The 144,179-nt window shown below is 39.3% G+C and overlaps 6 protein-coding genes across 17 annotated transcripts; 2 read left to right on the forward strand and 4 right to left on the reverse strand.

The window, feature by feature from the left end:
• Positions 1-3,202: 3,202 nt before the first annotated feature.
• LOC104587746 (uncharacterized) lies at positions 3,203-13,656 on the forward strand. Its single transcript, XM_010245466.3, has 7 exons — positions 3,203-3,604; positions 4,078-4,203; positions 6,214-6,414; positions 8,523-8,619; positions 12,063-12,166; positions 12,877-12,928; positions 13,240-13,656. The coding sequence occupies exons 1-7, from the start codon at positions 3,390-3,392 to the stop codon at positions 13,468-13,470; spliced, it is 1,026 nt and encodes a 341-aa protein (XP_010243768.1). The 5' UTR covers positions 3,203-3,389; the 3' UTR covers positions 13,471-13,656.
• A 7,853-nt stretch (positions 13,657-21,509) lies between these two features.
• LOC104587747 (uncharacterized) lies at positions 21,510-29,037 on the reverse strand. 3 transcript variants are annotated; one of them, XM_010245468.3, is made up of 7 exons: positions 28,896-29,037; positions 26,352-26,460; positions 26,085-26,147; positions 25,936-25,983; positions 25,741-25,800; positions 21,976-22,033; positions 21,583-21,864 (listed from the first exon to the last, which is right to left on the reverse strand). In XM_010245468.3, exons 2-7 carry the CDS (start codon positions 26,418-26,420, stop codon positions 21,824-21,826), a joined length of 339 nt encoding a protein of 112 aa, XP_010243770.1. In that variant the 5' UTR covers positions 26,421-26,460; positions 28,896-29,037; the 3' UTR covers positions 21,583-21,823. The 3 variants fall into 3 exon arrangements, with proteins under 3 accessions (XP_088742773.1, XP_010243770.1, XP_010243769.1); XM_010245467.3 differs by having other exon boundaries at positions 28,779-28,938; XM_088886647.1 differs by lacking the exon at positions 25,741-25,800 and having other exon boundaries at positions 21,510-21,864; positions 28,779-28,939.
• Positions 29,038-34,349: 5,312 nt separating this feature from the next.
• LOC104587749 (sulfhydryl oxidase 2-like) lies at positions 34,350-85,736 on the forward strand. 3 transcript variants are annotated; one of them, XM_010245470.3, is made up of 12 exons: positions 34,354-34,819; positions 61,773-61,797; positions 61,885-61,977; positions 62,154-62,335; positions 74,531-74,600; positions 74,715-74,783; positions 74,865-74,938; positions 75,019-75,175; positions 78,131-78,171; positions 84,431-84,577; positions 84,667-85,113; positions 85,288-85,736. In XM_010245470.3, exons 1-12 carry the CDS (start codon positions 34,617-34,619, stop codon positions 85,301-85,303), a joined length of 1,524 nt encoding a protein of 507 aa, XP_010243772.1. In that variant the 5' UTR covers positions 34,354-34,616; the 3' UTR covers positions 85,304-85,736. The 3 variants fall into 3 exon arrangements, with proteins under 3 accessions (XP_010243771.1, XP_088759329.1, XP_010243772.1); XM_010245469.3 differs by lacking the exon at positions 85,288-85,736 and having other exon boundaries at positions 34,350-34,819; positions 84,667-85,237; XM_088903203.1 differs by lacking the exons at positions 61,773-61,797; positions 85,288-85,736 and having other exon boundaries at positions 34,352-34,819; positions 84,667-85,237.
• A 3,149-nt stretch (positions 85,737-88,885) lies between these two features.
• Positions 88,886-93,899, reverse strand: LOC104587750 (uncharacterized). 4 transcript variants are annotated; one of them, XR_733641.3, is made up of 9 exons: positions 93,488-93,899; positions 92,406-92,828; positions 91,399-91,470; positions 91,091-91,158; positions 90,828-90,978; positions 89,942-90,022; positions 89,743-89,832; positions 89,506-89,618; positions 88,886-89,389 (listed from the first exon to the last, which is right to left on the reverse strand). XR_733641.3 is itself a non-coding variant. In XM_088903859.1 (9 exons), exons 3-9 carry the CDS (start codon positions 92,544-92,546, stop codon positions 89,303-89,305), a joined length of 690 nt encoding a protein of 229 aa, XP_088759985.1. In that variant the 5' UTR covers positions 92,547-92,605; positions 92,711-92,828; positions 93,488-93,864; the 3' UTR covers positions 88,886-89,302. The 4 variants fall into 4 exon arrangements, 3 of the variants coding, with proteins under 3 accessions (XP_088759985.1, XP_010243775.1, XP_088759984.1); XM_088903859.1 differs by lacking the exon at positions 89,506-89,618 and having other exon boundaries at positions 92,406-92,605; positions 92,711-92,828; positions 93,488-93,864; XM_010245473.3 differs by lacking the exon at positions 89,506-89,618.
• A 5,674-nt stretch (positions 93,900-99,573) lies between these two features.
• Positions 99,574-106,302, reverse strand: LOC104587751 (uncharacterized). Its single transcript, XM_010245475.3, has 9 exons — positions 105,899-106,302; positions 105,426-105,610; positions 104,040-104,218; positions 102,629-102,913; positions 102,478-102,536; positions 102,308-102,344; positions 102,152-102,223; positions 100,989-101,313; positions 99,574-100,256 (listed from the first exon to the last, which is right to left on the reverse strand). The coding sequence occupies exons 1-9, from the start codon at positions 106,020-106,022 to the stop codon at positions 99,930-99,932; spliced, it is 1,593 nt and encodes a 530-aa protein (XP_010243777.1). The 5' UTR covers positions 106,023-106,302; the 3' UTR covers positions 99,574-99,929.
• A 23,267-nt stretch (positions 106,303-129,569) lies between these two features.
• Positions 129,570-136,618, reverse strand: LOC104591072 (3-ketoacyl-CoA synthase 4-like). Of its 5 annotated transcripts, none has more exons than XM_088903250.1 (3): positions 134,526-136,616; positions 133,488-133,552; positions 129,673-129,743 (listed from the first exon to the last, which is right to left on the reverse strand). In XM_088903250.1, the coding sequence occupies exons 1-3, from the start codon at positions 136,055-136,057 to the stop codon at positions 129,688-129,690; spliced, it is 1,653 nt and encodes a 550-aa protein (XP_088759376.1). In that variant the 5' UTR covers positions 136,058-136,616; the 3' UTR covers positions 129,673-129,687. The 5 variants fall into 5 exon arrangements, with proteins under 5 accessions (XP_088759377.1, XP_088759376.1, XP_088759375.1 ...); XM_088903249.1 differs by lacking the exon at positions 129,673-129,743 and adding an exon at positions 132,175-132,483; XM_088903251.1 differs by lacking the exon at positions 133,488-133,552 and having other exon boundaries at positions 129,570-129,743.
• Between the last annotated feature and the right edge of the window lie 7,561 nt (positions 136,619-144,179).

The raw sequence follows: 144,179 nt of genomic DNA on the forward strand, positions 1-144,179 counted from the left end.
TGTTAATGTTATCTTATTTGTCCTACCTAACCGGCAATTGTTCAATTATCCCTTTCGACAAAACCGATTTGATGAGAAAGAAATAAAACCGATTGACTTGGCATAATCATCGAACATCGAACTTAAATAGAACACTTTGTGTTTCATTTGCAACAGGTGTCCAAAAGAAAAAATCGTAGCTCTCATGTTCACCAATTTTGCTGCCATTTTAACACGTATAAATCCACTTTTTTCTCAGGTGTTTTGATGTTTTAATAAAGGATAAAAAATGAAATTTTCTTTTGATAATATGGGTAAAAGCGAAAATATCAAATCAGGGTCTTTTGAGAATAAACAATGAACCATTCTCATTTTTATTAATGGGTAATAGAAATAGATAATAAGTTTTCCTTAAGCTTTGTTTGTTTGCACTACAAATCTGAATCAGAAACAAATTTTGCACCTGGTTCAATTTTGCATCTATTTTTGTAACTATAATTTACACTCTTAGCTAGTACTTTTCGTCTCAATTACACTTATTGGCAATCCCAATTTTGCATCCCAAAAATTGATGTAAAATTTGCACCATCTCATAGAAAGTTGGGATACATCATCTTTCTTCTTAACTCTCAAACAAATAAACCACATGTTTTTGAGCTATAAAAAATAATAATAAAAATAAACCTCCTCATACCTCCATTAATTTCTTTCAAAAGTAAACCAGAATTTTACACTCAACTCATTTGCACTCCTGCCATTTATACTATTGCACATGAAATTCACAATGCAAACAAATGGAGCCTTAGTAATTACGAACCTATTACTTTTACATAAAAATAAAGGGTATCCCGCCAATATTTATAGTTCTGTTTTTTTCCTGGTATGGAAGTTTGAAATCCAGATCTACTTTTCACATGGCATTCCTCACACCAACCTCACATGATCTACTTTTCACATGGCATTCCTCACACCAACCTCACATGTCAAAGCACATCCCACCGTGCATTAAGAACTTCCCAATCCCCATGAATTTCAACATACAAGTATGATAGATGTTCTCGATGTGCCGCTACAATGAGTTGTTACTTTCTTAAATGATCAACGCTATAAAGGGAAACGAATCCAAATGCATCATCCAATTTAATCATCACCTTTTATTCAAATTCAATAAAAAATAGGGTATAGATTTGAATTCAATTTACATCTATATTATTGTTGTGTTTAAAATGGAAAAAAATAAAAGAAAGTTTAAAAAATAATTATTTTTAATTTATACATGTATAATAAATGCATATAAATATAATAAATGAATGCATAATAATTGCATATAATGTGTGTATAATTTATACATATAAATATAAGAAATTAATGTATAATAATTGAATATAATGTGTGTATAATTTATACATATAAATATAAGAAATGAATGTATAATAATTGCATATAATGTGTGTATAATTTATACATGTATAATAAATGCATATAAATATAATAAATGAATGCATAATAATTGCATATAATGTGTGTATAATTTATACATATAAATATAAGAAATGAATGTATAATAATCGCATATAATGTGTGTATAATTTATACATATAAATATAATAATTTATACATGTATAATAAATGCATATAAATATAAAAATATTAAATTTATCAATTAAAACTTTATATAATCTATACTACTACTAAAATTGTGAATGATAGTGTGGAGTTTTTATTTGACTAAAATACCCTAATTTTTATTTTAGTCCCTCTATAATTTTAAGGATAGAAATGTAATTTGAACAACCACTTTTTTCCTCATTCAAATTCCTTTCATTAAATTTTGTATTTAAGTCATTAATACACATTAACATTCTTTTAATCATTATCTTTACTAAAATACCATTATTTTTTAATTTGGTCTACGCTGCAAAATGTAATTTGAACTACTATATTATCATCATTCAATTCTACTTATTAAGTCCTATATTTAGTGTATTGACTACCAATCTTTCATTGAAGTCTATATTAATTAACCATATTAAAGAAAAATAAATGTGACAAAGAATAATTATTTTTATTGAAGAAAGAAATAAATTACAAATCTAAAACCAACAAAAAAAATATAGTTGTTTTCCTATTTGGTGATGAGACAACAATAATTTAACCTTTTGGCTGTGTTTGGTTGCAATGCAAATAAATTTGCACTGATGCAAAATCATGGCAGTGCGAATGATTTGAATGTAAATTCTAATCTATTTTTTTGTTTCAAATTTTAGTTTATTTTATTGATTGTAGTATAAATGAAGTAAACTAAGATATGAAGTAGAATAATGTAAAACCCAAAACAAAACTAAACAAGAATGTGCATTTTTTTCATTTGCACTCCCATGCATTTGTATTAGTGCAAATAAAATTGCACTGTAACCAAATGCAGACTTTGGGAAAAATGTGCCAACCCTAGATAAATTAAATAATAATAAAAATGAAAGAGAAAAGATGAAAATATGCATTGGTCTGTCATTTGTCAATACATATGCATTGGTCTGTCATTTTTTTATCACAAGCCTATTTGAATGTAAATTTACTTCTTTTTTATCAATGTAAATATGCATTGGTCTGTCATTTGTCAATACATAAATGTAATGTTGCCAAACACAAGCAAAAGTGAACCATAGTGAAAATTTACCGTGAATTAGGATTTACACTCCATTTGCATTGTTTCTAAATGCAGCCTTAAGTACATCCCTAATATCATATATTCATAATAATAAACAAAAATAAGTATGTGACAAATAAAAATAATTTTTGTAGATATATAAATATAAAAAACTACAAAAATTTCCAAAATATATTATTTAATATCATCATTATCATAATCATAAAAAGTTGTCATATGCACACTTAGTAGTTATATAATATATAATGTGTGTATATAATTTTTATTAAAATGAAATTATTATTCACTTTGGAAGTTCTAACGTTCATATCCTATAGTCCACTCAAAACAGTCAAATTTTGAGAGAAAGGAAACGCCAATGCTACTTGACGTGGCCATAACGCACATAATTAACCGTGATTTTGTAATCGAGCGTAGCGGCCCCCCACAACGAACTGACGAAGTCACGAAGATGTCATCACAGTGATGCTTTGTGTGCGTTGAGAACACGCGCCCGTTCCCTAAAAAACTCCCTTCAGAAGAAACGAGAAAACCAGACGACGAGACGACAAGTCCATGACCAACCCCAATCCTACAACCGCGCATGTTTTTGACCTTTCCACCATTGTCCCCTGCTTAGCTGACATTCCTTCCTCAAATGCTCTCTGTTGCTTCTTCTTCTTCTAGGGTTTTTTTCTGGTTCTCTGTTTTAATCTCCTAGGGTTTCTCTGTTTCTGCGTCTTCTCACTTTCGGTTCTCGACCATGGCCGGAATTCGATGGCCACCAGAAGATTCGGAGCTTTCTCAGACGAGAGCTCCAAGCACCTCCGACCTCATTTCCGACGACGATCGCTCTATCGCTGCGGATTCTTGGTCTATAAAGAGCGAGTACGGAAGCACTCTGGACGACGAGCAGCGACACGCCGACGCCTCTGATGCGCTCTCCACCGGCACCTTCCGAGCTGCATCTGATTACAGGTCAGTAGTTCTTTGTTACTTATATTTATCTATTTATTACTTCTCTCTGTTGATTCTTTATCTTTGTTCGCTCTAAGGTTTTACTGGAATTTAAGAAAGATAAATATGCTAGCACAAATTAGATTACCAAGGTTTTTCATTTGAGGTTCTGTCTGCAGATGAATTATGTATTCCAATGCCATCCTGTGATTTAAATAATTGATGATTTTGTTTCCTGGCTCTGTTTTCCCTTGATATATCTTGTCGGGGAGGGGGAAGGTTGTAAAGATAAAAGATTATATGGAGTTTTTGAAGTAGGATCTGATTCAAAAGGAGTTGCAAATTGTTAAAACTCTGAGAAGTGAGAAGTAGAGTAACTTGATTATACTATGGATTTTAGCTGTTTAATGCATAAAGAGAACAATTTTACATATATCCACGTTCTAACTGCAAATCGATTTGTAATATCTTGAAAAAAATATACTTGGAAGCAGTTCTGACAAGGAAGACCCAGATGCTGAAGTAGAGCCTTCGATGTTGGGTTTGCAGAGCTATTGGGATGCCACATATGCAGATGAATTGGCAAATTTTCATGAGCATGGCCATTCCGGTGAAATTTGGTAAGTGCTGCTCCTAGCCCCATTATGGGAATCTTCAATTTGTAGTGTTTTCCCTTCCTTTTCATAGTCACAGATTTTTATATTTTATTGTATCTTATTCATGTCTGTGAAACATTTCTCTCACTCTCTAATATGCATATTTTTCTTCTCATTTTTTGTGGGTTTCCCCCTTCTCTTCTTTCTACTTATTACATTTTTTGATAGGTCTACTTATTGTATTTTTGAAGCATTACATATGCTTATCAGAAAGAGAACAACTATAGATGATGTTATCATCTTTTTTTTTGCATTACATTTGCCTTTTCATATACGATGAAGATGCTCCGTCTCATTAGCTTATTTTTTTTAATGGTAATTATCTTAGGTTCTTTTGGTACCTCATCAATCCAGTCGTAATTTCTAGTGCCCAAATAAGCCAGTGGTTTGTCAAGTATGATTAGTTTGAAAACCCTGACCATCTAGTACCAGTTTTGATTTCATATTTAATTTTATGTCCATTATTTGCTATGATAATTCTGATTCTTTCTTATGATGCATTTTTTTAGTCCTTGACATGTCATAATGTTGAGAATGAGGCTAGTTCAGTAATTTTCATTGTCTTTATGAATGATGCTAGTAGTTGAGTTGCAGGATTTTTTTTTAATAGTAAATGCAAAAGGAGTTTCTTCGAAAATAAAAGATTAAGGATTACAGCCTGCTGGTGAAGAGTTTTCACCTAATCAGTACGTCCAAGCCAAAAAAGAAAAAAAAATCATATGAATTATGATTCTAATTCCCCACTGGTAGCTTCCAAAGAAGATAAAAAAATATCTCCAAAATCCTCTCCATTCAAATCTTTAAAATCTGGAAGGAGGGCTCAATCTGCCACCAAAGCACATAGCCACCAGTTTTCTTCTATGATCTCATAAAACTAAGGAATCCTTAGCATCAAAATTGTTTTTCTTACTAACTGATGGGGCAGTTCTTTTGTCTATAAATAGGAGAGGGTGGAAGCATGGAGCCAAGCATATTGGTGGGGGGTCCTTGCCCCCCCCCCCCCAAACTTTTTGTTAAAACCTAGTTAGTAAGTGGAGGCATGGTTAGAAAAGGTAATAAAGTGGGTCCTTGGCCCCCCAAAACTTGAACTGAAATGTTAAAATCACTCTCTAACGCTCCTCCAATTACCAAAATTAAAAAAAAAAAGTTTATTTTTTCTTTAAAAAAATCTGTAATAGACCCAAACTTTCCCGCCCCATATCTTTCAAAGCCCTACCTCTTTGATCTCCCTATTTCATTTTCTTGTTTACTTTGCCCCCACCCCCCCCAAAAAAAAGAAAATTAAATAAATAAAATTCCTGTCTCTGCCACTGTGGCTGACCAACTGATTTGATAAGATTCTGTACCACACAAGCCAAGGCATCTTTGTGGTAAGTTTTCCCCCCCTTTCTATTGTTGATCAGGGGTCATTTCCATCTAAAGTTGTGTAGAAAATCTGAAGTGAAGACTTTAAAACCATGCATGGCCTTAACCTTGCTGGCCAAGATGGCAGAACTGCAAAGACCCTGGTAGTTATATCATGATAGTTGGAAATATTTCTGTGCATGTTCCTACATGCTCATTGTGTTGTTTTGCTTTCTCCCCTATTCTTTGTAACTATAGTCGAAAGAACTAATATGTCCATTTTATAGTAGTTCAAGATTTGTGAATCTATGAACATGACATGGCTGATAGTCTGTATTCTGTAAGAATATTTATTTGGGAACTCATACAAGGTGAAAACACTAGTCAGGTATGAAAACTCAGTAGATCATTACCCAACTATAGCTCATATTGTACGGTTGTACCATACAGAAATCTGCCTTAGTTGTTTACTGATTGAGATTATATTCCATCTGAGTGCTGTTGTGACTTTGTCTGCAGCTTGACTTTTGAGATTATATTCTTTGGAGTTTGGAGCAATTTTGTTTTGGCATTTTGTAAGACTGATATTCTCCTGGGAGTTGATTTATCTGACTGTTCTTTGCCTTTTAGGTTTGGAACTGAAGTCATGGATATTGTTGCATCTTGGACCAAAAAGCTGTGTATTGACATTTCTGAAGGTCGGTTGCGGGGTCCTGATGATGGTGCCAAGCATGAGTCAGTTGAACAGGTTGGCAAATATTTGTCTAGCTGGAGTGTACTTGATATTGGAACTGGCAATGGTCTGCTTCTTCAAGAGCTTGCAAAGCAAGGGTATTTTTTGCATTTTACCTACTCTTTTTACCTTCCCATAATCCTAAATAATACTGCATGCCAAATCAATATTGTTCATCTTTTTCTTTTCCTTGAATATTAGAAAAAGCATGTGCCTGATTGTGTAGAAATGGCATCTGGCTGCCTTTGCTTTTGAATACCTGACTTGATTCCACAAAATGACCAAACTACCCTCAATAAATAGTAACTTTCATTAAACAAAAGGAGGTCTGTACATGAGTAGATATGCAAGAGAGACAAAAAGAAAAAGGCTCCGTTCGCTTTTTGGTAAGTTCCTTAACCAGGTAACCCGGGGAAGTGGATTTACCCATGTTCTTTTATTTCCCAGGTAAATAAATCAATTACCATTTTAGCCATAAAAATCCATTATTAAAAGGGGCATTTTTGTCCCATCCAAGTGTTGGCAACTTTCCCCCAGGTGGGAAAGTTATTTACCCACCTGGGAGATGGAAAATAAACTTTGCCTGGTCCCCACATAAATCTGAAAAAAGAACATGGCTTTAATTGGTCAATGGGATTGACCAACTTTCGCCCCTCTCAAAATCCAAAAAGACGAATGCCCCCAAAAGAACATGTATCCCAACCACAAATTACATGGGCATAGTTTTACCACTGCCACTATACAAAACTGGCCTCCCCACAGTTGCCCGAGCTGGTCAGAACGGATACCACCACTGTACTGAAAGAACAAGAAGATTTACAAGATTGGCAAGACTGGAGAGGAGTCTCACTCAGCCATGACTGAATATGATAGGACTGACAGGGACATCACTCCTATGGGTGGATTCCCTCACTATGGTGTAGTGAAGGATGACTACATCCTGGTTAAAGGATGCTGTGTTGCCCCTAAAAAGAGGGTTGTTACACTCTGCCAATCCCTATTGAATCAGACATCTTGTCTGGCCCTTGAGGAGATCAAACTCAAATTTATTGATACCTCTTCAATGTTTGGATATGGTCACTTCCAAACTACAAATGAGAAGCCGAAGTTCTATGGAAAGCTGAAAGTACAAAGATTTATCAACAGTTTTGCACTGCGGACTTAGTGAATGAGTGAAGACACTGTTTTCATTATAGGCGTTTTTGTGGGCGGGCAAGTCCGCTTTAGACTTGGTTTGGTTTGCATTTTAAACTGTTCAGAACTTGAATAATTTTCTAAAATTTGTTTTATCGAAAAAAAAAACTGGCTTCTGCACACCCAATTTATCTAAGCCATCTGCGACTGTATTTAATTCTATTGGAAAGCTCATTCATCTTTGGGAGTGCAAGTTGGGCAGGCCCAACCTAAGCTGAGCTTTTGCATGGGTTGGGTTGGGTTTCTTTGGGCCTTGGGCCTAAGAGATCAGGCTTTTGTGTTCCTCATGTTGGGCTTGGGTTGAGGTCAAACCGAGTTCAGCCTTATACATACGTTATATACAATGTCATTATATTACATATATTGTATAATGTATACCATTTGGATGGTGTGATTGTGGATATGACTTATTAGTTGTAAAATGTTACAAGTAAATGATATGTGAAAAACAAGTAAACAACCCAACTAGCCGACCCAACCCTAGAACCAGCTTGAGTTTGTTAAGGTTTACCTCAGGATGGGCCTGGGCTGGCAACTTCAGGCTTGACGTTGGGTTGGGCCCTCAAGTTTGAGTATAAAGCCCAGACTATGTTGGGTTTACCTCAGACTGGGTTGGGCTGGTAAACTCTTTGCTTTGACCTTGGATTGTGCTGGGCCTGATGATCCAGGTCTTAGGTTAGACCTAGGTTGACCCTCCCTGACCCAATCCTACCCAAGTTGCATCCTTAATTACCTATCTTATGACCTCAAAGCATCGCAGTCGCAGGGCAGAGAAGCTTTGGCCTTTGAATAGTAGAATGAAAGAAAAATGACATGATTGCATCTTAAAGTTCTCCAGATTCAAAAACCTTTTTAATGAGATTCTTTAAACTAGTCTGACTCTTTAAGGTTGTATACTCCTTGTATACTTTCATCATTCTTTTCTTTCCAATGGATTTTTTTTTTCTATTTTCATAAAATGAAAAAACTTTCCCCATTTTTTTTTTCAAATTGTGATGTACTCTGCATCCAGGTTCTCCAACCTGACCGGAACTGACTATAGTGAAGGGGCAATTGATCTTGCTCGAAGACTTGCTGATCGTGATGGATTCAGTAATATCAACTTTCTGGTATGTCATAGACTCATAGTGCTTAGTTCATGTTCTTATTTTCTTCCCCTTTTTGATTAGTTACCAGAATCATTTTTTGTAAGAAGAAGAATGGACTATGGAGTACAATTAAAATTATGCCAAGCACCCTTTTGCAATATTAGGCTAGCCCAAGCTATCTAATCCCTTGATTTCAAGCTTTGCTTATTTGTTACATTCAACCTCTTTGGGAGATGACTCCCAATACAATTGGCTTCTGTTAACCCCTGCCTATCCAATGCATCAGCTAAGATATTGGCCGATCTCTGAGTCCATAAATATGTTATACTGAATCCCCTAGCCAGTTTTATTGGCTTCATCATATGTCTGAATCTCCAAGAACCAGCAATGCTCTTTTTGAGCTTTTTTTTTCACAGCCCAGGGTTTGATGCTTATGCCATGCTATAGTTGACAAATAGATGTGAAAGGATTTTTGGTTTATACACTATTGGCTATGGAGTACGCTTTTAAGACTATAAATTAGTTCTCTCTTCTCCAATGGTTGTCTTTTTTGAAGCTAAATTTCACTTCTCAAGACTTATGTCTTGCTAAATTTAATTAAATTTCTAACATGTATAGATTTTTCTATAGTGCAATTTGTTAAAGCATACCATTGTACATATTTTAAAAGTTTTGATGCCATATGCTAAGTACATCTAGATTCTCAAGTATGGTTGTAAATACATCAATCTGGGTTCTGGAGTATAGTTGTAAATACATCTATATCCTGAAACAAGTTAACAATAAATAAAATACATTATTAAAGATTTAAATAGGTTAAGTTGTTCATAGGGCAACCTTAATCTGGATTCTGGAGTATAGTTGTAAAGTTTTCTGTTGAAACATCTTACTATTTGGTCTGTTTGTGTTCTTTTCTTGTACAAGTATTGTTCCCTTTTGCAGTTATTATAGCCAGGACTTTGACTAAAACAAATTGTGAAAATTGAGACTAAATCTTATGAGTGATGCAGTAGACAATGAAGGCATGTGCTGTTTTTTGGGATCAGCAAAGGTAGGTGCATTTGTTTGATAAATGAACGTGAATTATAATATAAAATAGAATAGAAAAGAAAAGAGATAGCTGTAGAAATGAGGAGGAATTATTGCGAGTTTGAGATTGGCGTGCACCATTTTATACATTAGAGGTTAGACATAAGTGATTAACATGCTTTCACCAAAGTAACACTTAGATCAAAGGTTAGAAACAAATTCTGAACATATGCACATGTTCATGGTTGGATGTTTTGTTTTAAAGAGGGTACTGGCTAGGACTGCTCTATTGTTCATATTATGTTGCACTATGAAGGAAATAAAGGTAAAGCTTTAAGCATCTTTTTTCTTGGGCCCAGTATCCAGTATACTAAATGCATAAAGAATTAAATTCAATATATTTGATACCTTTTTAAGTTTTAAAACATGCAACTCTATCGTTGAGACAAATGACTTTTAGGGGTTGGTCTTCACCGTTGAGCAATGTGAATCCAGAGTAGGATCTAAATAACCATTTAAAAATGTAAGTTAGTTCATTCAAAACAGGGCGGAAGGGGGGGGGGTACAATGAAGCACACCCAAAAAAAAATCCAAAAGCCACCCAATAGTTACAAAGGCATAGTATTTGCACTATATAAAGAAGCCCTACCACCCCTGATTTAGCTAAAAGATTGGCCTTAGAATTCAACTCCCTTGGAATCCATCTAAAAGAGCAAGAAAAAGGGGAAGGCAACTCTCAGGAGATGAGCCAGCCTCCAAGGGCCCTTCTCTTTATGCACTGTCTAGCCAATAGGGAAGTGACTTTTATCAATTTGGCTATCCTCAGACCAGCCAGGAGCACCCTAACTTCAGCTTCTGAAGCATCCACAACAGCAGCCGGTCCACTGAAGGCCCAAAAGACTATACCTTACCTGTCTAAAATAAACCCCCAATGCCAGTCATTGTTTGGTGATTGGTGACTGATCTGCAGCTTCCATCAAACAATAAAGTAAAATCTGAATCCGGTCTGGGAATAGGAGCTGGGCTGAGGTGGGGAGCAATATAGGAGGAGTGCAGTATTTCAAAGATACATGCATGGTTATGGACAATGAAACAATGTTAATGAGGTTACAGTTTGTTTTCCAGATCTAGTTTGCATAATCAAAGATATGTGGAGGCACAGATGCTATTGGAGAATCTATGCCTTGGCAATATTTTACTCTACTTCTAACTCTAATAGGTGTTTTACCTTGTAATAGGATCGTCTAACAAACTCGTGTAAATTATTTTTAGACTGGTAACTTGAATAATTTATTTTACTTAACAAACTCACTGATGTGTGTGTATCTCCTGAAACTCTTTTCTTTATGCTAACAGAATCAAGGTGCAGATCAGCTATGGAAGCTATTCTTTTTGTGGTTTATAATGTCTCAGAAAAGACTTGGTGTAATGAAAAAAAAAAATAATCTCAAGTCTGATCTGGCCAATTTATTTTCCAGAGCAAATTCACAAATTATAAAGATTCATTCCTTCTTTTGATAGTAATGATTTGCACTTTGAATCATGCTTCAAGGTAAACAAAATCTCAATTTTGACATAGAAGATGCTGATGTGATTTCATTCTGAAGGCATGCCTAGGCGCACAGGTGAGGTGCATTTCAAGGCATGCACCTTGCCTAGGCCCAGGCACAGCCTCTTTCAAAAGGCATGCACCTGGTGCGCCTTATGCTCAGTCTAATTTTGCACTTTTGACTTTTTCTTTAAGCAGTGGATGGCCAGGTTCTCTGCTAGATATTTGGACATATTTTCCAAGCTCCTAGGCATATAGAATACTAAGGGTGGTCATTGGACCAATTTTTTATGCCATCATTGAAAATGGGCAGTCTACATGATTATTTCCTTCATTGTCAATGTATTTTCTGGCATTCGAAGATCACCAATCAATCACTGAATAGATATTTGGCATTTGATATCAATTTGTTATGTTCAATAGATCACTGGTCAATGTATCTTCAGGCTCCTGACTTCATGTTTTTTCCTTCACATTTTCAGCTGTTCTACTAAAGGTGGTCATTGGACAATTTTTATATCATTCATAATGAACAGTCTTCATGATTATTTCCTTTGTCATCGATGTATTTTCTGGAAATTCGAAAATCAGTAGATCACCAATCTATCATTCAATGATATTTGGCATTTTATATCAATTGGCTATATTCAATAGATCACTAATCAATGCATTTTCAAGCTCCTGACTCCATATTTTTTCCTTCACGTTTCTGGCTGGTTCTAAATCTATGTTATTTTTTGAATCCTTTTTAGTTGTTTACCTGTAGCTAATTTAGTCACTGAGAGAAAGTATGACTGACAGTTGATGTTGTAGCTCTGTTTCTGATTGTATATGTTTTTCTTGGTTTCTTCCTTATTTGATATCTCATTTGATGCAATTCTTGTAGGTTGATGATGTTCTTGAGACAAAATTGGAGAGGCAGTTCCAACTTGTTATGGATAAAGGTGCTTTAGATGCCATTGGATTGCACCCTGATGGCCCTTTGAAAAGGTAATAGTAACCCATGAGAATTTATTTAATTGGCTTTGCCATGTACTTTCCTATGCATGCTGAGATGTCATTACTAGCTCAACTGCCTTTTCAACCCTGCTACAGGCACTTTGGATCAAATGAATGTGTCTTATCATGGGCCTCATTGTGCCTGTTGTGCATTATAGAGGCATCTGAATTGCTTGTACACAAAAATGCAAAACGATTTTCCTGGTTGGGTACTTGGGTTACAGGAAGCTTCTATGTGGACCAACATATCTTTGTAATTGAGGGTTTCAGCCATTCTCAACCCTTGTATGCTAAACACTTCAGCAGTGGTGCTTGACACATTTATTTGTTAAAAATTCTTTTTCATAAATCAATAAAATTCCAAGTAAACTATCAAGAAAAATAGAGAGAGTATAGGGCTAAGGGCTAATATGGATTGGGGAATTGAATGCAGCCAGTCCGGTTGGTCACCTATTTAGTGGATGGTTTGGATCAGTTGCATCATTGATCAGCATAGCAGAAATTGGGTAGTTTCATGTGAAGAAGTGCCTTACTTGATGAATCATTTATTTGTTAAATTTGTGATTGTTGACCAACATGTTTAGAGGCTTTCTTAGAAGTAATTGATTGTTCCCTGCTGAAAAAAAAAAAAAGCTAATTCCATGATTTCAATTGCTGAAGGAAATTTGGGATTATCGTTACTTTTTTTTTCTTATTTTCAGGATCATGTATTGGGATTCAGTCTCACGGTTGGTTGCTCCTGGTGGAATATTGGTTAGCACTTATCTTGTTTAAAATTGCTTTTAAATGCAGATTCTGATTTATCACATTATCGTGGTGTTTGAACTGATTTCAGAGACCATTTTTTCAGCTAAATAAATTTCAGATGCTTTAAACAATATAAAAAGATCACCTAAATATCCTTTTTTTCTTGGTTTTGAATTTGAATGACAATTGGCTAGTTAAATTGATTGTAGGATTTGATCATAGGTCTGGTTTCTGATTCCCCCAGACTTTATTCACCCATCTAAGCCAACTGTTCTTTTCTTTTAATTTCATCACCCTCATTCTGGTATCGGTTGCAGGTGATCACATCATGTAACAGTACAAAAGATGAATTGGTGCAAGAGGTGGACAACTTCAACCAAAGACGGATTGGTGTTTCCCAGGACCCTGAAACCCCAAAGGACCAAAAAGAAGCAAGCAGAGAGCCCCCTGCATTCCGCTACCTCAGTCATGTTCAGTCATACCCCACATTCATGTTTGGAGGATCGGAAGGATCACGTGTTTCCACTGTTGCATTTCTCCGTAGCTGAACTAGTTTTGAAGGTTCAGGTTGGTATTAATTAAATGTTTTATTTGTCATGTGATTGTGGGATTTAGGTGTTCATGGGGGCAGTTTTGTTGTTTCAAGCATTACATGTTAACTAATCATACTTTGGTTGATGACCCAACTTGTTCCAGTAAGAGGAAAATGCCAAAATTGCTGACCTTTGGGAAAAGTTTGTTTTTCTTATGAGCTTTTAGTATCTGATGGCAATGCTAAAATGATTTCTATGGAAGAGAGGCGCTTGATTCTAGATCCGGATAAAATTATGCAAATTAATCACCACCGGTTCAATTAGGCATTGAGGTGGTTCATTTCATCCCTTAGTATCATGGTATCATTTGCGTAGTTGTCACGGGGATAATCGTTGGGCCCCGTGCGACACTCAAAAGGGGCAAGTAAGCCTACGCAACAAAGCAAACACACACAAAAAGGCAACAAGATAGAACACGAATTAGCAAAAGGCTATTTGTATTGTAATAATCAGTGGAAAGCACAAGCACACAGTACAGTGTCGAGGGGATCTCGTGCTTAACATTTACACACTTATGAGCTCACTCGACTACCTACCTCTCCTCCAAGAGTATATTAAGCTTTTGGGGGAGTGACAATAAGAAACATAAAAAATGTGGGAAATTATACTATATTATTACAATAATGCCATTAACAATCCCCTCATACAAAAGTACATGCATAGCCCACCCATGACACACTTGGACATTGGAGTGGTGGTTGTAGGCACGTTGATTGGCACTTGATGGTGCGGCGAAGAGAACATTTGTTACAGTCTCCTCTACTCAATTCAGTCTTTGTCCTCGAAGACTAGCTTCTGCTTGAAGCTTGAACTTGTTGGTGAAGGAAGGTTCTTCGACTGTTACACGAATAGGGTTTCTTCCAAGACCCAGATAGGAGGTTGGGTAGATGGCTAGTGGATGTTCCGGGTGGTGGGAAAACCTATGGCTAGTCCCTAAGTTAAGTCCCTGCCTGGCTGCTTCGAGGTAGGATTTTGAATGGTTCCTGACGGTGGTAGGAAGATTGGTGGTCAAGGCTGAGTCAAAATGGTATTTTGGATTATTAGGGTGTTGGTTCCCATAAATTTGTCCCCAATGGTGACTCACAGGGCTACTATGAGATTTAGCTTGAGGGATGATGTGAATGTGGTCCCTAAATGGATTGGGTGGCACTCGCTCTCCCCGGTGGTTGTGGTAGTAGATGTGGGCAAAGTTTGACATGGCCTTGGGTCTTCTATTGGGCCCACCAGTTGTGGGTGTGTGCGGCTTCTGCTGCAAAGGTGGATTCCGTTGTTGTTGTTGTGGCGGTATTGGCACTGACGCTGGCGCTGGTGCTGACTTCTTCCTGGAGTTGTTACGATCACTTCTAGTTGCACTGGTGGTGGTTGTAGATCTCTCTGCCATCAATGGTTGAGGGTGGTATTGGAGTTGCAAGGCAGAGACTTGCTTCTTCTTGGTGCTGGCGGTGGCGATCATGTTGACCATGCAAGGTGACTGCTCGTCCAAGATCATCAGGGTGTCGAGGTGAGGCGCCGGTGCCGCTTTTGCCTGTATCATGAAGTCCATTCCAAGGACAATATCAAAATCATCTATGTGGACGACGGAGATGTCAATCTCTCCATCCCAGGTGCCGAGTTGTAGTCTTACTCGGCGAGCCATGCCTTCAGTAGGTTTGGCACCTGTGTTAACTGCTTTGAGCCAGCCAGGCTCTTTGGAAACGGCCAAGTTAAGTCTCTTGGCCTCTGCAATGGATATGAAGTTGTGAGTGGCCCCTATGTCAACTAGGGCCCTGGTTGGCCTCCCGCCAATGGTTACATCAACATACCTCAGTCCTCTCTTGACTGAGGAAGGCTATTTGGAGGTAGCCCCTTTCTTCATCATGGCATTGAAAAGTTGGAGGGCGTCCACTCTTGACGCCTGGGTACTCCGTTCCCCATCACTCTGCTCATCATCACTTAGCTTGGCAATGAGGGCATTCAGCTTTGCTCGCTTTGGGCAATTCCTGGTGAAGTGCTCCTCCCCACAAATGTAGCAAATGGGAGGACGACTTGATCTCCCTTGATATCTATTGTTATAGTAGCTTTGACTTCCTTGTGGCTGCTTCCCCTTGTGGTGCTCGACTGGTTTGTGGTTGAAGGGTGGCTTCTCTTTCGGGGGACTTGGTTGTCTATCTCCCCCACTCGAATGTGTGGTACGCGGGCTGGCTGGTCTGCTTCCTTCGTCATCCGACAGTCTCTGTTCACCAAGTTGTTCGGCCACGGCCATGGCGGAGGCAAGGTCATGAACATTGCATCGTTGGAACTCGAGCTCGGCCCAAGGCTTTAGACCATCCATGAAGTTGAACAATAAGTCATTGTCTGACATATCGGTGACTTCTAATGTGAGGGCTGAAAACTCTTTAACATAGTCATGGAGGGAGTCGTCGTGCTTGAGAGTCTTCATCTTGCGACGAGCGAGGTATTCCACGTTCTCTGGGTAGAACTGTCTCTTCAGCTCTCTTTTAAAGTCAGCCCAGGTACGGATAACACACGTACCACGTTCTATATCAACACACCTTCTGCGCCACCACAACATAGCGACATCAGTCAAATACATAGTAGCAGTACGTACCTGAGTCATTTCATCAGTCACATTGGTGGCGGCAAGGTACTGTTCCATTTGCCACAGGAAGTTGTCGAGCTCTCATGCATTGCGGGTACCCGAATAGGGGGTTGGCTCCCTAATCTTGATGTGGGAGGGAGTATGTGTAAAGGAAGTGCTGGTTGGATTAGCGACGACCCTCTTCAGGATTGCACATTCTGCTTTGAGCTCCTCTAATTGAGCTTGGGTGTCGGAGGAGGCACATGCGGCGGACTTCATTGAAGCCCACTCCGCTCTCATTTCATCTAGTTGGGCCTGGACGACCATTGATGTGGAGGTGCTTCTTCTCCACGTTGCCCACTCGTTCTTCATCTCATCGAGCTAGGGTTGAAAACTATCAAGCCTGTCTTGGACCTGCGAGTTGGAGGAGCTTGCTTCTTGTTGGTGCGCAGTGCTGCAAATTTGTTTGAGCGTGCCATTGATTATGTCTCGGACCTCGTCCACGACTCCACTCAAGCGACCTTCAATCTCAACCAATGTGTTGTCCATGGCTTCCATGTTTTGATGCAGCTCGTCTATCGAGTCTCGCATCTCACCTATGGTGGCTTCGCAACGTAGCATGCGCAACTCAACGACTGCATGCTTGTTGGAAGATTTCTCACGTTTGCTGGGCTTCGGTTCCTTGTCCTTGCCGATGTCATCGGCGGGCGCATCATCGGCCTCATGGGCTGTGGAGCATGCTCGATCTCCTCCACGATGTCCCTGTTGTGCTTCATGCTGTCACTCACGTCGCGGGTCGAATGGCTTAAAAGGAGCTCCTGCTTTGATACCAACTGTCACGGGGATAATCGTTGGGGCTCCGTGCGACACTCGAAATGGGCGAGTAAGCCTATGCAACAAAGCAAACACACACAAAAAGACAACAAGGTGGAACACGAATTAGCAAAAGGCTATTTGTATTGCAATAATCTGTGGCAAGCACAAGCACACAGTACAGTGTCGAGGGGATCTCGTGCTTAACCTTTACACGCTTATGAGCTCACTCGACTACCTACCTCCCCTCCAAGAGTACGTTAAGCTTTTGGGGGAGTGACAATAAGAAACATAAAAAATGTGGGAAATCATACTACAGTATTACAATAATGCCATTGGCAATCCCCCCATACAAAAGTACATGCATAACCCACCCATGACACATTTGGACACTGGAGTGGCGGTTGTAGGCACGTTGGTTGGCACTTGATGGTGCGGCGAAGAAAACACTTGTTACATAGTGGCAAAATTGTTATAAGATCACCCACAAAACTAGGAACCAGAATGATCACTGATTTGTACCCGAATTTAATTTCTTGTAGTGGGGTGTGGAAGGGATTGAAACTTAATTTAAAGAGAGGGAATGATGTGGAGCGTCCGCTAATGTTTGAATTTTGATGAGTACTGACTGGAGAATTCGGATTAGCTCAACACTTTAGGTGTTCAGCGGGCTGTGGCTTGTCTTGTTGAACTGACTAGTAACTACTAATTAAAAGATAAGCATATAAATATTAGCTGCTGTTCACAAAGAATTGTGCACTATTCTCTATTGGTGTTTTAAACCCCTTAGCTACTAGTCTATTACTTTTTGCTTCATAGGGTGGGGATGGGGGATAGCCTATCCCCCATGCATGGTGACAATATCTGCTCCTCACAAATGGGCGCCTCACAGGCATATCCACCATGTACTGTTTTCTATGGGAGATGTTTCCGATAGGATGTGCGTGTGAGGAGCAGATCATCTGGTCTCCCATGCATAAAACACCGACGCTTTCACTCATAGTCAGGTTTGTACACTTGTTTACATCAGATCCCATCATTCCATGTGCCTGTACTTTCTCAACCTTTATTGCAATGGAATTTGATCCCAAGTCTATGTTCTAAATTCAATAGCTACTAGTCTGCTATTTATTGTTTCCAAGGTTTAAAGTATTGACACGTAGCCCGTATCAGCCGATATGTATCTTTTTGGGACCCCTCTGATATGCCCCTACAGTGGGTGTATCAAGGTCTGACCGATTCAGGGTGTGGAGGAGGCCTAAACCGGTTCTCTTGAATCAGTTGCGAAAAAAAAATTAAAAAAAAAAGTACCAAAAGCTGTATCGATTCGCCCGATATGCCCATACCAGCGTATCGATATTTTGAACCTTGATTGCTTCATGGGGTGAGGAGAGGGGAATAGCCCATCCCCCATACAAGGAACAGTGGCGTCTTCACCCATGATTGGTCACATAGCCAAGTTTGTACACTTGTATTTGCATCAGATCCAATGTGCCTATAAATTCTCAACCCTAATTACAATGGGATTAGATCCCAAGTCTTCGTTACAACGAACTTGAGAACTTGTCAACTAAGTTGGTAGTCCACTAGCTACTATTTGGAGGGTAAGGATTATGTTAAGAAAACATCATATTTGATTGGAAAAATTGGAGCAAATTATAATAGGAGGAACATGAATACTGGTTAAAAGGTATGATCTAATAATCATAAGATAGAGACTAGCGTTTATAAAAGCAGGTGAAAAGCAGGGAATCTGTCATTCATTTCACCCCAAAATCGTTTTTTGGCCAAAAACCGTTGATTTGGTCAGTGAATTGTTGACCCAGGTGGTCGAACTGTTAACCCGTTGACCTAGACAAACAGTTTTTGACCGTTTTTTTATTTTTTATTTTTTGTCAGAATGGGCGATCTATTTAGACCGAACAGTCAGACCATTCAACCCTGGAACTGGTCCCATAGCGATTTCTTGTCCGGTCCAGTTTTAAAAACCTTAGAGAACAGATATATTTTTTTTCCAGTTTAGTTAGAATTGTGGGAACGCCAATTGAAGTCCTCTCAGTTCTCACCCTATTTCTTAAAAAATGGAAAGACCGATACACACTTTGAACCTTGCCTCCTCTTCGGCCCTGTCCAAATTTGAACATGCGAGTTCAGATGGAGTTTCTGATCAGCTACCAACTCAGCATCTCAACCAGCCATCGCAGTTGTACATTGGGAACATCTCCCCGGTGCAATGTGCAAACTACATTTTGCCATGGAGATGGGTATCAGTCGCCGAACTAATGTTCATCATTTCAGATCCCTGGGATGAGGAGGCATGACAGATAATAGTACGTGACTTCTGCTACTAGCCATGTGACATGATTCCCTATCAATAATCGATCGAGTCACAAATTCACTATCTCTGGTATAATAGCGACGGGATTCCCTGCAAAATTGATCCATGAGCAAGTATTGGAAGAAGATTCAGAGAGGGGACCCCCACCCATTCTATTCATGGCAAAAGAAGGGATCAATAATCGCTTGTCTCTTTCATTCATATACACGTAAACTACTCCCGTGAAGGATCAATCAATCAATCAATCTCTCTCTCTGTAATGCCTGTTGACCTTCTTTTTTGGGTTGTTTTTTGTTGAATGGAGACTAAAAATTCAACAGAAACGGGCAATGGCTTCCCCAGTTCCCTTGTTACACTCGGATCCAGAGGAATGCAAGGGTAAATAGAAAAAGACATCTTCTATAGTTCTTGTTTAAGATAATAGACAACTGAAGAGTGAGTCAGTGACAGTGAACTTCCACAGGTTAACCAAAATGGACATCCATTTCCATTAGAATTAAGAATCACGGGTTTACTTCACACTCTGTTTCAGTAATACTATTCAAATTGGCCGTGTTTATTTGGGTTTGGGTCCCTGGGTGGTCATCACTCATCAGTTCTGGGTACCAGAAATGATCTGAGTTTGGAGTGTAGGAGCATGATTACATGAAGCTCACAGGGAATCACGAGCTTCGGCCAATTTGTTGGGCTACGTAGAAGCTGAATGAAGCTTTGAACCATCATCTCTTGAGAAAACCAGAGAAGTCCAATAAGTGATTATTCAGCCAAAGTAAGTTTGAAAGATGATAGCAATTGAGGATTTTTTTTTTTTTTTTTTAATCCAAGGCAAAATTCATTCATTCAAAACAAGATCAACTGATCAACGATCAGCTACAAAAAAAATCCTAAAATAGTCAATAACTAGATGGAACTTCCCCTAGGCCCTAGCAATATCAAGCCTATAAATTTGTTTTCTCGTACATTCCCGAGTAATGTATTAGTATTATTTCTATTGGTTTATTTCAATCCATGAATATAGGTGGGTGCTACGCAAAATTCCTGATCAACGGCATAAGAAAGATCTTTAATCTAGTTCGTGACGAACCCCTTACCAGTTACCACTGCAACCTTGGTAGTCACTGCTCACCTCATCATCATGCCTGTCTCTGAGGCATGGCTCTATGATTCTAGCTGGTATAATGCCTGTTACTGAAACACGAAACCAGTAGCTTAGTGCAGAAGCAAAAAAATTTGTTAAGCGATCTTTATCCTCTTAAGCCCGGACGAAGTACTTCTAAGTTCTAATAGTAGATCATCACTAGTTCACTACTCAACTGCCAATAGTCCATATTTGGCAAACTGAGTACTACGTGGGTGGGTAAATAATCTTGATCCGTGAAACAACTTCTCTTTCACTGGCCTATAAAATGGAGATGACCCACCTTTGGCCTTCGCTACATTTCAGTGTTTGGTTCCACCCCTTCATTGTTCAAACTCTCCAGTCTCCACCTTCCTCTTTCCTTTCTCTAAAGAGTCTGTGTGTAGGTTTAAGTCGTTTGCTTCTCATCTCCTTAGCTTACAAATGGATGAACCAGCATATTGCGGAGTGATCATGATAAAAACCCCGGCAGAGCAATCGGCGGAGAGGACCCACAAGTCTAGCTATGAGAACAAGCAAACCGGATACTACCGCCATGTTACAACTAAGGAGACCGTCTCGAGGGGAGAATACGTGGACAGGTCTACTGGGCAAGTTGGCTACAAGGAAGAGGTGAAGGTGAGCAGCACCTGCAAGTTTGGTAACGACTCTAAGGGCTACTCTGGTAAGTACACCAAGGAGGAGAAGTTCAAGAGCATCCATTACTGAAACAGCTCATGAAGAAGAATGAAGGTTATATTTATGTATTCTGGTGATGTTCTGTTAGTTTATCAGCTTCGGGTTTTGAAGGTGTTTTGGGAAGTTGGTTTGCTTTGTTTGTTCTAAACAGCAAACCCAATAAATACTAGGTCTAGATTTAGTTGGTGGAGGTTTCATAGGTCAGAGTTTGGATGGTTTTGTAACTTGGGTCTTGGGTGGATTATCGATTATGTAACATCCTTACCGGTGTGGTTGATGTCTATCTACATTTAGATGTTATGAACTTGTTATGGGTTTCTTTACTTCAATCTATTGACTATTGACGTCTACCTTGAAACTTTTAACTGTTCAAATGAAGCAACTCTAACTTTATCTGGTGGTTATCTTTTCTTGGTCCCAACCATCTATCATCCAGAACTGAAACAAATTTTGGAAGAGTTTTGTATATCTTTACTCCAAAAACAACCATGGAATAATTTAAGCTTCAGTACAACTAACATGTTAAAAAGTTCCATGCGAGAGTTTTGCTAAATAAAGAAAAAATAAATATTCCATTTCTAAGAAAAGACATTGGCTTGCTGGCAATTCCAGCAGTAAGAGTCTAGTCATAGGAAACATTGTTATGGTTCTTTACTTTGGCAAGTACATCAACAGCTTTTCTTTGCTTTTATTTCTGGGAGCAATGGGCTGACACTAGCCACCTTTTTAGATATTAGAAGGATAAGAGTTGATATCTTGAGATGAAAAGACTACCAGCAGTCTCTCAGTCATTGGCACTTGCATCTTCAGAAGCGTTACTTCCATCTATAATGAAACAACAAAGTGGGATTATTCTAAATATGAAATGCATAAAGAAAGTGACGTGAAAAAGGAAAAGGCAAGGCCTTGAGTAGCAATTTAAGTCATTAAACACACCTTCACCATCTGCAGGAGCATATGGAGATTTCCGGTACCGTGTTTGTTGTTGTGTGGGCTACACCAAAAGGAAAGCAGCAAGCAGCAAGGGACATTAGAACCGGCACAAAAATTCTATGTAATTAACATTTCAGCTTTTTCTTTCCTTCTCTTTGTGCAAAAAGACAAACATATTTAAAGTGCACATTAAAATATAACTAAAAAAATGAAATAAAAGAAAGGGATGACATCTTGTTTTTGAGAAGGGCAAGCACTTCAAACTCTGTCGATCTAAATTACAATACATCACATGGTAAATAAACCTAATCAGTTTCAAGGAAAGCTTACTCAACCCTACTTGTGAAGCATGGGCCTAAGCTGGTGAGGACCTGTATCCTTGAGAGGGTTCTGTAACTAGAACTCATTTGTTCCACTGGATAATCCGAACTAGTTAAAAACAGACTACTTATTTTAATCCTAACCTATGTATTTTTCTTTCTTTCTTTTTAATTTCCTTTTTTCTAATGGAAATATAGAAGCCAGTCTATGATATCTTGGAAGATTCACTTTTTTCTCCACATGACCTGCCAGGCTGCCCTCTCTGCAATGTAGAAGGATGATGAAGCCAATCCTAGCTGTCCACTGTTAGAGAATAAAAATCTCTTCAAGCCCAATGGGCTTTCATGCGAGGGGTGTGTTGGAGAATAAAAACCTATTCAGGGACCTCAACTAACAGCTTAAGCTTTTAGGTCGAACGGTTTCTTGATATGGTATCAGAGCCTGTTTGACCAAGTGGTCTAGTCTTCGATCCTCATCGCCCCCATTATAATTAATTAAATTTAAGCACAAGGTATGGGTGGGCCTATGCATGTCCACGCTTCAAGTCCGATGGACTTTCATGTGAGGAGGTTTGTAAGAGAATATAGAAATCTTCAAGGCCAATGGGCTTTTGCATGAGAGGGTGTGTTGGAGAATAAAAGCCTATTCAGGGACCTCACCTAATAGCTAGAGCTTTTAGGTTGAATGGTTTCTTGAGAAAGTAGGGAACCCTCTAGATTGTCACCTATGCAATCATCCAGTCAACATCAGCCATAAAACCCGCCCTTTTATTAATGGTTCTTCAAGGAGTGTTAGCCACTGAAAGTTCCATATTGTAATGTTAAACTTTCCCTAAAGAGATGTTTAATCGGTCTATGTAGCAAGGGATTTAGGGCTCAAGTTTTCCCCATTAATAGAGGATAGCAGGAAAAAGTGAGCTGTTTTGAATCCCAAATCAATTTGCTATATGGAAGTTCCTAAGCTTCTCTAAACAACTCAACAATCTCCAACTTGGCACTAGCTACATGTCAATAGCTAGCCATTCTTTTTGAGCAAGTCTTACATAAAAAAAAATATAAATTTATAACTCAAACAGTTGATATTTGTTGGCGAAACCATAAATACAAGGTTTGGCATATGGTATGGATTGGAAGATAGGACACCTAAGCAAGATAGAGGGCCCCCTACATGATGAATGGTTCAGATTTGCCACTCATCTCTCCATGTGGCAAATATAGGTTAGGTTGTGTAGGGAAGTTCTCTATTTGACAATTAGAAACTTTTTCTATAATATAAATATGTATAAATTATATTACAATCAAAAAGAAAGTGCAGCACCTCATCTACAAAAGTTTCAAGAAATGGTTGCTATGTCTCACCTACAAGAAGTACATAAATCATAATATAAAATGGAAAATATAATTTCAAGTGAGTTGTGAAAATAAGAGAGAAATTCAACCACTGAACTCTGTCAAAATGGAAGCCCTTCCTAATGATGGCAAGATCAGTATCTATACCTTTCCGTCCATAGAATCCAACATATATCAAAGGAAGTCATTATATTGTGGTTATATTATTACAATGGTTGTTTGTATTATGTTCTATGCATGTGTGTAGGCCAAAAAACTGATCTTCCACAGATCCAAACCTGAAACTTCCATAAGGATGATTCTTTAACAAATTGAGCTAGTAGGCCATATTACATTTTAGGCATTCAGTTTTACATTTTTCTAATCTTGTATCTATTTTCATTTCTATTTTTAATCTTCTTGTACAACAATATTCCTTGTTCACTGTAGAGCAATAAGAGGCCCTATTATCAGTGATGTTGCCATCAAGGTTCTAAATATTGATACAGACCAATGCACCGGATGGGGCGTATCAGTCTGTATTGTTGAAAACTTTATTTCTTTCAAACCCTGTTCAGGGGGGTCAATATAAGGCCTGTCTACCCACTGAAACAGGTCAAACCCTGAAACAGTGCTTATAGTCAGGGGTGTCAATTGGACTGGATTTGGTCCAAACTGATTCAGTCCAATGTGAGTCCATTACAAGTGGACCAGGTCCAATCCAATCCAATGGATATTTTGGACCATTTTGGACTGGTCCAATCTGTTCAAATTTGTTTTAATTTAGATTAATTCTAAAACAAACCTGGTCTATTGACACATATATTCTTATCTTCTATCAATGGACCAGATATTGGCTCAACCCACCCCAAACCAATATAAATTCATTACAGATGGACCGGGTCCAATCCAATCCAATAAATACTTTGGACCATTAAGTCTGGACTGGTCCAATTCAATGTCTTGTTGGTCCATCCAATCCATCCAAATTGATTTGGTTTTCCAATCCAAAACCGGTCCATTGAGACCCCTACTTATAGTAGCATATCAGTGGGTCACCGATACGATATGCATTGGATGATACGGGCCGATATGTTGCAAAATTTTGATCCTTGGTTACTATCACCATTTACCATCTTGGCCTAATATGTAGCAAGTTGTCTAACACTGAGAGAATTTCTTCTTCAAGATTTATAAATTATATTTCAATCAAATGACTGATTTCATTGGCAATTCAAACAAGTTTAGTCAACAGAGGCATAACCCATATTAAATCCAAATCAAATTTTTAATTTACAATAGCTTAAGCAATTAGAACAATTTTCCAAATATTTTTCCTTACAGCTTTGGTTAAAAGCTCCTTGTTGCAACCTTTGGACCTTTGAGAATAACAAGCCAACTTATTTTATCCAAGGTCTTAAAAGAGCAAGTTTCATAATTCTAACGGTTCAAAAAGAAGCCCCAAACCAATAGTTTTTGTTCAACCATTTAGTATTTAAAATTCAAGTAGTTAAATATTAGAATAATGAAATGAATCTAAGACACAATTTTAACACAGTTACATGATATCAAAATGAAATGAATTTATAAATAAAAAAGAAGACAATAAAACAAATAAAAGAAAATGAAGATGGAAATGAGAAAGAGGGTGAGAAAATACAACCAAAAGCAACTAAAACATCTCATCTTTAAGAGAACAAATGTAGGGGCTGTTTAATAACTGCTGATATAGGTGCTGAAAGAATAATGTGGAAAAGATTTCAAATTTAAGAATGATTTAAATCCAGGGGTATTATTGGTATATGATAAGACTCTTAGGGGTAAAGTAATCACCCCAAAGGTGATGCTTCATCATTCAGCAATTAAGTAGGTTTTGAGTTACTGAAATGCTGAATTGGACATATCTAAATTTGGAAATCTTTTCTGCATTCAGCTTTCAGCACCTGGTGACCAGGGTTCAAATCTTGGAAACAGCCTCTCTGTACGTGCAGGGGTAAGGTTGCATACATCTGTCCCTCCCCAGACCCGCATTGGCAGGAGCCTCATGCACTGGGCTGCCCATTTTTATTCAGCTTCGCACCTATTTCACTAGTTATAAAATACCACCTGAGACCAATACCTGCAATTTAGGCCTAAGTGCCTCAACTGGTCCTTTGGGCTTCTCTACAGGAGCTCCTTGCTGTTACAGTTCAAAAGTTCTGAAGGATATTAGGTTTTACTCAAATACAGGATATTACATTTAGATATGAATGCTTCACTCTTGAAATAAATGCACTAGCCATGAAGAGATAAAGACCAACAAAGCCAAGAGCACCTTTCCAAGTGCCCAATCAGCTGAATCAAAATAAGCACGTTCATGGTCCTGAATTAAAAATACAGAGAATTAAACAAAAATTAGCAAACATCTCAACCTGTCATAGTGAAATGCATAGTGTCAAGCACTTCCAAAATAAGATTAGCTACCTTAGAAATAAGTGGTGGCTTCTTGGGCACAATTCCTCCATACTTTTTCTTAATTGCTTCCTCCTGCACGGTAGGAGATACCATATACTTCAGGAATTGTTGGATCTAAACTTGAGCAAATGGAAATAAGTATACAAGACTTTAAGACATAACAGTATGTATAAATATATAAAAACGTAAGTATAAGATTCCTTTTCTTGTAAAACTAAATACTACAAGTTTTTGGCAAGTTGTGCATGTATGTAAGGGCAAAATAATATAGACTACCTCCTCCTGGGGTGAAGGCATGGATGGTTCAGGTTCCCCTTCCTGTTGATGTGCTTTGTCACCCTCCATTCCTAAAATATTTTTCTTGCACCACCTTATGGTATAGCAGCTGCAATTACATTTTAAGTGTTCAACAATAACTACCAATACATAATCAACCAATTCGAGCAGAAAATTTAATAAAAACTAATATACTTGTAAATGAAAACCTGTCACTGACAAAAAGTAAGAAAAATATTAAATCAGCCTAGTAGGCAGGTGCATATCAGGATAAGGCTTCTTAATCCCAGAATGATATCCTTAACTAACCATGGATTACTTAATTTGATTCAAGAGTTCAACTTAACTGGAAATGCATTTCCTTAAAAGAGTATATATGATACTAAAGAGGTCAAGTTACTAGCATCTCAACCAAGAAATAGTATGACTGTTCTCTGCATTGTAACTAAATACGTAAAGAAGAAAAATGGACAGCTAATACTGCATGTGGTCAACAGAGAAAGGATGACAAGTTGCCAATTTAATGCTTCCAAAAAAGGGTTAACAAGGGATTTGAAACTCTGACTAGATCCTAATTTCTCTGTTCCACATGAAAACTGAAAGTTTCTTATCTAGCTGAGTGGCATGAAAAAGTGTATGTGTTCCAAATAAAATGATATAGGGATAAAAAATCTCAACTTGTCAACTTAATTTCAAAGGGCAGCAAAATTGATAGTTGGAAACAGAAAGTTTCTATCTTTTATGTCTAAAACTATGAGGGGTCCACAAGACAATTTTCTTCTGCAACTACGTTGAACCCTATGTCAATGATTCCAAAGCCTTCAACAGAAGAAATTGATCCAAGTGCATCTGAAGTAGTACTACTAACTGTTCATCAAAACAACTCAGATGGAATTGAAAAATAGATGGTTAAAGTGAAGCCAAAGCAACAGGAGGCACCAAGTCACTTCGGTCTTAAGATGATATCTAGGCCATCAGAAATCAATTTTCTAAGTTCAAAATAACTAATATGTTTCTGTGGAGCACTGTTTGTGTGTTTAACAACAAGGATCAAAATATCACAACGTATCAGCAGATCATTGATATGCTGTTTTTATGTTTTTAAGGCATTTTTAAAAAGTCTTGATTTTAAATGTTAAGTAATAATATTATTTCCATCTCCTCTGAAATTTTTGAAAAAAAAATACAAAAAAAGCACGAGGTTCAAAGTATCGGTACACTCCTTCCAGCGTATTGGGGTGTAGCAATATTTTGAACCTTGTTTGACAATACACCATGGAAACCCCCTCATTACTTGCATTGTATTGAAGATCCAAGGTATGGTGAAAAATAGAAAGATGTAAAGAAAAAGATGATGGCACATTAATGAGAGGAAAGCATTTCCTCAAACCCTTGCACATGAGATGTTTCACATGTAGAAAATTGAACAAAAACCAAAGATATTCAAAACAAATCAATTTCTAAGTTTGCGGATAAATAAATTCGCTTGAATTGCAGTAATACGGTTAACAAAGCAGTTGAACAGTGGATTTCTACCATCTAAGACCGCCCAAGTTTTGAAAGTTGAAAATTAACTCTGACAACAGATAACTCGATTGATAATCATTGAATGAAATATTTCTCAGGCATTTCATCAACTGGCAACATGAAGCAAAGCAGGAACTAGAAGATGCCAACTCAATTAATAATTCTAAACCATATTGTGGCTTAACCTATAGAAAAGCCTCAGAAACTTTTTTCTCTTCTGAAGAACAATTCAGGTTTCTTAAGTACTTGCAAATAGGTTTCGTTCAAAAGCAAGATGTGCAACTGAAATTTTGGAAAAAGTAGAATGTGTTAATAATCGTGGATGAGAAAACTTAAATGTTCTATCCTCTGACAATATTATGAATCCAGCTAGCCAAAATTTGCACACAGTAATTAATTGTCCCATTTTAATAAACGCAGGGAAAATGCTAATACTGAAAATCCACGAACTTGTGGTTTTATTAGCATGATTCCTAGTTCAAGCTCTTGCTGTTTCTGAACTTATGGTTTTATTCTCTATTCACACATTAAATGACCAGTGCCAACTCCACGTCCCCTTTCATATATTCAACAGTCAACTCATATCACAAAAGCGTATTGATAAAGAAAGCGAAAAAACAAAAATCCAAAACACAGTCCGAAACTACATTTCGAAACAAAAGACAATCAATGAGGCGAGAAAATTAATAAATCAAACAGAATTATGAACAAGAACTTACAGAAAATATACAGAAAATAATCACCACAATAAGAATGAAAATAAGGACATTGCATGCTGACTTGTGATCTATTTCTAAAAAACAAAAGAGCACTCTTGAATTGTTTTCATGATTCCATGCAAACATAAATCAAACAAATGGAAGATAGAAATTGCAGAGAAAAAGAGATTAAAATCTTAACGGAATTTCTGGCCTTTAATTGGAGCCTGATAGAAAATAGATCAGTCGACGACGAAGAACAAGAATCAGATTAGAAAATGAATAGATGAACAAGACTTGAGAATATGAGAAAGCGTACGGATTTTTTCTCTTTTCCTTGGAATCTCCAGCTTCAGAAAAAAAAAAAAAAAAACGCGTTTGAATTTCAGAATTTGCCAATTTTGTCCTGGTAAGGTAGTCGAAGACGGAAGGCTGTAAAGACGGAAGACTTCGCAAATCGCAACCGGAACTACATTGTAGAATTAACAAAATTTATAGGGGTAATTATGGAAAGAAATTCTTAATATCCTATTGTTTTGGATTTTTTGGAACACAACGGGATATTGCAGCACGTATGTGCAACGGGTTGGGCTGGGCTATTGCTTCAGCAAAATGAACTTGGGCTGCCTTAGCCCAGCTGCTCACGGTTCGGTTAATCGAACCAAGCGCTTATTTTTGAAACTTTCGATTTTAGGAGAATCGGTAACCGAAATCGAATCAAAGTCGATCGGTTAACCAATTGATTGGTTTGGTTAATTGTTGGTTCGGTTCATAGATTTTTTGCTTTTATATTTATAATATATATTATAAAAAATTATATAAATATATAATAAAAACTAAAAATACATATAAAATATTATATTGTAAATAATAATATATTATATATTACAAATATATATTTATATATATTACATATTTATTAATTTATAATATATAAATAATATAAAATATATGATACATATAAAATATAAATAGACTAGTATACATATATAAAATATATGTATACTAGTCTATTCGATTAACTGTCAGTTTTTTATATTAGTTAATTGAATCAGAATTGGTACCTTTGATATTTTAAAATACTGAATCAACCAATTTTCTTAACTGGAATTTTCGATTCAGTCTTGTCGGATGAATTTGGTTTTTCTTGCTCACCCCTAGATTGTGTCAGGTCAGGTCGGGTTTGAAAAATGCCAACCCAATTTTCAGTTTTCACTTTGGGTTCGTTTAGATTGAAATATCAATCAATGCGACCAAATCAGGTCAGTTCATTTTCGATCCAATTATAAATGAAACCAATTAAATCCAAAAACATTCAAGATAGATGTTTAGCATTCCTCTTAACTTGCAGTAGAATTTTTTGATAAAAAAATTCTTAAACTACCCCTATAGTGTTTAAGTAAAGTTAAGTGATGTTTTTTTGAGAAAAATTTCTTAAACTATTCTTACTGTTTGCTACCTTACTGTTTCTAAAATTTGACCTTACCCGTAAGTGATAACATAAATAAAATATCGAATTTGTTCTTCACTATTCATCAAATTTCAAAATAAAATCCAACTGATGATCAATTTCGATGATGATGCCTGATCTCTTTTTCCCGTAAACTGTGTGTTTCGCCACCGTAAGATGGTGAAACAGCCATTTTCCGATGAAACGCCTAGGGGCGTTCACTAAAACTCGTCGTTTGTTTTGGACTTAATGTGTTTTCTGAAACAAAGGATCATCCCACTCCTAGACTCTTTGTTCTTTAAAAACCATTGGCCATTGGTGACCAAATGCGTCGGTTTGTCTATAAACATTAACCTCCGACACTGTTCCGGCAAGGAACCTGATTTTTCGCAGTCAAAACCGCCCTTTTTCTCCAAAACAAGGGAGCATCTTACTCCCTTCACTTTAATAATCACCAACCATTGGCAACCAAATGGGGAGCATCTTACTGCACAAAATTTCTAGAATCTGACCCGGATTCATTGTCTTCTTAACCCGTTTTTTCTATAGTTGTCGTTCGACACAGCGACCATAGTAGTGAAACAGGGTACCTTTTTTCTGGGATTTTCCCGATGGAAAACAATGATCGGTTCCTAGAACTACGTCGGCGACCATGATTTCTGTAAAAATCAACGTTGGCAGCCCAAGAACAAAATAGTTAACACTCCACCGACCTGGAGCGGCTATGAACAAGCGAGGGGTGGTCAGCTCGGCGAAGCGAAGGGCCTTAAAATCTTAGAGAAAGAACGGTAGGGAAATTTTGACTGGCACAACCAGTCAGTTCCCTATGAGAGAAGATGATTCAGACGGATTCCCAACCAGCCCATCTTAGCACGATAATGCGCTCTTTGCGTGCACTAGCCAATGAAAGAGACAGGCAGCGCGCCACCTTACATAACTAGCCTAAATAAATGTCTGCCATTGTCAGTAGTATGGGAACTAAATCCAGTTCCATCACTGAACAAGGAGAAGCAAGTCCTGATAGTCGAAATATAGAACAAAATGGTGACACCCTGCTAACTATACAGAAAGTTGATCTACATGGGGATATTTCTGCAAGTGAATCTCTTCTCAGAATGGAAGATCAGAAAAGACTAACGGAAGCGCTTCTGGAAAGATTTAAAAACTCGCATTTTTTTTGTTTGAACCACAGAATCAGCTGAGCCATTTTGGTAAAAAAGAAGTACATCAGGATCATTTTTTGAATCATCTGAGATGGTTGGGGAAAAGTTAATTGTATTGTGCTTTTTCCATCTTTCCTACTCCTCTGTTTTGCTCACTCGTTCTGAAAGTCCACCGCTGCCACTGCGACTTACCGTATCAGCGAACCATCGCTCTCTCCCCTCTTCCTCATTCTCTTCCCTCTTATTTCCTCTATATCACTCCCTTTGCTTACTCTCTCCCCTAGCTGGACTGGTTCTCTTCTGTAACCGGGAAACAGAGGTAGAGGATGACTTGAAACGTCATCGACAAGGATCGAAGAAGAAGAACTTTGGCGACTGGACCGGCCCTGCTGACATTCAAGTCAAGGTGTATCGCCTCACACATTCGAGACATAATCCAGGTGGTGGTGTTTTAGGTACGGGGAAGAGAGGAGATCGAGCACGCCGGTTCCAACCACAGAAGTGGCAGAGGCACTTGGTGCCGTCTATGCGCATGGCTTTGCAACGGCCGTTCCCTAGGATGAAATCGTTGCTGAATCTGCCCAATATGCTGTTAAACCTCAACTGACAGAATCGTCACATCCCTGAATAAGAGCGGTCGTTCCCCTTTTTTTTTCTTCTTCTTCAACCCACAGCTCACCTCAAGCGATGATTTGGATCTAACACCCAAATTGCTGATTTTATACCAGAAATTCAACGTGCCTTTGGGTTTTCCGACAGTGAGATCAATGTTCAACGGGTGCTGCTGGAGCAGGTTTTTCTAAGGATGCCTGTGTTGAGACGAAGGGGAGGAGGGTAATATTGGGTTTCGAAAAAATTTTATAAGATACGTGAGGTCACATGTGCATAGATGTGATAGAGGTAGAGTTCATCAATTATCAGCAACAGTAGAAATATGACTAGACAATAGTGAAACAATAAGACTATACTTAGTCAATTTGGCAAGTAGTAAGACTAGTTTAAGAAATTTACGGTTGGAACATAAAAGTCGTTACCCAATAATGATATCATGTAAAGTAATTTGGCTGCAATTAGTTATACCCATTTTCCATATTCACATCCAACATATTAAAATCGATTTTCTTTTTGTTTGGGAACAGACAATCAAGGGTTTTATGATTGTTCTCCAAATTATATATATGATTAAGTGGTTCTGACACTAAAATCCTTTCTTGTTCTGGTTAGTTTGCATTTTTTTAAGCAAGCAAAGATCAAACTAACACTTAGCTTGAAAGGGAGTGCCAAGGACTATCATTCATGATACTTCAACATGTTGTCCACCAGGTTCAAATATCTCATTTATGATTAGCTCCTATAACCCTTATGATCCTTCCCATAATCACAAAAAGAGCATGCACCATGTATGTCTGCAAATAAAAAAATGAACGAGTAAAAAGATGAAAGGATATTTAGGCCATGTTTGGCTCAAGTCTCATCTTTTTTCATTTCTATTTAAGATAAAATTCTAAAATGGATAAGAATGTGTGGAATGAGAAAATATTGCAATGAGTCAAATACCTTTTTCCTAAAAAATGAATTATTTTCAAATTGATAATTGTCCTATATTGTTTCATTTTTACTCTTAAAAAAAACTGCATTAGTCATAAACCTCCGGTCTAAGTCTCCAAAATCATTGACATAGAATGTCCAGCGGTCAATGCCCGGCATAAGTTTCCACAGCAGTCCGCCAATAAACATTCATGGTGGTGGGTTTGTAGACTTAGGCCAGTAGTTTATGACCACTAGAATAGAGTTCCTTTAAAGAAAAAAAAATTAACAAGACGGGGCTGATTATTTTTCATGTTGCAAGCTATATCAAATTTTGTGCTATAGGATGATTTTTTCGTTATGAAAATAATGAGGCCCATGACAAAATTTTGTAACCAAACGTTTTAATGTTATTTATTTTTGTCCATTCTTATTCAAAATAAATAAGAATTAAAAAAATGAAATTTAGAGCAACGAATCAAATATAACCTTCAAATTTGAAAGATTCTTTTATTACACTTAGTCAAATATGATAAAACAATAGTGTTAATTTACTAATTAGACTTAAAGATCAAAATATTTAAACTACTATTAACAAACATTAGCGTTATATAATGTATTAAAATATTATTATTTAACTTTATGACCTAAACATAAAGCCAAGGCAAATATCGACATTATATATAATTTATAATATTACAGGTTTATCCATTCGACCCGGACAGCTGATCTACTGGAAAAAATGAATCAGCCTCCAAATCGGGTTTTAAAACACAGGTTACCAGTAACCACTGCCCCAAAACATCAGAGGAAAGTCATGCCTATGGGCTAGCCCATAAGATGTACCAATCTGCTTGGATCAGTTCTGTCAATTAATCAGATTCAGATAACTGGGCAGAAATCAGCATGGTTTTTAAAAATGAACTAGTGATTGAACCGGTTAGGGGTCTGATTATTAGTTTGAACGGTCCAACCGTTTAACCCGAATGACTAGTCCATTCAGACAAAAAATAAAAAAATAAAAAAATTAGAAAACGGTCAAAACCATTCAAACGGTTAATCAATCAGTTCAGCGGTTTATTGACCAAAATCAATGGTTTTAAAGGAAAACAGAAATGACTGATTCCCGGTTTTCCGGTCCGACCGTCCGGTCCGGTCCGGTTTTGAAAACCATGGAAATCAGGACTTCGGTGAAGTCATGCAGGTTTGATTGACACTATAACCCTGCTGTGCTGGTTGGTGTGATGGGCCGTCTGTAGGCCATGAAGACTCAAAGGCCTCGATCCGGTCTCACATCACTTATTGGTGGGCCATCAACTCGCAACTGCTTCAGAGGGGAATAAAAAGTAGTTGGACTTTGGGTGAAAGTGGCCCATCCATCAGTTGTGCTAAGTTGTTTCGAGGACCATTACATATGCCTGATCCTGACTATCAGATCCGTTTAAAGCTTACTCAGGACTGATATGACTCGTACCAACAATCACAAGGCACATTTGGACGGTTCATATGCTGAGACGACCTCAAGTCCTCAACAGATTTTCACTAGATTTTATAAAGAATGCAGAAGGGATGCGTAATACGCACTTCTTGCTGTTGGTTATTTTATATTTTATATATTTTATATTTTATTTTTTAATTTTCCCGGGTGATTATTACTCATGGAAAACAACGGATCCCCCTTTGAAGTTTCAACCTTCAACCTTCAAAACCTACGCAGGCGTTTGTCAGTCTTTCGACCTAAAAGAAATCAGGCTAAAAATTCCGTAGAAGCTTATATTTGATTCTTCAGTTCTCTTCCGTCAACGGCGTTACTCAAAACCCTAATTCGATCAAAAGTTTTCCTCTAAGCCACTAGCAAAGCTTCTTCGTGTACCAGTCTATTATCGACCGGATTTTTACTATGTCTTCAATTCTTTTGCTTTTGCTTCTACTTTATTTCAGCTTCGGAGTATCATCTATTTCTATCGGATCTCGGTCGATTCTTCGCTCTCTTGGTGATCCTGATCCTCCCGATGCCGCAGTAGATTTGAATATCACTAATTTCGATAAAGTTCTCAGGGACTCTCCGGCTTCGTTCGCCGTCGTTGAATTCTTCGCTCATTGGTGGGTATATCCTGATCCATTTCATATGTTGTTCATCATAAATAGAGTTCACTATGGATTTTGAAGCAGTGGGAATATTATGTTTTGATTTTTTTGGCCTTCATATGAACTTTATCGTCCATGTATCATTGAAGATCTTATCTTTCACCTATCTCGAGTTTGAATTGGAAAAATACTATTTTTATTATTTTTCTTAATTTACTTAACAACGCATATAAAAATTACTGAACTATCTAGCTTCTATTAACGGCCTATAAACGAGGGAAGGTGTGCAAAGGCAATATTAGAATAAAAAATGAGAGAGAAAAGATTGTATTCAATCGGTTGGAACTTCTTTGCTGCCTGACCAGGTTAGCTAGATAGCCAGCAAACTGCGAGTTGGCACTTGCACCATGGGCTGCTTACTTGTGTCGACAAGATATGATAAACCACACGAGATCTTTATTTACTAATTTATCTTTGTTAACTTAGTGAGTAATATTTAGAGATCTATAAACAAGGGAAAATATACAAACAAAGCATTGGAGTAAAAAATAAGAAAAAAAGAATGTATTCGATCAATTGGAATTTCTTTGGTGCCTCACCCAGTTAGCTAGGCAGCAACAGACTGAGAATTATCATTGTAATGATTCCATGGGCTGCTCGCTTATGGTGGAAAGATATTGAGTCATTGGAGGGGTACAAGCAAGATAAGATCAATGGTATGGTTGAGGAGGAACAATCTGGAGAATGTGAATGCTGTGAAGTGTGCAATGTTTTGATAGCTTGATCAGGATGCTCAGGTAAAAATGAATGAAGCGGGTCAAATTCAATTTATGGTTGGTGTCCTTAAAATGGTTTGTTATTTGTTTGGAACAGGTTCAGTGCTTAAAATAAGGGCTTTTTCTCACTGGGGTTCTGACATCTAAGATAGATCAAGGGAGCATTAGTATGCAATCATTTTCATGAGAAGTTTTTATATACTTAAAGATGTATATGGAGTTCAGTTTGTTATGCATAGGATGAAGAATAATACCAGATATTAGAAAAAATGATCAAATGGATCATGAGTTTTAAGCTCAACAACAACTGGAACAAGATTTTGGTCTTATAAGAGTGCAAACTCGAACTCAGCTTGACAACTTGGGCAGGTTTGGGTTGAGCACTTGTTAAGATTTGAAGGGGCCCAGCCCCAATTTATTGTAAATTCTTCAGATTGGGTATCTGACTTGCACCCTTATGTCTAAGCATTGGTGGACTAGGTCTGGAGTCAGTGCAAACTTGTCTAGGGTGTTTTTTTTGTTATATCAGTGGTCCACTATGTAGAGAACACTGATGTGGGCCCCACAGCTATGGTCCCACTGTGTTCGTAGGGTAGAATGTGTTCTAGTCATCCTAGGGTTAGCTGGTGGTCAGTTGGTTATTTCAGTTGTTATTTATTTCAGTTTTATTTTGTTCTATTTGTTATGTAAATACTAAGGGCAGATCTGTCCTTTCCATGTAATGAGCATAACCTATAAATACTAAATAAAAGTGGCGGCGACAGAACATTAAGATTCTGCCCCTCCTTTCAACCCTTGTGTTCTACTGCTCTCTCTTCTCTTTCTCCTCTCTTCTCTATACTTTTTCTTCTATTTTCGAACCTGAAATCTATTAGGGTTCAAGGCTGATAGTAGTCTTGAACATCTACTTGGTATCAGAGCTAGGGTTTCTCATGTGAGTTTAGTCCAGCCAACCACATGAGAACCATCTAGGGCTGGAAGCTGAGAAAGTAGAGTTCGTTGACTGATTCTTGGAGATCGCCAGAGGGTTTAGCAGCTGTTGAAGACTTGCCACGATTGCAGAGTGTTGGTGATCAGGAAGAATCAGAGAAGGCTAGGGTTCGGGTAACCTTGGAAGGCAGCGAACAACATTCTCTTGTAAGTTTTTTATTTTCTGAGAGAAGTACTATCAGAGAAGATAGGTTGGACCTATCTAGAAAGGGCGGCCGAACCACTCTAGGGTTTTCTTCCTTCTATTCTCTAGGGTTTTGTCTTAACCCTACAACAAACCCTAATGCTGGGCCGAGCCTTGTGATCTACCTGTGAAGCTCTTCTTAAGTTTTCTCCTCAACATTGATCAGTTTTAGGGTTTCATATTAACCCTACTACAAGTCTTATCTGTACAGTACTGCCTGGAATGTGCGGCTGAGAATTTTCTTTTAAGGATTGATTAAAACCCTAATTTTGCTTCAGCACAGATTTTTTATGGGGTTTCAAACTCTTCTAAGGGGTGAAAATTGTACGGATTGTTGCTGTTGTGTTTTCTAATTGGTTTCAAATCAGACTTATACTTGTTTCATGCACATATACCGTGAATACAGATTGGTTCTATACTGATTTTTTATTGTGATTGATAGTCCAAGTGCTGTTCTTTGATTGTAGTAACCCTAATTTTTGAGACTACTGGTTCTTGACCGAAATGGAGTTTAAGAATCAGGCAGAAGGCAGTTTTGGGAACAACAGTTATGGTGGTGTTTCTGAGACAAGTTTTCAGATTACAACCGTAAGATTTGATGGATCAAACTATTTGGAATGGGTCCAATCAGCCATGATGACTATTGGGGGAAGGGGTAAAGTAGGGTATCTCTTGGGAGATGTGAAAGAACCCTCCAAGGGAGACCCCATGTATACCAAGTGGGTCCAAGAAAACTACTTGGTTATGACATGGCTGTGTAATTCTATGCAGCCTCATATTAACCGAAATTACTTGTGGGCAAAGACAACTAAGGAGATATGGGATGTTATGAAAGAAACTTACTCCCAACCCCTTAATGTTGCCCGAGCATATGAATTGAAATGTGAAGTGAATACTCTTAAACAAGGAGAGAAACCGGTTTTTGTCTACTTCTCTACCTTGAAGTCCCTATGGCATGGGATTTATCACTTAGAGACTCTTGAGTGGGAGAGTCCCAAAAATGCACAGACCCATAGAAAGCACATCGAGACAAACAGGGTGTTTGAGTTTCTGGCAGGCTTGAATTCAGAGTATGATATTGTGCGGCAACAGATTTTGACCAGAGATAGTGTGACCCTCTCTCAGGCATACTTCTTAGTGCATAGTGAAGAGACCAGGAGGAAAGTCATGATGCAACCTCATCATTTTACACCGGCCCTTGTAGCTGTAACCCCAAATCGGGGAGTTATTCAGAGAGGGACAAGAAGAAGGAAGATAAAAGGGATGTGGTATGTGAGCATTGTAAGAAACCCAAACATACAAAAGAAACATGTTGAAAGTTGCATCCTCATTTGGTCCCGGCAAAGTTGAGAAGCAAGAAGGGTAATGCTCATGTGGCCGTGACTACTGATTCAACATCCTCGTCTGGCACAAGAGGCACACCCTTAGAGACCTTAACTGCAGTTCGGGCTGCTCTAATACAGTTGGAAAAGGAAGTTAGGAACTCAGCTCAGTCACCGTAGTCACTATCAGCCCCTGCCACATCTGCTTTCGCACATTCAGGTACTCGAGCCTTAGCCTACCATGCCTCAGCTCCAGGTACTACTGAACCCTGTTGGGTAATAGATTCAGGTGCATCCGACTATATGACTAGCTTGCCTTCATTGTTTACCACTTATCATTTATCTTTTGGTAGGGATAAAGTATCTATTGCTGATGGTTCTCTTGTCCCCATTTCTGGCAAGGGTGACATCAAGCTGTCGGATACTATCTCCTTGTCTTCTATCTTGCATGTTCCTAAACTTGATACTAACATTCTTTCAGTTAGCAGTATTACCAAACATATGAATTGCTCAGTAACTTTCTTCCCTGACCGATGTGTTTTTCAGGACCTGGAGACGAAAAAGGTGATTGGGACTGGCCGTGAGACGAATGGGATCTATCTGCTCGGGGAGAGTTCTCGTCGGGAAGAGTCAGTGGATAAGAAGTCACTTGTTTCTCAGATTGTGAGTCCGGTTATGCTTTGGCATAACCGATTGGGTCATTTGTCTTTTCGATCCTTAAAGAGTCTGTTTCCTACTTTGTTTGAGTCTGTTGAGTTGTCCCAGTTGAAATGTGAAAGTTGTGAGTTTGCTAAACATTGTAGAAACTCTTATTCATTGAGTAATAAAATGAGTAATAGTTCTTTTGATATTGTGCATACTGATGTTTGGGGGCCATATCACATCCCTTCTATGGGTGGGTACAGATATTTTTTGTTATTTGTTGATGACCATACTCGGTTTTCTTGGATTTATCTTATGCGTTTATGAGATGAGGTTTTCGCCCTGACCCAAAACTTCCACCAAATGATCATAACCCAGTTTGATGCCAAGATCAAAGTTCTTATATCTGATAATGCAAAGGAATACTTTGCTAAGCCATTGGCATCTTACCTTCTTAATCATGGGGTTATCCACTAGAGCACTTGCCCTTATACACCTCAACAGAATGGGGTTGCAGAAAGGAAGAATATGCACATCTTGGAGGTGGCTAGAAGTATTATGTTTACCTCCAATGTCCCTATTCGCTTCTGGGGTGATGCTATCCTCATGGCGGTATATCTTATTAATCGGGTTCCTTTCCGGGTTCTTGATATGAAACCTCATTTTTCCCTTCTATACTCAAATGAGGAGTTGTTTACTGTTCCCCTTAAAACATTTGGTTGTACCTGTTTTGTTCAGCTTCTCGGACCCCATCACTCCAAGGTCGAACCAAAGGCCTCCAAATGCATCTTTCTTGGTTATGCACAAACTCAAAAGGGTTATTATTGCTATGATCCTGTCTCAGGGAAGAAGTTTGTCTCCATGGATGTCACTTTCTTTGAGGAGACACCCTATTATTCTCGGGTTTCTCCTCAAGGGGAGAGCAGTGAGAGTGGGGATTTGGGTCATTTCTTCAGGGGGAGCACAGTGAGGGTAGGGTTAATACTTTTGGGGCTGTTCCTTTACCTATTCCATTGGGTGATGAGGGCTGCAGTAGTGAGGGTGGTCAGAGGGATCAGGAGTTGAGAGTCTATCACAAGCGATGCAGGCAGGTTGATCCCGGTCATCAGCAGTCCAGGCCAACTCCAACCTCTTCTGTGGCTCCAAGTCCAGGTATTACAGTCCCAGGGCCCACAGAGATTCCTTCCATTGTCGCCACTTCACCTCCTGCGGACGACCTTGACCTTCCCATTGTCGTCCGTAAAGGGAAATGGCATTGCACCACATCTACAGCCCACTGCATTTCTCAGTTTTTATCCTATGATTGCCTATCTCCCTCCTACAGATCCTATCTTACTTCCGTTGCTAATGTCCCTATTCCAAGAACAGTGCAAGAAGCCCTATTAGTCTCGGAGTGGAGAGGTGCAATGCAAGTTGAAATGGATGCCCTGTTGAAAAATAATACCTGGGAGCTAGTTGATCTGCCCAAAGGAAAGAAACCAGTTAGATGCAAGTGGGTATTTACTGTGAAGCACAATACGGATGGCTCCATTGAGAGGTACAAAGCTCGGTTAGTTGCAAAAGGGTTTACCCAGACTTATGGGTTAGATTACTTGGAGACCTTTGCCCCAGTAGCCAAGATGACCATCATTCGAGTTCTATTATCTCTTGCAGCAAGCCACACTTGGCCTTTGTACCAAATGGACGTTAAAAATGCTTTTTTGAATGGAGATCTGCAGGAAGAGGTTTACATGCAGTTGTCTCCTGGATTCTATGATACAGAGACATGTAAGAAGGTCTGCCGGCTCAATAAGGCATTGTATGGTTTGAAGCAGTCACCTAGAGCTTGGTTCGATAGATTCAGACTAACCCTTGAGTAGTTCGGTTATGTACAGGCCCAGTCAGATCATACATTGTTCATCAAGAGGGTGGAGTCCTCTCTGGCACTACTTGTAGTATATGTTGATGATATTGTGGTGACAGGAAATGATAGCCATGAGATTGAGTCTCTCAAACAGCTCCTTCATCAAGAGTTTGATGTGAAAGATCTTGGTGCACTACGGTATTTTTTGGGTATTGAGGTTGCTAGATCTAAACAGGGGATCTTTGTCTCTCAGAGGAAATATGTTCTAGATTTGTTGGCGGAAACTGGAAAGTTAGGTGTCAAGCCTGCGGATACACCCATTGAACAGAACCACAGGATTAGTGCAGAGAGTGGGGAGCCTCTTGAAGACAAAGTTATGTTCCAGCGATTAGTGGGAAAGCTCCTATATCTCTACCTCACTCGGCCAGATATCAGTTATGCAGTTAGTGTTGTCAGCCAGTACATGCATTCTCCTAGAACCACACATCTTCTTGTAGCAGAAAGAATATTAGTATACTTGAAGAGATGCCCGGGTATAGGTATACTGTTCAAGAACAATGACCACATGAAGGTGGAGGTCTATACGGATGTCGATTGGGCTAGGAGTGTTGATGATAAAAGGTCTACCTCTAGATATTGTGCCCTTGTGGGAGGTAACATTGTCTCTTGGAGGAGTAAAAAACAGAGTGTTGTCTCCCGATCTAGTGCTGAGGCTGAATACATGTCAATGGCTAACGGATTGGCTGAAATTCTATGGCTGAGATCACTACTTGAGGAATTGGGTATTGAGTATGAGAAGCCCCTGATGCTGTATTGTGATAATGTGCTATTAATATAGCACACAATCCGGTGCAGCATGGCAGAACTAAACATATTGAAGTTGATCGACATTTTGTACGAGAGAGGGTCTCATCACAAGAAGTGTGTCTCCCGTACATCACATCCAACATGCAGTTAGCAGATATCCTCACCAAAGCTGTACCAAGGAAGAAGCTAGAGGCGGATCTCTCCAAGTTGGGAATGATAAACTATCATTCCCAACTTGAGGGGGAGTGTAGAGAACACTGATGTGGGCTCCACAGCTATGGTCCCACTGTGTTCGTAGGGTAGAATGTGTTCTAGTCATCCTAGGGTTAGCTGGTGGTCAGTTGGTTATTTTAGTTATTTATTTCAGTTTTATTTTGTTCTATTTGTTATGTAAATACTAAGGGCAGATCTGTCCTTTCCATGTAATGAGCATAACCTATAAATACTAAATAAAAGTGGCGGCGGTAGAACATTAAGATTCTGCCCCTCCTTTCAACCCTTGTGTTCTACTGCTCTCTCTTCTCTTTCTCCTCTCTTCTCTATACTTTTTCTTCTATTTTCGGACCTGAAATCTATTAGGGTTCAAGGCTGATAGCAGTCTTGAACGTCTACTAGGAAAAACTGGGTAAGAAGTTGCTTAGATTGGTAAAATTGGGGTTCTTAGTGAGTGTAAGGAAGAGGAAGAGTATAGTGGTGGATTCTATGGTTTTTTTTTTTTTTTTTTTATTCTTTTGAAGGGCTATACAACCGGGGGGGGTAGTCCCTCCCCTAACCTAGGTGCAGGTGGGATTGATACCTAGTCTCCGCTACGACCAACAGGAGACCTTACCAACCCGCTGGTTGGCACCTTGCTTGCTAAGGATGAGTAGTTGGTCATGCAGATTAGGAGGTATTCACAGGAGTTGTTCTGTTTACTGAGGTAGGTTTGACTTACTTTCTCTCAAACCATATCTCCAAGATGGATGCTGGGGAGCCTTTAAGGTTGATTATTTTGGGCCTGCATTGAGTTCATTGACCAGCCTGGCCCATTCCGGACCCACATCAAACAAGCACGTAATTCAGGCTGGGCCTGGACCAAGCATGTTCATGTTCTAGGTCTGGAAGTTCTATATATATATATATTGTCATCATTATCTAAGCCTTATCCCAACTATATGGGGTTGGTTACAGGAATCATGTGCCATTCTGTTTTATTTAATGCCATATATATATACACACACACACACACACCTATACCTTAAGGGCTTTTAATATCCAGTAAAAACTTGACCCAGCCCATGATCATCCCTAGAAGCCTAATTGCCTGGCGAATATGGGGTTTTAGGTGTGAAAATCTATAGCAGATCATTCCTCCATTTTGGTAATATTTTACATGGACGTACAGTTTATGCAGCTTGGGAGTGGCTTTACTCTTAATGCCTATCTTGTACATCTTACTACTTTTCTTATAGCATAATCTCATACATGTTGCACTGTTGTTAAATTAAAAGAAAAGTAAAAAGAAAAAGAAATGAATGCTGCATAATTCTCTCCCTCCCTCCCCCTCTTTTTTAAAAATGGCCATTACCCAATGTTGGTCCAAGCTATCTAGGGTCTTGGGAGGGTTGGACTGGATGCAGACCTAACCTCTTTTGGTAATTTTTTTTTGGGCACAAAATGGCTTCTCTTTAACTTGGATTTGCATTCTTACCAGTCACCTCTCATGTTTGTCAGCCTAGTATTTTACCATTATTCCTAGTAATGGTCCCCTTCTCTCTCTCCCCTTACATGAAGGATAAGAGTAGTACAATTTCCATTTCCCCAACAAGGATGGGCATGGGAAAAGCCATAATGGCTATTCTTCAAGCATAAAGTGTAGTGTACAATAAACGAAGCATTTTCTATCCCAGGATGGACTCTCAAGACCCTTGATGGTTGGGACTGGCATTGGGCAATGGCCTTCTTGATACAAGGTGGGTGGCGGTGCTTAGTGGCTTCCATTCTATTGTTAAAGACTAGTGCATTACCTTATGCATGGCTAGTTGGGTGGTCATATTAAGTCAAAATCCAATAAGAAATAGTTTCCTTTATCTAAGCAACCTTGAACTGGGGGAAACCTTGGAAGTGAATTACGAGTATTTCCCATTTCGACATGATGCAGTTGGCAGGGTCCTAGATCTCATTGGTAACACCTAAACCATATTGCTGGAGAAAAATCTAGTGTTGGCACAGATTACCTTTTGTCAATATCATGATAATAATAATATTTATGATGGATCACAAGAGGAAATTCTTTTAGATCATGCTTGTCATATTTATTAAAGAGATCATACATGAAGATAAAATCGTCTGAGGATCCCAAAGTTTACACACATATAGGGACAAACATCTAGATCTGGGGGAGTGTCAATGTTCAAAATTAGATACAAGCTACTATAGCCCTTTCGTGCTGGAGATTGTGTGTGTTAGTGTCGAGTATGTAGGGGTAGTTCTGTCTTTGTGCTTGTGTTTAGGTGCTGATGTGTAAGTTTTTGTTAGATTAATGTCCCTAACTTAAGTAGGGGCATATGTGATTTTTCCACATTATTTTATGAATATAAAATACATCTGGCTGAATGGGAGAGTGAACTTTTTTTCTCTCATTCGAACCAGAATCTTTTCTCCTTGTTTCTCTTTCTCTCTCTCTCCTCTCTTCTCTCTCTTCCTTGACTGTTATCAGTCTAACAGGCAGACCGAACACTAACATGGTATCAGAGCTAAACTGAGCAAATTGGATCTGCCCAGAATTCTGTTATCTGTGCACCCAGCCTAGGGTTTTCTCTTATTTTCTTTGCCATCAGCTAGAAATAAGGGACAGGGCTGAAAAGGAGTGATTGCCCTCTTCCCTTGGAGCTTTCTATGCCTCCAGTTGTGGTGTTTGTGGTCAGTTGCTGCAGTTTCAAAGAAGCCCTCCCCTAATCAATGAAGAGAAGAGGGCTGATTCGTGTGGTGCAGTGGGTGTCTTGTGTGGTCTGATTCTCAGTGATCAGGTAAGAGGTTTTATGCATTTTTTTTGTGTGAATCAAATGAGAAGTCTATTTCAGACTGTATGGTGGGATTTCAGATTGTAGAGTGCTAGGGTTTGTGCACCCTTCAGTGTGATTCGAAGGGGGGGGGGTTCCTCAAACAGTGTTGGGAAGTTTCAGGCAGTCGTGGAGTTGGGTTTGTGGTTAAAGTGTGCAATTCACAGCAGTAGTAAGTGCTGAAATCAGGGTGTAGTGTGACCTAGTGTGCAGTTTGCCAAATTCAGCAATGGGAGACAACAATGATAGCAAGATTAGTGTGATGGTCCCTACTAACTACCTGAATGTTCAAATGACCTCCATTAAGCTGAATGGAGAAAATTATGTACCTTGGGCCAAATTTGTAGAAGTCTTTCTTAAGGCAAAGAAAAAGGTGAAGCACATAAGGGATCAAAAACCTTTCGTCGATTCTCCTGAGTATGATGATTGGGAGCAGGCAGATGCACAGATCATCACATGGTTATGGAATAGTATGGAACCCAAGATTAGTATAAATTTCATGTTCCTTGATACTGCCAAAGAAGTGTGGGACCATGCTAAGAAACTATATTCTGGTCAAGACAACACAGAGTATATCAGTTGTACCAGGAATACTTTAATTTACAACAGGGTAATTAGAGTCTTGAGGAGTACTATTTTAGTATGAGAAACATTCTTAATGAATTGAATGTTTATCACCCCCTCACTTATGATGTCAAAATTCAGCAACAACAGAGAGAACAACTTAATGTCACTCAGTTTTTGGTGGGGCTGAAATCTGAATATGAACCAGTGCGTGCTCAGATACTAGGAGGGTCAGCTCTCCCTTCCTTAGAAGAGGTGTTTGCTCGACTTACAAGGATTTCCATTGGATCTACTGAGAACCCTAATATTTTTGATAGATCAGCCCTAGCAGTATCTAGAGGCCGTGGGGTTAGATGTAGAGCTCGGGGAGCTCAGTCTGGTCGTAGTGGTAGTAGTGGACCGACATATGGTCGAAGTGGTGGTAGTGGACCTACATATAACCGTGGTGGTGGTCGTACTGGAGGTTGAGATTCAGGGGGAGCCCGTGGCAGAGGACGTAGTTCGGGTCCAAGGAGGTGTACACGCTGTGGTATGGATGGACATGCCATCAATTATTGCTATGACTTGCATGGTCCACCTTCAACTTGGGCCAATCATGCCGTGACCAGTGACAGTAGCTTCAGACAGGAGAGCCATTTAGTTGATCAGGTACCTTCAACATCCACAGATGTTGCTAGGAAGGAGATGATGAGTATTCCCTGTGATGAGTATGAGAGGTTAGTATAGGCCACATCTCAGTAGAACACAATCACTCTTGCACACTCAGGTATGGCTTGTCTGGCATCCATACCCCATCCCTGGATTATTGGTTTTGGAGCCTCCGATCACATGACTAGAACTTCAAGTGTGTTTTCTTCCCTCTCTCATTGCTCAACATCACAATTTGTTACCCTTGCTAATGGTTCCACATCCTCCATTTGTGGTGTTGGTAATGTTGACCTGGACCCTGTGTCCTTATCCTCAGTTTTGTATGTCCCTAAATTTCCTTTTAATCTTATGTCTGTTAGTAAATTGACCAAGTCTCTTAATTGCTCTATTACCTTTTACCCCTCTTCGTGTGTTTTTTAGGATTTCAAGACGGGGATGAAGATTGGTGGAGGGCATGAAGTTGGTGGATTGTATTATCTTGATGGTGATGGAAGTACGTCAACAGCTCTCCAGTCATCCCTCTCTCCTCTCCAGTGGCACTATTGATTTGGTCATCCTTCACTAAAAGTTTTGAAGTTTTTGGTTCCTTCATTGAGTCATCTTTCTTTTTTGGATTGTGAGTCGTGTTAGTTGGGGAAACATCATCGTGTTTCCTTTTAGTCCTAGATTTGATAATCGTGTATTGAGTCCTTTTTCTTTGGTTCATTCAGATGTTTGGGGTCCTTATAAAGTGATGCTATACAATGGATATAAATATTTTGTCATTTTTGTTGATGATTATTCAAGGATGACGTGGTTTTATTTAATGAAAGCAAGAAGTGAATTGTTTACCATTTTCCAAAAGTTTTATGCTGAGATTTGCAACCTATTTGGTGTTCACATTAAAATTTTTTGTTCTGATAATGGCCGTGAATCTCTCTTCATCATTTCAGGACTACCTAGACCAATATGGCATTATCCATTAGACCATGTACCTACACCCCACAACAAAATGGGGTGGTTGAGAGAAAGAATTGTCACCTCTTGGAAACAGCTCGGTCCCTCATGCATCACATGAATGTTCCCAAAACCTTTTGGAGTGATGCAATGCTTACCTCCTGCTTCTTGGTTAACCGGATGCCCATGTCTATCCTTGATGGTCATTCCCCATTCACCACATTGTTTCTTACCTTGTCTCCGTTTCCTCTCTCCTTGAGTTTTTGGATGTGTTTGTTTTGTTCATAATTTGGGGCCAAGAATGGAGAAGTTAGATGCACGGTCTTGGCTATTCCCGGACTTGGAAAGGGTATAAGTGTTATCACCCTATCTCTCGACGTTCCTTTGTATGTGCTGATGTTACTTTCTTTGAGTCTACTCCATTCTTCTTGGGGTTCGGTGATGTTTCTCCCTCCTCATCACCTCCTCCCCTTCCTCTTCCAGTTGTGGACTCTGTTCCTCTTGTTCCCATAGTGACCAAGTCTTTGCCTCCGGTGCCACCACTTGTTGAACGACCACCGATCCATCACATGTATACACATCGCCCACATGTACCGACACCTCCTCCAGCTTCATCATCATTGACAGATCCGGCAACTGTTACCACACCAGCTCCGACCCCAGTATCTGATCTTGATCTTCCCATTGCCTTGCGGAAAGGTAAGCGCAGTTGTACCCTTCATCCTATTTTAATTATGTTTTACTGACTCACCTTTTCACTTCCTTTCGCCAGTTTATCTCTTTGTTATCCTCTGTTGTTATACTTAAGGATGTCCAGGAAGCCCTTGCCTCTCCAGGATGGTGCCGTGCAATGGAAGAAGAACTCTCAGCTCTAGCTCATAATCATACATGGGAACTTACCACTCTTCCTCCTGGTAAGCAGGCTGTTGGTTGTAAGTGGTTTTATATGGTTAAGTACTTACCTGATGGTAGAGCGGCTAAAAACTAGATTGGTTGCCAAAGGGTATTCCCAAACCTATGGTATTGATTACACAGAGACTTTCTCCCTGGTTGCTAAGATTGGTTCAGTCCGTGTTGTGATTTCTTTTGCTACGAGGTATGATTGGACCCTCTATCAGCTTGATATCAAGAATGCCTTCTTGCATGGTTTGGCAGATTTAGTGAGGTAGTAAAGAAGTTTGGTATGAAACAGTGTCAAGTTGACCATTTCGTCTTCAGTCATGACTCTCAGGTAGGGAAGATTCTATTAGTGGTGTATGTAGATGATATTGTCATTACCGAAAATGATAAAATGGGCATTGACAGGTTGAAGATCTTTTTGCAGGAACATTTTCAGACAAAGGACCTTGGTAAATTGAAGTATTTATTGGGGATAGAAATAGCAAGGTCCAAGCATGGTATTAACTTGTGTAAGAGGAAATATGCTCTTGATTTGCTTGAAGAAACAAGTTTGTTAGGTGCTAAACCAGCTGAAACTCCTACGGAAACAAACACTAAGCTGAGCAGTGATATGGGTGCAGTGTTTGAAGACCCTAGCAGATACCGGCGGCTGGTAGGCAAACTGAACCACCTAACCATCACTCGGCCAGATATTTCATTCGCAGTTAGTGTGGTAAGTCAGTTCATGCAGAAACCTTTGGTTCCACATTGGGATGCGGTTATAAGGATTGTAAGGTATTTAAAGGGGGCTCTTGGTCGCGGTTTGATATACAGAAGTGGTGGAAAATTTGAAATAGAAGGATATATTGGTGCTGATTGGGCCGATTCTATATCTGATAGGAGATCTACCATAGGCTATTGCACTTCTCTTGGGGGTAATCTGGTGACATGGAAAAGCAAGAAGCAGATAGTGGTGGCAAGAAGCAGTGCATAGGCAGAATATAGAGCTATGACACATACTACTTGTGAATTAGTGTGGCTAAGGAACCTTCTACAGGAGATGGGATACACTGTTGATACTCCAATGAAGCTCTACTGTGACAATCAGGCTGCAATTCACATTTCCTCTAATCCGGTGTTTCATGAGAGAACTAAACACATAGAGGTTGATTGTCACTTTGTTAGAGAGAAGGTGTTGAGTGGAGTGATAGACATTGCATATGTCAACACAGGGAACCAGTGGGCAAATTTGTTTACTAAAGGGTTGAGTTGGGGGAGAGTGGACTACATATGTAACAAGTTGGGATTATATGATATATACTCTCCAGCTTGAGGGGGAGTGTTAGTGTCAAGTATGTAGGGGTAATTTTGTCTTTGTGCTTGTGTTTAGGTGCTGATGTATAAGTTTATGTTAGATTTAATGTCCCTAACTTAAGTAGGGGCATATGCGACTTTTTTCACATTATTTTAGTAATATAAAATACATCTGGCCGAATGGGAGAGTGAACTTTTTTTCTCTCATTCGAACCAGAATCTTTTCTCCTTGTTTCTCTTCTGCTCTTCTCCTTTCTCTCTTTCTCTCCTTCTCTCTTTTCTCTCTCTTGACTGTTATTAGTTTAACAAGCAGACCGAACACTAACAGTGTGAATTATCTTTACCAGCAGTTTTCTATGGGTAAATACATGACAGAAGCAACTTCCTTATTGTTATCCTTTTCCTTATTTCTTTCCCTTTTTCTTCTTTTTTATTAACCCCAAGACCAAAGGCAAATCGAACTTGAATGCTGCTGTCCTAGGAAGAAGCACTTCTTGTGTCAAAGAAATGAAAGGAGACAGCCCCGGGTTGTAATAAATTCCTAGTGGATTTCTAAAAGAGATGTTGCCATATAATAGGTGCCGATTTTGTGGAGGTGATAAAGGATTTTCATGCAAATGCTACCCTTACAATGGTTACAAACTCATCCTTCATTTCCTTGATTCCTAAGAAGCAGGGAGCCTTGGATATAAGGCAAGGGGACCCCTTATACCTTTACTTCTCAACCTTCATTTGGAGGGGGAGGTCATCTAATGGCTCTAGTGGTATCGACGTTCTAACCCTCAGATTGGGTGGACGGAATTTACAGAGGCCATCTGTCACCATTTCAGACCATCAGGGTTTGATAACTTTGATGAAGCTCTGTCGAGACTTGAACAAATGGGGATGGCGAGTGCCATGAACTCCCGAACATCTCGGGAGAGAGCTCTCCCTCAAAACGGCCATCTCCCGTCGATGGGGGACTACAACTAAAGAACTTAGAGAAGACAAGGGAGAGGGGGTGGGGAGTGTTGAGGGCAGTCACTGGGGAAATGGCTCTCCCCATGAAAGCGCCGCCTCGGCGTTGCCGAGGGAGCCTGAGGGATCTCCTCTCTCCGAGGGTGATGCCGTGGAACTCGTTGTCGTATCAATAGGGGGGAGTGCTGCTCGAAGGGTGGCTGATGCTGGTGTCCTACGTTCGGAGTTTGACAGCTCCTTGGATGTGTGCCAGGTCAAATCCCTGGCGAAGAGGTTCCATATACGTTAGTCTTACAGCCTGAGGGTCTCTGACGTGGACGATAGGCCGTGGACCCCCGAGGAGGGGGAAATCTGTATCTACCAGCATTTTTTAGAGTCTGGCCTTAGGTTTCCCCTCCCAACCTTAATCTCTGAACTGCTGGAGTGGTATGGCATCACTATTAGCCATCTCGTACCTAACGCCCTTAGGACCATCGTGGCAATGATGGTGTGGGCTCGGCTCAGGGGCGTGGAGTTGATGTTGAGACTATTCCGCACCATGTTTGTGCCAAGAGGCCGACATGTATTACTTCCACCCGAGGAGAGGGAAGCCAGTGCACAACCCCTCTTCCGTTCACGGGTGGAAGGACAAGTTCTTCTACGTCTCCTGCTACGAGGGCTGGCGCTTCAGGTTCGACTGGGGGGAGGCCCTTGTCGTCATCAAGAGATGTCCCCCACCGCTTCGAGACGAAGAGGCTGCAGTAGTAGCTCATCTACTTGTGATGGGGACCTTCCAGGCGAAGCCATTGGTGGAGGAGGAGGTCCCCCTAGTCTTCACTGGGATTAGCCCAACCCCCCTCGGTAGGAGAGGTTCTGTAGTTAGTGCGTCTTCCACGTTCTTTTCTTTTTCTTTTTGCTGATGTGCTAACTACTTTCCTTTGCTGTTTCGTAGAAGTGTCGATGGACATTAAGGAATGCTTATTGGCGAAGGCCCGGGCGAACCAGGCCAGAGGACAGATGCCGAAGAGGCTTGGTGATGAAGCTGCCCCTGCCCCGGTGAAGGGGGGAGATTTGCAAGTACCCACCAAGGGGAAGTAGTCAGTGGTGGCACCGAAGAGGACTGCGGAGGTGCCAAAGAAGTCCACCTCCGGGGGGGGAGAGGTGCTGAAGAAGCCCACCACCTGGGAAGAGGCGCCGAAGAGGCCCACGGAGGGGAAGAAGAGGCCCGCCATTGACACACTGAGGGAGGAGCCCCCATGGAAGCTTGCTAACACAGATAGGCAGTTCGAGGAGGTGGTGCGGAGGTCCACGCCTGGGGAGCGCCCATATGGGCCTTTGTCAGCCCCTCCGTCAGTACAAGGCGCCTTCGAGAGGACCGAAGGGGCTGGTAAGACTTTCCGCCCCCAATGGCAGCTCCGAGAGGGGGACTCCATCCGTGACGAGGGGGTAAGCAAGGAGCTGGTCAGCGGATCCATCCTGCCAAGGGACCGCTACCGCCTTCTGCAAAGCGACCACAAATCTATTTACGACGGGGGCTTGTACCACTTGGCCGAGGTAAGACCTTCAATATTTCATCATGTATATGTTTCTTTTTATTTTTTATTTTTGCTGATGAGTTTTGTGGCAGGCTTATCTGCATTTCGTCGGCTTTGGGGACCGAACAAGGCGGGCCATGGGTCACGCCGACAAGGCCGAGAAGGAGAAGAAGGCCGCGGAGGAGAAGCTCCAAAAGGTAACTGCCGCTGCCGAGGAGAAGCACCAGAGGTTCCGCAAGGCGCTTTTGGACGAACAATCGCTTCGGGATCGCCTTGAAGCTCAGCTGAAGGAGGCGCGGCAAGGGCTCCCCAAAGAGCAAGTAGAGAGGGTGCGGCTGGAGAGCATCGTCATGGAGACGGAGAGACAAGCTGCCGAGGCCGAGGCGAAAGCTGATGAAGCCCTAACTTCGGTAGAGGAGTCAAAGAAGGCAGTGATCGAGGCAGTGGAGGCGTACAAGAAGTCTTCCGACTACCTGGATGCGTTGGCGGAGTATGCTTCATCGTCTTACCTCGACGGTATTGAAGATACCAAGAAGGCGCTCCTATTAGTGCTGTTGGATTTTGATGTCGAGGGACTACAAGTGATCCCTGACGCTCCTGTCGAGTCTCCCCAGGCGTAGACTTTCCCCCTTATCTTGCTCTATTGCTGTAATAGTTGCCATCTGTTTTGTTGTTTTTTTTTGAACACAATACAACATTTTATAAAGGCTGTACAAGATCAAAATTGAATAGTGAATGAAGCCATTTTTTGTGTATACTGTGTTTTGTGTATGTTGTTTCGTTCCTTTTTTTTTTCTCTTTTTTTTTGTGTGAGAGGTCCTTGCTCCTCCGAAAGGTTGAAACCACGATACACAAGGCACACACAATTCAGCTGTAGTATTCGTTTATTTGCACGCTCATCTTGGCTTGTCGGGATATTGGGAGTCGAGGCGGAGTCATACGCTCGAGGCGGGGCTTGCTTGGCCTCCAAATCCCGTGCTATCCCAGGCAAGTTTGAAGAGACCTGGCACCCTGGCCGAGGTCTAGGGCCGAAGTATACCACCGAGGTACTTGGGTGGATGAAGAGCCACGACGGAATAGCACCATCGGGGTGCAGCTCCCTTGACTCGTTCTTGCCAAGTGTTTTCTCGAGGGAGGCTGAGGCATCCCATTGGTGAAGCCGAGGTCTCTGTCTTTTAATTTTCTTTGCGCTAAGTGCGGATAGCCGAGGGGGTCACCATACTCCGAGGTGACAAGGTGACGAGGTGAAGTGAAGAGGAACTTTGCTTCATTCATTCATTACTTTCATAAAAAAATTACATTCATCTGTAGTACATCCGGAAGTTCTTCGAGTTCCACTTCTGAGGGACGAATCTTCCATCTAAGTTTTCCAGCTGAAATGTGTCGGGGCCGAGAGCTTGCTTAATCCGGTATGGGCCTCCCCAGTTGGGGCCCAACTTCCCTACTCCAGGTTCGAGAACCATGACCTTTCTGAGGACAAGGTCTCCCTCTCTGTAGTGCCTTTCTTTCACTCTGGAGTTGTAGTAGTGGGCCACTCGTTGCTGATAGGTAGTCATCCTAATCTGTGCTTGTTCTCGGGTTTCTTCTAGCAGGTCTAAGTTTGCTTTGAGCGCCTCATCATTCTCGTCCTCGGTATACCCTTGGATCTGAATCGTTGGTTGGCCAATCTTCGTTGGGATCACTGCTTCCGTGCCGTAGGTCATGCTGAAAGGGGTTTCTCCCATCACTTTCCGAGGTGTGGTTCGGTACGCCCAGAGGACGCTGTGTAGTTCGTCGGCCCAAAGGCCTTTAGCTCTATCCAACCTGGTCTTCAGTTCGTCCAGGATGGTTCTGTTCATGACCTCGGCCAGGTTGTTCGTCTGGGGGTACCCCACCGAGGTGTACTGTTGCCTGATGCCAAGGGAGGTGCACCATTCTCGGAATTTAGCGTCATCGAATTGTTTTCCGTTGTCCGTGACCAGCATGTGGGGGAGGCTGAAGTGGCAAATAATGTTCTTCCAAAAGAAGTTTTGAATTGCCCGCACAGTGATAGTGGCTAGGGTTCAACCTCCACCCATTTAGTGAAGTACTCTACAACAATGACGAGGTATTTCTTGCCTCCCGTTGCCTGAGGGAAGGGGCCGAGGAGGTCCATCCCCCACTTGGCAAAGGGCCAGGGGCTGTTGATGGCAGAGGTTGGCATGTCTCTGACACTGATCACATTTCTGCACTAGCTCGACCACATCCTTGTGAAGTGTCGGCCAGAAGTACCCTTGCCTTAATGTTTTCTGGGCTAGGGTCAGACCACCGAGGTGATTGCTGCAGATGCCTTTGTGAATTTCTCGGAGCACGTACTCACCCTCCTCCCTACGGAGGCATTGGAGGTAAGGCAAGGTGAAGGAACTATACAACTTTCCTTCTAGTAAAGTGTAGTGCGCTGCTTGTCGTCAGAGTTTCCGGGCTTCGTTCCTGTCATCGGGTAGTCGCTCTGTCAGTAGGAAGTCGATGATAGGATCCATCCAAGACCGTTCGGCCTCCACGGGTAGGATTTGGATGTCCTCTATGGAGGGCCGGGCTAGTCTTTCCACGCGCACAGTGCGGCCGAGGGCCGCATCCGAGGTGCTCGCCAATTTGGAGAGGGTGTTGGCTCAGGAGTTCTCGGCTCGTGGGACTTACTGTAGAGAGAAGCATTGGAAGTGGCGGGCTAACTCTTGAACTTCAGCGATGTACTTAGCCATGCTTTGTTCTCTGGCCTCGTACTCACTGTTGACTTGATTCACCACCAGCTGCGAGTCGCTGAGGACTTCGACGTGCTTGGAGCTGAGGTCTCGGGCGAGCTGCAACCTCGCCAAGAGGGCTTCGTACTCGGCTTTGTTGTTGGATGCAGGGAACTCGAATCTCAACGTATAGTCTATGACGATATTGTTGGGGGTAAGGAGAATGAGGCCTGCTCCACTCCCCTTGCCGTTGGATAAGCCATCAACAAAAAGTCTCCACACGGGTGGGGGGGGGGACCTCCTCGGCCGATCGTGCTTCTTCTGGCTCATCTTCGCGAGGCTGGCCTAGGGGCCTACTGAAAGTGCTTTCTACTACAAAGTCAACCAAGGCTTGCGCTTTGATCGCGGGCCTTGGCTGGTACTGTATGTCAAACTTCGATGGTTCTATTGCCCACTTAATCAGGCGTTCTAAAGTCTCTCGCTTGGCGAGGACAACCCTAAGGGGCTGATTTGTTAGGACCGCTTCGAGTGGGCTTGGAAATACGGCTTGAGCTTTCTGGCCGAGGTGACGAGGGCGTAAGCTAGCTTTTCCACTTCGGGGTACCGGGTCTCAGTGTCGTTGAGGACCTTGCTGACATAGTATACAGGTGTCTGAACTCCGTCATCTTTCACCGGGACCGAGCTGACGGCCTCGTCTCCGGTTGATAGGTACAAATACAGGGTTTCCCCTGATACTGGCCGAGCGAGGAGCGAGAGTGAGGCGAGGTATAGTTTGAGCTCGTCGAAGGCACGCTGGCACTCCTCTGTCCATTGGAAATCTTTTAGCTTTTTGATGGCGTGGAAGAAGGGAAGGCAGCAGTCTGCCAACTTCGACATGAAACGGTTGAGGGCGGCTATCCTGTCGGTGAGTCTCTGAGTCTCCTTTACTGACCGAAGGGGTGCCATGTCTAGATAGAGCTTCATGTTGAATTTAATGCCCCTTTGAGTGACGACAAAGCCTAAGAATTTCCCCGAGGTAACCCTAAAGGCACACTTGCTCGGATTGAGCTTCATGTTGAATTTACGCAGAGTATCAAAGGTCTTAGCCAAGTCCAAGGTGTGCGCTTCGGACTTCAGGCTCTTCACCACCATGTCGTCCACGTAGGCTTTGACGTTCCTCCCCATCTAATTCTTGAAAACCTTGTTGATAAGGCCAAACAACATCACTTTGTAGCAATACGTGTCTTGCTCAGTTATGAAAGATGTCTTCTCCTCGTCATTGGGGTGCATCTGGATCTGGTTGTACCCGGAGAAGGCATCCATGAAGCTGAGTAGTTCATACCCTGCAGTGGCGTCGACGAGGTGGTCTATCCTCGTTAAAGGAAAACTGTCCTTTGGGCAGGCTTGGTTAAGGTCTGTGAAGTCAATACAGATCCACCATTTCCCATTAGCTTTCCTTACCAAAACCACATTAGACAGTTAGTTGGGGTAAAGTACCTCACGGATGAAGCCGACGTCGAGTAGCTTATCAACTTCCTCTCCTCTAGCCTTACATCATTCCGGTGCAAAGTTCCTCTTCTTTTGCCGAACTGGCTTAGAGCTTGGGTCCACGCTTAGCCTGTGAGTAATGACCAAAGGGTCAATTCCGGGCATGTTAGCGGCAGACCAAGCAAAGACGTCGGCGTTAGTTCTGAAGAAACTTACCAGTTCAGATAGGCGTTCAGGGGGGAGGTTAGACCCGACGCGGACTGTCCTTTCTAGGGTTGACTTGTCCAAGAGAATCGAGACGAGGTCGTTCGCTGGTTGGCCTCGGCTCACTTGTTCTTCTCGGGGGTTGAGGCCTTACAGTGATAAGGCATCCTTATTCTTTCCCTTCAGTGCTGCCACGTAGCATTGGTGGGCGATCTGTTGGTTCCCACGAAAGACTCTGACGCCGTGCTCGGTAGGAAACTTAAGGGCTAGGTGATAAGAGGACATGGCTGCCCCTAGTGCATGAAGAGTTGGTCTTCCCATTATTGTGTTGTAGGGAGAGGCAACCTTCACCACTAGGAACTCATGCATCCAAGTCACCTGGTGTGGTGCTGTCCCTACCGTGATGGGCAGGGTAATCTTTCCTTCTGGCCTGGTGACGCTGCTGGAAAAGTTGACGAGGGGAGCGTCAGCTGGCTGGAGTCTCTCTGGCGCGAGCTTCATTCTCTCATAGGTGTCATAAAAAATGATGTTGGCTGGCAAGCCACTATCTACCAAGATCTTTTTTATAATAAAATTGGAGATGATGGTTGCGACCACGTGGGCATCGTTGTGGGGGATAGTAACCCCCTCTAAGTCCTCGTCGGTGAAGGCGAGGGCATGTGGACATCTTGGCCTCTGCGAAGCGTATGAGTACTTTTGCTTCTTCGGGATAGGTTCCTGGATGTTGAGCTGCCTGGAGTAGGCTTTTTGAGCCGAGGCCGAGGCTCCACCTGAGGCCATGCCCCCGACGATGACGTCGATGACGCCTGCCACTTGTTGGTGGTGGTGCTGGTGTTGCTACTGGGATGACGAGGTGTCGGCCTCTCCTCTGACGAACTGCTTGAGGTATCCTCGGTGGATGAGGGACTCTATTTCATTCTTTAGGTCGTAGTAGTCCTCGGTGTCGTGCCCGGTGCTGCGGTGGTACTTGTAGTACTTCCTAGGGTTCCCCCTCTTGGGGTTCCGCTTCAACTTCGTCGGCCACTTCACGAACTTCTCTTCCCCTATCTGCATCAGTATCTGAGTGTGGGTGGAGTTAAGTGGCGTATAGTCTTTGTAGGCCAAGGCTGGAGCCAGTGGCTTCTTGTTGTCTTTGCCACCATTGTTACCAGGGTGGCGCTGGTCTCCACCTTTCCTCTTCTTCTCCGAGGGCCCGTCGTGGCGCTCGACTACCCTTTCTTGGTCGTTCCTGGCCGAAGCCTCTTCGGTCGCAATGTATTTTTGTGCCTTTTTGAGGAATTCGAGTTTGGTCTTCGGTGGGGTCTTGGCAACTGAGCACTTGAGAGCCGAACTGGGGCAGAGTCCGCTAATGGCCGCGTGCATGGAGACCATAGGGTCGAGGTCTCGAACTTCGAGCTCCTCTTTCTTGAAGCGGTCGATATAAGACCGTAGTTTTTCACCCGACTCTTGTTTGAGCGACATTAGAAAGACTACGCTCTTCTGGCATTGTCTGCTGTTGATGAAGCGGGCGAGGAACAAGCTGGAGAACCAGCGACAAGCGGCCCCCCTGAAGGTAGCCTGGAAGGTCCGGCACGTCAAGGCGTCAGAATATCCGTACAATATCATGAGCGCTCTGAAACTCTCCAAGTGGTCATCGGGGTCAGTGCTTCTGTCGTACGTCTCCAGTGTGGGAGCCTTGAAGTGTTGGGGAAGAGGCTCCAAGATGATTTCCTGAGTGAATGCGTCCATGCGACCCGTGGAGTTGTCGTGACTGGTTGAGGTGTCGACTCGACTCTCCTTAACCTTGCGGGGCTCATCCTTAACAGCCCCAATCTCGGCTCGCAACTCGGCAATCCCTGGGTCAGCACGGGCATGGGCCCGACTTCTATCTTCGCGGACTCGATGGGTGCCGGCTCGGACTCCTGAATGCTCCGAGACAGGGTCGTGCGCTCCTCTGTGGGTGCGATGGTCGTTCAGAACGTCCCTGAGGTTTGAGACGGGAGGCAGAGTGGGATGGTGTCGGCTCTCGCCATGGGAGTGACCTCCAAGGCGACCGAACTGCTCGCTATCGTCCTGGGGGGCCTCCTTACGACGGCGGTGGTGCTACTCCAAAGATTGATGACTATCTTCGGATTGAGCGGGCACACTCTCCTTTCGGCTAGGAGGATAGACATTCCTTTGAGGTGAGTCCGGGAGGTGGTTATTGCCCGATTCTAATGGTTCGACCAGCAGATTACCGTGGCCGAGGGCCGGTACCTCAATGTTTTCGCGTCGGTCTTGATCCTCTAACACCCCAGCGGGGCGGTTGCCTTGAGAGGGACCTCTTGCTCGGGGGTAGACTTCTTCCATTCGTTGGGTGAGGGGGTCCAAACGATCGAGGACGGCCTGAAATTGTTCGTAGGTATCCAAGTCCGGGTTGTTCTTGGCTTTCCTCAGCATGACTTCCAAGCTTAAAGGGGTTTTGGGTCTAGAGTGTTATTATTGTTTATCCTGGAGTGGGGGTCGTCATAGCATCCACATTTCCCACGGACAGTGCCAATTGTTGCCGTGCGGGTTGGCCAAGGGCAACAAGGTAATTTCACTCTTCAGGTTCCGAGTGTTGGCTGAAGACCTCGAGGCCTCGGAAGAGGTTGACCGAAGCCGAGGACAGCGAACCAAGGCGAAGTACTCCTTTCGAGGACTATAGTAGCCGAGGACTGCTAGTCAAGGCGACGTCATGGGTGACCTGAGATACTGCAAGACAGGGAGTGTCAGAGACCTCGGGGTGGATACCTGAGGCGGAGGCTTCAACGCTCAAGTTAGTATGAGGTGTGAAGCATGGGGGGAGTGCGAAAGTGCTCCTGGAGAGAGTCCTCGGATGCACCGGATCTCCCTAAATTAATGCTAGGTAGACAATGTAGGTGTAGGAAGTAAATGAGAGAGTGATCTTGGAGTTACTACGTTCCAGCCCCTTTTAAGGGGCAGTTATCTCTTATTTATACTTGAGCATGCTGGTAGTAGGTGAAGATGAACGCCTTGGATGAGAGCCATACGAGTTCAGGCTGCAAGCCCTGGTGGTACGCCAGATAGTTATGTGATTGGCTCTGTACGGAGGCAGCAAGGCTCCCTCCTACTGTGGCTGACGTTAGCAGGCATTAGTGGGCTGGGCCAAGCTAACCCACATCAATGGGTAAATCAGATTAACCAAATGCAGTCATTTTATTGGGCTGGCACACCCATATACAGCAGCCCAAGTAGCACACACCTTTGTAAAAGAGGTGACCCGTTTGCATGGAACCCCACGATCCATTGTGACGGATAGGGACCCAACTTTCATGAGCCGCTTCTGGACTGCATATTTTAAAGCCCAGGGGACTCAGTTGAACCACACCACCAGTTACCACCCACAAGCCGACGGATAGTCTGAAGTTGTTAACAGGTGTTTGGAAACTTATTTGAGATGCTTCACGGGGAAAGGCCTAAACAGTGGATGAATTAGCTTCCATGGGCCGAGCTGTGGTACAATACCACCTATCACTCATCACTGGGAATGAGCCCATTTAAGGCACTGTTTGGGAGGGAACCACCTCTTATACTCCCCCTATGAAGTTGGGTCGACAGCAGTGGTGGAAGTTGAAGAAAAGCTACAACAGAGAGATGAAGTTTTGAAGTCTTTGAAGGAGCATTTGAACCGGGCCCAGCAGCAGATGAAGGCCCAGTATGACAAGAAGCATAGGCCGGTGACCTACCAGGAAGGAGAGTTCGTGTTCCTGAAACTTCAGCCCTACCGCCAAGTGTTAGTAGCCCATTGGAAGTGGCCTAAATTTGCACCTCGGTTTTTTGGGCCTAAATTTGCACCTCGGATAGTGGGCTGAGTAGGAGAGGTGACGTACAGATTGGACCTTCTGCCATCTTCTCGTGTCCACCCAGTCTTCCATGTTTCCCTACTAAAGAAGAGCATAGGATCTCACATGGATGCTAGCCCCACATTGCCTGAGTTCGATGAGGAGGGACACCTGCAGCCCGAGCCTATGGTGGTTCGAGATTTAAGGTGGGTAAAAAGGGGTAAAGCAGTGCACAAGGAAGCCTTGGTGGTTTGGAAGCACCTGCCCAAGGAGGATGCATCCTGGGAAGACTGTGACAATCTCAAGAAGATGTTTCCAGGCTTCAACCTTGAGGACACGGTTGTTTTGAAGGAGGGGCGAGTTGTTGGGGCCCCAGTGCATATGAAACCTCAGGCCCATACCACTAACCAGCCTGAGGACCAGCCCACATTGCCTATAGAGAGGCCCGCGAGGAGCACAGCATGATGAAGGAAGCCAAACGCCCGTCCATTCGCTTATGTACACAAGGAAGACACGTCAGCCCTGAACAGTCCCATGCACATGTCGTGATCTCCTTGTGAACTTTATAAATATCTGAGAATAAATGAGTAGGGCAGACCTGGCTTAATCCATTTTCCTTCTTCTTCTCTTAGTAGGAGGTTAGGCCTCCCTCGAAGAGACCTCTGCACTGGGCAGTATCCCATCAGTTCACCTCTAGGTGCATCCTATAGATCTTTGGAGATATGGGACCCAATTGTTTAAGATTTCAGCCAAAATTGTTGGGGTGGAAGAGAAGTGTATTGTTAAAGGAGGGGAATACAATGCTTTATTAAATTTGCCACTTATGTCTTCTTCCTATTTACTGCATGAACTTCTATTTTGAATACTCTTGAAAGGATGATAAGAAACTTTGTATGTGGAAGGGCCAATCAGAGAGAGGAAAGGTCACTTGGTCCCTTGGTCAGGTGTTTGCAGGCCAAAGATATTTGGAGGTGTGGGTATCAGAAATCTAGGTTACCTAAATGAAGCTTTATTACGCAAATGGACTTGGAGATATGGGGCTAAAATAAATGATCTATGGAGGAAAATTATAAAACATAAATATGGAAGTAATATGATGAACTGGGAGACTGCACCTATCCTTATATGGTCAAGTATTTGTTGAGGCATTATGAAACATAAGGAGTTATTTCATTGGGAGGTATCCATCAAGTTGGGGAGTGGGGAAAGAACTTTGTTTTGGAAGGATACTTGGTGTGGGTCTAGGCCATTGATGGAGTCCCACAACTATACCACATTGATCTAGATAAAAATGCATGAGTCAGGGACTGCTATGAGCATTCAGGGGACAGGCTGGTGTGGGTTGCAAAGATGTGTAGGAACATACGGCAATTGGAATCTGAAGGTCTAGTTCAGCTACTGGAGCTATTGGAGAGTCAGATTCCCAATCCACATGAGTGGTGGTGGAAGCCACAGCATTATGGAATATTCTCTGTCAGATTCTTCTACAAATCTCTTACAGTCCACAATGGAGACCTAGTTATTTGATAGTGGATCTGGTCTTCAAGAGCACCTGTTAAGGTAACCTTCTTTATTTGGATGATCACCGTAAGTTCCCACTAGAGTGCAGCTGATTGCAAGAGGGATGCAGATGGACTCTTCTTGTGGCACAAGTGACTCAACCTTAGAATCTGCTGAATAAGGAACACCTACTCCTGCTGTGCCCACTCTCCTACAAAGCTTGAGCTCAGTTCTTGCAGTTGTTAAAAAGAGTTTGGGTGATACCTGGTGATGTGCAGAGTTTAGTATCCTCTTTGTCTCTCCCTGGTTTTAGCTCAAGAGGCAAAATTCTGGAAGCTGACTCCTCTTTCTATTTTCTGGTCTATTTGAAGAAGCACAAAAGTAGGGTGTTCAAGAATACTGCTCAGCTGGTGGAAGCTCTTATAGGGAAAACTGAAAGAACCATATTTTTGTGGGTCTGCTGTCTTAAGAGCTTTAACCATTTCATATTCCAACACTTTTGCTCAAAGTGGGATGTGATTATTTTTTATGAAAATTGTGATGTCTTGAATTTGGGATAGTTCTGTAATCTGTATGTTTCATCCTCTTTTTGTACAGATTTTGTGTACTTGAAAAATCTGTTGAGGGAGTTTTTCCTTCTCATTAATGAAAGATTTGTGTTTTTCTCCAGAATGTTCAGTTATAGGGTAAATGACTTTGTTCTGCACAATGATTTTGGTTAGACTGTGAGCTGAACTTAGTGGAGAGAAAATTATTAGGTTTTAATTTCCTATAATAGTTTTCAGTAAGTCTGTTGTTTATGATTACTTTAGATGCCTCACTTTATACTGTTTCATACTGTAATTTGAAGTTATAACCCTGTACTACTATTGGTCTTCCAGGTGTCCTGCTTGTAGAAATTACAAGGTAAAATTTTCTATAACTTTCAGGTTTACATCCTAATGCATATTATTGATTAACATTTTACTTACTTAATAAGCAAAACTTGTGCAGCCTCATTATGAAAGGGTTGCGAGGGTTTTTAATGGACCTGATGCTGCACATCCGGGTATTGTACTCATGGCAAGGGTAGATTGTGCATTGAAGGTATACTTTCATGGATTTGGTAATCATGTAAATCTATGATCCCCTGTTCTTAGAACTCTAATTTGAGTTCATTCATATTTTGGAATGTGTCTATCCTCCCTAATAAAAGTCTGTTACTGATAAAAAAATAGATGTAGTTTGATGATTTGTTCCTTTTTAAATGTGTGGCAGCACAGATAAATACAAAGCTCTGCGACAGGTTTTCAGTTGGTCATTATCCTATGCTACTTTGGGGGGCCCCTTCTAAATTTTCTTCTGGTGGTTGGGAACCCAACAAGGAAAAAAGTGAAATACATGCCATAGATGATGGACGCACTTCTGAGCGCTTGCTTTCTTGGATTAATAAGAAAATTGGAAGGTATTACCTTTTTAATTGAAATGATATTGTGTGTATCTTTTGTATCTTTAACTAATAATGTGGGATTCTGGCTGGAACTAGCATGCCATTACTGTGATATATAAGTATTTTTTTTCTGTGGTTTCTAGATGTTATAATATTTTGTTATTCTTAAATTGTGGGCCCTATCCAAGTCACATTATAATTATTCTTAACTTTTGGGCCCTATCCAAACATTTGTCTGGTTTTAGGCTTCAAACATCCTAATTAATGGATAATTCTTTATGTTGAAAGTTTTCTTAGAGAAGATACTCACTAATGATCACTTAACCAATTCCCAATAAATTGGGATATCCAAACTTTTGTGCTTGTTCCAGATAGTTCACACACAAAAAATAATGATTTTATAGTTTTAATTGTTTTTTAAGAAGACATTTTATTAGGATGAATGAATGAACAACATTACCAAATAGGGGGTTCTACTCTGCTCTGGTTTGCTTGCTCACCGAAGCTTCGAGAGAGAACCCCCTATTTGGTAATGTTGTTCGTTCATTCATCGTAATAAAATGTCTTCTTAAAAAGCAATTAAAACTATAAAATCATTATTTTTTGTGTGTGAACTAAGAACTTAAGACCTAACATGGACTTGTTTGGGCTTGCCTCGAGGGGCGTGGTACAAAGGCAGCTCATAGAATCAGGAATGTAATATGTTTTACATCACATTAGTTACTTGAAATAATGCAATTGAGAAAAAAAGAGATTGTGGGATTTATATGCTTGAAAATGTTTTATATATTTGATTTTATTTTTAAATTCTCATTTGAATATGCTTTACATGTTATATATATGTATTTTAATATTAGATAATAGGTTTTTTAAAACATTTATTTTAAAATTAAAGTTTATATTTTTATTAATATTATGTTTAATAATTTTTTTATTTTTTAGCCTTTTTTTTTTAATTTTTGTGCCTTGCTTAAAATGGTGCACACCTTGCCTTGCGCCTCAGGCGCAAATTGACCCTTGTGCCTTTTTTGCGCATTGCGCTTTTAAAACACTGTTACCATCTGAGAATTTCACCGTTTCAGCAGTGGGGAGCACATCTTTGTCTACTCCAAATGACACAGCCTTCAAATCCTTGAAGGGATTAATATTCACAGAACCTTTTAGATTGAATTGCTTCACAACTTCCAAGACCCTTCCCCAATCTGTAATTTTATTGGCTGTTGTTAAAATAACTTCCTTCTCCCAAGCTCCTTTTTCCGCATCTATCAGCATCCTTCAACTTTTGGTTGCACTACACACTATAGCTTCTGGAGCTCCTTTTTTTGAAATTTCCTTCTTCGAGTTCACATTATAGCTCTGTTTATCACTGACCTCTGGACCATTGCCTTGTTTTGGATTCCATCTTTCTTCCACCTTCAATAGAAACTCCTGTAATAACCATGACAATATCTTGCACCAAGTTACAGGATTTTAGACTAGGCTTAATCAGTTTCTTTGATGCGTGGGGTCATCTAACCCCATGGCATGATGGTTTTTAGTTAGGATTGCTTTGTTTTATTGATGTGCTTGTATTTTGTTTTCGTGCCTTTCTGGCACTGATCCCTGTACTATCAAAAAAAAAAAAAGAAACTCCTGTAATAAGTCTGCAAACATTCTCCAGCCTTATCTCTTTCTACCCTCTAGCACACATAACATCTGTTTTTTGTTATCACCAAGCATTTCCATTATCACTACTAACCAACCTTTTTCGTTTTTCCTCATCTCAACTTCAAACCTTTTCCCATCTGCGCCCACTGCACTCTTCCGACCTTGTTTCTTAATGGAACAAGTTGTCCCATCCATGAAGCCTTTCAGCCATCCAATCACCTACTCAGCTTCATAAATGGTGGCTCTTATTCTTCTCTTATCTTTAATGATCACCTACCCTTGTTTCTACCTTCTTCCAAACTGAACTTCTTAGCTTCAGTATCCACTTCTCTTCTCCATTTTTCTGTTGATGGAAACTGAACTTCCCGACACTTGGATTCCAGGCCTGGTTGGGTTACTCAGACTTGAGACTTCAAGTCTATGTCCTGTCCAGAAATTTACAGTCCTGGGCCAGGTTTGTTTTGATATGGCCAATGAAGTCCAGACCATCCAGTGATTGGAAAGATGGAAAGCCTGATATATGTTTGGTCATGGATTCTGTTGGAGCTTGGATCAGTGATGCATGGATTCTCCTAAATGGATGGTGTGCCCATATAGGGGTCTGATACTACAGATTCTTGAGGACACTTCTATGCAACATTTCCCTTTTATCTCCTAGTTTATTTGATGTAAATAAACAGTTGATGTACCAGATGATTGCCATTTTTCTTACCGAACATTACTTAGTAACAAAGGCAACATATTTTTGCAAGTATATGATGTTAGAAAAGGATTTTATGAGTTCAGAAGACAAAGAAGAGGAAAAGGAGGAGAATTCGGAGTTTGAAGTTTGGGCCTGTCAATCGTTATTGCTAGAGGTGGAGACTCAAAAGGATGTAAACATTAAGTCCTTTGGTGCAGATTCTGAAGTTAAAGTGACAGTAGTTGAAGTTACAGGAGAAATTGGAGGTGGTATTGGCAGGACTTCATCTGGAGTGAGTCAGGCTGCTAACATCAAAGGAGGGTTCAGGTTCAGTCACTTCAGTGAATTTGGAAAACTGTGTTTGCAGAAAGATGGTGGAGCTTCTGTGATGATAAATGGAAAAGGTAACTTTGGAAACAAGGAAAATACAGACATGTTTCAAGGGGAAAAGCAAGGGGGTAAGTTTGAAGGAATTGAAAGTGGGAAGTTAGGGGGAGAAGAAAAGAACATAGTAGAGTCTTGTTCAAAAACTTTTAAAAGAAAACAGAAAAAGAAATTACTCAACTTTTCCAGTTTTAGAGAAGAGTGAGATTGCAGAATTAGAAGAGGAAGGAGGAAAGGGGGAGGAGGAAGAAAATGATGGTGAAACAAGTGACGAAGAGATTGCTTTGGATGAAACCCATGAACTTGAATAATAGGTTGATTTGGAAAAGGTTGTGCATGTAGAAGCTGAAGTTTGCAAAGCTTTGGGTGTAAATGTCCTAGGGGGTGAGGATTGCGTTAGGAAGATGCTCAAAGAATAGGAAGAGAAATGTCCCATGCCAGTTAAATATAGTGAGTTAGGCCCTAAAGAAAATGTCTCAACGTCAGAAAGAAAGTCTTCATACTCAGAGATCATTTGGTTTGAATGAAGTTGTTAAGAAAAATATTGAGGCCTCTAAGGCAAGTCAACTGTTTAAGAAAAACTCAGTATTAAAGTTGGAAAGAATCAATTAGGAAGTTAAGGTTGCAAGGAAACTTAGGGAGACCTCTCTGACAGTCAACAGATTTAGAAGGAAGAGGAAATACTGAGACATATTGGTTTCAAGTGTCTTTGCTAGATTGAGAGGAGGTTTATTTGGGATTGGGTTTGGGTCAAACAAGAAGCTTTTGAAGCCTTCAAGGATTGTAAAGAAGTAGAAAGCTCCTCGTTGACCTTTTTTGGGTGGTTGCATAGTTTTCTTTTTTTTTTTTTTTTGATCAATAACACTTTCATTAAATCATCAGTAGAAAATTTACAAGTGGAAGACAAACACACTTATCTTCCAAGAGCCACAAAGAGCTTCAAGAAAGGAAAAAAGGAAAAAAAGACACTAACGTTACAGCTTAGCCCAAAACAGTGAATCCCTTTCTGCCCCTTGTTTAGCTAAACCGTCAGCTAGGGAATTAGCCGATCTTTTAATCCAACATGTCTTAACTTCCATCTCCCGCACCAGCCACTTGAATTTCCTCCTCTCATTATTGTACTTCCATAAACCATTTTGATCTTTAGTCAGCCACCCTATCACCACTTCTAAATCCCCTTCAATTATGAGTTTCTTGATGTTCAATTCCTTAGCTTTCCAGACTCCTTCCATAACTGCAAAGATCTCAGCTCTAAAGGAGTCACCCACTCCAATTGGGCCTGAGAACATGGCAGAGATGACCCCATTTTCATCCCTAAAAACACCCCCAATCCCTGATTGTCCCGGATTTTCCCTATTACACCCATCAAAGTTTAATTTCAAGAATGCACTAGGTGGGGGGGTCCAAGCCACACTCATTACTGGCTTGGTCTGTGTGCAATTTGCAATTTCACCCCCAATCCCTGGTTGCATAGTTTTCAAGGCGCCAAGGCAAGGCTAGGTGACAGGGCGGTGCCTTGTTGCCTAGGCATCGCCTAGGCAATGGATTTTTTGAAGTAAAAATCACATATCCTAGGGTAGTTCCCTAGGTTTCATAACCAAGTTTCTTTAATAACTATCCATAATTTTCATAAGAAATTATGAATCAACATGTTTAAATCTAGAGAATCAACATATTTATGAGAAGAGAAATAAGAAAGGAAAGAAAATTAAAAAAATATAGGGGCTGAACCCCTATTTTTGTTATAGGAAAAGAAGAAAAGAAAAGGTGGAAGAAGAAGAAGATGTGGAAGAAGAAATATGTTGATTAGACAAAATTTTAAGTTCTTCCCTTACTTGTTAGTTCAGATTTTGCAGTCATTGAGGGTTCAATACAGCAGTTAGCAATGTTTGTGTTGATTAAACCCTAACAAATAAGAAAATAATAAAAAGAAATTAGTTTATAAACACAAAAAATGAATATTTTTCTTTAATAATGTCTATTTTATAATTATGATCTCAAAAAAATAATAATATAAAAGTATTTTATTACACAGTATGAAAAACTGCTTGGCAACTGGGTGAGGCGAGCTTCCAAGGGCGCCTTGTCGCCTAGGCGTTGCCTTGACAACTATGAGTGGTTGGTGGTTCACCTGTTATTTGGTTTGTTTTAGTCATTTGGATTTTGGTATTCTCTAACATTGGGGTTGGGTGGCTTGTTGAAATTTCCTGAGGCTTTCTTGTTTCATGGTTAGTTTGGTTATATGTGGGTGTTTGTTCTGGGAGGAGAGCTTTATTGTTTCCGGTTTGAATGTCTATTGACAGGGAGGGGTGGGTGGGGTTGGAAATTTTTCTCTTTTCTTTTGGGTGACCTCCACCTTCCTTATGATCTTTTTGAATCAACTATTTTACTAGCATATTCTTTACCATAGATGTGTCAGAAAATCCATGCTTTCTTATCTTGCCAAGTCAGACTCTTGGACATGTGTTGGATTCTGACTCTCTTGTCTGTTTCCATGCAATACTGCTTTGGAGATCTTAATTTCAAAATGCTTTTAATACAATTGGTATAGCAGCATCTTTTGTCATGATAATTATAGCTTGTTAAGTGATGTGTAGGATTTAGAGATACTAGAGGTTGTATCTTTTATGCATGGTGCAGGCATGCAATGCCTCAGTGTCTCCTTTATAATCCCTTGGAATTGGAAGCACCAATTATCCATGATATTCCAATGAAATGGACTCAAAGATGTGTGCTAAATCTGCAATATATGAATAGTTGATTTTCTGTCTTCTCTTCATTTGTGTTTGCACATGGTGCATGAGGTGTCTCATCAATAATCTTTTTCCTTTTGTACATTATTGTTGCAATGCCTCGGTGCCTCTTTTATAGTCCCTTGGAAGCACCAGTTCATCCATGATATTCCAATGAAATGGGCTCAAAGTGGTGTGCTAAATCTGCAATATATGAATAGTTGATTTTCTGTCTTCTCTTCACTTGTCTTTGCACATGATGCATGAGGTATCTCGTCAATCTCTCTTCTAAGGCTTTTGCCTAAAGTTGAAATCGCCACCACAAATGAAAATCTTTGATGGGGCAAGGGAATTCCCATATTAGCTTGTCGACTAATGAGTCTCCTACAGTTTGTAGCTGTCTAAAAGGGAGTATACTGTCAGTTCCTAATGCCTCATCAGAAGCTTGACAAAGAATTTTCAGGCAAATGATATTTAATATATGCCTTTATCTAAAAAGGAAATAAAAGGAAAAAGTCTAAAGCACACGGATGTTTCAGTGGAAGGGGATTCAGTGGTGGTTGGTGGGCCAATTAAGAGTAACATAATAATATTATAGGTAAGTGACTTTGGAGATTTCCTGATGAGAAAGAAAATTGTGGGCTAAGGTAGTGGTGAGTATTCATGGGACGACAAACGGCTGGGACACTGGAATTAGAGCAAGGACTACAAGAGCATCCCTGTGGAAAGCCATCCAAGCCATCCTTTATTCTTGCCTTGGATCAGGTATGATTTGCACTTTGGGAACTGTATTAAATTTTGGGAACAAATATGGGTGGGGAACTCTCCTTTGAAGGATCAATTTCCCTCTTTGTTTGTCTTGTCTTGTTACAAAAATGAGCCTATTTCTACTTTCCTGGTTCCCTCCAATTTTGGCTCTGGGTTTGGTTGGGATTTGGGCTTGAGAAGGGGTCACAAGCAGGTTGGAATGAAGATAATCAACTGGAGTGTAAGAGGTCTAGGAAGTGCCAAAAAGAGGAGGACAATTAGGAATACTGTCAGAAAAGAAAGACCAGATCTGATTTTGATTCAAGAAACCAAACTATCAGAGATGAATAGAAGATGGATAAGAAGTATTTGGGGAGCCAGGGGCCTAAGCTAGTCGTATGCCCCATCATGGGGAACCTCAGGAGTATTGATAAGGGGTCACAAGCAGGTTGAAATGAAGATAATCAACTGGAGTGTAAGAGGTCTAGGAAGTGCCAAAAAGAGGAGGACAATCAGGAATACTGTCAGAAAAGAAAGACCAGATCTGGTTTTGATTCAAGAAACCAAACTATCAGAGCTGAATAGAAGATGGATAAGAAGTATTTGGGGAGCCAGGGGCCTAAGCTGGTCGTATGCCCCATCATGGGGAGCCTCAGGAGGGATTTTGACCATTTGGAGGAACGAGGAAATGGAATGTGTGGAGGAATTGATTGGCAAATATTCAGTCTCCTTAAAAATTAGAAGATCATCGAATGGGAGAGAATGGGTGGTAACCAATGTATATGGCCCTAACTCCTATAGAGACGAGGAGGCTTTTTGGAAGGAGTTATGTGCTATTAGGGGAATTTGGGGGGGGCCATGGTGTGCGGGAGGTGATTTCAATGTCATCAGATTTTTGGGGAACACAAACAACCTGAACCAAGGAATCACTACCAACATGAGGAAGTTTAATAGCTTAATTGATTCCCTTGAACTGAGTGAACCTCCGATTCTACGGGTGGACTATACTTGGTCAAATTTTCAATCCCCCAACCTGTTCCAAACTGGATAGGTTTCTCATTACTCCCGATTGGGAAGAATCGTGGGGCTCAATAGTAGTGAAAGGGCTACCTAGGGTTACTTCAGATCATTGCCCCATTTCCATTGAAAAGGAAATTCCAAGGGGCGGCCTTACTCCATTCAGATTTGAAAATATGTGGTTTGAGGATTGTACATTTAAGACCAGATTGAAGGATTGGTGGCAGGAACTCAGACCCTTGGGGAGTTTGAAAATGTTAAGCTTTGCTAGGAAATTAAAGAGGCTAAAAGGGAAAATAAAAGAATGGAATAAAGAGCATTTTGGGAGGGTAGAGGAAATAAAAGATAACATAGTGAGGAATATTGAGGAGCTAGACAAGAAAGAGGCTATAAGAAATTTATCATAAGGAAAGAGAGAGGATCGATGGAAAATCAAGCAAGAATTGGAAGAGATGTTAAGGAAGGAGGAAATCTGTTGGAGACAGAAATCAAGGTGTCAATGGATTGTTGAAGGAGATGGCAACACTAAGTTTTTCCGCACAATTGCAAATGGAAGGAGAAAGAAAAATTTAATCCTTAGTGTGGAGGAGGGGGGTCAGGAAATAAGAGAGAGCCAATCACAAGGTTCTTTGCAAACCACTTCAAGGAAATTTTCACAAATTCAAGCGGGGCGACATTAGAGCTACCGGAAATGGAAGGGGATAGTTTTTCAGAAGAGCATTCTCTTTTTTTGAAAGGAATTTTACTTTGGAAGAAATCAAGGATGCAATCTTCTCCATGGAAAGATCTAAAGTCCCCAGGCCGGATGGATTTTCAATGGCCTTCTTTCAAGAATGCTGGGATTGGTTGAAAATTGATATTCTATTAGTGTTTAATGAATTCTTTCTCAAAGGAGAGGTATCTCGAGGGGTGAATGCCACTTTTATCACTTTAATCCCGAAGAGGAGGGAGGCCAAAACTCCTAAAGATTATAGGTTAATTAGCCTTGTTGGGAGTGTATACAAAATTATTCCAAAGGTTCTCTAACAAATGATCAAGAAAGTGCTACCCTCGATCATCTCACCTTTCCAAGGTGCCTTTGTGGAAGGAAGGCAAATTGTGGATCAAATTTTAGTATCCAATGAGTGTGTTGTAGAAAAAAGAAAGGGTAGAGGAAAAGGGTTGGTGTGTAAAGTGGACCTAGAGAAAGCCTATGATATGGTTAACTGGGAAGTTCTCCTTCAAACGTTAGAAAGGTTAGGTTTTGGAACCAAATGGAGATCCTGGATTCGGATGTTTAAGTTCTGTTCATTACTCAATTCTTATTAATGGTGTAGCGAAGGATTTCTTTTCGGGTGAGAGAGGAATTAGGCAAGAAGACCCCTTATCCCCTTTACTCTTCACTTTAGTGGCTGAAGTGTTGAGCAGAATGGTGGCGAAAGTTGATTTCCAAGGACTGATTAGAGGGTGGAGGATAGGTAGGAATCAAGTGGTTGTTACCCACCTCCAATTTGCAGATGACATAATATTTTTTTGTGAGGGAGGTAATGAGGAAGGAGTGGTAAACCTAAAGTTACTATTGGATAACTTTGTGGGGGTGACAGGTCTAAGGATAAATTGGTGCAAAATTGGCATTGTAGGGGTTAATTTGGAGGAAGGGGAACTCCATAGATTCATAGAGATTTTGGAGTGTGAGATTAGAAGTTGGCCAATTAGCTACTTGGGTTTACCTTTAGGAGGAAACCCTAGATTAGAAGGGTTTTGGAAGCCAGTCATTGAAAGATTTGCTGGGAAGCTAATTCTGTGGAAGAGGAATTATATCACTCACTCTAGGTGGAAGGATAACATATATTAGAGCCACTTTGGCGAAAGACATGAGAGATTTCCTCTGGGACCCAGGAGAGGAGAGGAAGGTTCACCTGATTAATTGGGATCAAGTTAGAAAGCCCAAGGATCAAGGGGGTTTGGGAATAGGAAACCTTTCACTCAGGAACTCAGCTCTATTAGGAAAGTGGCTGTGGAGATTCCCTTTTGAGAGCGACAGGTTGAGGCACAAAGTCATTGAGAGTATTTATAGTTTGGATGGAAATGGTTGGGATGCAAAAGTTGCTCCTCATGTTTCTTCAAATTCTCCTTGGAAAGCAATTTATGAAATCTACCCTACCTTCCTTAATTCCATTTGACTTGATGTGGGTTAGGGCAATGGAGTTCATTTCTGTGAAGACCTTTGAGTGGGAGAAAGCCCACTTAAAGATCTTTTTCCTAACCTCTATACTTTGTCAAACTTTAAAGGGGAAATTGTATGTAATTTGGGAACTCCTAGTCCAAATGGGGTCAATTGGAATCTGGGTTTCAGAAGGGGCCTTAGGGAAAATGAATGTAACTCTTTAGTTCAGTTGCTGGATCTAATAGGACAAGTTCACTTGGACCCATCCTTGGAAGATTCCAGAATTTGGAAAGGCTCTTCAGATGGCCTCTTCTCGTGTTCTTCCTTTTTTAATGTTCTCGCTTCACCTAGCATCCCTGTTGGGGATTTCCCTGTGAAAGAAATTTGGAGTAAGCCTATCCCCCCAAAAATTCAAGCTTTCCGTTGGGAAATTTTTCTTGGCAAGGTAAATACCTATGATATGCTGCAGAGAAGAAGGCCTTTTGCTTGCCTTTCTCCTCACATGTGCTCCCTTTGTAAGGAAAGTGGTGAGTCCCTGCTACATCTATTATTATCTTGTTCCTTTGCACATCACATTTGGGAATTTTTTTTTGTACTCTCTTTGGTTGCAGGCAATGTTTTAAAACGCGGAGGCGTGACGCGAGGCGTTCCACTATCTAGAGGCATGAAGTGTAGTTCAGAACTCAAGAGGCGTAAGCCTCCTGAACACAAGGAGGCATAAGCCTCCTTAAGAGGGGGTTAGGAGGAGGATGAAGAGGAAGGGGGGATCTCATTTTTTTTTTAATAAAAATCTTTTATATTAAGAAGAATAAAGATGCATAACATTAGAGGCATACGCCTCAGAGGTGTTAGTGCCTCTGGCATACGCCTTAGGGCATTTTGGGAGCGCCTCGCTTGGAGGCGTGCCTCCAGGCATACGCCTCCCACGCCTTTTAAAACGCTGGTTGCAGGTGGGTTTCCCCTCAAGATGTGGAAGGACTTTTCAACCGAGACTTCTTGAGTCAACCAAAGAAAAGTGGGAAGGTTATGTGGAGAGCAATGAAGGCAACTATTTGTTGGGTGATTTGGGAAGAAAGGAGTAACAGGATATTCTTGGAGAAGAGTTGAAAAATGGAGAAGGTGATTGACACCATTAAAGTTAAAGTAGCTCATTGGGTAAAATTTTTGCATATCTTTCAAGACTTCTCAATCACAGACATGATAAGATCTTGGACAGAAGTAGCACAATCCTCAAGAGTGAAAGAGAAAGTAGAGATGAAACGGAAACCTCTAGATGGCAATAGGATTAAACTGAATTTTGATGGAAGCTCTCTTGGAAATCCGGGACTGTCAAGTATCGGAGTAGTAATCAGAAATTCTGAAAGGAGAATATTAGCTTTGTTCTCTGGACCGATTGGCATTGGCAACTCTCTAAAAGCTGAGTTAATGGCACTGCTACAAGGGCTGAAGATAGCTAAGCAGCTCGGACTAAGGCATATTGAGGTTGAAGGGGATTCCAAGGTGATCATCTCTTGGGCTAAAAACAATAGAAGTACTCTGTACAAGTGATAAGGGAAGTGGAAAACGTTGCAAAGGAGTTAGAGGCTGAATTCAAATGGGTTAGGAGCGCAAATGGGCTAGCTGATTATCTTGCTAACCAAGGGGCTTTGAGGCAACAATTGTTTTGGGCTGCAATGTAAAGTGGGACAGAAACATGTACTAGTGTGGGAGCGTTAATCCCATACACAAAGCTGTAAAACTTTAATCTAACCCTAAATTCAAATAAAGTTCTCTTTTGCTGATAAAAAGAAAAAAAATTTTGGTGGGAGTAGTATTGGCAACCTAGGGCCTTTGGGTATTGGTGGTGTTTTTAGGGATGAGAATGGGATTATAATTGCTATGTTCTCAGGCCTAATTGAAGAGGGTAATTCTCTTAGAGCTGAGATTCTGGCGGCTATAGAAGGTGTTCAGAGAGCTAAGGACTTAAAGTTGAGGAAGCTGATCATCGAAAGAGAGTCCAAGCTGGTGGTAGAATGACTGAAAGGAGATGTAAATGATTTGTGGATGTACAGCAATGAAAAGAAGAAATTTCAAAGGCTGGTAAAAGACATGGAAGTTAAAGTGGTTTGGGCTCAATTGTAATCTTTCTGTTTTTTCTTGTTTGGGGGAGATAAGAGAGGACCGAGAGGTTATCTCCTCCCTTTATACTCCTTTTACTCTTTTTATTGATTAATGAAATCCTTTGTTATTGATAAAAAACATAATAATATTATAGGTTTCTTGGAAATATAGATACATAATGAGGGAGGTCAAATTGTTGGCTATGGGGTTGAGTGCCATGTTTAACTGGGTTCAAAGATCAGTGAACAATATGGCTGATGCATTGGCATTACAGAGGATGGACAGAAATCCATTGTATTGGGGGACAGTCTCCCAGGGGAGATAATTGTAACAATATGTTTAATAGTAAAATAAAAAAATCAGGTTAGCTGGCCAGGGTTAACCTATCCAAAAGGAGTGCCAGGCACATTCCTGTTTTCGATTTCTGTATATCATTCCTTTTTCATATAAATAAAAAAAAAACTCATGTTTGTTACTGTTCAGAAGAGGGTAAGATGATTTGGAGTTCCTCATTATAGTATGTTCAATTCTGCCAGATGCTTGTGTCAACAAAGAAAGCGTTAATAAGATGAAGCCTTCTTGTATTTGTACTCTCAGAAAAGCTTATGTTGCTTTTTAGTTGTTGTTTGTGGTCTGGTGATATAATTTGTTTGAAATGAATTTCTGGTATTATATATTCCTTTATGTGGATGTGATAACTGTTGGCTTCAAGTTAGGTATTATGATAAGTACAATTTTGTTACTATTCATTACAGTTCATATGGTTTGGATGATGAGAAATATGAAAATGAGCATCTTCCACTAAATGCATCAGACCCTGGACAGGTATTCCAGATTAACTATTTTTTCCAATGATTTCTCTCTCCCATGTTAGTTTAATGGTGTATTATTTAAATTCAAGCATATTATTTAACTTCTACAATCCATGTCCTGTGAAAGATTTTACGAGCTTTGTATGATGTTGAGGAGGCAACTTGGAGTTCCTTTGATATCATCTTTGAACACAAGGTATGCCACAATTGTCCAGTTAGATTAGATTGTTCTCTAGCTTGAGATTTATGAACTCATCAACCTCTTCTTGTTCTGCAGATGATTAAGTCGGAGACTCGGGCCCCACTTATAAGGTTCCTTCAACTCTTGGCGGCTCATCATCCTTCTAGGAGGTTAAAATCAGATTTGTATTTATGATTCTTTGATATACTCAGTTTTTCTTTAGTCTTATACCCAGTATTTTGTGTATCAGGTGCCGAAAGGGAAGTGCAGAAATTCTTATGAATTTTGATGACTTATGGCCTTCGGATCTGTGGTCTCCCTATTCAGAAAATAGTGCCATTTCTCATGAAAATAATTCACTTAAGAGTTTCCATATTTGTGGAAAAGAAGTTCCTCGTGGATATTGGGTGAGTAGAAATAAGTGTTGGAATTTATGCTTTTTATATTGTGTTCTAAACTAATCACTGTACTTTTAGTTGATAATTGTTATTTTAATTAATGCAGGTATAAGAAAATCTGTTAACACCTTAGGGTTCTAACTTTTGGATGGTCAGCATTAAGTGCTAACTAGTTACATGTTAAGTTGTCTAGTTTACTTAGTGGGATCACTAAAATCATTTTCCCCCCACAATAGAGTTTTTTACAATGTCAAAATTTCTCTCTCTCTCTCTCTCTCTCTCTCTTTCTCTCTCTCTGTGGATTTATTAACATGAATGTGCTGGTCTGCTATTGTGAATGAGATTTAGAGTGCTGATATTTTGTAACAGTTTCTATTCTACATGAATATTATTTCTATTGTTTCCATTTTAACTAAGATACCTTTCTATTAAAGAACAGGTCTGAGTTTCATGTGCATTGCCAACCACTGTGGAGAATGGAGTAGGTGGGATTTGCAATTCCTGGTTCTGTTAAATTGGAATTGATCCCATTAGGAATTTAGAGTAGCCAGCTGTTTTGACATTGTTGAAATCTTTTGAGTGGATCTTGAAGAGTGATCTTTGGTGGTGCTGATTCTTCTGATTGAGTATTCATATAGTTCTGAGGTAGCATTTGCAGGGAACATGCCCTAGATGTATGGTAGGGATTGGAATAGTTGGCAAGTGATGTGTCATATAATGCTGGTGGTGAATATATGTCATCATGAAGTTAGAAGGGTGTATGTTGCATGTAGTAAAAACCTCTGTCATGGGAGGATTCAATTACATTTGGGGATGGTTTAATGCTGGCAATGCCCACAATCTTCTTTCCTTATCAGTAGCAAAAAAAAAAAAAGGAAGAAAAGAAGAAAAACAGAAATGATTTGATTTTATTGAATGAAGATAAGTGGAGAAATCCCGCTGCTAGGGGAACCAAACAGCAGAGACACAGTCTGCAGTACAAAACAGCTTGATACTGAACGAAAACAAAAATGCAATCAGTATTATTAGGATAGCTGCTCATCCCCTAGGACAGAGCCCCTGAAACAAGATTGAGATCCCCAACCCCAAATTTGGCCAGAAGTTCTGCCAAATCATTTGCAGATCTAGCACTTACTTGAATGGGATTTTAAAGAGAGAAACTATAATTTTTCCTCTTTTAAGGAAAATCTGAGAGAGCAAGGACATCTCTAGCTGAAACCATTGACTCAATCAATACCTTGCAGCCCCTTAGTTACTACTCCAACCTTAGAAGTATTCCAATTTTAAGTCTTGCAAGACAACTAGCAGTTCTGATCTGAGAGGTTTCCCTTCTCCAATGGACCCCAAAGAACTCAAGAGAATGGAAGCAGCATGATCTCTGAAAGCACCAATTATGCTATGGATGATTCTTTGGCTAAACAAGGGGTATCAAGGGTTGAATTATTTTGGACCTTATGATTGTATCCTGTTAAAATTATGGTTGTGCTCTCATCTCTAAGGGGTGGTAACATCTTGTGCCTTGTCTTAGGGTGAATGTACACATCCTTCTCTTATTAATAAAATCATTATTCATTTATCAAAAAAAAGTAGAGGATTTAACAGCTGTTTGTGTAAGTAAAGGGTGCTTGCAGATTGGTACAATTAATCATGAATAGTAGGAAGCTCGCTCATTACACAGGAATTTCAAATTAAGTTAGAAGGTTTACCATTGATGGATTTATTGCTAATAAAATGAGTTCCATTTTTGTTTTAATTAAAGAAAAGATAAAATGGACATTATAAACAGGAAATGCTGTATGGCCCATCTGATCTGAATTTCCAACAGAAATTCTTTTGATATTGAGCTAAACATGTGCATGTTAATACTCAACTGACATCTAGATTGGGTCGACTACACATACTGTTGTCATTCCACTGTATTTAGGGGCATATCCTGTCTTTCATCATGATAATACCATTAAGTTCACTCTTCAAGTTAACCCTATTCTTCAGTGTTTAACGACCAAATTCATTTGACCTTTAAACAGCTTTAAATGTGTAATATCTTTCTCAAGGGTGATTGGTGGAGAGGGAGAGGAAGAGGCAAGCATGGGCAACAAGAGGATGAGACATGTTGGAATGGGGGAAATCCTGCATTCAATAGTATGAGATTCGATGGTAGGGTTGAAGCATGGGTTGGATGGTTTATGAGTTTTTTTATTAAGGTTGGTTCCCAGTTGGTGGGTGGTTTGTTTTGAGACATGTTGGTTCTGTCAGATCTTCCTTTTGTTTAATGTCATTGTTCTTGGATTAAGGCAGTTGCATAGTTTGGGCTTATCGTGCATATATGGGGCATTTAAACCTCCTTTTGGTAGTTGCTAGTTGGGGGCCATTTTTATTTTTTCCTTGCCTCCTCTCTTTTCTTTATACTTAATTGTATATTCTTCATTTCCAATAAGTTTTCATTACCAATTCTAAAAAAGAACAAAAAATTTTAAAATTCCAATGGGTACCATCAACCTCTTTGGTATCCAACAGATATGGGGGAGTCACAACACAGCTGTACACTTCCATTTGGGAGAGGTGGCTTGTATTTTAGGTGTAAAAGATCCAGGGCCTTCTTCCCTCTCCTATTGCTCATAATAACTGCCAAAAATGATTAAGTTCCATACTTCCTTTCCTTGGTCAATTTGTCTGGTTCTAGGTCTAGGTCTTCCTTCTTCAGTTCCACCTTATCACATTGATTAAATAGTTTTGGGATATGATGCGTGATCAGTTCATTGTTTGTTCTTACCTTGTCACTTAGATGAGTTCTAAATGAGTTGATTTAGTAGATGTTACAGATCTGCCTTGAATTCCATTTCTTAGAGGTTGCTTATTTTTCCTTGTTTTCTTTCACATTTATTACTCATTATAAGCTCATGCCTGATTTTGGTTAGTGAGAAATATCTGACTCTTTCCAGCCAAATTGGTCTTATATACCAGATCTTTTGTCGTGGCAGCAAGAATGACACAAGGGGCTTTAGGTAATAATGTTCCATTTTTTTTTTCATTTTATCATATAATAATATTTTGGAGCTGTCACTGTGAAACTTTCTTATGCCATTTGATTTGAACTTTTACTTAAGTTATTCAGTTGTCAATCCATTTGCTCTAGACATCATATATTCATTAATATCTTTTGGTGCATTTTCCATAGAGAAAGTGTAAGATGCACAGTTCAGTTGGTTTTAACTAGTGGCATTTTCTTTTTGATAGCTGGAAATTTCATTGAAATGTATGAAAACTGAAGTGTACAAGAATAGAGGATGGGGCATTCTCCATAGATATGCATCCACATGTACAAATGTTAAAAAAACGAGAACTAATGTTCCACAACTCTAATAATCTTAAATACTTAAATACTTTAAGAATTGAAGCTGATTCCGTTGTCAATGAGCACGTATCCTTGCAAATTCTTTGAAGTATTCATGATAATTGAAATTCCTCTCAGATTATCAATTAGCAAATAAACAGGGTTTCCTGTTCATAGATCAGTCAATTCTATGGCCAACACACTAGCCAAGCAAAGGGTTATGAGGAATCAAATGTTTTGGGCAAAGTTATAACTGAAATCTGGGAGAGGCTTAGTTCTGCATAAATTCATAATGTAAGTACATTAAAATCTCTTTCATGAAATTTCTGTTACTTATCAAACACACACACACACACACAAGGTTTCCTTCAAATGAATCTCATTGCACTAAACGTAGCTGTCATTGAAGCCCCACTTCCTATTCTCATCCTTCATAGAGGAATATAACCTTTAGGAGCTATCTTATATATTCTTAAAGAAGTCAGCTGCTTATGGTTTTCCTTTAATGTTTCATTCTGATCCTTATGTTTGACAGTTAATGAATTCACAGATAGTGTTGCTGGTGCTTGGAATTTCAAGCAGTGACACGTCACTTAATTGGCTGTTGAGGTACTTGATCCAGTTGGAGTCAGAGAGCAGGAGTGGTCCATGGAGACTGGAATGCTATCATAATGACATTAATAAATCCTTTTTAATATTTAATTTCGGATTAGATAAATCTTTTTTTTTTTCTTTTTCTGTTTTTTGAGAGAAACTCCCAATACAGTAGTGACTATACAGAGTATGGGGATTCACAAAACTTAAAAAAGTAAACTAGATACAAAAAAGTGAACATGTAGACAAATGGATCCTCTAGAACTTAAATTCAGCAATAGATGAGTTTTCTACTTCATGTAAAAGGTATCAGAGGTTAGGTCCATACCCAGTCCACCTCTCCCAAGACCCTGCATAGCTGAATCCAGCATTTGCCATTGGGTAATGGCCTTTTCTATGGTAACATTCTAACATAAGGTCAAGGCATAAAACAAAAAGAAAATGTAGTAATGGCAGCCACAATTGATCAAGAAATGAGAAGAGAGTAAACTAAGTAGAACAGTAGATAATAGGCCTTCTGGGACAAAATTCACACACGAAGATAGAACAAGTTTCCATCACTATTCATGTTAACATCACTTTATTTAAGACCTGAAATTGAGTAACCTTCTAAATACATCTCAGTTTTCAGTTTGTAGTTCCAAATCTGTTATGTATGGTGAGGTGCCATCTTGTCACCTCTTGGACTGTAATTTTTTCTTATGATTAATGAAATTTCCTTTTTACTCTTTGAAAAAAAGTAACCTTCTAAATACAAAATATGCGTGTAAATACCAAAAATTACTCCAAAAATCTGTATAGTTCCAAGACAAAAATTTATTGGACCTTTTTTTTCACCCAACTAAACTCAAGTTAAATCAAAGAAAAGAACACCAACAGACTTCAATATCTTGGGTGACACAATCCAGAGGGGGGCCCCTTGGTGAAAGGTCAAAATTTGACTTTGAGCTGGATACATATTACAGGCAGTTTGCTGAAATCAACTTCATTTCAATTGCCAGATAACAATCCTTTAGGCTATGTTTTGTTAAGAACTTTCCCTTAACTTTCTTTTTCTCTCTTATTTTCCATCAATCCAAATTCCAAACACAGCCTTAGTTTCTCTGATTGATCTGAAATTTTAGACACAGGTAGACTCACAGAACCATCATGTATCAAAGATCCAGTTCAATCCAAACTGTTGGATGATAAGATAGAGGCGGCTTAATGGAACTGAAACTGGTTATCATTGGAGTGGTCTTCTGAATTGTATTTGCACCACTTTCCCTTTCTGTACATGTGATAAACATCCCCCTCGTACTATCTTGTGTGTAGGGGGGGTGCTAGAAACCTTGATATTTTTTCTTTTATGTTTTCTGTGTTTTATGGGACCACCACATTGTGGAAAATGGGACAAACTGTCCACTAGGTGCAATTTCCATTTTCTTATTTTGAAAACTTCAGAAAAGTTTTTTGGAAGACCTGCCATCCTGATCCCCTTGATCACCTTTCTCCCAGAGAAAAAAAAAGCAAAATGTCGATATCCCTTTGTGGTGATTGGTGCCTTCTTCAATACTTTTCCTTCCACTCTTGCATTATTGTTGCCCTGTTCTATTTCAACAAAATGCATCATTCACTAATAATTTGTAAAAAGATTCTTGGTAAGAACACTCTTAAGACCTTGGATACGCTACTCTGGTTAAATTTGAAATTTTAGGGAGCAGGAGAAATGCTATGTATATTATTTACAAAGAAGTATTTTTCTTTTTTCAAAAGAGTGGATAGAATCCAGTGGTTTATAATTTGATGCAAACAGTCAAGCAGATATTTTTCTCTTTTCATCTTAGGCTAGTAATGCACTAGTTTCTTTTCTCCAGCTTTCCTGAAACTAACTTTTTGCTGTTGTCAAAAATTGGAAATTTTCCAATAGATAAGCTCGACCATTGCAGTTGCCGCCATTCAGTAAATTTACTGATTGAACACCTCGTTCAACTGGTTTCCTAGGTTGGCTAACTCTCTTGGAGGTTTATTAATAAGAATGGAGTGCTTAGGAGGGAGCTGACCTGGGGTTCTGAGCTCCCATATTAAGAGTATGCATATATTGTTAGTTGCACTGCTACTAATTTCTATTCTTGTGTTTTTTGGTTTTGAGGTGATTGCTTGTCATTTTTGTTATTGTCCCTTTTGTACTTTTTTGGCAAAGCCTACTTTTCTGGTAAGGCCTGGCTCTTCTCTATATTCTACTATTAATAAATTAAAAGCTGTTATCAGTTTTATATTCTCCATATTTTGTTTGTTATGATCTGCAATCAAACCTTCTTCCTCCAATGAAAAGTTCTATCTCTTCCACCTTTAGGCTCTACAGGCACCAATGAAGTGAAACTCTTCACTTCAGGTTGGCCTTTTAGCTCCTTGCAGTGATATGGTAGGATCAAGGTTCTTAGATTGACTAGATTTTTGTGTTCTTTTTTTTTATCAGCCCTAGATTTTTATATTCTCAACAGCCTTGAATCATAATGTGCATGCATTTGCAATATTTTCATGTGTCATGACCATGAACCCTTTATTAGAAGTCCAGTCAACATTATAACTCAAGGTTTGCAATGTTGTAAGCAAGCTGATTTTATTAAAAAATTATTTAATGAATTTGCGTCCACTCGGTGTCATCTTGCCATCTGATCTTGGTATCCTGTATCCAAGCAACTGAGAGTCTGACTCTGACACCACCATTTGCCTTCTAGTTGTTTGGTTCCCCTTGTCGTCTATCTGTTGCCATGTTCCTTGTCTGTGTTGTCCTGTAGACTTTTTAAGTGTTAAACTGCAAATAGAGTAAGTTGGAACAAAACTTAAACTCACAGGAAGTGCAAATGCTTCTAATAGATCAACCAAATAATCTATTATACAAACAAAAGTTAATATATGGCGTCATGTCCAAAAAGAATTTTGAGATTTCTCAAAGTGGTCATCATGTCCATTAGGCAAGCGATAATACTTCTATTCCACTTATCTATAATATTTTTTCCAACTCATCATGTTACAATACCATCTCATATACTCTAAATAGTCTGTATTTTACATTGGGGAATATGTTGATTCCAGTAATATTTTGTGTTGGCACCTATGAAAATGGAAAACATGTCATGGGAATATTAGGAAATATGTCAACATTTTAAACCACGAGTCACTGGTGTGTAGATCAAACCATCTTTGTCTACTTTCCCACTTTTTATCACCTATTGGTCCCAAGTTCCTATAGATACATTCATTTCAGATCTTATCCTTTCTAGTTTTTTCATTCATCCTTCCCAATATTTGCACTTATGCTATGACCAAAATCCCCTTACTGCCCACAAATGACAAGATAAAATTAAGGGATAAATAATAATTCTAAATCCTATTTTGACCTTCCAGCAGCATATTGAGGGGCCTTTTAGGATCTCCAACATTATTCTCTGGCTTTTTTTCTTTTGATAAAGATTATTATCTGGCTTGAGAAAACTTGACTGTGTTGAATTTGGACGTCAATTATGCAACTGGCAATGTGGTGAGAACTATCCTAGTTGAATTATGTTGCTGTCATTAATTTTTCCTTATGTTGGGCAACTCCTTGAGTTCTTACTTAGTTCATGCTATCCCTTTCTTGAATAAATACCTAATTGCTTAGCCCTTGTAGAATCAATGAGGAACACAGGCAACATCATGCTGTCATGCTCTGGTAGGGAAGGGTGGGGTATCTTCTATGGAGTTGGGAGGCTTTGTAGGAAGACATGGTAATAATCGAGGCACCTCAGGAGGGGAAGGGACAAGCTGGTTACTCTACTGCAAATAGTCTATTGGATTTCTGGAAAGCAATTGGAATTGAGTCTTCAAGGAATTGGAAGGCTTTGAGTCTTTGTTTCCTTGCTTTCTCAGTTTCCCTTGAGGACTTCTGGAAAGCTATTATTGGATTAAGGGCTTTATCACTGCAATAGTATCTAGCAATGGAAATCCAGGTGGTACAAGTAGAGGGGTAGATTTAGGGCTGTAGAATCCTTGTTTAAATTAATGCTTATGAGATATCTATGGTTTGCCCTAGTTTTTGAAATGCTTGGATGTTGTTTTGGGTCAGTTTTCAATTGGAATCTGTAAAAAAGCATGAGTTCTTAATTGGTGAGTTAATAAATAGCCACTATTGTTTTTGATGAAATAAAGTTTAGTCTTGTAAATACTGGTTGTTGCCATGAACTTTTCTTGTTTTTTTCTTTCTTACCTTTTTCTTCTTCCAAGTGTTCTCTACCTCTTTACTGTTAACTTTGACAGCCATAGTTTTCTTCTTTCTAATCTCTTGTTCATTCTTTGATGGATGGCAAGCTGTCTACTTGTTTGTCGATCCCTATTCTCATTGATCACCAAAAACCCACCCTTCACCCAAAATCCTACCTTATCCTACATGTTCTTTGTAACATTTTGTTGGAATTGAAATCTGTGACTTCTGTGACCTTTTGATTTAAATGTTGGGGTGCAATGTGGGTGGGTCCAACCCGAGTTTTTGCATGGGTTGGGCCTAAGGTTTTGGGTTGTGGGCTGGGCTTGGGCCTGAAAACTCAGGCTCAACCTAAACTTGGATTGGGCTTGGGTTGAGGCCTTGGGTAGCGTGAGCTTGGCCCAATCCATCCTAAACCCGACCCAATCAATTCTACTCTTTAATTGGACCATAAAGTCCAATAAAAAATGATTATGCAAAAATATATACATAAATTTTTTTTTTGAAAAATATATACATAAATTATTTCAAACCTGACCAACCCGTCCTAGCCTGACTAATCCAGCCTGGCCCAGTCCGAGCCCGAGTCCAACCCAAGTTGTGTTGGGCCTGGGTTGGTCTTAACCTCTGGTTGGGCCAGGCCAAGCCCAGTATTGCACCTTTATGGTTGGGCCTGGGTTGACCTTAAACCTTACCCAACCTGCCTGAGTTGCACCCCTATATAAATGGATGAATAAAAGTTTTTTTTTTTCCTGTTTTTAACATGTAATTAAATAAAGATATTAACTGATGCATTTTTATATCTTATTTGCTTATGTGATAGATAAATTATTTATATATTTTTTGTACATGAGAATATAATTCTATGAAAATTTTGACACTTGTCATTTTAATTTATGTTTATTTACAAAAGATGAGGTGTTGAGGCTTAAGCCTCATCCTTGAGGCTTAAACTTTTACACGTGGAGGTCCTATTATTGTGCCTGTGGCACTTCATTTTGTATGATTGGTCTATTTGGAAGAAAGAAATGGTATGATCTTTGAGAGACAATAAACATTTTTTCATTATATGCTGTAGTTTATCTTTGGCTCAAGTGTTCCTTTTTTTGTGCAGCTGTGGGTTATGGATTCTATTACATTCGCTCTCTGTAAGGCTGGAAGATGGAGAAAGCCACTTGGCATTTACAGCAATATGTGATTTCATTCACAACTTTTTCATTTGCGAGGAGTGCCGCAAGCATTTCTACGACATGTGTTCAACGTGAGGGTGCCTGAACTATCTGTAAGTTGTAGCCTTCACATTCTCCATGATCCCTTGAAGGTTCTCATTTGGATTTTACTCCCTTGCAGTGTTTCTCGTCCCTTCAATAAGACAAGTGATTTTGTCCTGTGGTTATGGGAGGCACACAACAAAGTAAACAAGAGGCTAAAAAAGGAAGAGGCATCTATGGGAACAGGTGACCCAAAATTCCCAAAGATGATTTGGCCACCAAAGCAGCTCTGCCCATCTTGCTATCACCCCATAAGAAAGAAAGATGATGGCACCAGTCAGACTGAATGGAACTTAGATGAGGTGTCCAAGTTCTTGGTTGGCTATTATGGAAATATGCTTGTATCTTCGTACAAAGACAAGGTTCTCCTTGGGCTTAACGGGAGCAAGAATTCTTTAGTTGATGATATGGTGGCCTCGACGAATGCAGTTGCCGTGCCTGTTGGAGCTGCTTTGGCAATTGCTGTTGCCAGTTGTGCATTTGGAGCGCTTGCTTGGTTCTGGCGTTCCCACCAGAAGAACCGGAAGTACTTACACCAACCACACTTATTAAAGAATATATGATTAGTATGAGTGTAATCATATAAGTGATCTTTTTCAAAACCTTTTAAGTGAAAAGAAAAATGAAATTAGTGGGTTTCAGGTTTGTTAAGTTTCATTGAAGGTTTGATAGTTTTCTTTTTCTTCATCCCGCATTTCAGGCCAAGGAGGAAGTGAAGTTGGGATTATTCCGGATCAATCCAGGCATTGCCATTAAGGTGCATAGCGTGGTTCCTCTGGGCTCTTATCTTAATACACATAAGGTTTAACTGAAGCCACATACTGCCTGCTCGAGCTCCACCTACAGACTTATTATTCCTTTTTCTTTTACTAGTTAATGGCATGTACATATGCACTTCGTAACCATGATTTTTCTCGTTAGCATTTCATAATCATAATTCCAAAATTGCCAGTCAACTAAGATTGTGGTAACTTTCTCTTTCATTTAGTTATCTTTTATACATTGCTTGCCTTCATTTAACTTTGCAAACCTTGTAACTTGTAAGAGAGATTGCTACTGTTAGCCATTAGACCTCACACAGTGAATTTTTGCTTCTTGTTACATTAACATGGGAATTAAAGTTTATGATCAAGGTTCAAATTATTGATATGATATGGCTGATACACTGGCATTGGTCAACAATTTGCTATTAATATTCCTTTAAACTTTTTTGACAGTTTTTATAGGCTGTCCTGAAAGCTTGGACTATCAACATATATCTAATTGAATCTGATTTCCTCTTAAAATTGGTCCTCACACCCACCTCGCAGAATTTCCAGTCGTGCATTGGGAACATTTTCCCATGAATAAAAACATACAAGCAGTGGCTGCAAGGGCTGTGAGGACATCCAAATTCTAATGGTCCAATCTTGTTTTTAGATATTTTAAATGATTTTTATTGCAGGAAAGAGGATGAGTCCATCGATGATCTAGTAGGCACAATGGTCTAACAATAATTTATGTCAAAAATGAAGTTTTCTTAATTTTTTTAGGAAAATTTCAAAAATTAGAAAAATTAATTTATTTCCATGGTAAGGAAGAATTATAAAATGTATCAATGATCTACCAAATTCATTAATTTAACAATAATTAATGTTTCTTATAATGAAATTTAGTATATTAGAAGCTCAAACATTGTTCTGGGCTCCTAGTATTGTCTATTGTAATTTATCTCTTCATATAAATTATGAAAGTGTGCATTTGTTATATGTTTATGCCTGTTTATAGCTATTCAACTTTAGATTCAATGTTATTGATGTTTTTGTGGGATTTATAAGAGTTTCCAATGTATCTGAAACCTAACCATACCTTCCCATTGTATCCATGTGCATAATCATGGTGCAGTATTATCTACCAGGCGAGTTCGTATTTGTTAATCACAATACATTAGGCTGCCTTTGGAATTAATGTAGAACCTCATCAGTGTAAAAGTATATCGATGATGTTTTACACTGAACCGTAAAAAGTGATTGTTAACTTCAAAAAGCGTGAATTCAAAAGATAGTTTTGCATCGATTTTATCAATATAGTATGTACATTGATAACCAATGTACTTTTGATGAGGTTTTATATCAATTTAAGACATAAAACTCCACTCCATTCAAATGCCGATAAATCTAAACCAGAGTGGGGTTTTATGTCAATTTTGATTTAGGCTCCTTCCAAACAAGGTTTAAAATGTCAATAAGGGGAGTGTTGTTCATGTGGCTATACAACGGGGTAGCCATTCCCCAAACCCCTGGTGAAGGTGGGATTCGATCCCAAACCTTTGCTACAACTTGGCAACTTCAATGGGCTTTTGATGCTCGTCACATTACAAATCGAGAGCAGTTACCAACTTTCATTGCTGGACTCTGTTGTTTTAGTAGTTTAATGTGGGTGTGTGTGTGAGAGAGAGAATCTGTAAGCGACACAATCAATGACGCCAAAACCCTTCTTTTAACTATTGATTCTCTGTAATAATCAGTGAGAGTTTTTGGGGAGCTAGCTGAATAAACATCAAAATCTGGTGCACGATGCACCAACATAAACCAAGTACTACTTAACAGATGATATGCTTCGCTTCAACTGTCTGCAGATGGCAACACAAATATGACAATTTTTGGGCGGTTATCCAAAACCAGAGACCAAGATTACAGTCAAAGAATAATCAATAATTTCGTTGTCTTGGTCTCATGTCATATGTCGGTCTTAATTTTCAATCTTCCAAGACTGACTTAACCTTTTAAATCTTATTGTTCACCGACACTAATGGCATCTGAAAAGACAGACTCTGGATTAAGATGGAACTTTTGCCTACAACAATTAATTAAATTAGCTCACAGCCTCCATGGGTTCTTACCGGTTTTGATTGTTTTGGGCCTGTGTCTAAAAAAAAAATATAAAGCAAGGAGCTCATCAAGGATGAGTAACCATCCAATGAAGACAAGAAGATTGAAATCAACAGTGTTTAGGTCCCCCCACCTGCACCTAGAAGAAGGTACAAAAAAGACTGTAAGACCAAAAGAATTTGGTTTAGAGCTGAACACTCGATCCCTATCCTATCTAGGTTTCGGTTGACAGCCCAGGTCAGGTGAGATCTCATAGAAGATGAACGATGATGCTTTTCTAATCATTGTATCGGGTCATCTGGTATTTGATTGTTATATATTCCTTATCAAAAACTGGGAATATAAAGTTGAAGGTGGTTAAATGTCATTTATCATGGATTTGTTCAGACTTCAGTACTGGAGCAATTTGATGCAGATGAACAAAGATATTTTGGGATGCACCAAAATTGGCATGAAAGAGCAAATTTTAGTGGACATCTTTTCAAAAGCCGACCACGATAATCCTGAATATTTCATGCAAAACTGTGGCAAAACGAACTGAGTCGAAGGTACAGATTTCATTATCTTGGTCCTACATGTTGCTGCTGCCTGCTGGTAACGTGCACTAATTAAAGTCACCAGGAGTTGACATTGGTCCACATCATCATCTCTGTCATGGTCCGAAGCACCCAAAGATCTATCACGTCAGTGACGTAAGTGGCATTTGATCACCCACCACTGTGTTTTCAAAACAACTAAAATTAGCTACCGGGTCTGGTTACTTTCCCTTGTTTTTACGCCACTGGGTATAGAAAGAAAGGTTAGAGCTCCACGGTGACTAGGCATCCATTAAGGAAGAAACACATTAATGGTAAGAATTCAATATGTTTTTTTTTTCGTTTCCCCACCTAAAGAACAATAACAGAAAAAAGGAAAAACGACAAAAAGAAGGGAAAATTTAAAAGTTAAGCAATAGTGGCTTGGTATATCCCAAGCTTTGCTTTCATTTTCATTCATGCCATTTATAATGTGGCTGAATTACAGGAACCCATTGTCAAGGACATCAAGCAATTAACAAATTTCCATTTTTCTAAGATGTTAATCTGGTTGGATACTTATCATTTAACTAAAATATTAAACCCAGTATGATAGATTTTAATCATATATACTTATTTACTGAAAGATAAGATTGTGGTCTAATTCAATCTAATCCATTTTCAAAACAAACAATTAATCAACAATTGAAGTTTTACCCAAATTAAATCAACAATTGATCTTAGAGTGATAGATGAAGCGGTCAACATAGACAATTAGATGGGCATTCTGTTTCACCTAAATTTTGTGGACCTTGCTAAACATTTAACTTTGAACCAAAGTCGATCTAATATCCACACCAATATCTCCATAGGTTATAAGTATAGTTCTGATATTAACATCACAGAATATCCATACCCAACCATATTTTCATCTTTGATTGCTTGATTAATATTTTTTAAGCAATATTAATATATACAATTCCTTTCTATACATGTATTTTTCAGATGGTGTCATCTGAAGACATCATACATCTAAAAAGCTAGTTACATTATAACTGAAACTCATTTGCTTAGGGATTGCCGACTGGTTTGATCTCAGACACCACGCAAGATGCTTTCTTTATCATGGTATGCATTTTTTACAAGGCATCTACCCACAATTCTCCATTTCTCATCAGATAATTGGTAGTAGCTGATGACAATTGTTGTCCCTTCTCAAATAATTAATGAGGCCAACTAAGCAGGAGCTTTCCTGAGTAGCTGACGATCATCAGATACTATCCATTACCACTTGTCATCAGTTTGTTTGAAGTTCTACCAATGAAGCAGTTTAGTGCACACGAATGAGATGCGCATGAGGCTGCAGTTGTGGCTGCTGATTTTCTCCTTCAGATGTAGTAATCAAGGTAGGAATCTCCTACAAGCCAAAAAAATTAAGTTGATTAGTGTGTGGTGGTGGTTGGCAAGTTTTTTTGAAAAGACGCATTGAGCTTTTGCATGAAGATCTGAGCAGCCTGAAGCTAGTTTGGCTACCGCACGAGAGTGTGAGAAAGATGCAAAAAGCTCCATTTGGAGCTTGCTTCCCGAAATCAGCCCAAAATGAGCTTCTCGCATCTTTTTGGTACACCAACTTTTGGTGGCTAGATCTGTTACAAACCAAACGGAATAAGACCATGACGCAGTCTGCCCGGCTTATAAACAGCCGAAAGACCACACAAAAAGACATGCCAAACGGGGCCTTAATCTGGGAAGAGAGAAGATTTTTGCTACCTGTTGTTGGCGACGGCGTTGTAAAGCAGTCACTGCTTTCACCATTATATAGATTGGAAGAAGAATTCCCACACTTCTCAATAGTAACAACTGTCAGATGTAAGTAGTATAAATGATGGAGTGATAGAATTGGTATATCATCATATGGGAATGGTTTTCAATAGTTCTACTAATAGAAATGATGACCAGCCAGCCTTACCATGAACAATGGGAACGAGCACTCCTCTATCCCACTTAGTACGATGGGAAGGGTATGTCGTAGAACCAGAAGGACCATGAACTGCAAATGAAAAAGAAATGAGAAGAGAATACAAGTAAGTAGCAGCTCTAGAGAATTAGGATGAACCAATCAGAACAAGAACCACTATGTCAGATAAAGTAGGATGAACACAAGTAGCAGCACATACATGGGATTGAGAATAGGCATGTCAGCTGGGTTGCTTAGACAATAACTCTCAATTGCTCAGGAATAAGGGGATTGTAAAAATATTTTCCAAGAAGCCTCCGTCACATATCCAATGAGGCCCTATTCTTATTTGCGTTCTAGATTTAAAAAGTCAAAATTTTGGATTGAGAAAGTGAATTCACAGGATCCCCAATCTGGACAGTTTTGATTTGCCGCTTCATCCCTTGACATGGCAGAACCCGGTGGATTGAAAGGAAGTGAGTAATCTAGTCGTGCCACAGTGCCACTGAGTGATGTCTAAGCTATACAGGGATCTTTCATGCAACAAGATGGCAGGGGTCCAAAAGGGCCCCCAGTTCCTCTAGCCATCCTCTATGGCTCTATCTAAAACCCTTGCCCCCTATCTAGAATTAATCCTTTTTACTAGCAACTTCATACTTTCTGTTGATTAATACCAGTGGGGAATATGCTAGTAAAAGTTGGGATATAGAGCTGATGTGGACAACTGAACTGAAAGTACTGCAGATCTGGAGGATTTTCTATTTGATGGAGAGTTAAGATTGGACACATTGTTCCCTCTGTTACATGTGTTTTGCAATAGTAGCTTTAGCTGTTTGCTAACATGAACCTGTATATATCTATATCTATCAATATATGGAGAGAGAGAGAGAGAGAGTACAATTATAGCCACTATGCGGCAGCACATCAAGCTTCTAGAAGTGGAAACTGTATACTCGTCATAGTCAGGATCCAGGAAATCACGATCTGTTGCAACCATTGCTATGAATTGAGGATTATGCAGGTCCCTTCTGGAAATCTCCCAATTCCCCCTGTCAGAAACATCAGAAGCACATTTTTAAATGTCCTGGTAAAAGGATATGACATAGGTCCATGATCGGCAATAGGAAAATTGTAACTAAAAAGAATATTAGCTCACAATACCTGAAGTTCATTGGAATACCTCCGTACCGAAACAATTGAGGTGGTGCTGTATAACCTGGTTTGAATTGCTGAAATCTCATAATATACAACGAGGAAGAAGACAATAAACCAGTAAACATTTATTATTTTGCTAAGGAAAACTTTGCTGCTAAAATCTGATCTTAGAGAGGTTAAAGTAACTAATGACTTAGACAAACTAAGAAGAGTCTTATAAAAGATAATCATATGAATAAATAAGATTGGTAATCACAGAAGGATGAAAACAAGTTGAACAGATTGAAGGCATCACTGTGAAGCCAATCACACACCTGGTGGCAAATCTCACACATGGTATCACCCTTCTCATTACACCACCTTTGGATGCATCGACGGTGAGCATACTGTAACAATTAAGAGGTAGATGAGATTACAGTAGCTTCATATATAATCCCCAAGGAGAAATTAAGATTAGAGTAAAACAGAAAAAAGATAAATGTCAGTGCATGGAAAAGAAAAAGAAAAAAAAAGAAAAGAAAAGAGCTCAAGTGCTCAACTAATTAATATGAAAAATTAATTAATATGTTACTGCCCAGAAGATTATGATTAGACAAATAAATTCTGAATTTCAATATTTAAACGTTCCAGAAAATAGAATTAATCAACTTGACCATATACAAAATTTGTATGGAAAAAAGAAGATGCTTCAAAGAACACGTGTAGGTGACAAGTTGCATCTTAGCCCATAGGATGAACAAAGTCTAATTATCCCGATCTTCCAGGTTGAGTTCCATTGCTACTACTTTAAAATTCTAATTTTAAGCTACAAAGAACACATGCATATACATTTTGGTCGCATCATATTAGAAAACATGAAAGCCAAAAAGTCAGATAATATAATGTTTGCATATTATAAACAATAATCTATAATCTAATAGGTAAAAGCTTTGACCAAGAGAAGACTGGAAGTTTGCCCAAAACTTGTCGAATTCAAATGGTCCTCACTCCTCAGTATTGAAACATCTAAACCAAAGCTAAACGCATAAGAAATAATTCAGCTTTAATCGTAATGTTTAGGCAAGACCTCTAGTAGGAAATTTAACCATTCAAACAACCTTGACTAAGTAAAACAAGGTTAATTTAGCACAAAAAATAAACAAAGATGAACAAATTGGAATAAATAGAAGCTTTCAAATGAAGAATACTTGAGAAAATAAGAAGCAACAATGATATAACAGCATGAGCTTAGGAACTAAATGAAGTAGCATAAAAAACAAAAAGCAACAAGCAAATGAAGCCCAACTGGCAAACAAATTATGCAAATTGAAGCCTGACTAACCTTCAAGCTGCCACAGCAAGCGCAGGGTGTTTCCATATTTGAATCTACATCCTCATCCTGGCAAATTCTGCACTCCACCAATTTCCTAGGAGATGATCCGTGACTTGTGTCCATCTTATCTGGAGAGAATTGGGTTGTCATGTCTTCAACTGCTGAGGGTGTGGAATGCAAAGATCGGTTTCTGCTCTCGATCGCAGCTTCTAGTGTGGATTCAGTAAGCAACCGATCCACCAGTAACACGAAATGATCCCCCATCCTCAAATAACAATCAAGGAATGAGAAGAGAAAAAGTAAAAATTACAAACCCCTCTCTGCAACCTCTTTCCTTGACCAAATTCTTGCAAACAGAGATTGAATACCGTCCAAACCACGCGAGAAAGAAAGGAAAAAGGACCTCTTTACTAGTCAAAACCAGTGATGGACCTGCAACCAGAATAAGAACTTGACAAATGGAAGAACAAAACAAACAAAATTTCATGAAGCATATAAATGAAAAGCGAAAGAATAGTGGTTACCTTAAACAGTAAAGGAAAAAAAGCGGGAATGAAATTGCATTAGAACATTGAAAACCCAACATGAACGGAGGGAGGAATAAAAGGAAAGGGAGAGTTGTGGAGGAAGAAAACAACAAAAGGTGGTGAACGTACCAGACAAAACAAAATTGCATCCACAATCAGAAAGTGTCCCTCAAAACAAAAAGGAAACCGAAAAATAAAGTCGGAACGAAGGCAAAAGGAGAAATCTGAAAAATAAAAGGTACCTTTATCGATATAAAATGCTTTGATTAAAACATCCTTTGAAACAGAAAACCCAGCAACCAAACGCAAAAAGGAGAAGAAAACTATTGAAACCCAACTCAGAAAACACCTTTAAAACCCGAAAACGCATCAAAACAATAAAAACACAGTACCCATAACGGGAAACAGAGAGAAAGTAAAAACCAAAAGAAACCCAGATGAAAAGGCGAGAACAGGAGATACCTTGATCAATCAAAACCGTTAAAGAAACAGATATCAAAGCAGGTATATTAATACATAAGAAAACCAGGGAGAAAAAAAGTAAAGGAGATAGGAAGGACTTACAAGGAGGGAATCGGATTTCTCCAAGGGAAGAAAGCTCCCTACGGGTTTCTTCGAAATCTCTGTTCTGCAACGAAGCAAGAGATTGAGTGTCGCCGTTATCGTTACACAAACCCGATCCAAACAATCAATCTCTCTTTCTCTCTCTCTATACATATTTTACGAGGCTTTTGTATTAAACCTCATGCTCTCTGTTCCTTCTTCTCCCTCTCTCTTTTCTCCCTCTTTGTAGTTCGTAGTTTGTACGGAGAGAGAAGAAAGAAATGAAGAGAGATTCTAACGGCAAGGCCGCTGCCCACGACCGCCACGATTCCTTTTCCTTCACCGGTTTTGCCGTTAAAAGCCTCCTTTGTGGTCGTAAGTCGTAACACAAGAGAAGTGGAACTTATCTTCATTTTCCCGCATCTTTTGTCTCAAGTCATTATCCACTGGTGCAATAGCACAAAAACTGTTCTGATCTTGAGGGTCCATTTGCATTTGGTGGGTCCATGTTGATTTTAAGACCATCTTCTAGGACTTTCAGGGCCAAGTCCATGATCCCAAATTCCCAATCTTCTGATGGATAGAAGGATCAACTTAATTGCTGGCGCGAAGTAGGCTGCTTATTGAGATTGATATCATTCAATGGACATGATTGGTTGAGTGGGGCCAGTTTAATGGGTGGTTCTAATTGATCAGAGTGGACAAGTGATCCACTTTTAATGCAAGGAAGATATCTTTTACTAGTACAATAATAACGTATTATCACATCATATGAATCCACTTCTTTCCTTTATTTATAGATTTATTATTTATTATAGGCACTTGTCTCTCAAGTCAAGAATTGTGGGGGTGGTGGGGTGACTGTCAATGATGGATGGAGCAGTAAAAGACTTGTTTTTTTGAATGAATAGGCCAATCAAACTGTTGATGGGTTTCAACTCCCAACTTCCAGTTTAGAGGTGTCCAAGGTCAAATTAAATATATCCCAATTTTAGGGGTTGTTGCCAATGGGTAAATATGTATGATTTTGTTTTCAAAAATAAAATCAATTGACCCACAAAAATTGGGATATATTTGACCTTGGAGACCTCTAAAATGAGAGTAGAGAGAGAGAGACCCATTGAAGGTTTATTGTTTTTTGTCAACGCCCTAAATATCCTGTTAAGGGAGAATGTTGTTGAACAAAGTTTAAAATATCACAATGTATTGGTGCATATTGTATATATTACATGTATCAAATTTTTAATTTATGAAAATGTCAAATATAGAGAGTTAGGAGGTTCTTTATGTTTAAGGGAAAATCTATGATGCAGAAAAGATATGGTATAGGAAGAGTTTTGATCAATCAAAACTCACTCATGAATTTTGATAAATAACACCTAATTGGATACTATGTTTATGATTCCAGTTGACTGATCAGAAGTTTTTCAGATACCATATCCTTTTCATATCATAGTCGAACCCTATGTTTAAATATTAGAACTCCTCCTACCAAGTTCATGTTGAAAAAATAAAAAGAACTCTAACCTTTTGAATTGTGTGAAACACAAAACATGTATATCGTGTATATCGATATTTTAAACCTTATCGCTGAGTATGAATAAAATGCTTTCTCTTTAAAAAGAAAAAGAAAAAAAAAAAAGGTTTGATTAGCCTTTTTCAAAATAAGTCTCTCCATTCATCATTGATAGTTAATGCATTGGCCTTGTGATTCAAACTTCATCCACCTACAATTCTTGTTGAGAGATATGCCTAGAAATATATATAAAAAGAAAATTGAGAGATAAAGTTGAGGCAAATGATGTTATAGTAAATGCAACACATTATTTTTAAAAAGCAAAACCATACATATTGGCAGACACCTTAATCTTAATTATCTGGTCTACCACATTCAATGCCTTTGATTTATATGCTTTGTATACTTAGAGCTGTTAATGGGTTGGGTGTATCCGATAGATCCAAAATCAACCAAATCGATTATGTCAGTTCGTGGTTTTGTCCCAATTTATAGTTGTTATTGGTTCTTGTTATTCCAAATGATCAACATCCGCACCAATTATATTGTTTAATAATATATAGAAGTCTTTTGTTTTTTTTTTCATAAATTGTCATATTTTATATCTTCACAGTATATAAGATAATTTTGATTGAAGACATTTGTTTATCAACATATAAACAATTTATTATTTTATTATCATTTTTGTTCAAGTTATATTATCAGAAATGAAGTTATAAATTGTTATCATTGTTATAGGTAATTATAGATGCCAAGTATAATCTGGTTAGACCCAATTATCCCAATTAGTAAATGGTTTTGGATTGGTCAACCCTATCTAATGAAGTCAGATTTGGCCCTCCACTGACATCATAACATATGGCATCTCAGAATAGCCGGATGACACCCTTACATTACCTAGGTGATGACTTGCCTTAATTAAAATGATGGAGTCCCAAATGACGACCTACCTACCTCTGCTGCTGATTTGACGACCTGCCTTTGCTGCCAACCTGACAACCTTCCTTTGTCGTCGACCTGGCGACCTCGTCTACAACTCAGGCACCCTAACGTACACGGCTAGCAGCGCCTCGTCTAGGGCCGACCTATGGTACCTCATCAGTACCAACCGAAGTGACCTCGACGTGAAGAGAGACCTCTCTTGAGGGCTTGCTAACCTAATTGAAGTCCAGGTGGTGACCTGTGAGACATGCTCACTGACCAACTTTGCATGTTGTCACTCACAGGTCTCTCGAAAGTCAGCTCTCACACCGAATGTTTCAGAGGAAATCGAGTAAGGCACAAAGGTTGGCCTACATGCATGACTACTTCCAAGGATTTCGGACTAGTTAGGCATGTCTTCCAAGAGATCTTGGATGCGGTGTGTGATGCCCACGCCAAACAATGCCTATATAAAAGCCTTACCTCCAACCTTAGAAGGTAGATGCACAATTTAGCTCTGGCAGCTTTCTATCTCGCTTTTAATTCTCTCAAAAAAATCTCCAGCTCGCTGACTTACGCATCGGAGTGCCCACCTCGGATAAAGCAACTCGGGCACTTTGACACTATTTCCTTGCAAGTCGCCCCAATAAGCTATACAACTTGCCACAATCCAGGTAGGAACCATTCAGCTAGGCGTCCAAGCCAGATTTTAGGTAGGGACAGTTCAACTAGGCGTCCAAGCCACATTCCAAATAGGGACAGTTCAGCTAGGCATCCAAGCCACATTCTAGGTTAGGACTGTTCAACTAGGCATCCGAGCCACATTTCAGGTAGGGATTGTTCAACTAAGCATCCGAGTCACCTACTAGCCAGGAAATGCCGAAATGCGTATCATCACTATCTAAGAACCAAACCTGACCCGTTGATTTAACAACTCTATTGTAGACTTCTTTGGTGGTGCCTATTATTTATTTTTCAATTTTTTTCGCTTCTGAATATTTGGCCATCCAAGGAATGTGGTGGAAGTTCAAAATCTTTGAATTTTAACCCAAAACTAAATCTTCCTTGGGGAAACTGTTTGAACAGTGATCTCAAAACTCGCGTGTCTTGAGGTTGAAAATTTTCTCTCTGTCATTTGTCAATACCCCCTCATCCTCCCTTCCCCTGAGAGTTCAGCTTCTGTCAGAGTAACGCCGTTCAAGCAGCCTTTACAGTCTTGCATTAAAAATATATATCCCCTATTTATATGCTTTATTTCATTGGGAGATATTCCCGCTGCAAGGTTGCAAGAGGCTATTGGAACGGTGTGAGTATGGGCAAGTATTTATGTTAGTACCAAAAATAATTTTGCTCCATTGAAATCATTGATCGAGCCTTCAAATCAGTAAAATATATTGCATTTTCAAAGTTTTTCTTTGTTTAATTTTTTCCCCATTGACGAGTGTATGAAAATCTATACAAATTGTTAATATTTTATATTGAGGGATGGAATCCCCTTTTAACTGGTTATACTTATAAAGCTTTTTTGATATGTCCATTTTATAATATGATAAACCAGTTCAAATTATTGCAATGCAACACGTATTAATTTTTGACATAACCGATACATGGAATACTAGGATATTAGAGAATATGTAGATAGGAGTATTCACGGTTTGGTTATCTTAAACTGAACCAATCCTTTGGTTTTTGAAATTTCTCGAACCAAAAACTGAGCCATACATATTGGCAGATCTTAATTATCTGGTCTACCACATTCATTATTGTGATTTATATGCTTTATAAACGGGAGCTATCTGTTCAAATTATCTGGTCTACCACATTTGGGTTTTGTTACATTTTATGTCGGAAAGGGTAAATTAGATAGTACGTAAGATATTGTTGGTTAAAAGACTTGTTTTATCAACATATAAATATTTTATTAATTAATATTGTTTTTATTAAGGTTATATTGTTAAAAATGAAGTTTCTTTTTTTTTTTTAAGCAATTCAAGGCAACTCCATTCATTCATGGAAGAATCAGAATCAACATCACAAATGAAGTTAGGAGCAATAGACCAAGTCTGCTTGCTTTGGATTGTACAAGCAGATTTCGCTATACTATGTGCAACTGAAGTTCCAATTTGTATGTTTAGCCGGTTGGTATGTTAGCTGAATCCTGAGAGCTGGCTCAGTTAGTATGTTAACTGGTTCGCTCCTGCATTGACGCATATTCGATTCATACAATTACCGACTTTAAAGGAGGGAGGGGTGGCTCAGTTGGTATGTTAATTGGATCAGACCTGAATCTCCCGATTAATAATTGGTTTGTTCTAGCTCTATTTTATAGGTCCAATTAATAATTCATGACCCATTGACAGCTCTACAAGTTAATTTAACTTGCGGAACAAAGTCTTTGTAAGGTTGGCTTGGAGAGGGATAGAACAAACACGCCCTTGCCCTCTTGGACCCAAACTGGCCCGACTATACTGGGCCAATCACAAGTCACGTCAGGCTACATGCCAAGTACCCATGTGCATGGAGCTGAATGTGGTTCAATATGATTCGCCCAGTATTGTCAATGGACCAGGTTTGGGTTGGACCCTGTTCAAATCAAAATCAGTTTAAATGGATTGGATGGTACAATAAGACATTAAATTGAATCAGTCCAGACTTAATGGTCATAGTATTTATTGGATTGGATTCAGCCTGGTCCATTTGTAATGGATATATATTGGATTGGGTTGGATTGAACCGATATCCGATACATTGACATAACAATAATACAGGTGTCAATGGACCAGGTTTGTGTTGGATCCAATCTAAATTAAAACCAATTTGAACAATTTGGACAGTTCATACAATGAATTTGACCGGTCCAGAATGGTTCAAGTATTCAATATTGGATTGGTCTCTAATGGACTAACACTGGACGGGATGGGATTACAGACCCCACAAGTAGGGTCTGTAGCGAAGAACCAATTTAGCTTTCAAAAAAAAAAAAAATCAAAATTCAAGGTAAGATCGATTCCCGGATCAGATCGACATCCATCGACTTCTGCTTCAACGGGTATAAAGGCAGCAATGGGATTATCAGTCCATCTTCTTTAGTGCACGTATTTATTCAGCGAGTCAAAAGTAGATAAAATAATTCAAGATTGGGGCGGATTGAAAACGAGTCACAAAATCAAGTTAGGTGGGTGGACTACTGGACTCTTTGAAAGGGGATTTTGCAGAACACTTTCATGTGAGCCATGCGTTATGTGTATGGCCAGAAAGTGATTGATTCAAGGCTTTGATCGTTCATATTCATCCCCCTCAAACCATTAATTGGTTTAGTTGGCAACCGTTCCAAGCTGAATAGGAGGTCTCTAGACATTAACAGGGTCAGACACTCTGTCGTCATCTGAGAAATGCTGATCAAGTTAGCTGATACTAAATCATCTGCCATTTTAGTATATATATATATATATATTACGAAATCTAATTCTAATCGAATGGTCTAAATTAAGAACACAAAGGAGACCTGAGAGATCTTTCCCTGGTAAAGATACATGAGAGATCATGTGATGACAAAGGAGATGATCAAATGATCGAGTCAGAAACGGAACCATTATTTGCTGGGGTTTCATTCAACTCCTCAGTCCTGACCCATGCCTACTCAGTGATCCAGAGCTGGAACAGATCCAAATAGAGAACCAAAGCTTTTGATTTGCTTTTATTATGGTATGGTAACAGAAGATTTCTGTTAACATCTCTTATCACATTACTCTGTAACCAACTATACAAGAAATGACTCGTAACCCCCAAACCCCAAAAAATGGTGCTTCGCCCCACCTGGGTTTGATCTGCTAAAAGGGGTAAACCTAGAAGCTAATCCTATACTTGTATCTGTTGCTGTTGTAACATGTGTGGTTTATACAAGGACCCCATCTGAGGGTGAAGGGACATTTCTACTATTATGTCTGCCATTGTTACTGTTGTTATTGTTGCTGATTCGGCCTCGTCCTCAACCACAACATCGAGACCTTATTGGCAGGTAAAATTTCACAAACACTGCCTCCCTTTGGGGCGGTTTGCATAGAGTATCCAGAGCATGAGACACAGCATGACTCCCACTGCAATTAGCCCCAGTCCTGCATTCACCATCTGGACGTGATGCTCCAATGGAGAGCAGTAGTTGGAAGTGATGTTCCTGAACGTCTCCCGGACGAAATTGCAATTCTGGAAGCTTAGCAAGGGTGGGGCGTAGTGATCAAGGGCATAACTCACATTTACGGCTGCTACCAATTTTGCATACAGTTCAGGGGTCACCCTCCCCACGCTAGTACATAAACCAGATGCTGAGACTGTGCAAGTGTACTTCTGCCACACCTGAAATTTTTTACACAAGCAGATGAAAGGAGATAATCAAGCTTCTCATTCATGAGTTCACAAAATATGAATAAATAAATGAAACAATCCGGCATTTTCGATCAAAATAAACTATCTAATTGTGCCTTTTATTTGACGGGTTCCAAGGCAAACAAATTAATAATTAAATATCATGATTCTTTTCTCCCTTCCAGAAGAAAGAGGAACCACTTCCAAGATCATGTAAATGGTTTCATGGACATCGCATCAACATCATGGAGCCGTCAACCTACAGTTTTTAGTTATGCCTAGTTGGTGTTTCCCACAATTTTCTTATTCAATAAATGCACCTGCTAGTTCTTAAAAACTGAACTCCTTCGGGCTCAGTTTGGAAGGAGTACGAATTCAAATATGCACCGTGCAAATACATACAAAAAAGTACAAAATACAAGGTTTTGTACTCTACAAATTTGTATTTGTACTCTTTCCAAACTGAGCCTTAGGAGAATAGAATGCCGTCCAAACATTTTCTTTTTCTTTCTTCCTTCACTATCAGGTCACCATAGAGGTTGATGTTCATGACTTTGAATTTTTTTCTTGGTCCCAAATTATTCCTTGTCAGTAGAGTGTTGGGCATTTATCGTTAAATCGGTTTGAGATGTTTCTAAATCATGGTTACAGGTTTGAAAATGTTGATGTCAATCCATCAGTTAATCATTGAAAAAAATGTTCTTGTCAATGCTGTAGACTTACCGAGGATGCATTCGCAATGGAAACCTCCTGGGGTTGACATGGGCGATCATGCATCTCAGAATCAAATGGAGAACAGAGAGGTGGCATCAGAGGCCCAGTTTGATTGCGGTAATTAAAAGTACTCTCGGGAGGAGGATCTGTGTCAACAAAAGTGTATATTGCTGTGTTGACAACATTCACAATCTGAAGGATGACTTGTTTACTCTGGAAGAGGGTCTTGTTAGTAGTTTCCTGATCAACACATGGGAGGATGCTGCTAAGTGCTGTCTCTGCTCGGGGATTGTCCACCCATTCTTCCATGGCCACACAAGTGTCTGAAATTGCACTGAGATGCACCAGGAGAGGGGGAAAAGATTGTCAGGATTATAGGTCGAACTCAATAACATTATGCACTTCCTTTACTGGTTCAAAATAGCTAGTTAACAGATAAGTACGACAATAAAAGCAGCACTCGTTTCTTGTTAATGAAGGCTGTTGAGGGAAAAAACATTGGTAAGACAAATAACTAGTTATGAATGTCACATTTCTGCCAACAAGGAAAGCAAATATATAAGCAGCAATAGCATTCAAACAAGTGCCAAATGCCCACCACAATAGACAGCTTTGAGTAACAAGAATAGGAAACATGTATGCCATGCATGGAAAGGGTTCATGGACAATCTTAGGAAGCAAAAGGAAAAATTAATATACAGAATACCCGCATAAAAGGCTGTGGGGATGCTACATATAACAAAAGAATATGTATAGGCTCAATATGCAGCTATCAAACAAAGAGCAACATCCATAACTGCTCAGATCATTTTGAAGAATAGACTGGCGAAATTCATTGATAGCAAGCAGAAATATAATAATGATGATTTCATTCATGGCAACAATAGCATAAATATGTTTAGAAAATAGCAATTTTCCTCCCTTAATCAGTGATTAGTAGAACAAACTCTAAACCATGGTCAATTGAAAAGGGATGGGAACACCTAAAACATAGCCAACAATTACTATTGACTATGTAACAAAAGTAGTTCAACATCAGTTAGAAGTGAAGTTTAAACTGGAAAATACTCAGAGATTCAAGAGAAATTAAGGACAACAAAGTTTTCACTCCATAAAGAAAAGCCAACAAGGGGAAAAAATTTCCTTAGGACAGTCTAAAGTTAGAAACTTACTGGTTGAGGATTACAAAAATACCACAAAGGATGAATGTAATTGCTACAAGCAACCAGCCACTCAAGATGAATCTACAATAGTATGACGGAAGAGTCAACAAAAGCCACCAAGTTCTAAGGATAATATTCACATTCAGATATAAACACAAGACTTACATCAAAATTGCATGTTGGTGCCCAAGGACAGAGAGCACTGCAGAGAAACATATCAATAAGTTAGGGGAAAAAATAAGTAGAGAAACATACTGGAAAAAAAAAATCATGAGGTGAGATGCTGAAGTTGTTAAAAACTTCAGATTCTCCAGTGGAATGTAAAATATACATACAAAGGCCAATAACAGAAAGGAGAAGCATCACCGCAGCTACGGCAATCAATGTCGATCGTCTGCAAGAGAACACCAAATGGAGGCAAATTAGCATTGAAAGTAACAACTCAAGTGTGAAGTTAGATATGACACCAGAATTAAGAACTCATACACAGCATTGAAGACTTTTCTTATTTTGCCAGAACTTTCAGCAGATTTCTCTGTCAGTGTGTTTGCTGCTGCATTTAAATCCCAGTTCAACTTGTCGATTTCATCCTTAACATCTGATGGGAGGATAACCTCGTTCACATTTATAGTCTTGGCAAGTGATAGAAATGCCGTGACATTTCTAAGTGTCTGCACAGTGTAGTCTGACTGGTTTAGAACATAATGTAGAGTATGCAATGCTTCATCATGAAATTTATCTTGCCCCACAGATAAAAGAATACATCCAACCCTGGATGACAGAAAAAGGAAATACAAGGTGTCAACAAAACCATTGAAAGGAAAGATAAAAATAAATTTCAACTAAAAAAAAGAAAAAAGAAAAATTTGGAATCTTATAAGTGCAATTCTTAAACAAGGTTTTGAAATAGAACTATTCACTTAAAAACAAATTATAAATTTCATTCCAATAACACTACCCCCTCCCCTCTTCCTCCCTAAAGAAAGATCAAATCATAAATGGAGCAGATAAATTCAAAACAAAATGTCATCAAAGAAACTGGCTTTAGATTATCCACCAAAATTTGGATCTTTCCTGAAATCTTAAAGTCATAGTCAGTCCCTTCCTACAACCTTTTACATGTCATATAATTTTGAATGCCATCACCTTCTAATTTTTCTATAAAAACTTAAAGGTAGAAACTCTACCATGTTCCTTTCCTCAGATATCAGATTCAGGATGCACTAACATCCTCCAAGGTGGCATACTTCTTATGTGGAGCATTTTACAAAGAAGATTCCACCAATAGCTTATTGAGGCATACAAGTAGGGCTGTCCAGTGTTCACATTCAATGACATCATGTCTTGAAACAGATATGGGGACCCATGGTTTTTACAACTGTTTCAAGATTACCAAGGAGACTGATATTGACTTCTGCTATTGCACATATCATAGCATCCGAGTTGTTTGACTTAATGACCAAGAAGTCTATGTTGTGGCAGCACAGATAGTGCCTCCAAAGGGCTCTATGTGTTTGACATATGCTCTCCATTCACCCAAAATCTTCACTAGTAGGTCCTTGTGAGTTGTGATTTACTGAAACATGGTCTTTTTCTTGGAATTTCTCAAATTAAAAGTCAAGACATTGGAAGCTAGTAATACTTGGCAAAATGTCCATTATATTGGTAAAGATCTAGATCCAGAAGGTTCCATGTCTGATGACTCTGATCAACTATCTGGATACCCGCCCCCACCCCCACTTCCCCCATGTAACTGAATTCGGCTACATTTCAGCTTCAGGGGTGCACTTATTGATTCTTGGGGGAAAAGTACCACTAAACAAAACCAGGGAAAGCACCAGCAGGCATGCAGAATCTAAAAAAGTATAAATGAAAGATTTCAAGTCTGGATTATTACGCTGCAGCACACGTGAAGACAAGTAGCAGAATAAAGCAAATCCTATGTGAATTGCGGGTTCCCTTGTCTGTGATGCTTATTCTGCATTTACAGCAATAATGTACCACGAGACCAAAGCCAAAAGAAACAAACCATAGGGCAGCAAGAAGAAACCCAGCAGCACCTGTGAACCCTACAGACTGCAGATATAATTAGTCAAAATACAGAAAAAAAATATCTAAATCATGTACATTAGAAAAAACATGGAAAGAAAGAAAAACCAACAAAGACGCAGAATTATGCATGATTTGAGATTCTAAAAAATCAAATGGTAAAATAATTGAGAAGTAAATGCATACAAACACTTCAGATCTGATTCAGACAAGGTATACCGTATACACTTGTAGAGAATTTTACTACTCTACCATGCAAAGGGTATCTTTAGGGGCCTTCCTATCTTTGAGTAGAACAAACCAAATATCATGCTACTGTTCATCCAATAAACCAGTAAATTTCTCCCCTTGTTAGACGAGTAATTCTTTTCCATTCTTTTATCTGTCTAGTTTTTCTCTTCAGTATTCGAGAATATCTCCCTAATGGATTCAATCATCCTACATAAACAACCAAAAAGGAAACCGGCCATCATGTAGTATCTCAACTTGGTTTCATACTGGCTTTCTCAGTACCCATATTCATATACAGTTGTTCTCTTGGGTGAACCGACAGATGCTCACTAATGCTTCTTGAGATGATATAAATAATTTATCCCAACCTATTCTTCCATTATGACCCTGTGAAGAACTTCAATTAATCATATGAGCCAGTCATGAATTTTCAAATCTTTGGTAGATAAAAGGTATTTATGGCTCGGGAATGATATAACAAGAACTGAATATCTGATTATTTGTCAACATCCTAGTAAATTTTTTCTTCCTCCCCCTTCTTTTGGGGAAGATTCTGCAGATATGATGTCAAGTAAGCGTCCAAAACTCCCATTGATCTTTGTAGTTGCTCAAGTAGTTAATAAAACGAAAGGACCAGGACCATCACCAACATTTGTAGGAATAATCATAAAGGGATCATCAGCAGTTGTGCTCCCAGAATGCCTCCTTTTTTTTTCTTTCTTGTGTACAATGTGCACTACTTCCTTGAAAAATAAATGAAAGGACCTTAGCTTTTCAAATATATGTACACATATCAATAAAATCCGAAATGAGTCCAACTTAAGAATAATATACAATGGAGCACAGACGAACTAGTGTCCACTGATCCATGAAATAAAAATAGGCATTGAGAAGAAAAGTAAGAAATTATCTCCATTGCAATCACGTTTAAACAAACCAATTAAATAAACCCAAGAAAAGGAGAGAAGGAAATAAATAAAATAACAAGCAACAGATGACTTACTGCCCAGTAATGCTTGTTAGAAATGTCCCAACCACCTCGATAACGCTTGAAACCACGAAGTATGTCAGGCCTGTTGGTTCTTTTTGCGGCCAAAACAAGTGTATCAGGAGGCGCACGGTACGCAGGCCCTGGCGCTTGCGCGAACTGCAAGAGCCCAGTCGCCCAGGGCCCCAAATTCTCCTCTCCTGCAGTGAGAAAAAAAAAAAAAAAATCAACAAGAATTCAACTCGTAGAAACAAAAGTGTGATAAGTGTTAAAGACAAAGCATTCCCTTCAAGACTTAGCCACTAAACGAAAACGAGAAGTCATTGTAAATCTGCAATCACATTCATGTATAACAGAATCTAAAATTAAACAAAGACGAAAGAACACAAAAGATCCTGAAAACATCCGAAACAAATGCAGCCACGATTACTCCAAAAATGGAAATACTTTTTCTGGCCCCCGGAACCCAAACATAAATGGAGACTAACCCAATATAAGCTTCTGAAATGTTCTGCTTCTCCATCTCTGGAAGATTGGAGAACCAGCTGAGATCGCAGCAAGAGAAGTGAAAACAAGGAGGAAGAAAACGATCTTCGAAATAAAGAGCTTCATTTGCGGGTGCTCTGCAAAGCCTCAGAGCAGACACCGCAAACCAAGAGTATCCATTCCCAGCTTTGATTCGTTCTCTCTAAGTAAAATTTGGAGAGATGAGATAGCGAGAGAGAGAGTGGGTGGTAGATCGAGAAAAAGAATCTAGGATTTCGTCTTCATTCACTTCTTCACAAGGCTTTTATAAAAGAAAAAATGTATAGAGAGAGAGAGAGAGAGAGAGAGAGAGAGAGAGAGAGGGATGGAGGTATGCTTTAGCAGAGCCGGTCACATGGGAGGAAGTGATGAGTCTGATGACAGAGAGAGAGAGAGAGGAAATGGCGGGTAGGAAACGGAAAAGCAGTGACTGGGAAAAGCAAAATGGCCCCAACTGATCTTTTGTCCTTTTCACTTTTTGATTTTTTATTTATTTCATTCACTCTTTCTCTCTCTCTATCTGTTTGGGTTCCTTTCACCAAAATCTCCTTACCTTTCTCTACATTGACTACTGCGTCCTCCACTTTTCAGACGTTGACACTAATGCCCTTTACAACAGAATAGCTCGATGTATTAATTATACTTCGTCAAAATGTGGAGTAAGTACATAGGTAGGGTTATTCTTGGTACTTGACTTTTATTTGCTTTTAATTCTGATAACGTAAAATAATAAATACACGGCGTGGGAGCGGAGAGCCGGAGTGGGACCCAGTCCGTGTTAACTCGGTGTTGAATCCGAGTGAGTAAGAGAAGAGAGAAGGGATAGCCTCATAACCGTATTATTCCTTTTATTTATTTTCTTTTTGTCTTTTGCTCTCACAGAAGAAGGAAGAAGAAGAAGAGAAGAAATCAAACCAACAGGCAAGGCAACAGCTTGTGTGTGTTAAACGTGTGATCCACTGATGCGCATGGCTCCGTTCTTATTTACGCCGTATCGGGACTTTCACTTTGTTATCGGAAATCTAAAAAGAATCTGTGATCGGATCCAAAGGACTCGCGGGGCCCACACCGACATTGATCTTCTTTTCAGGTGGATGATTGGTCATGCAGCTGGGGAGTGGGGAACCACTGTGCAATGTCGTGATTTTGGTGCATAATTACCGAAGTACCCATGCTTAGGACCGAACCGAACTAGCACTTAGGCGGGCCCGGGCCCGGGCCGGATAAAAAATGGGGCCAGACGGGCGGGGACCTGGTCAAAACCCTCATCTCCAGTTGGGTCAGGGCCAAAGCCGGCCGGTGCGGTTTCAGGCTCCAACAAACAATATATAGGAACGCACCAAACTGGTTAGCTTGACTTGGCCGCGCGTCCATGAGTGCAGTAGTTTAAGGTCTATGTCATAAGGTTGCTATCAAGGTAGTTTCTTCTGATCCTTCTTTTATTATTATATTTGTAACAAGATTTGACCAAACAAACAAACCCCATGAATTTTGATGGAATAAATAACTAGTTAAGGGTGCATGTTGGGTTGAGTTGGATTCAGAATTTGTCAAATTTTCAATGGACCCGAATCTTAAACTGAGCCTGATCGATCGATATAATTAGAACTCTTCAAATCGAGCAACCTGACTTGCAGCCCTATTGGATTACCACACCACCACTATGAATTATGAATTTATGATATGGGTTAATTGGTTATCGGTTTTTTTAAGGGTTTTTTTTTTAATTAAGATATATAATAGAACGCCTGTCACATACTGAATGGAAGTGCATGACAAGTGTAGCAATAGTGCTGGCCTGTTGAGCACGTAATGTTGATGGTATGAATTCTTTTCCTTTAAAGGAGAGAAGGGATGGCTTGAAAGGGCATTTGTTGTTTCACAAGCCAACAGGTTCACTTTCGGCTATAAAAGCAAAAGCTAAAATCTTTTTTTTTTTTTCTTTTTTTCATTTCCATAGTGATCTGATCTAATCTATGATCTATAAAAAAGCTTATCTCTTATGCAAAGGAAAGGCTAATTGTGAAATTGCTTTTGAGAGGCAAGTACATAGAAAAGTGGTGATCTCTCCCCCTTAGAATTAATACTTGTATTGTATATGCATTTCTTGGGTGATACTTAAAGTGAACATCAAGTAGTAATACAGATGGATGGTGAATGAAGCAAAATGGGTGATATTTCCCTCTACCAAGAAAGAATCAAATGCTATATATAGGAACTTGAGAGAAATTAGGAATGACTAAATCTAGATAGAAGAAGCTTGAATCACAAAATTTACTAGTGTAGACATCAAAGATGGTGGGGATTATCATGTGGGTACTCATGATTCACCACAAGAATAACCCTAGCCAATTTCATGGTTTATGAGTTGGAAGGGATATGAAGTGTGTTCATGCACAAACCAGAATTATTTCTATCGGAAATGTAAGGTTTTAGTTTTAGAAATCATTTATTTAGCAGTCTAATATTTGACCTCAGTAATTAACCCTAGTGGAAGATGGATAGTCCAAATGCATTGAAATATGAGGAGAAATTTGGATGGTTAAGTTCATTGTATTGAACCCAATGACCTGTAAGAGAGAGAGGATCATCGATGTGTTACACTGAAAGAATCTATTGCATTTATGTCATAATAATAATAAACTTTTTTTTCTATTGAAACAACCAATATAACTTTTTTTGAGGAGGATAAAACCTTTGGGTTGTTTTTTAAGCTTTCTTTCAGTTCTTTGAGAGGATAAAATTTGTCTACTGCAGGCTTTCAATGACTTCGCTCTTTGAGAGGATAAAACCTTTGGGTTATTTTTGAAGCTTTCTTTCACATGATATACATTACCTTAGTTTTTTATTTAGTTTAGAATATTGATTGCAGTTACTCTTTTACCCTACATTCATGGTAATATATATCTAAGGTTTAAAGTATTGATACATATCGATCCGTATTATTTTGGGAGTTCTCTAATATGCCACTATAGGGGGTGTATCAAGGTTTTGACCAGTTCAAGGGGTGAAGGAGTCTTAAACCGGTCCCCTGAACTAATTTTGAAAAGAAAAATAAAAAAGTAAAATCAAGTTCTGATATAACCCAATATGAATATGCTCCTATCGATACATCGGACATATCAATATTTTAAACCTTGCATGAAGATTCCAAACAGTCAAACTTTTCTCCTCGTGTGCACAGTAAGAACTATGGTAAGGTCCACAGTTTTGTATTTATACCTGAATGCAAAAGACAAGTGGCACATTTTTATCGGACCGACTGTTCCGACCACATGAGAAAACAAGAGAATAGAGAGTAGGCTAGGAAAGCATGAAGTTTAACATTCTTTCAAATCACCTTTCAAATATGAGAAATGAGAAATGCGGCTTAGTTAGTTAGTTATTTCATTATTGGAAGGAGAATTTTCCTCCTTGTAAAAAGTAAAAGTTTCTCCTACAATCTTCTAATTAGTGATGGTGCTCAGAGTCAGCTAATCCATTAAGCTGCGCTTGGTTTGACATAAAACAAGAGAGAGAGAAAATTGAGGGAAAGTACAAATCGATAACGGATGGTGAAAGAACTGGGCCTGTGATTTACAAAGGAATTGACAAGGGAAACTACAATCAATATTAATAGAATTTTTGTGATTCCACTAGATGCTAGGGCAAATCATCATGATGCCGTGAAACTCCTCAAACCATAATACCTCTTGGGCATGGAGTGTGTGATGGGGTGTCTTCATACTTTGAACTTTGGTAGATATAGGGATTTGTGTTGATGGGCCCTTAGGGTTTGAAGTTTTTCTTCGATGGGCCCCTAGGGTTTGATTTCAGGTAATTTTGTTTAATACATTTATCATTACTAAATGTATGTCCCATTCAATTCATTATCTTTAATTTTAAGGAAAAATCTATGATATTGAAAAGATATAATATCAAAAAGATTTTAATCAATTATGATACACATTCATCTGATTGATTATTATTTTTGTGATACCGGTTGATTGGTTATAAATTTTTTCGAGTATGATGTCTTTCTTTTCGTGTTATTTATATCATCTAACAACAAGACATTTACATTAACTTTATGGTCAGACCACCGTAGAAAAAATTTAATCCATCTGTTATCCTCTCTCTCTCTCTCTCCATTATCTCTTTCTCTTGCATGGCACGTGCCATGCAACCAGTAATATAATATAATTCTCGTGGGCATAATATGATAATACTTCAATTTAATATTAATACTACGTGCAATGCCCATGCCTATGTCCTAGTAAAAAAAGGGAGGAAAAATCTAATAGTTTTGACAAGAAGAAAAAGAACAATAAAAAAAAATCTAAAACTTTATATCAATTAGAGATCAAAGAACAAAAGGTATGGTGACCATGAATAAAAGGGGAGAAAATAAAACAGAAGAAATAAAGAACAAAAACCTCCCTTTTTCGTATCGTCAGTGGTTTTTTAAGGCTGTCAAGGTAAATGATTGTTTATAATAACATTTACCATCTTTATTTTCATTTCAAGTGGCCAAGTGGGCCTCTCCGCTCTCCTTTGTCAGAAAAGTAGAATTATATATCGGACTCTGGGGCCCAAAATGGATGAGTCCTGTCCATATAGTATGGGTTTAACCATAATGAAACCCAATTCAGATTCATAGATTGTATTTATAATAATAATAATAAAAAAAAAGAACATTTTCTTTGTGGGAAGCTATAAGCAAAGCTTTTTGTTTCTTAGAGTGGGAACTGCAACTCATACAAGTTGCCTAATCTTATAGATCTATAAAAGGGAAGAAGGCAAATTAACTAGTTATAATGCATATTGTGAAAAGTGAATCAATGAACAATAAAACATTTTTAACGTGATTGATTGAAATATAGATTTTACATACAGCTAGTGTCAATTGAATTATAAGATTTTATTTTACTGGAAACTCCCAAATAACTAGTAACTTAAAAGAAGAGGATATATCTGAAATATCACATGAGAAGAAATTGTGAGTTTTATCAATCCTAAGCAAATATATGGGCAATATGAAGGGCTCATATGGGTTAATCATGTGGGTGGGGGTGGTGTGGGCACAGGAGTCTGGTTTAGCTGAATGCAATAGCTGCTCAGTAGGCTGTGAAATCAATTATAATGCTCCACACTAGTTATAAAAAACATATGGAACACATAAACATTCAACCCCTCAGTACTGTGGGCCCATGTATTTTATCATTAATGTGTGAGGCATTATCATTGATTTCACAGCTAAAGTGTTCAGTTAATCCGAATTTCTTTTTATTGAGTGATAAAACAGAGTTCGTATTCCTCTTAACAAGTGGCATTTCCCTGATTCAGAAAAGGAAGCTTCATGTAGTTACTGAGACCACTTGATATAATAATGATCCATGTACAGATGTACTAGGCAGCATGCATCAAGGCAGCTCAAGATGGTGCTGAGACCCCAGGGCCCATTAGTTCAGACTTCAGTTGGTTCAATGGGCGTCCCTCTGTCCAACAGGCTGCCGAGGAGCAGGCTCTCCTCATTGTTAATGCCAGTAGACCTCTGCGTGTGCATCTTTGCTATCATTAACCCTGCAAATTGTGGGTCCATTTTGAAGGACTGAAGCTTTGATTGAACTGCCCGATTTAGGAGAGTTAAGATCAGCGGTTTCTGGGTTTTGTGATGTGGGCCTTACATGAACAGCCCATAAGTTACGTTTGGTGAAAACTTAGATAGAATCACGAAAAACAAATCTTGATAGTCCACATCGAACTGTCATCTATCATTTGAGGGACTGTCCACTTCAGTCTTTTTTAATGGAGAACTTCAAAGTAGATTTTTGATAAGTAAACAAAAGAGTCAATAAGAGTATAACAAATTACCAATGTTTTCAAAACTGAATCGGACCTGACAGTTGGACCGGAAAAATTGAGAATCGGTCATCTGACCATTTGGGTTCCATTTTACCTCAAAACTGTTATTTGGCCAAAAATTATTGATTTAGTCAACAAACCACTGATCCGGGTGATCGAACCGTCAAACCATTAAACCTGAGAACGAATTTTGACCATTTTTTGGGTATTTTAAAAATTTTAAACTTTTTATATTTTTTTATCAGAGCAGATCATCTATTTAGACCGGACAATTGGACTGTACGGCCTGAGAACTAAACCCAGAATGGTTCCCTGCTCAGTCCGCTTTTAAAAACCTTGCAAAATTACAACATGAGAGGAGGGGAGTCCTATATACAGAAATCAAAGTAGATGAACATGAACCAGCTTATTTGAATATAAATGGGCCCTGAGCTGGTCTAAAGAAGCTGTTAAAAGAGGCTTGCTTCACTGAGAAAGTGAGAAGCCAATATTTTGGCTGAACGACAGTATATTTGGATTTATCAAACATAATTTATACTTGCTGAATAGACGTAAAGCGGCTAATTGATGATTGCTGAATTAGCTGAACTGAATTGACTATTAATAATGAACAAAAAGTATTGTATAAATAAAGGATAAATTACAAAGACCCCCTTGTATTATGGGGTCTGTGACAAAGACCCCCTGTACTTTGTTTTGCGACAAAGACCCCCATATACTATGACCGTAAGACAAAGACCCCCTTCCGTTAGCCTTTCATCCAAAAAGGCCGTTACAATATTTTTTAATTCCCATACTACCCTTGAAAATGGGAATTGAAAATACTACAGCATCGGGATTGAACCCATTTAATCCCGACTACAGCCAAACAACGATTGCCTACTGGTACAATCCTGCTGGTACAAACAGGCAAATACTACAGCCAAACGGCGATTCAATCCTGAGTCGGCAATTTCAGGTATGAAGAAAGCGGAAGCAACAACGGTTGCTTCAATGAATATTTATCCAGAATGAGTAGTATCATAAACCTTGTACAAAGTCCCATACCTTTTTCCATTTGAATCTTCTTGATTCTATAAAGACTCCGTGGCTGGGGATCAGTCCAGAACCCCCCTGATTGGCTGAAAAGGGATGACATTATCCCGGTGAGCATAGAGCGGAAGGCGAACAGCGTTGATCTTCCCCTGTCCCTTCAGATGATAAAGAAAAAGAGGCAATGGGAAGAAGGCTTTAGAGAAGTTGGTGAATCCACTTATTGCTCCATGAAGAAGGCCTTCTCTTCTATGGTATTCATCATTCGAGAGCTTCACAGTTATGCCTTGCAGATGCAAGAGATCATTTTCTATGAAAATTTGCAAGGGATTCTGGATCGAGTGCAGAATCCTTTGGACATGATTTGTGAACCAACCTTGAACTGGTTCTACAATAAATCCTCTGGGCCATCAATTACTTCATGCCATTGGTTCGTTGTAATTTTGTTGCTAATGGTCATGAAAATGCAGATAAAAACCTGCAAAACAGATTTACATGTGGAAAGATCAAATTAAGGTGAATAGGTGGATGATGGAATGGAGTAGATCAGAGTCTGTAAGTGTGAAGATGTGAACGGAAGAATATGACCCATTCTTTTGGGAGTTGCCTTCCATAATGACCGAGTGAAATTGTCTTCAACCAGGAATTTCAGACCTTCATGGATCGCTGTAGCTTCAGCCTCTAGAGGAGATAAATTGTCCAGGGAATTGATCTGACAAATACTAAAGTGCCCAGGTGGTCTCTAATGAGGAATCCAACACCAGATTTGAGAGTTCCAACTGCCCCGTCTACATTTAGTTTGACCATACCGTGAGGTGGTATACGCCACTGTTGTTGGTGTCCAGAGTGAGCTAGTTACAGATTGCAGGAAAATCGTCGGTTTTTGTCTCAAATTGCAGGAAAATCGCCTTGAGTCAATCGGAGGCAGTGAGTTAGTTACAGAAATCCGTATCTTGTACCCGCAGATTTATAAAAGAAATGAAAGAAAGGGAAAACAATAGATTAAATAAGTTTTAAGAGAAAAAGGGTAAAAAAAAAGAAAATAAAAAAAATTAGTGATGTATTTTGGTAATTTACTGCATTTCATCATTTGACTTAATGGTCAAAAAAGATCTTTGTCTCATGGTCAGGGATCTTTATTACAAAACAAAGTACAGGGGGGGTCTTTATCACAGACCCCATAGTACGGAGGGTCTTTATAATTTATCCATAAATAAAATATTTAAGGGGGGGATAAGATAATCATTCAACCATGCCAAAGCCCAAGCAAATATTCACCATAAGGAAGGCACTTGCCTCTTACTTAGTTAAAGACTTAAAGGATTTAAAGACAAATCAATAGACACTTTATATTCAGTTAATTAAACCACTATCAACCAACCACCAAACAGAAGCATGAGTGTGACTTGTGAGGAAAGAAAAAAAATAAAAGTCAAAATTAACAAAAATGAAGCCAACACCGAAGGCCTAAGGTCTCATGACTTACTGATGAGCCGTCCCTTGACCACTTTGGTTGGGGGCCGTGAAACGCGGATCCAACCCATTGCATCCACCTCGAGCCACACACACACAACCACAAGTTGTTTTCTTCGCATTATTCCACTCTCCAAAGTCCAAACTCTAAAGTTGATTCATTGATTTTAGTCTTTATCCTTTAAAGTTTATGGATGATGATGTTACATGCCTTTTTGACCATAAATTCACATAATATGACTAGCAATTCTGACTCATTTTATATATATTAATAGGATTGGGTGCTCTCTCCGTGCTACACGAAATCTACTCGTGTGAGTATTTTTACGCGATCAATCTATTTTCTATTAATTATATAAATATATAATAGTTATTATATATAATTATAAATTTTGTTATTATAATTATCTAATTATATAAATATATAATAATTATTATAAATATTGTTAATAACTAGATATTGAATCATTTGAACGGTTTTGATCATTTTTTTTTTATTTTTTAAATTTTTTTGTTAGATCGGGCCAATCCGTTCGACCCGGTAATCGGATCCCTAACCGATTCAGTCTCCAGGTCAGTTTTAAAAATCATGATGTTATGCCATTCAAGCATGTGACTCATACGACCCGAAAGTGGAACCGTTATGGCCACCGATTTTTGGGTCGACGGTTTGACCATCCGATTCGAACGGACGACCTATTCTGACAACAAAAATTAAAAAAAAAATCAAAAATTGGCCAAAAACCATTGAATGGGTCAATGGGTTGTTGACCGATTCAACGGTTTTTGGCCAGAGACCGGGATTGGGTAAAATGAAACTAGTTGCGTGGACGTTTCTCAATTAAAAAAATAAAAAAACGGATGACCTGTTCTGACAAGAAAAATTACAGGCAAAAAATTGAGTGTGTGAGGTCCATTAAGCAGTACCATACATGTTATGTCATTCGAGCATGTGACTCATACGACCTAAAAATGGAATCGTTTTGGCCACCAGTTTTCAAGTCGATGGTTCGACTGTTCGGTTCGAACGGATGGCCTGTTCTGACAACAAAAACTAAAAAAATAAAAAAATGACCAAAAACCATTGAACTGGTCAATGGTTTGACTGCCCAAGTCAATGGGTCATTGGCCAATTCAATGATTTTTGGCCAGGGACTGAGATTAGGATAAACGAAACCGATTGCGTGGATGGTTCCCAATTTAAAAAATAAAAGACGGCCAAAAACCATTTTACGAGTCAAGAGGTCAATGGTTTAACCGCTCGGGTCAATGAATCATTGACCGATTCAACAATTTTTTGCCAAAGACCGGGCCAATGGATTAACAGTTCCATTCCAGCCCCTACAAAGCAGGCCCCTCTGCTAGTTTTACACCTTGATGGAATTCGAATTTACCCTTTAGAGAACCCGTTTCACACCAACCTCACAATACAAGTACAGAGATATTTTAGATGTGGGGGTCCAAGTGTTGTTGTGAAGAGGAGACATGATCTGCTCCTCACACCTAGCGCCTCACACGCACATCCTACCATGCATTGGGACATCTCCCGTAGTTATTAGCGAATATTCATGGGAGATGTTCCCAATGCACGGTGAATGTACATGTGAGGCGCCCATTTATGAGGAACAGATCCCATCACAGTGAAGAGTGCTATGTATGGAGCTCTAGTGTTGATGGGTTTGATGAGGCGCAATTAATTTCTCAAGTGTCTCATGTCTGCTGTTCTCGAGAGTATTATAAGTTTTAATTTGGTTTCCTATTTATTCATCTGTATTAGGTGATAAGTTTTAATTTGGTTTCCTATTTATTCATCTGTTGCTTTAATTTGCTTTCATCCCAACGTCAACTAGCAAAGTAATTAGAGAGAAGAAGAAAAAAAACTAGACAGAAGACAGCCCATTTCCATTCAGTTGCATGATTTCATAGAGTTGTCATCCTAATTCCATACAGAAATGTTTCTACCTCAAACATTGACATTTTGGGTTGATCTATACAAATTTATGTATTGTCACATAGTCACTTCAGTTCCATAAACATATGCATGCGATTAATTTACCTTTCAGTTACAAATAACAATTTGTGTTCATCAACCCATGTGATTCTTTAATTCACCCTATGCCCTTATTTTTATGGGTCTCACCTAAGGTGTCAATGAACTGGTTTTGGATTGGATCCGTTCAGCCCAAAATTAATTTGGACTGATTGGATGCATCAATAAGACATATTGGATTGAACTGAACTTGTTCATGGGCCAGGATTTGGGCCTGATTTATACTATGTCGGGTCCATTCAAATTCTGGTAAAAGCCAAGCCCGAGCCTGGCCCATGAACAGGTCTAGTGGACCTGTTCACAGGTCAGGATTCAGGCCTGACATACACTATGTCGAGCTCGAGCTACAGGCCAAGCCTCATTCAAATTCTTGCCAAAAGTCAAGCCCAAGCCTGGCCCATGAACAGGTCTAAATTGGATCAATCCGATCCAAAATATTTATTAGATTGGACTGGACCTGGTCTATCCGTAATAAATTAATAAATTTATATTGGATTGGGTTGGATTAAGCCAATATCTAGTCAATTAATATAAGATAAGAATATAGGTGTCAATGGACCAGGTTTAGATTGAAACCAATCTAAATCAAAATGAATTTAAACAGATTGGATGGTCCAAACATTGAATTGGATCAATCCAAAATGGTCCAAAATATTCATTGGATTGGATTGAACCTGGTCCATTTATAATGGATTCACATTAGACTGGATCGGATTGGACCAAATCCAATCAAATTGAAACCCCAAGTCTCACCCATGTCTATAGCGAAAAGAATACAAGAGTTCACAAGTTTGCTCATATTTCATGCACCTAAAATTACAATTGGGTACAAACACAAGTACTAGGGATTATTGAAGGGCAGAGCCAGGGTGGCCAAGGGCCATGGTCCCCCATGTCTTGAAAATTCCCACAACCTCATTGATATCTCATTCATATTTTAGCCCCCAAATGCAAGTATATTATCTTTTAGCCCCCTAAGAAAAAACCCTCACTCCACCCCTGGAATTTATTGGATGTTAAGGTTATGATTGGTTTGAAGGAAAATGTAGGGAAAGGAAAGGAAATGTAGGGAAAACCTTTACAAACCTTCTATAGGTTCTTTTGCTTCTTCCTTTCTTTTCCTACTTTTTCCTTCAAACCAAACAAACCTTCTATACGTTTTTTTGCTTTTCCCTTCCTTTTCCTACTTTTTCCTTCAAACCAAACACAACCTAAATGAACTACCTTTATACCTGCAGGTTAGACAACTGCCCTAAGACATAAGTCACATAACCCGTTCGTCTTACCAAACCCAGATTCTAGTTGTGTGAGATGTTGGGAATGTTCTTGGGCATTTGGCTGTATATAGGATAAAAGAGTAATGTGGAACAAGGATTGAATGAACCAAGGTTTTCGAATCGCTGTTGACCCAAACAGTCGAACCGTTTGGCCCAAGACCATCCAGGCAACCGGTTCCGTTTTACCCCAAACCTGGTTTTTGGTCAAAAACCGCTAAAAAATTCAACAAACCATTGACCCAGGTGGTCGACCCGTCAACCCGTTCAACGTTTTTTGACGGTTTTTATTTTTTAATTTTTTTTTTATTTTTTAATTTGTTTGTCAGAACGGGTCATCCGTTCGAATCAGACGTTTGGGCCATCGACTTAGAAATCGGTGATTAGAATGGTTCCGTTTTCGAGTCATTTTTTAAAACGTTAGAATGAATTGAGTGAGTTCGCATGCCATGTGGAAGAAGCCTCCCAAGAACCAAAGTTCTCTCCACATTCGAAGATGATGTAATCGGACCAAGCCTGTGTTCTGCTCACTCTCTCAATTCATTTTGAACTCGGATTCGGTCCTCACAAGACTACTCACAATGTATTCACAGCCACTTGCAGTTGTGCATTGGGAATATCTCCCTATGAATAAAAATATACAAGTATAGATGTAATCCCAATACATGATTACAAGTGGCTGAGTACAATGTGAGCACGGTTTTGTGAGGACTGAATCCGATCTCATTCATTTCATTTCTTCGGAGTAATGTTTTGAAAGCTTTGTTTTCCACAATGTTTTCAAATTGTCATTGACTCAAACGGTTGGACCATTTGGCCCAGGAACTGTCTAGGCAATTGGTTCCATTTTACCCCAAACCCAGTCCCTAACCAAAAACTGTTGAATTGGTCAGTGACCACCTACTAACCTGGACAGTCGAACCGTTGACCCGTTCAACAGTTTTGGCCATTTTTTTTATTTTTCGTTGAAATGGGTCATCCATGCGAACCAGACAATTAAACAATCAACCCAGAAATCGGTGGTCAGAACAGTTCCAGTTCTAGTTCCAATTCTAGAAATAACTAGAAAAGTCAATCATTTTCAATTGGAGTTTGGCGATTGAAAGATGCAGCATCGATATAGCTACGTTGGGCATGGTCCATGTGGAGAACACGCTACAGCCTTATTAATTGTTCTTAGGGAGTCCAAATATGCTCCTCACACAACACACTCACTGTGATCTTACAATCACAACTCACCATGTATTGGGAACATCTCTCATACTTTGTGTTATTATTCACAAGAAATGTTTCTGATACATGGTGAGATGTGCCTGTGAGGTAAGTGTGAGGTGTGTGAAGAGTAGATCCCAATTCATTCTTAGGCTCCATTTGTTTGCAATGCAAAATGCATTTGTTTATATGTGACTAGGATTTACTTGTAAAAATTTTCCCTTCTTGTCTCATCTGCACCCATTAACAATACAAATTTTGCATATGAAAAATAGATATAAAATTTGTATTTTCTCCTGCTTCAATTCTCTCTCGTATGAACACAAATTTACCTCCTACCTTAATTCTCTTAAACAAATAACCTTCTTCCCACCTCTATTTTCTTTCATAGTATATGTTTGCATTCCTTAGGGGCATTTTTTCAGATAAATGTTTATTTCAATAAACGTTACTTTAAGTGTTTGTTTGGTTTGAAGGAAAAAGTAGGGAAAGGTAGGGAAACCTTTACAAACCTTGTATAGATTTCCTTGCCTTTCCCTACTTTTTCCTTCAAACCAAACATAGCCTAAACGTTTATTCCTTTGACTGTTTGGTTGGACATTTTTAGTAACACCCCATAAAGTAACTCGCCACATCAACACAAATAAACTTTCTTGTTGAATAGTTGTTTGGTGGAGCATTTCAAGAAACAACAGGTAGAATGGTTCAATATAACATTTTTTCTTAGGCTCTGTTTGGAAGGAGTACAAGTACAAATATGTAGAGCGCAAAACCTTGTATTTTGTATTATTTTGTATTATTTTGTATGTATTTACACAATACTTATTTGTATTTGTACTCTTTTCAAACTAAGCCTTAGGCTGAGTTTGGAAGGAGTACAAATGCAAATATGTAGAGCGCAAAACCTTATATTTTGTATTATTTTATATGTATTTATGCTATACATATTATCATTTTTATTGCTTCTAAACTGAGCCTTATGTTTAAGTGCGATGGAGTTGATCTAATAGTCTAAATTACTCATACTTGAGTAATTTTTTCTGACAAACAACCAATTCATTAAACAAAATCAAAGAGATACAGAAACACCGACATAAAATCAAATCTGAAGCAAAAGTAAACCAGGATTTTTACATAATGAATTTACATTCATGCGTGTACATTTACACTAATGCAAATTTCACTGCAAACAAATGGAGGCTAGACAAGTTGCATTGCCAATATTGTCCTCTAATCCCATGGATGAGTCTTCTGTTGAACTAGTCTAAAGAAAACACGTTACTATTGAAAAGTATAGAAGGGTCTAAATATGACCCAAGATTAATTTCTATCCTGATGGGTACCAAGTAGGTGGATCTTGGATCCTACTATATCTTGTTGTACATGCTCCATTGCTAAATCCTGGCTTGCATAATAGGCCTCAAAGCTTGATTGGTGGGCAAATAAAAACAGCCCAATCAGATATAATGGGCCAGGTCTGATCGATATCCTATCCAATTGATAAGAGGCCTATGGATGCAATTTAGAAAATGGAGATTGAATAAGAAAACTAAAAATTAAACTAGGGCACCCTTTGTTATGTTGCAATTTTTTTTGCTCTCTATAAAATATTATATTGTCATAAATCTTAGAAGTTTTTAACATTATTTTCTAGAATGCTTCATCAGGATAAAGCCTTCAAAGTATATCAAATAAGGCAAAGGGTCCAAATAGATGAGACAGGATTCATCTATATGGTCTTGGTATATTTTGAGATGATAGATTGCTTTCTTGAGTTATTGTCTCATTGATGTTTTTAGTAATGCTTCCATTTACATCTAAGAGACTAAGACCGTGTGAGAGGCTTAGAGAATGAGCTGATCCACCACCAAACATGTGCTGGTAGACTGGCTCATGCTCTTTCTGCAAGAGCTCTTGGCTTCATTGATCAACCCTCAACCTGCTTAGGGCTTCATTATGGCATTTCTAGGTTTTGGACTGTGATGTATCTCCATCTTTTAACTCACAATGAATGAAATTGGTGTTTGGTTAGAGGAATTGATTCTATAAAAATTGCTTCCCTAGAAATCACCAAATTTGAATCATTTAAGGAATTACCAGTTTTTACCCTAAAAATAACGTATTTGGTGGATGCAATGCTGACATGATAATTTCTTAAAAAAAAGTTCAGGTATTTGGACATCACCCTCCGCTTGGATAATTGGCTAATTGCTCTAAACATGAAAATATAGACTGATTTTTGAGGAATGAGATTACAAAATGTGATTTCTTAGAGTGATTTGTTGAATCAACTGATGTGGCAAGATGAGAAACCAAAGCTGGTAAATCAATCTTACCAAGCACCACCTTATAGTTATGGTCTGATTGACAAGCGGACTATGACTTGCAGACCCGAAAAACCAATACATCCGACGAGGTTCCTCAATTTCCTGGCAAACAAAAAGAAGAGAAAAAGAAAAGAAAAGAAAAGAAAAGAAAGGAAAGAAGAAACTGATCCCTCAACAAGTCTTGGCATATTTAGGGATGGCTAGGTTCCTTTCTTGCGTTATGGCACATATATGTTCTTTTAGTAATACTTCCCCTCATAAGTTAGAGCCACAAACCACTAAAATAAATACAGCCAATGCAATTCCATCATCGCAACAATAGCAACAACAAAGTAGAGAATGGAAGAGCATCCTTTTCTGGCTGAGCAAGGCCAGAATGGGCCTACGGGTATCCAATAATCCAAAGCTCTACCTGTTTTGAGCTGTCCTGCCGATATCCAAAGCATAGAACAGATTGGGCGTATGCCTGTTTTTTTTTTTGTCCGGGAGAATGGCGGTGAGGCATGCACATGAAGCCCATTAAGGGTACAACTTGGACAGGCTTGGGTTGGATTTTTGTCAAAATTTGAATGGTCCTGACCCTAAGCACGAGCCAGGCCCAAAATTAGTGTAAAATATTAACTCTGACCAACCCGAATAGGCCCACTGATCATACCATGGAGAGCCTATGTGTCCACAGGTTTGATTGAATGCCTCCTAAATGGTCGTATGTGACCATTTCAAGTTCAACTACTGGGTGGTTAGCAGATTGGACTAGAGGTGTAAATCGGGCCGGGCCACCCGGATTTTGGACCGCCCGGCCCGGCCCGGCACGATGGCTAACGAGCCGTGCCAGGCCTGGCACGGAGGTCCGTGCCATGCCGGACTGGGGGTTCGAGGCCCATGGGCCTACATGACACAGCACAACAGCACGTGTCGTGTCGTGTTGCCATTGGGCCCGTAACGGGCACAACAGCACAACAGCACGTGTTGCCATTGGGCCCGTAACGGGCCACACTCAGCCCGCTCGGGAATATAGCCATTGGGGCCCCCTCCCAAAGGGGTCCAACAGTAGTTTCAGCTTTTGGGGGGTTTACAAAAATACCCCCCAACATCTATAAATAGCCATATTAGGGGGGTATTTCTATCTTTTGCTTATGGGGGGTTGAAAAAATGACATAAATGCCTTCCCAACAGCTATATAACAATTAGTTTAGGGGGGCATTTTGGGTAAAGTTATAAGTAACTTTACAATGACCAAAATACCCCTCCCAACAACTAAATAACAGATAGTTTTTTGGGTATTTTGGGCAATTGAATTATGTTCAATTCCTATAAATAGCCCTATCCTCCACCATTCTCATCACACCAATTCAACAATTCTCTTAATTTTTTTTCTCTCTCTCTCTCATACTCATACATTCTCAATTATCTGCAATATGAGAAATTCTGATTAGTTGATCGTCTGATTCTGCATTCTCCAATTCTCAAGTCTTAACTTTATCGAAGTTTCGACTTTCAACAAGAAAAAAGCTTGCTCAACTAGCTCAAGTATCTCAATTCGGGAGGCTTGGACGTTGAAAGGCTTCAACCGTTGAAATCAAGTTGGGATCTTAAACCGACAATCCAGGTAAGTCGAATTAGATTAATTTTTATCAGTTCAGAATTAAAAAAAAAAAAAGGCCAGCCCTTCTCAAAACTAATTCCCCAATATGTTCACCATGGATGACATTCAATTGCATCACGATAGTATTAGTGTTAGCACTGATGCATTTGATGTCGATGGAAGTGAAACTCTCACCCCTAGTAGTAGTACTATGGGAAAAATGAGGGCTTCTAAATTGAGTAGCCTGGTTTGGAAAATTTGCAAACTAGAGGATATTGAGTGGAAGGGGAAAAGGGTCGTTTGCCAAAAATGTAGGAAAGACTTTAATTATTGTAGCAAGGGTGGTATGGGTCATTTGAGTAGAAATTTGCTCACACATGAGCGAGAGAAAGGTGAAGGGAGAGAAACAACCCAAACACAGATTGGGAGGGGGATTAGTTTTGGTACTTTTACATATTCACAAGAAAAAATGAGACAAGAACTTGCTAAGTATATTGTACATGCAGAACAACCATTTATGTTAGTTGAAGATACAAAGCTAGAAAAATGGTTGTGTAGTTCTGTAAACCCACAATATAAAAAAGTTTCTAGGAATACTATAAGAACTGATGCTTTAAAATTTTTTTATTCATATAAACAAAATTTAATTTCTTTGTTAGCAAATCTTAATTCTAAAGTTACAATTACTTCGGATGTTTGGACATCCAAATTTAATATTAGTTATATTTGTGTTACCAGTCATTTTATTGATGAAAATTGGCTTTTGAATAAAAGAATTTTAAGTTTTACTAGGCTTGAATGGCCACATAGTGGCCCAACTATTGCTGCAAGTATTTTAAATACTTTGCATGCTTATGGATTATTTTCTATTAGTTTTGATAATGCTAGCAATAATGATTCTGCAATAAATATTTTAAAATCTCAATTAAAACCATGCTTAAATGGTAAATTATTTCATATTAGATGTGCATGTCACATATTAAATTTATGTATTCAAGATGCCTTGAATAATTTGTCAAATCATATTTCAAAAATTAGAAATTGTATTATATATATATATATATATAAAGTTCAGGGGCAAGAAAACAAGAATTTAAATATTTATGCCAAAATTATGGTTTAAAATATAAACATTTTATATTAGATGTATAGCATAGGTGGAATTCTACCTATGCTTTGTTAGAAAGTTGTATATCTCATAAACAAATTCTTTCTGATTTTTATAATTTAAAAATGCCTAATGATATGATAATTGAGGAAGACTAGGAAATGACAGTCTGGATAAGAGATTTTTTAAAACATTTTTATGATGCAACAAATGAATTATCTGGACTTTATTATCCAACTAGTTGTAATTTACCATATCAATTAATGGTAATTAGTAATTGTTTTGCGAAATATATAAATAATCCACAATTTCAATGTATTGTTGAAATTATGGAAAATAAATTTAAAAAATATTGGGAGAACATTTCTCCCCTTTATTGTTTAGCTACAATATTAGACCCTATGATTACGAAAGATGGTTTAGATATTTTACATGAAACATATTATGAAAATATGAATATTTTTATAGGAAATAAAAAAGAAGAAATTAATAATTTATTATTTGAAATATACGGTATTATTGAAATTATGGAAAATAAATTTAAAAAATATTGGGAGAACATTTCTCCCCTTTATTGTTTTGCTACAATATTAGACCCTAGGATTACAAAAGATGGTTTAGATATTTTACTTGAAACATATTATGAAAATATGAATATTGATATAGGAAATAAAAAAGAAGAAATTAATAATTTATTATTTGAAATGTACAGTTTGTATGAATCTAAAGTTGTAGGAAGTTCATCTTCTTCTTCTTCTCCTTCTGACTTTGAGCCTAGTAGTAGAAGAGAAAAGTTTTTTTATTTAATAAGTAGAAGGTAGAAATCTGCTAGTATCAAATAATTTGATATTTTTTATTTTTATTTAATTTTTATTTGTAAGCAAATTTTTCTAATTTACGTGAAGTATCAAATAATTTTGATATTTTAGCTTGGTGGAGTGAACACTCGAAAAATTATCCGGTTCTCACCGCCATGGCACGTGATCTACTACTCCCTCCGGTGTCTACAGTTCCATCGGAGTCTTGTTTTAGTGCAGGTACCAGGGTGCTAGATGACAAAAGAAGCTGCATGAACGATGAGAGCATAGAGATGTGCATCTGTTTCAAGGATTGGCTAGATGCAGAAGATAGATTACAAGACAAGGGAGGGCATGATACAACATCGGACATTTCACCCGAAGAAGATGATGAAAGTCATGAATGATGATTCATGAATTTGACTACTTGTAGAATTTTTCATTTTTCAAATTATTGTATCATTCTTAAATTTTATTTAACTTATTTGATATATTTTTTTTATTTTTTAACAATGTAATTTTGTATTTTCAATTTGTAACCATATTGTATTTTTTATATTGTATTAATTTATTCCATTTTTGTATTTCATTCATCCAAGTATGCAATGATCCAATAATTGTATTTGTAATTCACTAATTTGTACCATTCAAATTTAAATGAAATAAAATTCCAATTTGTTGTTCCACCATTCTTATTTCAATTTGGTTAAGCATTTTTTTTCATTTATGTATTAAATAACTTAGTTTCTCATTTCTTAATTTTTTAAATAATTCCTAATTCCCAAATTTCATAGGAAAGTTAAATATTTTAGTTTTACAATTTTACTTAGAAAAGAAATCAAATTTTCAAATAAAAAATAAAAAAACAGTGCAGCCCGGTTCGGCCTAGGCCCAAGGCCCACCCTTTGGCCCAGCTCGGCATGGTCCAAGCCCACAGCATGGCCTGCAACCCGGCCCCGCCTGGCCCAAGCCCGTGTGCTGACATGGCACGGCACGGGCCCACTTGGGCCTGGGCCGCGGGCCGGGCCGGGCCGACCCCCAAAATTTCCATCAGGGAGGACGGCACAGCCCGTGGCGGCCCCCTTTACACCTCTAGATTGGACCTATGTTCACCTTAATTTTTGTGTTTTAAATAAAAGAACAACAATAGAAGATACAACCTTCTCCATAGTAGGCTGTCCCATCAGCGCTGCTTCAATTTTGTTTTCCATCTACCCTGTCATATAGCTTGCAAATCTATGCTTAGGCGACAAACTTTTTGTTTCCTGGTTAGATCACGTCAGGATGTCTATGAGCCAACAATCCTCATACCGTCATACGTTTATTCAGTTGTTCTATCCATTGACCACACTGCAGTTCATCCTTTGGCACATCTGGCTTGGACCTCACTAACCTGTCCAACTTCGCCCATTGTATTGTTTTGCTACATCTATTTGAACGCTGGTCACATATTGCTATCAGTTACCTTGTTTCTCAATTTAAGGAAGGCATCTTGCACCATTATGCTGGTTGAGGTGATTGTTTCAAACTCCTATTCATGCTTAGGGATGGTGTTTCGTATGTTTATGCTTTTACACCTAGGCTCCTTCTATAAATGAAGATAGTGCATTTATGGTTTGTCAAGATATACAAACTACAAAGAATGAACATTACACTGTGCCATGAAAAGACAGAGGCTAATTAGCTCTCATCTGCCAAGCCCCTCTGAGCATTGTTTTGACAACCTTGTTGGGTGAGCTACCGCTTATCAGGTCTAGGTTTTGTGTTTTTCATCTGCAATACCTATGAAATCTTTTTACTTCAATCCTTCTCCCTGTCTCTTCAATAAATTCAAACAAAAATGGAATAAAACTTATAATGAGACTCAAGTTAATTAAAACTTCGATATTTTATGGAATCTTTGAATTCCAACAATTTGCAGCAGTTCTCAACCAAGGAGAAAATTTTAATGAAATGACATGAACTTTTGGCATTTCTTGTACACAGATGTTGCCACTCCCAGATTTGAATCCATGTACCCATGTCTGTATCCCAGGATTTTACCATTACAGCAAGCAGTGGCCCCTCCCAAAACTCTGGATGGTGGCCGACATTGGGTAATGATCCTTCTACAAGAACGACAAGAAGCATACCAGATTCCTCAGACTTCTTGAGACTAGTCTCCATGAGGAGGCATTAAAGGAAAGATCTGGCTGGAAATATGACTTTGTATTGAGCTATTTGACATTGATCAGTTGGATGGATTCAGAAAGAAGTTTAATATTGCAAACTGTTTTGCTAGTTTCCTTGTCTCGGCACTCAGACAGAGCTTGTTGATCATGCTCCTATTAGATTTCGATATCATTTTTACCATGTGGGAAGGGAATTTCTTGAATTCCTCGAATCCTCAGATTCATTATAACAGAAAGTGGAATATACTAACCCAGATAGACCATATAAATGTGTTACAATTATATGGCCAAAAAGCAGAGCATTTTATGTCTAAAATGAAAAAAAAAGTTCAATCCATGAATCCAACATGATCAAATTCATTTGATTTGTGATTTGAGAGGTAAGAAAACAGTGTACACCACCCATCTTTGATGGAAATCATTGCATTTATGTATTTGACTTTGTCTTTTAGTCAAGCTGTTTAGATTACTTGATAACTTCTACTTTGATTTTTGGAACTGGTTTCTTTCTTTAGTAAAACTCTAAGAACTTAAAATAGGAAAACTAAAACAAGATTAATATCTAAATATAAGAATTCAAAAACAATTTATTCTAGGAATACTGCCACTTTCTTGAACAAACAAAAGGAATAAATCAATTTCAATTAAGATATAGATTGCATGACATCACCACAGATTGGCATGGCTCACAGGATTGGCATCAAACAAAAGCATGAACTTCAAAAGAACATTTTATTAGATATTTGAGTTTTATTATAATTTCAATGTTCTTGGGGAGGCTTTTGTACATCTTTGGGAAGGATTGCAAACCATGGTCAGAGGAATCACAACAATCTTAATTTGGTAATATCACGATACAGCATTTCCCCAGTCTCCTAAAGTAAAATTTAGGGTGAGTGAAGCACTTCGTAAGTTATAGAGTAGTGAAACTGCATCACTAAATGGAGTTAGGGTTATCCAATTCCAACACAACCATATGGTTCTATTAAACCAACCCAACTTTGCCATTGCAACCCAATTTGGGGTAGATCTACTATCAAACAACAGTCCTGGAGTCTTTTTGTACTACCTCAATCAAGGTTGTTTTTGTTTCTCTCTTCATTGTGTCTTGCTAAAGCCTTTAATTGGCCTCATATCTTTACTCATTTATTGTATTTACTAGAATTTACTGTATCAACTAAGCTTTCCTCTAGGGACACTCTAGGTTTTCATGACTAGATTAATTTTAGATTTTAGCTTTTGTAGTCTTGACACTTATCCACATTAGTGTTCTTACCTCATCTGTACTCAGTCTTTGTCAGTGTTCTTTTGCCCACATTCTATACATAAAGCACATCTAGTCTTGTTAATACCATATCCATGAGGCTTAATTCACCTAGAATACATCTTTTACGCAAAACTAGATCGAAAGAAATATGACATGTTTATTTATTGTGATTTTGAGGGCACAAGACTCTGAGTTATGCCTAAATCCAAGTGCAGGCAACAGGCAATGTTCCGCAACAGGCAATGTTCCACAACATTGCAACTTTCCTCAAGACCATGGAATGACTGTGCACATCCTAAATGACTGCTATAAACATCCATCCATATTACTTTACAATTTGATGAAAGTATTGTTACATTTTGACAACCTATACTATATACCTAAGTTGCCAGTTTGATGGAAATCGTTTTAGTTCATTTGTTAATGCTAGAAAACATCAATGTTATTTCTACTTCATTTTATCAGTCATACATAATATTTAAGTCAGTGTTAGTTTCTTTTATTAATGATTATCAATTGTAGAAAGGTATAACTACCAGTATAGAATATCTCAAATTGAATAAAATATTAACTCTGGTCTGAGGATGAAAACTCATTATTAATTTAACTCTCTCCACAGTTTATCTCAACCATGTTAAGCGAGTTAAACCAAAGCCAAGGTAGAAGCTAAGAATATCTTTGAGCAGAGCAGATGCCCATTTTAAAGGAAAAACCTCAATCATATGAAAGAAACATGCCAAAATTCATTAAAGATTGGACTTAAATGGTCTAACCTTGTGGAGTATCTGCAGAGGTTGAAAAAAAAAATATTACTAATGACGAAAGAAACACATTTCATAAGAAGTTCGTAGCATAACTTCAGTTTTACCAACAAAACATTTTCATCTAAGACTGAAAAAGTAGCCAGAAGTCAACTAAGAAATTCATTTTCTTGTCAAGAATTTGATTTTAAGCACCAGGATTCTATCAATATGCTAAATGAAAAAATAAATAAATAATCTCAAGAACTGGCATATATAGCAAATCGAATAACCTAGAGAAAAAAATGAACTGAAGAACTATAGCAGCTGGAATGCATGAAAGGGAATAAAATAACAGATGCACAGAATTATTAACTGCATAAAAAATTTAATGGAGTGAACTAGCTCAACAAAGTTTTAAGATGAATAATTGAAGAACTGTAGCAGATGGAATGCATGAAAGTGAATAAAAATAACAGATGCACAGAATTATTAACTGCATCACAAACTTAATGGAATGAACTAGCTCAACAAAGTTATAAGATGAAGATCTAATAAACTGATTAGCTTCAAGTTTAGTTGGAGGCTTATGATGAAGTGAAAACATTGGAAAACAAGGGAGAAGGGACAGGAAAAAAGGAAAAAAAATAAGATTATAATCCTTTATAATGTCATTTAATTTAACCTACAAAAACATGAGGTTAAGTACAATGGCTTTTAGGAATTCTTTGTAGTATCTAATAGGCTCCTATCTGTCAATCTACAAAGAATAGAATAATAACTGAAATTCTGAAAGCATTAAAATATGAGAAAAACAAATTTAACATGGCACGTCAAAGTAGCCTACATCCACAGGAGAGGGCATAGAAGTTTCACCATCTCAGAAAATAGAAGTGTAAGAATTCCCAAATTGCATCCCTCCTGCCCCCTAACATGACAGAAAAGGAATAAGTATAGGAAAAAAAACCAACCAACCCAAAAATAGAAACATAAATCCATGACCAAGAGATGCTCTAAAACAAAATTAAAAAACCAATATAACAGACCTAAATCCAATATACCAAAGCATTTACCTGAATCCAGGCACCATAGAGCAGGCCAGACCAAAATACTACTTTCTAACACCCTCCCTTACGAAAACTCAGGTACAACCATAAATCATAACATACATCCCTACACCAAAACCTAATAATTCATGCTCTAAGATTACGACCAAGTACACCCTGAAAATTAATTCATGATCAACATTTTCCCTTTATGTGCAAACTAATTTGTTTTTTGTTTAATTTAAATGATTTTTCAAATTCAGTTACAGGAAAAAGTCTCTCTTATAATTATGGTAATTACATGGGTAATAAATGTCATATGCACATTCTAGAATATACCTTATGTTCACACATATAAGATTTAGCACATCATACAATGATCCTACGTTTTGCAAAACTATACCTTAAAAAGGAACTATTTGTTTAGAATGTTTGATGTATATATGCATATGGACGTCCAGTGTCCCATACCAGCTTGGGTTTGCTTTTGGGACCATTACTCTGAATACAATGCTCAGCATTTAGATATGTGCTGCACATAAATAGGCTGTGATAATCATCAAAACTAGAGAAAAATCAGAAAATTATGGGGCAAGCTATCTGCTAGTTCATAATGAAACCATTACCAGAAGGTATTTACCAAACTTCACAAACTTTATCCTCAAATGAACCAGAACCCTTGCTCAAAAGACAACAAAATTTCTTTTGGGAATTACTATTATCAGTATGTGGGTTTCCACAAAAACACAGACTTGTGTATCTCAAGGTCAAAGAATCCAACATGAATTATATGGTTCTTCTTTCTTTCTTATTAGTCACACCTTGGCAGTACAAGATACTTGTATCCTGCATCTTTAGCATCATAGAAAGTTATGGTAACTCATAACTGTTGGAACATTTTTTTTTTTTTTTTGCCAGTAATATACTGTATGGGTTTATGATTACATAGACATATATGAAAGATAAAACGAAAGTGCATGGGAACAAGAGGGCACCAACTCAAAAACAAGAGAACCACCAGCCCACCCCCAACCCCACATAACTGCTGAAAGCATAAAATTTCCCGACAAGAAACAACAATGATCACATCACTAAGGAACAGGTCAAAACCAGAAATTCTAACACCACATAACCACTTAAAAAATGAAACCAAAGCCTCAAAGCTAGAAGCCCTCCCAAAGAACCATAGGAATGACTAAATAACCGGACAAGAACCAGAAAACATAATTGAGCTGCAACATCATAACACCTCCCAAAAAGAACTATCCAACAGTAGCACTTCCACTCCTTCCCATGCCCTGCCTTCTAGTAGTTTTGGAGTTGGTAACAATATAGTCTAAGAAATAAGTTGACATGTGAAATTAAGGATGAAATAATAAAGGGTCACTTCTATAAGAGTACAAATGCCAGCAGCTCCATGTTGACTGTTTGTTAGATCACATAATCTCTGCTATATCAACTCAGATGTCTAGAGACTAAAGCAGAACTAAGGTCATTTCATCCTGCTATTTTCTATGTAAATCTAAAGAAAGAATATATGGATGAAGAATGAAATACATAAAGACATGCACCTTAAAGGGCTTCACTGAAGAGAATGATGTCTTATTGTTTTTGTTGCATCTGCACTTGAGAGGAATATTCTTTCTCCCAAACAAGAGAGGTTTGCATTGCTTGGGATGATAGACAACAATGTATTAGTTCATCAGACAAGTTGCTTGCTCTCAAATGTTTCAACAGAATTTACATGTGCATAACCAAATCTCTACATTCAACCATCAGCAACTCCCTACAGGTTATTTTTTCCTTTCCTCTTTTCCATAAATCATTATCTGCAGTTCTTAATGAAGATATGTGCTCTTTGAGAGAGTATCCAGTGCAGGAAGAATCAATTACCTCCGTGGAATAAGGGGACAAGATGAGAAAATGGGAGGATATATTTGTTGTTATGGTGATTTTATATGTTCCATAACCCGTTTGTTGAACAAAGTTAGTTATTTACCTTGGGATCCAAAAGTCTATTCTGAGTTGCTCCCACTGTCATGTTTCTTTAAATGAATTAATTTTCTATTATCTTCATTCTTCCTTTTCTATGCTAAAAGATGCAATTTTCTAATTGACTTTGCAACCATTGAGGCCATTCAAAGCATAGATTCATACATGAGCAAGTTCAATATGATGAGATGATGAAGCTGCCTCGGAAAAATTCATCCTTTCCATGAGGATAACTGAGACTACATTTGTGCGATTGTACTTTTTAAAATGTGATCAGAAAGTGCCAATGTAGGAAATAAGTCTATCCACAATTTTTAATAATAAATAAGTTTGCAATCTGGAAGTGAGGATAACTGAGACCACATTTGTGCAATTATACTTTTTAAAATGTGATCAGAAAGTGCCAATGCAGGAAGCAAGCCTGTCCACAATTCTTAGTAGTAAATAAATAATCTATGTACAATCTGACATTGTTACTTCCCTTTGGCTTCTCTGCCTAAAAACAACAGCCTCCAGAAGACCTATGGAAAGTGGCAATTGAAAAGAGCTGGTTTCTTCCTCTTGTAAGGAGTTTCTCATAATAGTTTATGGGCCTCTCCAAATTATTTTTGGTGGTGCTCACAATGCAACCTGAGTTCAGAAAAGAAATATTCATTTTTCTTATATGAGAAAGAAGATATGTTTCAATTTTTCACTCCATTGAAGTAGATAAGCATCAATATCTTTGGCTTGGGTTCAAAGGAGCTTTGCTTTGTTGAACAGGGAGATATTTGCATAAGTTGAAAGCACTGTAGGAAACAGAGAAAATACTGTAATAGTCTTATAGAGATGAACTCCCCTCTAGGATGCTAATGGATATTTAAACTCAATGTTGACAAGAATTTGTTTGTGAATCTGAGTTCAGCATAGGTGTTGGGTTCATTTTTGTGAATATGCATGTGGATTGGTGATGAGCTTGTTAATCTTATTATTTCCCACATTCCGAGATGTAAATGAAGCCACAACAAAAGCTTCCAGGAATACTCTGCTCCTTTGTTATGTCTCCGGTTTCAACTTTCAATTCAAGGATAACTCTTAAGTTCCATTATATGGGTAAGGAAATTTAACCAGCCAGAGTAGAAGATCAGCTAGTAGATACACTGAGAATACGAAGCAATCAAAGTGTAGATTGGGATCACACTACCCCATGTTATTGCTAGTGCATCTTTAGAGAATATTGTAAAAGCATGTTCTGACCATAGGGAGTAGTTTTAATATTTAACATATACTATTGCTACAAGTTGCCTCCAATTGCTATAATTTTAATCTTTAGAGAATATTGTAAGAGCTGATCAATCTTAAAGAGAGTACAATAAGAATTGAGATTCATATGGGGGCAAGTAAAATCAAAATAATCTTCTATCAAATAACTGTATCTGGGATTTCTAATATTATTAGGTCAGTGATGTGAGAAACCACCCTGCCCCCCACCCCCGCCCTCGCCCCCGCCCCCACCCCCACCCCCGAAAAATAAAAAAGAAATTAATTATGGACAAGGACAATAGAAGGACAAAAATAATAACACTATATATTAGTTGTGTCTTTGCATGCCATAATTAAAAAGAGTTGCCCAAATTGCCAAATAATATCATTACCATAACTATAATTTTGGTAGGCAACTGAATCTGGGACACAGGTGACTGCAAATGAGCATAGCTGCCTGCAGAAGAGGAAAGGAGCATATGAAAAGGAAAATATCAACTAGGTGTAAGAACTCCTCATACAAATTGGGTATGAAATTGGAATGTCACACTTTCTGTTTTTCAGTAACATTACTCACATATAGGATGAAGAGAATAAAATCTAGCTCGCTATTAGCACTGTCATGAAAAATAACAGGATGCCAATGACAAGACAATTAAATAAGAAATGATTATTTACTGTGTAATGTAGAGAATTTCAGACTTAGTTATGGCAGGTAGGAAACCAAGACCAGTAGTAGGAAGATGACACATTGAAATGATCACAACTCATTGTAGTGAACAAAATAACTTAAGTTGGGCTCTATATCCACAGGTTTCGAGTCCATCAACTTATAATTCACTTAATAAATGCCGTCCTATCACATTGGAAGCAAGCTATACCCCATCATCTGTGAAGAGAGGCAAGCACAGGGAAGAATTGAGATGCCTTATACCAGTGGAAGCCTTACTGACAATCACAATCTTATCATTATCAATTTATAATCAAATAGCTTAGTTAATATTCCCTGGAAAACCAAAGATTTCTCCAATCTCCATATGTAAATACCTCTACATAGTTTCTGAAAAACTTTTGCCATTAGTGAAGAAGAGCCATAAATATTTAAAGACAATGAAACAAGCATATCCAATAGGGCCAGGGGGTTTCAGAATAAGAAAGCCATTAAGGATTCATTCTTCAATTACAACAGAAGGGTGCAACTTATAAATTCCCAAAGAGTAATAGTACATGATTGCGAAGTACTGGAAGCACACATTAACAAAAGAAAAATGAAAAAAAAAAGGAAAAACATCAATATGGATTAAATGACCAGAATCAAATGATAAAGTAAAATAGACAGAGCTAGTTGGGGTATAGCTAACTACTGTCTGAATGAAGAAGATGTCTAATGGAAATGTGGGTGAGATTAAGAAACTGTCTGCACAGGGTACCTATCAATGCAATCTTCCCAGGGACCCTTGGGAGAAGGCTTTACATGCCGAAGAGCTTCCCAGACAGCACTGTTACACTTGAAACCACTTCCAAATGCAATCTGCCACACACGGTGGCCCTTGCGCATCCTCCCCTTGGCCTCTGTGTAGGCCAACTCATACCATATGGAGCTTGACGATGTATTGCCGAAACGGTGGAGGGACATCCGAGAAGCCTCAACATGTACTGGCATCAGCTGTAGGTTTTTCTCCAGTTCATCAATCACAGCCCTTCCTCCGGCATGTATGCAGAAATGATCGAAAGCCAGCTTGAAGTCCGGAATGTATGGCTTCACCTTTGCATTGAACAGCTTCTTCGCCACTAGAGTTGCAAAGAAGAGAAGCTGCTCACTAATTGGGAGGACAAGAGGACCGAGGGTGGTAATGTTGGTCTTCAGAGCTCCTCCAGCAATTGCCATGAGATCTTTGGACAGGGAGACGCCCACTTTGCCGGCGTCATCCTGCTCCTGGTAGACGCAACGGAATGCCGTATCCTCAGCCCCCTTGTGAGTCCTCACGACATGAACAAGCTTGTACTTAGACCGGCGCCTATCGGCAGACTTGTTCGACAGCAGCACGGCTGCGCCACCCACTCTGAACAGGCAATTGGGTATCAGCATTGACTTCCTGTTCCCGAAGTACCAGTTCTGAGTGATGTTCTCAGTGCTCACGACCACAGCATAAGTGTTGCGGTGGACCTGGAGCAAGTCCTTGGCAAGGTCGACGGCAATCACTCCGGCGCTGCAGCCCATTCCACCCAAATTGAAGCTTCTGATATTGCCCCTCAACTTATACTTGTTAACAATCATGGCGGAAAGAGAAGGGGTGGGATTGAAGAGACTGCAATTCACAACAAGAATCCCAATGTCCTTGGGCTTGACAGAGGTGTTGGCAAACAGATTGTCCAGAGCACCAAACATGACCTGCTCGGCCTCCTCGCGAGCCGCGGCCATCGATGGACGAGGGGGAAGATAATGCATCGCTTCAGGGACGTAAGTCTCGTCGCCGAGACCGGAGCGCTCGACGATCTTGCGCTGGAACTCGAGCGAGGCATCGTCGAAGTCGCCGGTGAGCCTGGAATGCTCCATGAACTGGTCAGAACGGACTTGGAGACGAGAAGGCGGACGGTAACAGGAGTAATCAACGAGGTAGACGGGACGCGGGCGGGTCATGATGTAAAGGGTGGAGCCGAAGACTAGGAAGGCGGAGCAGACAATAACACTAACGAGATTATACTGGAGGTGGAGCCATAGCTGACGTACGTCCTCCGGATTCATTTGCCCAACCTCCACCATGATAACCGCCATGAGAGGGATCAGACACAGAGTTAAAAGATGACTCATCAAGTAATGATACCCTAGTTTTACATATTTTAAATTAACACTCTGGAGGAAGTCGGGCAGCCTCCGACTGGGTTTTATTTGGACACCCCCCGTAGCAGCGGCGGCGCCACCAGCAGTGGTATCGGAATTAGCTGCAGCTCCGCCTTCCATGGTCGACTGAATAGACTAAGATAAACCCTACTGGGCTAATCTAATCTAAGACGATAAAAATATACAGGACCAACCAGAATAGATCCAATACTGGATTCCTCTCTGAGAAGTAGCGAGATACGCTGATGAGGGTGCTATTTATACTGAAACTGAGCAAGGTAATCTAACCCACTTGGCGACGAATCCTCAGATTAAAAAAATCAAAAATGGGGAAGAGAAAGAGGGCGGTAGATTCAACAACGCCAACGACCAGTGGTGAGTCGCGGGTCGCTGCTGCGGCTGCTAGCTCTTACTTGAAATCTTGAATCATTGAAACCAAACAAACCAGGGACGTAAAATATAGGAGTTCTGAGAGAATTTAAGAGGATCGTCAACGGAAGCGCCTCGGTAAACGGAAAAATTATGAGATTAACGGTCCAAATAACTGTTTTTCTCTGAGAAAGGTACGGATTTAAAGGGGTGTAATGCGGAGGTTTAATGATCTCAATCATCTGATCAAGACCTCTCCTCAACTCCCGTTTCTTTGTCACTGCTCTCAGTCTCTCAGACGAAAATGACCAGTTTGTGATGAGCGAAGCGTGAGAATTTTTTTTTTCTTTTTTCTTTTTTTTGAAAATTAGAAATTAAAAAAAAAAAAAGAAAATCTCGTCTTTTAGTCAGCAGGAACCAGGCCAGGAAGGTTCCGTTCATCTGGAGGTTCCGTGCACGGCCCTGTTTGGATGCTGGAGTAAGGATACTCCCACTCCTCATACTAGGGAGAGTCGAGAGACGCGAAACGGCCGTTTTGAGCTTTTGTCCTGTTCAATTCACTAAGATATGAGTGAGACCCTGCAACATAAACGAGGTGGACCGCATTTAAGAGCATCCGTGCCGTAAAAAAGTCAAAAGGTGATTAGATGAATCACGGCCGTCAGATTGGTCCCTGTCAGAGATCCTCCTCTTTGACCGTCCAAGTGGAGACCAGATAGGTGGTCCCCACAGGAGTGAAGTCCGTAAGTGTCACAGGGGTGGAACCGTTGAAAGTGGAGTGAGTGCCACTTTCTCTTCTCTTTCACGTGTGCTCATGTGCAGTAAATAGGATAGACCGTAGACCATTCTTTTGGGGTCTACGTGATTTATTTTCATTCGGTCAGGTCAGCGCTAGGGGGGCAAAAGTGGAATATTGGAAATTTCTGCCGGCCCCATCCATCGTGAGTGTCCAAGGCCCCAATCCAACGGCTAAAACCAATTGAGGATGGTAGAATCAAGATTTGCAAGTTATTTTTTTTTTAGGTTATATATATGAAAATGAGCAGGATGTCTCTCACGTATGACGTATCTTTGCTTGATTCGTACCTCTTTCTTTCCATTGGATATTGGCTGACAGAATGCCATTATATTATCGAGACCAAAATGCCCCTCTCTTGCCTGGTATTGAGTAAGATAGGATTATCATTTTCTCTTCGACTTCTAAGAGAATTTGTTCCTCGTCTTCTTAGGAAATATTTTATGAGAATTCCTATTTGTAATATTAATTAAGTTTGTTTCTCATGTTCTATATGTCTTTGGGCTTGATTGAATATTTAGGAATTGGGGTGCAATTGGGATTTGGCCTGAGTTAGCATTTTTTTACATTGCTTTTTAAAGTAAGGGGTGCAATTTGGGCAACCCAAGTTCAACCTGATCCAATCCGAGTTTTTGCACTGGTTGTGCCTAAGTTTTTGAGTAGTGGGTTGAGCCTAGTCAAAAAAAAAAAACTCAGGTCTGATTTAAACTTAGTTGGGCTTGGGTTGAGGTTTTAATAGCCTAAGTTCGACTTGAGCCCAACCCAATTTAATTCGATTCCGTTCATCTGAAAAAATTGCATACATACAAGTATACACATATACATATATTTTAAATGCAATTTATACATATTTTCAATCATTTCTATTTTTAGAATGTATAAAATATATTCTTAAATTTTTTCAAACCCAATTGGCCCGGTCCAGACCAAACCCAAGCTCAACTTGAATTGTATTGGATTAACCTCTGGTTGGGGTCTGGATTGATAAAATTGGAATTAACCTCGGGTTGGACCAAATCCAAGCCCAAGGTTTTCACCTTTAGGGTTGGGCTTGGGTTGACCTTCGACCCAACCCAACTTGCCCAGTTGCATCCTTATTTCAAGTTCGGACTTTGGGCCGGGTTCATTAAAAATTTTGCTAAAACTATAACAACTACTCTTTGAAATTAAGGGTATTTATTTTTAGAAATTAGATTGTAAATAAAGATATTTTGACAAAGGGGACTTTTGTCATTACATATTTCAAAAACTGGTATCTTGGAAATAATATTAAATATTAGACATGTTCTTTTAGTTCAAAGAAACCACCGCTCAAAAGTGTGGGAATTGAGGGAGAAAATGACAAAGGATTAGGTAATTGAGTTAACATCTAGTCCACCTCTCTCAAGTCCCAAGAAGCCGGATTGTACGTTAATTATATGTTTTAACATTGGATGTGGGTCTGTGGGTTCTTAGGAATTATAAAAGCTCAAAACCTCACTAACCATATCTATATATAATATACTTATTTATTTTCTAAGTAAACGGTTTCATAGTTGGACTTGTGACTAGCTAGTACCCTCTTGCATAATTTCAGTGAGACGTAAAGTATGAGAAACAGATGCTGTGGCACATGGAGGGTTAACGTAGGATTTGAGTTCGGACTTTGGGGGCCAATAATTTCAGAGAATTTAAGAATTTTGGTTTGGCTTCATGCCAAGCTTAGTTTGGGAGGGTTAAAGCTTTTGGAAAGGCTGAAGTATAATGATTTCAGGTTTTTCAAGGTGGGTTCTACATGGACCGAAGCTATGTTTGGTGAGAAATCAGGAGTGCCCAAATTGCTGAATCTTCACAGCTCAGCCCTCCCAGGAAACATCAGCAGACAACCCAGTTCTGGTTGAGAGACATCCATTATTGGATTCCTTTGATCTTCACCAAATATGGCTTATGAACTGTCCGGATGGAGCCCATCTCATAAAGCCAAAAGCTGCTATCTGAACTTAATCGAATAACTTACTGTTTTTGTCTTTTAACTGTTCAAATAATTAAATAATACAAATTTCAAAGATACTGTGGTCTATCCAACTTCAGTTTCAGGCTTTCAGCCACGAAGAAACTAACAACCTCTATTTGGGTATATAAATACAATCAGAATCCATATGTATGTATGAGTTATATATGAACCATACATATTTCTATTTACATTCTTGTCAAACAGAACCTTAAAGACAAAATAAGAAGCTTTTTCAGTTCAGCATATTCAGCTGTTATCAAAAAGCCCCTTACTGATTATTGCATGGTGAGGTTGGTTCTGGACCAAAACTGGACGGGCTAGGTTGATATGGTGATTAGCGTAAGACAAGAGGCCAGTTGGCAGGCCGGAGGACAACAAAAAGGTGTACTGGTAGTACACTGAAACCCAGGTCACGTGTGGCGATCAGACCAAGGCCGGACTGGTACTGTGTCCTGTGGCAGTGGCAGTGAGCAATGGACGATAACGCCAAAGCTTTTGGAGTCCGGAGTCTGGCCTCGGTGGTCAACCATATTAAAAAAAAAAAAAAGGAAAAAGAAAAAAAAAAAGTAAGTTGCCTTCCAAACTGTCTCCAAACAAAAAACCATTTTTTTTGGCCGAAAAGAAGGGTAGTGAAGGGAAATAATTCAATAATTGATGAAGCATTGGCACGAGAATACCGTGACATTTAAGCTGTCTATTGTCAGTTTCATGAGGTGGGACATAAGACAATGCAAGGTGGGTGTTTGATGTAAAGCAGAAAAGGGGATATTCCAATTTAAAGCTTCAAAGCTTCCCTTCTTCATTTGTGGGAGCCCCACCTTATCATTACCTTGATAGATCCATTATTTAACAAAAGGGACCCACATAAAAGGGGTGTATTGCCCACCAACCTATTGGTGGAATGGTGTCAAATGATACATGTAACAATACAAGGTGGGGTCCAGTGGATTGGTGTCATATGGACTCATGAAACTGGGCCCCCCTCACCCTCATCGTGCCCAAACCGGTGGATTGCTGTCAAAGATGGCAAGGTGATTAGCTTAGATTCCAATCCAGCGTGAGAACAGTTTTCCCCATTTGGGGTGCTTCATTCCATTGTGTAATCCTCATTTTTGGCTGGGTATTTGGCACGAATTATGTATTTCTGGCATCATAATCGAATATCCTCGTATTTATTTTATTTACAAAAAGTTCAAACATCATTTTTTTTTTTTTTTTAATTTGAATTTTATATAGAGTTCAACTAGGATCCATTCATTACTATTGGGTGCATGTTAAATTTAACTCTCAACCAATCACATTAAAAACTTGTTTTTTCATTGATTCACGTTTTACAAGATGTACTTTCATGTTTTATTAGATGCACTTGCCATTATGCTCAACTTATCACATTTTTTATGTGAAGTAAAAAATTAAAGGTACCGATTTGGTTTCGGTTAACTAATATAGAAAATCAATGATTAATTGAATCGACCAGTATATATATATATATATGTATATATATATTTTATATATATTATTTATTATTTAAAATATAATATTTATTTATTTATTTATAATTTTTTATTATATATTTATATATGTTTTTATAATTTATATTGTAAAAATTAAAAAACCAAAAAACTGACAAATCGAACCGATAGTTAATTGAATTGGTTAATCGAATTAGACTAATTTCGGTTCGATTCCAATTACCGATTTTCCAAAAACTGATAATACCGGTTCGGTTCCAAAAAATGTCCACCAAATCTTGAGAACCCCTAGCAGCAATTGGTGCATGCCCCAGTCTTTTATATATGGTTTCAAATTGTTTAAATTCATATGGTTACACATTTAAACTTATCAATAAAATTAAAAGGGAAAAACCACCCTGATCTTGCTAAATTTTCATGTAAACATATTGGTTGTAACATCTAGTTTCTTCCTAACCAAAGAAGAAAGAAAGAAATAAAAATAAAAATACTGAACATGCAGCCAGTGACCTAGAGATGAAATTATATCATCTTATTCTTTTAAGCATATTCCTTAGTCCTTATCATCATATTCATTAAGAACGAAGTTCCCTGAACGTTTTCTAAAAAGCATGACAAGACACTCAACATACATCAACCATACAACGTGAGCAGAACCCTCCATAAGATGTCACTTTTAATGCTTTTCTGCTTCCATGTGACACTCAATTCGGCAAAGTTCTTAGAACCCGTAATTCTACGACTTTTCTTTGAGGGACCAATACAGTGGACTGAGGCTCCGTAGGTAAGGTAGGCAGGACCATGGGACTTTAGGTTTCAGTATAAGAACCATTCAATGGAAATCTTGTTAAGGGCAATTCTAGGTGTAGAGATTCAATTCACCCCATCAATCACCAAGACAAAGGCATCTGATTCAGCTTTGTTCTTTTCATTTTTCGTGGCTTAAAAAAGAAAAATCCCCTACTTTCTCGTTTTATATTTTCCTTATAATAAGGTTTTGAATCTCAAAAGTTTGGATACCACAATTAAAGAAGTAAAAAAGCGGGAATTTCATAAAGGAATAATATCAAGTTTTTTAATTAGGGCTTTTTACTGTTCAGTCCGAGACCGAATCAACCCCCCACAAGACTGCCCCCTACAATATTCTACAGCACATCCCTGCCGTGTGTTGAGAACATCTCCTGATGATGATATCATCATTCCTGGTATATCATTGAGAGACGGTGGGGATGTGTTGTGGGATGTTGTGGGGGGCTGATTTGAATTCATTCAGTCTACCCCAACAACTAAATTTTAGCTCCACCGTACAATTGGGGTAGGTGTTGATGTAATCGTTTTTGGTCACGTACCAATTTTTTTTTGGCTAAGTACCTCGTCATTTGACCTAGTGGTGAAATGTCTAGTGATGAATTGCCTGGTGGTGAGCTACTTGGTGACAAACTCCCTGGTGGCGAGCTCCCTGGTGGAGAACTGCCTGGTGATGAGCTCCCTGGTGGAGAACTACCTAGTGGCGAGCTGCCTATGAGGTGGCGAGCTGCTTGTGGCGACGACCTCCCTAGTGACGAGCTCCCTGGTGGTGAGCTGCCTGGTGACGAGCTCCCTAGTGGTGAGCTACCTGGTCCAAGGCGGCCTGTGACTCAGAGAATGGTGCAGCGCAACCCGACTGCCCTCTCCATGAGGTGATCTTCTCTCCTTTGTAGGCAGTGGGAGCTGAGGGACCTGCGAGAACTCCATCTTTTCCTCCTCTTTGTAGGCGACGGGAGCTAAGGGACCTGCGAGAACTGAATCAAAGGACCCAGGGGTATTTTTCCGACGGGGACTCTCCGACACTTAAGTTAGCACTCTTATTGTAGAGAGCTTGAAGATGATATTGGAGAAATGAGAGAGCTAGAGAGTAGGGATTACCTCCATTTTTTCCATTCTCCCCCATTGGCTTTGGGGGTCGGAGTCCTTATATAGTGGTGCCCAATCACATCAGGCGTAACCGCCACTGCCCAAGCCATTACTGCCAGGACCGAGGTGACAGGTGCAGGCTGCTGCTGCTGGGTACGAACTCGTCAGGCGTGCCATGCTTTTCAGAGATGGCAGGCACGACGCCGCCTGGCAAGAGATGTGGGTGCTGCCACTAGATCTGTCAAGTACAATTGTCAGGTAGGAGATCTTCTTGTGATATGTCGAACTGCTCTTCTGTATCGAGCTACCCTACAAGTGGCGAGCTGCCCATGGCGACGAGCTCCCTAGTGGCTACTTGGTGACGAGCTCCTTGGAGAGTTGGCGAGCTCCTTGGAGAGCTGCCGAGTTTATCGGTGGGCACGTCTTATGGATTTCCAAGTTGACCAGGTCGGGTAGGCCACGCAAGCCGCGCCAGGTTGCGTGTTGGCCGCATGCAGGCTGCGTGTAGACCGCGTGCAGGCTGCGTGCCAGGCAGCGCGCAGGTCGCATGCAGGCAGTGCGCAGGCCGTGTGCAGGCTGCGCGCTAGGCAGTGCGCAGGCATCGCCAGGCCGAATCAAGCCAGCGAGGCCGGTGCCCGGGTGGGACACCAACCTGGTAAGTTGTTGCCTGGGTGTCACCTAATTGTCACGAGGTGCCACGTGTCACAATTTCACTGGAGGGCCAAATATGCCCTCATCATTTGCCCCCCACTCCCGAGCTGAGAGTAGCTCAGTGAAGGGAGTATTCTTCTTTTGGCCTATAAGACCACGAGCTAGTAAGTGCCGATCTAATTCCTTAGGCCTTGAAGGTCGTCTGTATGTGGCGAGCTGCCTATAAGTAGCGAGCTGCCTATAAGGTGAGGAGATCTCCACCAGTTCAGTAGTGTAGCCCTTAGGCTCTAGGGGCAACTTATAGTTCTCTTCTGCTGATTTTGCCCATGCTGAGGAAGCAACTGGGTATTTAGTAATAGTGTGGCTCGTAGGCTTTGGGAGCGACTCGTAGTCCACTCTTCTTGACTTTGCCCATGCCGAAGAGGCGACTGGGTCTTAAGTAGTAATGTGGCCTGTAGGCTTTGGGAGTGACTCGTAGTCCACTCTTTTTTTACTTTGCCCATGTCGAAGAGGTGATTGGATCTTTAGCAGTAATGTGGCCTATAGGTTTTGCTTGTGAGGTGCCGAACTGACCAGGCGCTGAGCTACCTGTAAGGTGCCGAGCTGACCAAGTGCCGAGCTATGATTGTGCTGCATCAGCTTCGTAATGCCGGTCACCCACTCCTACAAGAAGCTACTAGGAGCTCGACCTTCGGAGGCAGCACTACTAACTTTAGGTCGCCAGCTCACACGGGAGCCTTGGAAGGCTCGACCGGTAAGGGTGCCTATGTAGTCTGTTGGCTGCCAACTCCCGCGGAAGCCACGAAGAGCTCATCTTTGTAGGGGGGACCTTGCAGAGAGGACTGATGAGGCTTTATCTGAATTGAAAGTAAGGTTGGTAGAGCTTAGTCTGTTAGCTCCCTGCATAGTCTTTGAGTTCATAAAAAATGTAAACTATAAAGCGATAGCTTCAATTTCTAAAAAGTGAGGACTTAGCTTTGGTAAGATGAGAACTTAGCTTTTGTAGGATGAGAACTTAGGTTTTTGTAGCGTGTTCCCACAGACAGCGCCAATTGATGTAACCGTTTC

The sequence above is a fragment of the Nelumbo nucifera genome, chromosome 4 (genome assembly GCF_055504915.1).
Source record: "Nelumbo nucifera cultivar China Antique chromosome 4, China Antique-T2T, whole genome shotgun sequence".
Lineage (NCBI taxonomy): Eukaryota > Viridiplantae > Streptophyta > Magnoliopsida > Proteales > Nelumbonaceae > Nelumbo > Nelumbo nucifera.

Bases quoted from the DNA above. Each gene is read 5' to 3' on its own strand.
- LOC104587746 (XM_010245466.3), top strand. From the start codon at position 3,390: ATGGCCGGAATTCGATGGCCACCAGAAGATTCGGAGCTTTCTCAGACG. The intron at 4,204-6,213 runs GTAAGTGCTGCT...TTTGCCTTTTAG, and splicing joins GGCCATTCCGGTGAAATTTG to GTTTGGAACTGAAGTCATGG. The intron at 12,167-12,876 runs GTAATAGTAACC...TCTTATTTTCAG, and splicing joins CCTGATGGCCCTTTGAAAAG to GATCATGTATTGGGATTCAG.
- LOC104587747 (XM_010245468.3), bottom strand. From the start codon at position 26,420: ATGGAGGGTGACAAAGCACATCAACAGGAAGGGGAACCTGAACCATCC. The intron at 22,034-25,740 runs GTATTGGTCTCA...CTTTTGGTGTAG, and splicing joins CACTTAGGCCTAAATTGCAG to CCCACACAACAACAAACACG. The intron at 21,865-21,975 runs GTGTGTTTAATG...GTTTCATTATAG, and splicing joins TGCTCCTGCAGATGGTGAAG to ATGGAAGTAACGCTTCTGAA.
- LOC104587749 (XM_010245469.3), top strand. From the start codon at position 34,617: ATGTCTTCAATTCTTTTGCTTTTGCTTCTACTTTATTTCAGCTTCGGA. The intron at 34,820-61,772 runs GTGGGTATATCC...TTGGTCTTCCAG, and splicing joins GTTGAATTCTTCGCTCATTG to GTGTCCTGCTTGTAGAAATT. The intron at 74,601-74,714 runs GTATTCCAGATT...GTCCTGTGAAAG, and splicing joins ATGCATCAGACCCTGGACAG to ATTTTACGAGCTTTGTATGA.
- LOC104587750 (XM_010245473.3), bottom strand. From the start codon at position 92,660: ATGGGGGATCATTTCGTGTTACTGGTGGATCGGTTGCTTACTGAATCC. The intron at 91,471-92,405 runs GTTAGTCAGGCT...TAATTGTTACAG, and splicing joins CTTGCTGTGGCAGCTTGAAG to TATGCTCACCGTCGATGCAT. The intron at 89,833-89,941 runs GTAAGGCTGGCT...TACATCTGACAG, and splicing joins GCTCGTTCCCATTGTTCATG to TTGTTACTATTGAGAAGTGT.
- LOC104587751 (XM_010245475.3), bottom strand. From the start codon at position 106,022: ATGAAGCTCTTTATTTCGAAGATCGTTTTCTTCCTCCTTGTTTTCACT. The intron at 102,914-104,039 runs GTAATAATCCAG...TCTGTCATCCAG, and splicing joins GTCTTCACGTGTGCTGCAGC to GGTTGGATGTATTCTTTTAT. The intron at 101,314-102,151 runs GTAAGTTTCTAA...GGTGCATCTCAG, and splicing joins ATTTTTGTAATCCTCAACCA to TGCAATTTCAGACACTTGTG.
- LOC104591072 (XM_088903249.1), bottom strand. From the start codon at position 136,057: ATGGAAGGCGGAGCTGCAGCTAATTCCGATACCACTGCTGGTGGCGCC. The intron at 133,553-134,525 runs GTACCCTGTGCA...CCTCTTCTGCAG, and splicing joins TGGGAAGATTGCATTGATAG to GCAGCTATGCTCATTTGCAG. The intron at 132,484-133,487 runs GTAATGATATTA...TTCTGAACTCAG, and splicing joins CTACCAAAATTATAGTTATG to GTTGCATTGTGAGCACCACC.